The sequence below is a fragment of the Schistocerca gregaria genome, chromosome 7 (assembly GCF_023897955.1).
Source record: "Schistocerca gregaria isolate iqSchGreg1 chromosome 7, iqSchGreg1.2, whole genome shotgun sequence".
Taxonomy (NCBI): domain Eukaryota; kingdom Metazoa; phylum Arthropoda; class Insecta; order Orthoptera; family Acrididae; genus Schistocerca; species Schistocerca gregaria.
This window is the reverse complement of record NC_064926.1, coordinates 371,867,816-372,011,994: the sequence shown is the minus strand read 5'-3', so window position 1 is coordinate 372,011,994 and position 144,179 is coordinate 371,867,816. Positions and strand designations below refer to the sequence as shown.

General features: G+C 41.9%; 1 protein-coding gene across 1 annotated transcript; it reads left to right on the top strand.

Annotated features, from left to right (window-relative positions):
• Positions 1–41,712: 41,712 nt before the first annotated feature.
• On the top strand, positions 41,713–91,938 carry LOC126282399 (translation initiation factor IF-2-like). Its single transcript, XM_049982057.1, has 2 exons — positions 41,713–41,943; positions 91,735–91,938. The coding sequence occupies exons 1-2, from the start codon at positions 41,713–41,715 to the stop codon at positions 91,936–91,938; spliced, it is 435 nt and encodes a 144-aa protein (XP_049838014.1).
• The last annotated feature ends 52,241 nt before the right edge of the window (positions 91,939–144,179 follow it).

Here is a 144,179-nt window from a genome sequence, read left to right as displayed (position 1 = left end):
GTTGAATTTAAACCAAATAGGAATAACTTCATGAGAATTCTAGACATAAAATTCAAAATTGGGCTTGAGGAACAAATGAGAACAATGGTCTGACTTAGCAAACAGAATAGGAATTTCTATTGGAGAAACACATTACCATTATGTTAGTGCTTGAGTTGACAGAAATTAGATAAAAATCTGCAAATATTTCAAGCTTATTTCTTTAATAGTTCTCCAGTTAATAGATGAATCAAAAGTAATTGTGCTTCATAAATAAATTTGCTTTTGTTTTTTTCTTTGTACTTGAATAAAACATTCTCTTAATCATTTCACAGCGCTAATTTATTTCAAACATCTAGTGGTCATCTTCGGACTAGTGGCACATACTGCAAGACCCTTGTGAATGAGTCATCAAGACATAGGAAGGACAACAAAATAGTGAGTCATGTAATCTGCAGTACGTCTATGATATTTTTCGAAATAAAATAATGTATAGCCTGAAATAATGACAGCAAAAGTGTGCAAAACCTTTCAGGGTATCAAGAATGAGATACACTCACTTACTATGCCTGCAAAGAAATGACTAATACTGAATGCAAAGCTATAAAGAAAGAAACTCGTAAATTTATTTACAGTTTATTTGGCAAAGAATGTATTTCCTAAAATCAGGAAAAATGATTCAGCTTTTCTGTTCTACATGAAAGAAGACAAAGTAAACATTAAAAACAACAGACATAACAGTTTTCTATCTGCAATGAACAAGATTCGTTAAATGGCAGGCAGCATAGATTTCGATGGGTATGTTGCTGAGTATGCAGAATACTGAGATATGACTTCTTCATTTTGCCGCAGCAGCATAAGTAATATAAACAATAATAATCAGTTACGTTGCAGAAAATTGAATTAATTAAAGACACAAATAGCTATTGCACTTTTTTTACTAGGTGAAATACGGTACATATCGGTAATTATACATATATATGTACTACTCTACGTACCTACACTATTCCTCCAGACAGTTACTACACCGGTTCAGACACTTTTTCTATCGCAGCACCAAATATGCGACGCCCCTGTGGTATAATTCGTTAGACTGACTGTGGAAAAATCGTCGGCGTTATGTCTTGGTTTCTTCTTTGCATGTGAATTGCTGTCCCACCTGGAACTTCTTCAGCGGAGCTAAAACATAAATATCACTAGGGGCGAGGTCCGGACTGTTTACGGTCCTGACTCTCCCAGTAAAACGGCCGGAGCTTGCCGGATGTTCTGATTTCCACACATTACCTTGTTCGATCGTGGAGCATAACCACGATGTCCACTTCGAGAATACCTCGGCGCTTCTTCCTACTGGGAGCCCGTAGGCACGACAGTGGGGAACTATAACTGGCAGCCTGTATGATCGCATTTTAACCATGAGATCCTGTAAGAGCGGTCAGAGTGCTCCCAGAATACGGTTAACAACACTTTCCTAACAAAAGGGCACTGAACAGAATTATTTTGTCAGAGCTCAACCTGGATGTCTCCACAATATGCTCTGCTGTTTCCATTCAGGCGTGAAACCATACCCATTTTTCATCGACAGTAACAGTGCTGTCCCAGAAATTATTAACACATCTCGGTACATCCTTGCGAATGATTTAGTGAAGAAATGATTCGCTCGCCTTTCATTATGTCAGTTATGTCAGCCAACTGCTTCAGCACTCCGAGTACATAAACCTACCGACTCCGTAACTACTCGTGAACGACGTCATAAACTCTCCCGTACGAAATGCGGAGCTTCCAAGATATGTCCTTGGCATCCACACACCGGTCCGCTATCGCCGTTGCATCCACGTAATAAATGTTGTCGGCAGTCAGCGACGTACGTAGCCTCCTCGAACGCATATTATCATTTAGGTCTTCACGGCCTTTGAGAACTCATCTCACCACCTCATACATCTCAAACCGAGACACTTCCCACCATAAGGGCGCCACATTCCCTGCGAATTTCAGTTGGGCTCACACTCGCGGCCTCGCTCCGTGGACGTGTGACGCACAAGCGCCATCTTGAACAGCTGACAGCAGAGGCTTAACGTACGCCTACCGGCAGATGAGGCACGGCCAGCCAAGGAAATCCACTGCTGCAACTGCATACGTCAACGTCACCTGGACAGCAGTAATATGGCTAAAAATAAAACAGGGTCAAAGACTTCCTGACTCGACCTTGCAGTCACAAATATTTTTTCTTAAATCTCGTAATCATTTAAAATTTGGCCCCAGAGTTACTGAGAGAACAGATAACAATTATTTTGCGTAGTTGCAAAGACGCGTTATAATAATCTTACATAGTGACCCTCAAGGAAATTTTTTAAGATTCAGAAAACTTTTCACTCAAACATGCTTTCAAAAACAATAAGGAAGTTAATCTTATATTGGTTCACAAATTTCATAACCCATCACTAAAGGGCAAAACGCAACTAGTTGATCGAAAGCATAAAAAGGGAATTAAAAATGAATGCATCAGCCAACATAAAATTACCACCTGGAGGGCAGTTCACGCCTCACTCTGTTACTTGATTCCCCTTGGACTTAGGATACACATTAAAATCATAAATTGAAATAAATTACAGACTGTGCACTAGTCTGGGACCTTGTAAAAGTAATCTTACAACAAGGACACTGGGCCTGTTTAACCTCTGAGTGCATTAAAATTACGACACGACTGGAGGCGCGAACGTATCGTAACTTTTTCAACATCTTCGCATTCAGAGTAAAACACATACAAAAATTCTTGCAGACAACATCCACCAATTAAGGCAGCAGCAATTCGAACCGTGCTGACTTAGAACACGCAATGGTGACCACGAACGCAGAACGAGCAGTGAGTCGTCAAAATGGATACAGACATTTTCTTTGTGGTAAATGATCGCCGGCCGCAACACGATGAACACACTCCCGTCCTCGGAGAGTGACTTCTGTTAGCACGAGGAAAAGTTAACAAGACCTCACAGAGAGACGCACGTGCGATTAAATGCCTTCCAAGAGCCACGAGACTGTCCCCTCGCGGGACACCAAGGAAGCCCTAGCAAAGAAACAAGGAGCAGAAACGTTCAACGAGCTGCGAGAACCGATATGAGCGCAAAAACTGCTCAGTTGTCTCCAAAATAATATCCAATTACATTTAAAAATTTAGATTTTAAATGATGCAAACGAACAAGATTCCTTTAGAAGCACAACGAATATCCTGTTCGACATTGCATATGTTATTTTTTATCTTCTTTAAATGAGTGTAATTTAAGTACCAATAACGATAAATTTTATTTGAAGACACAACTACATATCTGAACAACGAAAAAATATAAATATGATTTCATCTGCAGGCAGAAATTTTATGAATTCCACACCCCACTGGAAGCTTGTACCTCGTTCGCTCACTACATACAGTTCATAAACATTTGTATATATTTCGAAGCTATTAATTTTCTTTAAGTCCCAAATTGATTACTGTACTACGAAACTTTTGAGCGCTGGCAGTGTTGATCATCGTTAACATGGGTTACTGAGTGCCATAAAAGCGTAAGTTTCTACATTACACGTCAACGTTAAGTTTCGCCAACTGAGTGTGCAGTGTTTACGTTGAAAATAATCGACAACCAAAATGCATAGCTGTCACCCTGGACGGAACACTAGTCTTGAAGAATCATCTGTAAAACGCTGTTGTCAAACTTAGAACTCGTAAAAGCACCATGTTTAAGCTAATCAGCACTTCATGATGGTCTTCAGGCGCCTGGCTACAGGCTGCAACTTTATGCACAGTCTGTCCAGTAATAGAACATTGTGCACTGGCTTACCTCAACAGTACTCGCAATTGTCGCATCGATGTTCTATTTATCCAAAGAATATGCCTATAACAAGCAAAATTAATGGGATCCCCATTTTATGGGCTACCCACACTAAGCCATATAGTTCCTTCCAATCTGCAACGAAATACACACATCAAATAAGTTTTGCGTGATCCCGGTTTCAAGAACTCCTGAAGACAAAAGTTGACTGAGGATACTGCAACACAGAAACAGTCCTTTTGAGTGTTCATAGATGTCACAAAACCCGAACAAACATGTAATCAACCGTGCATGAGCAGATCCCCATTACACGGAGGGGATCCGATAGCCGATCAGTTCCAGTCATTCAACCAGGAAAGAGGTACACGGCTCGTGTTGTCCGTAGTTCAACCATGCCCAGACGGTCAATACCACAGTTCGATCGATTCCGCATTGTTACTTTCTGCCAGGAAGGGCTCCCAACTAGTGGAGTGTCCAGGTGTCTCGTAGTAAACCATAGCGACGTAGGAGGAAATACAGAGACACAGGAACTGTCGATGACATGCCTCGCTCAGGCCGCCCAAGGGCTACTGCTGCAGTGGATGACCACTAACTACGAATTATAGTTCGAAGGAACGCTGACAGCAACGCAAATAATGCTTCTCGTGCAGCCACAGAACGTCGTGTTAAGACTCAAACTGTGCGCTGTAGACTGCTTGATGCGCAACTTCACTCCCGACGTGCATGGCGAGGTCCATCTTTGCCACCAAGACACCACGCCGCTTGTACAGATGGGCCCAACAACATGCCGACTGGACCGCTGAGGACTGGCACCACATTCTCTTCAACGATCAGTGTCTCACATGCCTTCAACCAGACAATCTTCACAGACGTGTTTGGAGACACCCGGTGAGGCTGAACGTCTTAGACACACTGCAGAGCGAGTGCACGTTCCCTTCTATTTTCGGGTGGCATTATGTGTAGCCGACCTACGCCGCTGGTGGTCATGGAAGGCACCGTAGCGTCCGACCGATAGTGCAACCATATCGGTAACATATTGGAGAGGTATTCGTCTTCATGGACGACAATTCGCACCCCCGTCTTGCACATCTCGTGAGTGATTTCCTTCAGTATAACTACATCGCTTGACTAGAGTGTCCAGCATGTACTCTATACATGAACTCTATCGAACATGATTGCGATGGACTGAAAAGGGCTGTTTATCGACGACATAACCCACCAAGCACTCTGAGGAATTTACGACGGTGACGAATAGAGGTATGCATCAATGCAAGACGACGTACTACTGGATAGTAGTGGTACCGGTGTATAGAGCAATCTGGACCACTAACTCACAAGTTCTCGCTGTATGGTGGTAGAACATGCAATGTGTGGTTTTCATGAGCAATAAAAATTGCGGAAATGATGTTTATGTCGGTCTGTACTCCAATTTCGTAACAGTTTTTATAACACTCGGAACCGAGGTAATGCAACACTTTTTTCTGTTGTGTAAACGAGAGAGACAGACAGCGCTCTAGACATGTACCTGTATCCCTTAAGAGTCAAAGAATTTATGATGAAAATGAATTCGGCCAAACTGATAGTTGGAAGGAGGAGGGGGGGGGGGGGGGGGGTTCCAAACAAGCTACTCACGATTTTTAATAATATACTTTGATCACCAATACACTGACCTCGTTCTAAGAGCCTCGCAAAATGCGGTCTGCCTTAGACAGAATTAGAACGAACTGTGAGGTGTGTTGACTCACTGTATTGATGGTGGAAAATATTTTCTCCCAAGTGCGATGGTGGAGTTGCTAGACATATAATGAAACATATGGATGTAAGTAGCCTTCAGTGGTGACCAATTCAGAATTGTTGCATTCTACCAAAAAGAAGGTAGAATATAGTAGGAATAATGACATTAGGCTATATTCGTAAACTGAGCAAATCAATAACGCATTGGTCCACCTCTTGCATAACGCAAGCAGCTTGGCATTGGTTGATAGAGTTGTTGGATGTGCGCATGAGAGATATTGTGGCACATTCTGTCCAACTGGCGTGTTAGATCACCATAATCCTGAGTTGGTTGGATGGTCCTGCCTATAACCCTCCAAACGTATCAAATTGGAACATATGCTGCGACCCACGTATAATTTGGCAAGCACGAACATTAACAATAGAAAGTCTTGCCCTGAGTGGGCGAGCATTACCGTTCTAAAATGTAAGACCAGGCTGCCTTCCCATGAAGGGCAACAAAACGGGGCGTAGCCTATCGTCGACGTATCGCTGAGCTGTAAGTGCGCCCTGGCCATCGCTCTTTGTTGTCGGACCATATGATGGGAGACCGTCAGATTTATATCCCAACACTCTCCAAGGCATTTCCAGACAGGTCCTCGATGGTCATCAGGGCTCAGTTTAGAAGGGGACAAGACAATTCCATTACAGGCGAAGAGATTCCAAGCTGAAGACGTGTCTGAAGACGCCCTGGACAGCAGTTGGATACATGCCTGACTGTTGGCCGCCATATGGCCCGATAATCAGGAGTGATCGTCTGGCATTTTTTTTCGTATTACTATCCCTCCGGTTGTCATCAGTGACACCACTGGATCACAGCGATACGTTTTTTATGGTATGTATGGCAAGTCATCCTGGGATTACATTTGAACAAGAAAATGCTTGCTCATAATGGATTTCCACTATGCTCGGGAATTGACAATGTTCACAGAAAAATCTGCCTCTAGTATACGTGTATGTACAACCTTAACATGGTTCAGATGCTAGTATGGAACATAACATCTTGTCTGTTTGGATGATTTGAATATGCGCTTAGGTAACCCAAAGTTATCCATCAGATAACTAATTCTTGAGTGCTCAGTGCTCTACACTTTTAAGATATTTATTATAGTACAGGTGCAGGCGAAATGTTTTTTTTTTCCAAAACCGTTTTCGGGTAAGTAGGCCATTAGTGTTATATTACTTACCTTTGTAGCAGTGACAAGAGTCTCGGTAAAAAAAAAAGTTTGGGCAAATAAAAATTTCTAGCGCATCACATGATTTATAGAAGTTATTTTAAAAATAAAATAAAAAGATTCAACCTTGCACTTGTGGCTCTTTTCTACATCAAACTAGTAATCTATGAGGTGCAAATATATTTCATTCATTTTATCTGATGCTCTACACCATCTGCTGAGTAAATGAACAAGAGCTGGTTAAGAACTCCATCATTAAATTAACAGCTGTATTTTTTCTTGTTCTGACAAAATGGTTTCAGTTACATTCTCACAATTAGCGGGTCATCCGTATCAAAGAAGAACAATAATATGTCAAGTGCAAAGCGTAACTGTACATAGTGGATCATTAAAAAAATTCATCAAGTGGATATTCATAATACTAAGAGTGTAGCTTAGTCTTACGAATAATATACTTAGTAAATGGATATTTAACTATGCATTAATCGGGATCACATTACAAGGAAATGCCTAGAAAACTGCAATTTAGAATTTCCTTAGACATCTTCAATTTCGTCACGAATGACTCCAACATCATTAGACTTCATCCACTCTCATTTCATGGCAGTTAGCCCTCGCTAGAAGGAAAATTCTGAAGAATAATTTAAAAATGTACATCATCTCACTCACCGTATATAGATTTCTTAGGTATAGCCATAGCAACTAGAACTCTAGTTGATTTATTTTCTTTTCAAGAACACCATGTTCACCGTTGACTGTGTTATTTATATTACTTTTACCATTTCGACAATTTCGGCCTTTGGAACGTTATCGAGTGGTATTGAACAGGATTTTTCTTCAGGACATGTCATAAAATAAAACCCTCCCCCATATATTCATGTCATTATCAGGTAACGGGATTTAAAATTCTGTCATACGCTGCAGTATCTTTCGTAGTAGCACTTGATAGTGGCCCAAAGGCCGAACCAACAATAATAAAATAAATAATTTCTAAAGTCAATGGCAAACTTGATTCTGCCATAAATTCAAAGTGACTTTACTGTGGACCCCGAACATGAGAAGTTACTCAAGTATTTGATGTAATGTCGAAAATAAACCGAATCCATCTTCAGAGTTTTTTACTAATAGCTTAAATGGTAATTTCGTCTGGGGACATAGAATCGACAATTGCATAAGAATTGTAGTTCAGAAAACTTTAACAATGGGAGCTTACCACCACATTGAATGCAAAAATATTTTATTCACGCCAACGTACGTAAGAAGAAATGACCATCACAATGGAATAAGAGAAGTCAGAGTTCATAGGAAAAGACTAATGTGTTTATATTTACCACGCTCTGTCCGAGAACGGAAAGATTGAAAAATAGTGTGAAGGTGGTGCGATGAACCCTCAGCGAGCCATATAAGTGTGAACTGCAGAGTAGTCGTTAAGAGGTCGTTGATGCAATGCTTATGATTTGCCTTATATGGTTTCCATATTCCACTAGGCAGTTGGCCGACGACGAGCGGAGATGACCGTGGCACCTCAATGTGGCTGCCAAAAAAATCTGAAAATGCAGCCAATACAACTGTCAATAATAGCATTAAGATAACGAATGCTGTCTCCATCGCTGACGTCCAGTAATAACGCGAATTTTAACGCCCTTTTTGCCTTTTGCAGTAGTCCCTCCCCAGGCACATTTTTTCCTTTTTTGGTCTCTAGCCTGTCGAGTAGTGGCAGGGGAGTCGGTGGCGTTGACACGGCCGCGTTAACACCATAATGCCGCCATCGGCGACTGTGAAGGGGTACCGCAATATCGGAGTGGCGGCCGGTTATCTGTGACAGTGAATATTGATCGCGGCGGCGCGACGCGCCCGCCTGTATAGGCAACCCGGTACGCCGGTCCCTCTCCCCCTAGCCAACTTGTAGCAGAACCAGTGGCTATGAAACACGGTGGGCGCTTTTCGAGCCACGCTACGGTGGCAATGTGTCCGACAACGACACACTTGATGCACCAAAATAGGTTGTCTGACGTTTTACTACAAAAACTTTGGCACGTTTTCAGCTGTCAATACAAAATGGAACACTTTTTTTTATTTCTTAGGTCTAACGTGGCTGCGAATGAAATAATTTTTAAATATATACCACTATTATCAACGAGCCTATACAACTTCCCATTACGTAAACCACCGACCATAGTAACAATCGTTTATCGGGTCATTCTTCCTTTTATCTCTCTGTTTTCGAAGACACAGGTAAAGAACGGATATAGTGAGTTTCGAAGAAGACAAATTCGCCTACTCGTCCGCCGTTTAGCGGCAAGTTAATTAGTGGAGACTATAATTAGCTATTACGTGTTAGCTTGGGGATACTGCATCATATGCAATATTAACATTTAGTCGGAAGTATCGGTGTGCAGTCAGGTAACTGCGAGGAAAGATATATAATAAAACAAAGGCAATAATTAAAATATATTCATTATCATCTGTATACAATTAATCCATATTCAGGTGTCTTTCCAGCACTCAAGTCCTCAACTACACAAATGTTTTTTTGTCATATTACTCGCCCTAAACCAAAGAAAGAAAGACTAGATGGTCATAAATAGTAAAAATATCAGTAAGTTACAAAATTAAAAGAACCACATAAAAACATCCAAAGAGACCAAGTATATTGTACAGACCTAAGAAACAACTAATTGCCTTGGTACGTAGACGGTGTTGATACCAACGAAATATTGTCTTAGGCATGATGACAGTACGAGTATAAACTTGGAAACTGATCTTCGGTCTCTATGTGCATTATTTTAAACTACTTCTTTACAATTTATTCTTTAAATGAATTAATTGGGTACGTTTATTACCTATTACAATTCGTCAAAAGCTGACAATTGTTCAAAAAAGTCCATTACGCAGCGTATCTTTCCATTCTGAGGTTTTCTTCGAGTTGGACGTTTCTCCCCTGCAAACCCGGCTGTAAAAAGGAAGGACATTCGTAATATACTGGAGAGACATTTATGACGTTGCTCTCGTTATTCGAAGCAAGTCATAACCAAATTTAACTGATAGAATTTGGCACTATATAAAACGTGTTCGACGTTGCCAAAGGGAGCAAGATATTCCAAATTCACAGAAAAATAGGTGTTAGGTACAATGAAAGGTGACTAGTACACAAAATAAACAAGAACCAAGGCAGCCCAATTACAAAGAAAGGCCTAAAACATAGTGACCGTGGTAGAAAAGGTATAAGGCAAGCAAGTGGCCTTTTGCCACATTTGTTCGACTTGTGGAACAACTAACACAGAAGGTTCAGGAGTGAGATTGAAATTCTTGGTGACAGGATATTTATTAGTGCCATTGTTACACTCAGTGTAAGTGAGGAAGGAATGCAGAACCTATTAAACAAAATGAAAGTTGCAAAGAGCGCACACTAATGGATTGTGAGTGAAGTGATAGAAGACAGAGCTAATGACAAATTTCGAGAATTGAGGTTTAAGATTCTCATACTTTGGAAGCACAGGGCGGACGAAGAAACACCGAAGGAAAAAGCAGATAAGCTTAGGCAGGGGTGGACTCATGATCAAATGAAGTCTACTAGTGAAAAAATTGGCCTTGATATGCGTACGAATTTTCTGATAATGCACGTGTGGAGCACAGCATATCATGGAGGTGAATCATGGACTTTGAGCAAACCAAAAATTAAGAGAAGCGAAGAGTTTGAGATGTTGTGCGAGAGAAAGATGTTGAAAAGAAGGTGGACTTACAAGATTACTAAACGAGTAGGTTCACCGCAGAATAGATGAAGGGAGGAACGTATAATATATATTAACAAGAAGAAGGAATAGGATAATTGGACATATTTTACGGTGCCGAAGACTCCGACTGTACCTGAGGGAGCTGTCGAGGATAAGTATGGGAAGACTGATTTTTTAATACATTCCATATTAATTGACGACGTAGAGTGCCAGTGTTACTACGAGATGAAGATGTTGTCACTAAAGAAGGAATCGAGACGAGCAGCGTCAGTACACAAAGAATTTTCATAACTAAAGAAATAAAAATGTTTTGACCATATTTTTCTGGCGAATACAGGACGAGGAAACGGAAGCGGTCCGAATTTTTTACGGCCTGTCACCAAGTAAGCTTGGAAAATTCTTGTGTTATCAGTCTAATTACTATTCAACATTCTTCTGCAGCAGTTTGATTTTCCGTTTTCCTGTAGCCTACGACACACTTTCGTATAATCCAGCAGGATGTACAGTTTGTCTTCTACATATTGAACTCTTCTCTGAGCCACTGACAACTTTAGCAGTGAGTGCTACAAACGTGAAATTTAACCAACAGGAAGAAGATGCTGTGATAAGCAAATGATTAGCTTTTCAGAACATTCACACAAGGTTGGTGATGGTGGTGACACCTACAACGTGCTAGACATGAGGAAAGTTTCTAACCGATTTCTCATACACAAACAGCAGGTGTCTGGCGTTTCCTGGTGAAACGTTGTTGTGATGCCTCGTGTAAGGAGGAGAAATGCGTACCATCACGTTTCCGACTTTGAATAAGGTCGGATTTTAGCATATCGCGATTGCGGTTTATCGTATCGTGACATTGCTGCTCGCGTTGGTCGAGATCCAATGACTGTCAGCAGAATATGGAATCGGTGGGTTCACGAGGGTAATACAGACGCCGTGCTGGATCCCAACGGCCTCGTATCACTAGCAGTCGAGATGACAGGCATCTCATCCGCATGGCTGTAACGGATCGTGCAGCCACGTCTCGACCCCTGAATCAACAGATGGGGACGTTTGAAAGACAAAAACCACCCGCGCGAACAGTTCGACGACGTTTGCACCAGCATGGACTGTCAGCTCGGAGACCATGGCTGCGGTTACCCTTGACGCTGCATCACAGACAGGAGCGCCTGCGATGGTGTACTCAACGACGAACCTGGAAGCACGAGAGACTAAACGTAATTTTTTCTGATGAATCCAGGTTCTATTTACAACATAATGAGAGACTAAACGTAATTTTTTCTGATGAATCCAGGTTCTATTTACAACATAATGATGGTCGCATCCGTGTTTGGCGACACCGCGGTGAACGCACATTGATAGCTTGATACTGCTATATCACTTGGCGTGATGGTATGGGGTGATATTGGTTAAACGTCTCGATCACCTCTTGAACAGTGGACGTTACATTTCAGATGTGTCGCTACCCATGGCTATACCCTTCATTCGATCCTTGCGAAAGCCTACATTTCAGCATGATAATGCACGACCCCATGTTCGAGGTCCTGTACGGGCATTTCTGGATACAGAAAACGTTCGACTCCTGCCCTGGCCAGCACATTCTCCAGATCTCTCACCAATTGAAAACGTCTGGTCAATGGTGGCCGAGCAACTGGCTCGTCACAATACTCCAGTCACTACTCTTTCTGAGCTGTGGTATCGTGTTGAAGCTGCATGGGCATCTGTACCTGTACACGCCATCCATGCTCTGTTTGACTCAATGCGTATCAAGGCCATTATTAAGGCCAGAGGTGGTTGTTCTGGCTACTGATTTCTCAGGATCTATGCACCTAATTTGTGTCAAAATGTAATCACATGTCAGTTCTAGTGTAATATATTTGTCCAATGAAACCCCGTTTATCATCTGCATTTCTTCTTGGTGTAGCAATTTTAATGGCCAGTCGTGTATTAACGCAACTGTGCTATATCCTCCCTACCCATATTTGCCAAGGTTATGCTTTGCGTTCCATACCTTTGTCCGATTATTAATAGTTCTTTTGAAGACCTTAGTCTGTTACTTTCATATTCAAAGTCAATAAATGTATTTTTTATAGTGTCTCTTTGTTTCCATTATAGCTAGAAGATCCCTTCTCCTATTATTACATCTATGTGAGTGTTGTGGTACCCATTTGCGTCATACTTATTTGGGTGCCGCCTATTAATATTCATTTCAATAAGAAATTTTCTATTGCAGAATAGGGTCCTTGCTTTCAGTTAATTTTCATGTTCATTTGGGATGGTTCCTCATTCTTTGGCAGCCAGATTTTGGTTCTGTGGATTCTAGGAGTATGCTCCGACCACAACAGACACACTATAGCATCCATCAGTTTAATAGCTGTCCACATCACCGGGCCTGAATCGTTTCGCAATGGTTTGAGGAGCATGATACTGAACTAAATTTGATGTCAAATTAGTAAGATCGTAACCTAATGTAGCACATAAAGATGGCTGTCCGGTGTCTGCACTGAACACACATAGCGCCGATCTGTGTGCATTGACATGTGGCGTCACATACATGACGAAGTCTACCAAGGACTTGTCGAATCGTTGCCAGGAAAAGTCGTAGCTATGTTGCGTCCCAGATGTGGGCCAGCATGCTATTGAGGAGGTGGAGGTAAGCCGTTAACTCATTACTCATAGTAACTGCACGGTCTTCGGATACAAAAAGGATTGCTTCTCTATCTCCATGGCAAGGAAGAAGTGATAAGGTACCTGCATCTACTCTCCGACTTTACTGCAACCCTTCACACGCGAGTGCCTCACGGTGGTTTGAGAGGTAGGCGTTGTCCACTGCCTGCTCAAGCGTCTGCGAGCCACCTGCGATCAAAACAGTCCCGAGAGGCAAGCCAGCAATAACAATAAATACAACGCGGCTTCTTATAGCCCAAAACCCGGCACAGCCCACCTCAGGTGCTCTTCTCATCGCCTGGTGGTATTCTAGTCGCCGACAGAAGGCGCAGCCTGTGCGCGACTGTTTCCCTCCGCTTTGAAGAAACTTTTACTAAGAAACATTCAACAGCGTAGATCGGATAAAATGCTTCTTTATCCGAGACATATGCTTTCTACACACTTTGCCATCATCTCTAAAAATATATTTTCAAAAAGTGTGCATTTTACATTGAAACCTCACTCCAGGTTGTCAAGTGGATAAAAACCACCAAGGGTTTCAACTTAAAATGAACACCTTTCACAGTAAAAAGATTTTTAAGACCTGAAGATGATGGCAAAGACTGTCGAAACCGGTCGTCTTAAAAAATTATTTAATGTGATTTTGGCTGTTGAGTGTTTTTTAGCAAGTAAGACGCATCACGTCTTCCGTTCACTCAAAACGAGAAAATTCAATCGAAGAAACTTAACAGCCCAGATCGCATTCGCAAAACTTGTTGTTATACGTCCTTTTTGCATTATGAATGTATCACAAATGCCGTGAAGACATGGATAATACGTTGCTCATTCAAATTCAAATGGTTCGAATGGCTCTGAGCACTATTCGACTTAACATCTCAGATCATCAGTTCCCTAAATTTAGAATTAGTTATATCTAACTAACCTCATCACATCACTCACATCCATGCCCGAGGCAGGATTCGGACCTGCGACCGTAGCAGCAGAGCGGTTCCGGGCTGAAGCGCCTAAAACCACTCGGCCACAACGGCCGGCGTAGCTCATTCCACACAGCTTTGTTAACAATAGATAAAGGCTTGTCACTAATATAAACAATACAGTTAAAAGCAGAGTTTTTTGAATAGTACAATAGGAAAGTCTTAATTGCTGGAAACGGTTACCGGGAAAAAATAGTACTGAATGCGATCTTGACTATTAAATGTTTCTTCAAAGAAAAAACAGATTCCCCATGGAGCCTTCGAGAAATACCTATTTCCAAGAAAACACTTCGTAAAGTCTTAGTTGCTGTGCAGCAACAAATTGTAAGGAGAGAGAGGCATATGTGGAGTATTAATAGGTTTTCCCTCTCTACTGAAGTCTGCCACATACAAAACGCTCTGCAAGAAGCGCAGTGGTCGCACTACCGGTACGTCAGATAGGTTTGTGTTTGGTATCAGAGCAGATTATATTATCTTTGTGGCGTGTAAGAGAGTTACAGTGCTAGTGTCTTACCTCAACACTGAGACAAGCAGTAAATGGAAAACTCCTGGTGTCATTGCAGAAGATATACCTGCAGGTACTCTCAGTGCTACTTACGAACAAATACAGCAACAGTTGACAGAGGGGGATGTTGTAACAGCAGAGGTTACTACACTCTCAATAGATGAAGAGGCATCAGATGAAGAAAATGATAGTGCCATAGCAGTGAGCGATGAATCAATGTCACCAGTTGAGGAGTTTTAGGGAAACCGTAGTTTATCTTATCAGCTATCACCTCGAAGAAAAGAAAGGAAGTTTCCAGAGGGATATCTGGCTGATGCGTACAAGATATGGACAAAGCAACCTAGGGTTGATGAGACACAGCATCTGAAAATTACAATAGCACTGGCGCAGAAAAAGAAATAAAGAGCAAGACTGTGCTACCAAACTTTGAGAACAGACTCAAACAGTTTATTATCAAATCAAAAATTACTGCAGGATATGAGAAATCTGGGATAATGTGATAATTTTATGTCAAAAAGCAAAATGCAATAATACGTAACTCCCATATTGAGACTTTAGGCATTGAAAATAAAAAGAGAATTGACCATCATTCACGGAAGTTAAAAGCTTCCAACCGGTGGGCAAGTAAATGTAAATGTAAGATTAGACTGTTCGTAACAAAATAACTCACAAAGTTAGCAAGTTATTGGTTCAAGTGGAGTGCGATATTCAGTAAACTGAGAAGAAACGTCTGACACAACATTAAATAATTAATGCCGACCAATCAAGATTTAATAAATACTTACGATCTAAACGGACTCTCGCAGGGGAGGGAAGGAGGCATGTCTTTGGTACGGTTCGATCCATAGGGGCAACCACACACTGCCTGGAGTCGTAATGGATCGTACGCTGCTACCCTATTTTATGCCCATGTATCGTAGCCCACCGGGCATTTTACTACAAATATGAATATAAATCTGCCGAATGTCAAAGCGTTTGCCAGAAAATCGACAAATATGACGATGAGGGATTTAAAAATCTTCCCAGAAAAAGTATTGTGGCCATATATATAAGATAAAAGTAAACCCTTCTCTTTTTTGACTTCTGGGCAGTCAATAGAGATGACGAACTGTAGAATTATATAGTTCCTGAAGGCTTTGCATTTATCAAGAATTTGATTCCAGCGAAGTTCACAGGCAGTGCTTAATCTGCCGACATTTCTTCTACAGTCCGTATAAAAATTTTGTTAAATTTCTCACAGATATAGTTATGGTATCTTCTGACAATGATATTAACATATTGCACAAGGAGTATTTCTTACGCTTTCAGTCGTTTTTGGTGTCCAGTTTACTGCGACAAGATTTTCCAACGCGACCAAATTTGCATTTTTCAGTGCGTCTACACAAAAGAGTTTCACAGTGTACCCCAAACAGCCTACAAGTACAGTTTAGAAGAATGTTTGATGGAAGAGTGTTCCCATGAGAACTGCTACCAACCTCCTTTCAGGAAATGTACATAGTGTGAGACCCTCCTAAGCTGTTATTGCTGTCACTCATATTTTTTGCCTCCGGTAGTGTTGTCAAGTAAGTAAACTCTGCTATACGAGAGTATACCATAGAGACTTTCATGTCATATTATTGACTATTTGTCTGAAATATTGACTTCATTTTGAGCATGTCCTGGGATAAACGTACGGTACGTAGTTGAGTTGAATTTTGGGCCCCTTCTTGTCGTTGCTTTCTGACCAGAATTAATTTTGTGATGTTTGTGTTGCACTTGTGTTCTCTATTCTACCGTGTAATTTTGAAATAAAGCAATTTTAGACAAAACTTTATTTGACGTTTTACTCTTTTCTCATGCATAATTTAGCACCCACGAAGTGTGTACAGTAGTTTTGAATCATCCTGTACATATGAACAGGTCTAGTACTGTGGGTATGAGATGTTCGATAGTTTCGCATTGCAAACGAAACATAAAGCAGATGCAGGAAGCCACTGGCCGTATCAGTGTGGAATTGAATGTGAGAGCGTTATTTTCCGGAATGCAATGTTATCTTCGTCTTCATTACCTTCCAAAGAATGAAAGAGAAGTCAGTGAATACCACACATGAGTTCTGGACCAATTGTATAACTAAAGATGGATTTATAAGAAATAATTATTTTCTGTTAAGACGGTTAAATATAATTTCAATCTGAAAAGTGCCAGAACTTACGGCAAGTTTCTTTATTATCCATGCTGTTCACCAAACACGGAACTATGTTAATTTCACCTGTTCCATCAATAAGAGAAATACTGCGTCTGAAAGTCATTTTCAATCGAATGAAAGTGCTGAGACAATCATTAATGATTATTTCACGACTTTATAGAGCTGCTTATCGTGGTTCGAATGCACTGACAGGTAGCAGAAGACACACTGATCTAAAAAGGGACTGCCAAGAGTAATTATTGTTCTTTTGATTTAAAGAAAAAATTAATCACCAGCAAATAGGAAGAGCAATGCTGCCCTCCTTTTTGTAATTTTTGTGGTAACGTAATTTTTACTTTCTATGATTTTAGAAGAGACTAAAAAATGATATCCTAAGGAATTATGTTTAGACCCAAATACAACCGTGTTTCAATGAGGTCACCATTTTTCTATATTTCATTCGTACTCTCTGTAATGTTTCTCTCAAATTATAACTCTGTTCCTGAAATGATAAAATGAATAATAAAAGAAAATCAGCTTTTGGTTTATTTAATTATTATTATTGTCAAATTTCCTTTTGACTTGCCATACACAGATTTTGTCGATTGTAACGTTTAGGGAAGCCGCATCGTAAATGTTCTTACTGACCTGCGGAGGCACTGAATACGATAAATAATTGTTTATTTCTATAGAACTGTGACTCTCGAAGCTGCTTCATCTGCATTTTCTTTGTACTTCTGTTCTCTTCCTCTACCACTGTTCGGTTTTTAATGGTAAAAGTATTGCATAGGACTGGTTTGGAATGACGCAACTCCTTGTCAGCTATAAAGAGGCTCACCACCTAACGCAGGTGACAGTACCCTAGCTTACGAATTCTACTTGCAACTGTGGCCTGATTTAGACAACACCCGTTGATACCGGTAATTAGGATATGTGGCAGACAGTTAGGTTCACGAAACAAAAATTTCATCATGCATATTTTTAAAGCGCCTATTTACCACTGATGCAGCGTAAAAGCGACGACCTGTGTGGGGTGAATACTGGAACGACTAAAATAGTTGTCTTCATCCAACAGAACCCCCTCCCCCCCTCTTCACCCACCACTGACTTAATGAAGCTCTCCTGACGGAACTCCATAAATTCTCACTTTAACCTGATCAATCTTCTGTTTCGCTTCTTCTTCTATGTCATACCATTCTGGGGTAACTTTACTTGTTTATATCATCTGTTCTTACTATTACACATTCGGTCGAGTTAAATTTCATTCTGTTTGTTTGATTCAATGTTTTGCTTAGTGCTATTTCATTCCTTTTTAACTATTAGCGGCGGCTGCACCCACATATCAGAAGTTTTTTTTTATGATAAGTGATTATAAGTACGTAAGCTACTTCCAATGACTTGTTTGCCTGTTAGGATAGGTATAACCCGATGCATAGATACGCCCACCATCAGGTATTACAGTACACGACGACATGACACGCTTAAAGCATTGCTGCCGAGCAATGCATGCGGAAGGGCGGGACCAAGCGTTTGCATCAGTGCACTGTGCTAATTAAGTAGCTATTCAGCATGCAGTGTGTACGTTGTACAATAAATGTAATAACCTTTTACCATAGTAGACGTTCACTGATGTAACAATGTGTGTTCCACCCGCTACAACACGATTTTAAGCGAAATTTTTTTTGTGATTTTCAAAGTAGCCAATGTTCTTCCTTGGGGTTCATCTCCATTCCAGATGTCATGAAAGGTGGTTCAACGATTTAACAGACTCAGTTCCTAACAATTCTTTTACAGTAAGGAAGTACGGTTTCAAAACGTTAAGGACTGTATAAGCACTCTATTCATTGCGTTGAATCATGTTATCTAGAACATATCAGTTAATAAAAGCATTTTCAGAAATGTGACAAAGATTAAATGTCAAATGAGTAATAGCTTTTCCAAGGAATAAAGTCATTTCCATACTTCGTGTAATATTCTGCAAGTCAAATAAATATCTGCCAAAAGCAGGTAATGTTCTAATTATCTATACCAAATATTATCAAAACTTGTCCCGCGGTTTGGTCGTGAAAAGATAACAAACAGGCTTTTGCATTTATTTAACTTTATTATATTTTGTTTTCGTGAAATAAAGACTGTACGTTGTCGAAACTGTGCTCAAGCATCCAATAAAGGCCTCCTGAATGTCCGCCAAGTGGTTCCAGAGGTCAGTGTGATCAAACAGGCAGACAGATACTGTGGGTATAGATAAAGCTTAAATGGCGAGATCTCTTTTTTCCGTGACCCAATTTTCGATAAAATTAAGACTCTAAGTTCCTCAAGATATACTTAACTTACATGGGACAATCCCACGAATATTAGTCAGAAACTTTTGAAGACACGTGTGAGCAAAGAGACAAACATATAGTCAACATGGTTTCAGCTGTAAAATACAGTATTTTGATAAAAGAAAGCTTATAAGTTGCCACAAGATACTCCTAAAGTACTTGTGGAAACTCCCTGAAAATTCGCCTACCAATTTTGGACATTAGCGTGTTCAAACAAAGAGACAGAAACTACAGTTTTACAGTTGCATTGTTATTGTAGATAACTTCACGTTCACTACAGTCACTGTATATTGTATTAGTATACCTTTAAATAAAGTGTGAAACATGATCGTTTTTCATCTGCTGTTTCAAAAAACTCTCGTTTTTGCAAAGTTTTATTAATTACTAAGAAAAACATCGGTTCGGATTAATATATTAATTAATTATTTTGAAGATCTGTGCAGTCAGAGAAAAAGGCGAGCAAAGATATGGATGATTTAGAGCCTATCCTCTGAACACTTTCCCTCAAACTTCCTCTGAAGTTACTCACCTGCCAAAATGATGTATGCTACTTTTCATCCAAGGGATGTAGTTAATGAAGGGTTACTAATAAAAGAGCCTTTTAACATTTTACAATATAATTACATTAGTCATTTCACGACGTCAAGTGCTTCTTGGATAGCTTTTATAGCAGCTACGTTATCTTGGTCCCTTCAGACTACTTGTGTGTTTTGTGTATTAAACCGGGAATCTAGAAACGATGGACAGGCTTCGCCTCCACCGTAGCCCTCAGTGGTTCACAACTCCACAACAGGCCACAGTAGAACACCCACATCACCACAACCCACACCGAACCCACGGTTATTGAGCGGTTTGGCGCCCAGTGGTCACCCCCCTTCCCCCTTTACGGGAACGTCTCATACCAGAGCAGTCTAACCTCAAATGTTTGCATAGTAGAGTAATTATGGTGTACTCTTATGTGGAGACAGTATTTGCGATTCAATCGCCAAAATAGTGTATTTTAGGCGGAATAAGGGGAACCGGCCCGTGTTCGCTGAGGTATATGGAAAACCGCCTTAAAGACCATCCACAGGCTGGCCCGCACACCGGACTTCGGAACTATTCCACCGGGCGGATTCGTGTCTGGGACTGGCACGCCTTCCCAACGCGGGAAGCAGGGTGTCACACCGCGCGGCTAGCCAGTCGGGCAACAGACTCCTTAGGCTGACAAAAATCTGTCAGCAGATGTTAGTTTTGTCCTGATAAGTTATTTCTGAAGGCAGTATCCGTGCAAGAAACATACCATTTAAGAAGTCACATTTCTCCTACCATTTAAGAAATTAATTTCACAAGTCATATGCATGGTTATTTGGAACTTAAATATGATTAAATGTCAATATTAAAGCTGAAACCAAAACGATTTGCTGAAATGTTGCTATAGTACCCTGTACTAGCACAACCCTTTTAATACACAACAGCGAAATGGGAATTATTAGAAAACGTGGGCATTTCACAGTCAGATATTTCACGCCTCGTATGACTCGATGGATCAATGTAAAGAGCTAAGGGATTTAGTAGTCCTATGATCGAGCAATGTGTGATGAACACAATGCACAATACAGCAGAAATTTGCTCGAAAATGTCCTAATGGAACTCATTTGCCATTGTGCTCCTGGGACCCAGTATGAAGTGTTAATTGCGTGCATTTGTTGTGTAGATAACTAAAGATAAGTTCTGATGCAGTATTGCTCAGTGTTGATGGTGTTTGTAGGTTTGTAGAACGAAGGGCGAAAGAAATGTTGAAAGAGGTGCGCGTCGTTTTATTTCCTGTGTGAGGACCATCGAGCTCAGCGCCTCACTTTGTTCGGGAAATCGCCATGAAGAATATCATTTTGCCTGACTCCACGAGGTGCTGTGAAGTGGTTTGCATTTAAATTAACACTTTCGTCCAATCGAATCAGCAAAAGTGAGGAAGAGCAAACACTTTACAAATAACGTGAAACTGAATAGGTAACTATCTGAATGGTTGACACTTCATTCAACGTTTTAGATATCTGTGCCTGTTAGTAACTGATTATAAATACAGTATATTTGGGCATGTTCCTATAAAACAGACCTGAAGAGGGTCATTGCTGAGGACCTACAAGTTTGGGATCATAAAACTGAAACAAAAGAAATTTAATGAATCTCTTTCTGCTACTTTGCTACATCTGTTGTCAGAGAGTGGGGGTCATATGCTATTTGGTCGGATTCGCTCGAAGGCTTCTGCAGACTATTTGTGTGTGTGTGTGTGTGTGTGTGTGTGTGTGTGTGTGTGTGTGTGTGTGTGTGTGTGTATGTGTGTGTCTGTCTGTCTGTGTCTGTGTCTGTGTCTGTGTGCGTGTGCGTGTGCGTGTGCGTGTGCGTGTGCGTGTGTGTGTGTGTGTGTGTGTGTGTGTGTTTGCTTACAGATCACTGGCTCGATTCAGCTGTAATTTCATCTGCAACTTATCTGGTGTATCCCTGTTTTGGGGATATTGTACACCATTATCACGCCTCTGACAATGATGATGGACAGAGACGAGTTAGGAGAAGATTACAGCGAAAGGTTGGAGAAGAAGATGGACAGAGAGATTGAAGAAGATTGTATGGTCACAGAGAGTGGGGAGGGGAGTAGGAGTAGAGGGACCAGAAATGGCATATTACATCGCTGATGCCGATAGACTGTAGAATAAATTGGAGATTTAATTCCAGCTGATGGTGATCTAAATATTCCGTAACACTTTCTGGAAAAATTATTGTGTGGATAAAAATCACTTGTTCTAATTATTATGAAGGTGATACAGGAGAGAGGCAGAGGAGGAATACAAGGTTATAGACAGAGAGTGGAAGAGGGGGATTGCTAAGAACGAGCATGCAATAGTAGACAGATAGCAAGAAGAAGGTCGAGCAGACAGATTCTGGAAGGAGAATGGGCGATGTATACAGCAACAACAGAGGAGAAGAAGAAGTTAGAGAGGAGAAGGGGATGGACAAGAGGGGATTAGAAGATGGCAATAAAGAGGGATGAGGAGACGACAGAGATGAGGAGACGAAGACAGAGGTACGGCTAGGAGATGGTCAGAGACAGGGTGGAGGAGGAGATGTTCAGAGAGAGGGGGCTATATGAAATAGACAGCGGGAGGAAAAATTAAACTTAGACAGGAGAAATGGACAAAAAGATTTGAGTAGGTTGGTGAAAGTAGAAGATGGATTGAGAGAGGGGGAAGATGGACAGAGAGTGGGCAGAAGGAGTAGGACAGAGAAAGTGGGAGTAAGAGAGAGTGGAGGCAGCAGAAGGCTGTCAAAAAGAGAGGATTGTAGGAGATGTACACACAGAGGGGTGAGGAAGAGATGAATGGAGAGACGGGGAGATGGTCAGATGTGGGTGGGAGAAGGACATAGTGAAAAAGAGAGAGGGAGTTTGTAAGTAGATGGACAGAGAGGGGCGAGGAGGTGATAGAGGTGGGTAAAGGTAGAGATGTCTGAGAAAGGGGACAAAGAAATAGACAGGAAGAGGGCGAAAAGGGATGGATGGAGAGAAGTGGAGGAGGAAATGGACAGGACGGCAGGAGGAGATGGACATAGAGAGGGTGAGGTGGACAGAGAGCCTCGGAAGTCATTGAGGAAGAGAGTGAGGCAGACGAGGCGAGGAGATGGGGGGGGGGGGGGGGGGGGAAGAGGCCTCGAAGCTGGAAATGGACAGAAAGAGGGAAAAGTGGAGATGTGTGTAATATGTGCTACTTTACATTCTTGTCTTAAGCAAAAGTAATGATCGTCCAAATCTGCTGATTCAGTTCCGTTAGTTTGTTCTTACCAACAGCTGGTTAGAACATAATCCATGGAGACTTTTCATCCGGGCTGCACCAGGCTCAACGTGTTGTGATCAGATTGATTACACTTTGAATCGCTTCAGATGGATATCGTCCATTGGAAACATTAAAAATGTTCACGATACCGACTGCGATTTTGACCATCAGCTTCTGTGTATTGAGGTGAGAACGAAACTTTCGAAATTCAGAGGGACACCTTAAAAAATACTACAGAAAAAGTTTTAAAGTGAAATTTTCGAGAATCGAGCCCAAAGAAAAATAACTTTAACCTGATCAGTCAGATAATATGACATTTGCAGAGAAAGGGAACTCCCTGAAGAAGATATTAAATTGTTGACAACAGTACCCATGATCGCAGAAAGTGAAGAATAAAAACGACTGGGTTACTAAACAGGTCATACAAATCCATTGAAGACATATAAGTACCAATGATAAAACTACTGTAGGCAATAAAAAGTACCGTTAATTATCCAGTTGATACAAAGAAGCAGCCGAAGAGGCAAGAATGATTACATCAGTGAAATAAGCGACAGAATTAGGATGTACCGAGTTTGCAGCGAAATCCGATGCCTTTTCTATTAAATAAACCAACAGACTCTTCAGACGTACTACAAAAAATTGTATGTGTATAACAATGGGAAAACTGACCTTGATGATATTCCAGCTGAGGAGGAGCCGAACGTCTTAAAAGAACAAGGAAAAGCTGTGGCTAAATTGTAAAAGAACGAAGCACCTTCACTTTACTTCACAACTGGTGAAATGATCGAATCATAGAGAGATCTATACCTGTTAATAACGCATGAAGTATATAACACAATACGAAATTACGAATATGGATGGAAGGCTGCACCATGTTGGTAATGATTCATTTTCGTAAGAAAGGACTTACATAGCTTTGTGAGAAATACAGAACTCTTTCGCTGACTTCACATGGCAGTAAAGTTTCGTAGGGACACTCCTCCTAAGACTGTTCAAAAAAGTATGGACGTAGAACGGAAGGTCTCGACAGAGGACTCAAAAACATCAAACGAAAGGTTGTACCAGACGGCCACAACCTTGTGGTGGAAGAGTGAGCTAACTGCCGTCGCTGGATAAACAGCAGCCAGCAACAAGTCGTACTCTGAGCTCACATATTTGTTTCATAGTTTCATTCTTAATTTCTTTGCTTTTTTAAGTGCTTGCATAGTTTAATTCATAAATTTCGGGTTTATTGTAGTATTTGAGAGTTGTAGCATCGCATTTAAGTACACGTATAGTGTAAATTCGCATAGTCATCAGTCATCTGTTTGTTTTGAGATACAAGAGAGGAAAAAAATTGTTAGCGATGGACAGTGACTGAGCCTGTTGTGTACGAATTCAGGGGGAATTGGGCACCGTCCGTAAACAGCTGGAAGCTGTGTTGTCCGGGGTCGACAGGCTCCAGCCTGTTGACCTGGCCCTCGGTGACATTGTGTCACCCGAGGCGAGCGCTTTGGCGCCTCTGGAACCTGTAGCATCGCCTGGGTTCTATGTAGCCAAGGCGCCCTAGGTGATTGGCGAACTGTGGCGGGGTCGCGAATCCCTGGGTGGAAGGTGAAAGTTGCTGCTGGCCGCAAGGTTGTGCCCTTACGCCTCAGTAACAGGTTTGAGGTGATGCCCACTGCTGAAAGTACTTCTGAACCAGCAAGGGTGGTCTCGCCTGTTGCGGCAGTGGCCGGTCTTCCTGAGAGGTCCGGACAAGCGCAGAGGGTGGGATTACTTTTCATTGGGAGCTCCAATGTTAGGCGAGTGATGGAGCCCCTTAGTGATGTGGCAGCTAAGGACGGAAAGAAAGCCAATGTGGACTCCGTGGGCATACCGGGGGGAGTCATCCAATATATGAAAAATGGGCTTCCGGATGCCATGAAGAGTACAGGGTGCAGTAACCTGCAGGTGATGGCTCATGTCGGCACTAATGATGTGTGTCGCTATGGATCGGAAGACAGTGTCTCTGGTATCCGGAGGCTATATGAGTTAGTGAAGACTGCCAGTCTTGCTACCGAGATGAAGGCAGAGCTCACCATCTGCAGCATCGTCGACCGGACCGATTGTGGACCTTGGGTACAGAGTCAAGTGGAGGGTCAGATGGTTCTGCGACAGTGTAGGCTGCAGATTTCTCGACTTGCGCCATAGAGTGGTGGGGTCTCGAGCAAGTGACCACTACACACAGAAGGCGGCTACACGGGTAGCAGGGGCTGTGTGGCCGTGGGCGGTTTTCTGGTTAATCTTGGGAAAGATCAAAAAGGACTCCAGTCTTAAAGGGTATAGGACTAAGAAATTAAAAGAATCGATCAAGTAACAGTCGGTATTGTAGTTGTAAATTGTCGTAGCTGTGTTGGAAAGGTACCATAGCTTCAAGCGCTAATAGAAAGCACTGAAGCTGAAATCGTTATAGGAACAAAAATCTGGCTAAAGCCGGGTATAAATTCTGCCGAAATTTTTACAGAGGCGCAAACCGTGTTCAGAAACGATATATTAAATAAAGTAGGTGGTGGTGTGTTTGTGTCTGTTGGAACTAGTTTATCTTGTAGTGAAGTTGAAATAGATAGTTCCTTCGAATTACTATGGGTAGAGGTTATGCTCAACAGACGTACGAAAATAATAATTGGTTCCTTCTACTGACCCCCCGACTCAAATGATATAATAGCTAAACGCTTAAAAAAACTTGAATCTCATTACCCCACTCATGCAGTTATTATTGTGGAGACTTAAATCTGCCCTCGATTTGTGGTGAAAATACATGTTAAAATCGGTGGTAGACAGGAAACACCTTCCGAAATCATACAAAATGCTATCTCTGAGAAATTCTACGAACAATTAGTACATGAGCCAACACCAATTGTAAATGGTTGCGGAAACACAATTGACCACTTAGCCACAAATAATCCTCATCTAACAGAGAGCGTCATGACGGATATAGGGGTTAGTGAACACAAGGTCATTGTAACGAGGCTCAAAACGATATCAACCAAAACCACTAAAAATAAACGATAAACGCTGAATATATCTATTTAAAACAGCAGATAAATTCGCTTGATGCCTTTCTAAGAGAGAGTATCCATTCCTTCCAAGCTAATTATGTAGGTGTAGACCAGATATGGTTCAAATTCAAAGATACAGTGTCGATAGCAAAAGATAGATCCATACCGCATAAGTTAATAAGAGACGGGACTGATACACCACGGTACACAAAACTCGTCAGAACACTGTCTCAGTATCAACGTAAAAAGCATGCCAAATTCAGAATAACGTAAAATCCCCAAGACTGGATAAGTTTCGCGGAAGCCAGAAATTTAGTGCGGACGTCAATGCGAGATGCTTTTAATAGTTTCCACAATGAAATATTGTCTCAAAATATCGTAGAAAACCCATAAAGATTCTGGTCGTATGTAAAGTACACCAGTGGCAAAAAAACAGTCAATACCGTTACTGTGCGATAGCGATGGAAATGTTACCGATGATGGTGCCACTAAAGCGGAGTTATTAATACAGTTTATAGAAATTCACGAAAGAAGACGAAGTATATATTGCGGAATTCAAAACCAGAACAGCTCTAAGCTTGAGGGACATAAAAGAAGATATCTTAGGTGTCGCGAAACAACTCAAATCACTTAATGAAGGCAAGTCTTACGGGCCAGATGGTATACTTATCAGGTTCCTCTCAGAGTATGCAGGCACAATAGTGTCTTTCTTAGCAATCATATACAACCGCTCACTTGACGAAATGTCTGCTCCTAATGACTGGAAAGTATCACAGGTCAAACCAATAATCAAGAAAGGAAATAAGAGTAACACACTGAATTACAGACCCATTTCACTGACCTTATTTTGTAGTAGGATTTTGGAGCATATACTGTACTCGAACATGACTTATTGATACATGACCAACACGGATTCAGAAAATATCGTTCTTGTGCAACACAGCTAGCTCTTTATTCCCATGAAGTAATGAATGCTGTAGACAAGGGGTCTCAGATCGGTTCCATATTCTCAGATCTCCAGAAGGCTTTTGATACCGTTCCTCACAAGCGACATTTAATCAAATTGCGTGCTTATGAAGTATCGTCTTAGTTGTGTGACTGGATTAGTGATTTCCTCTCAGCGAGTTACAGTTCGGTAAATCATTGAGTAGAACAGAAGCGATCTGGCGCTCCGCAAGGTGGTGTCATAGGCCCTCTATTGTTCCTGATTTATATAAATCATCTAGGTGATAAACTGAGCAGCCCTCTTAGATTATTTGCAGATGACGCTGTAATTTACCGTCTAGTAAAATCATCAGATGATCAATTACAATTACCAAATAATGTAGAGAGAATTTCTGTATGATACGAAAAGTGACAATTACCACTAAACAAAGAAAAGTGCGAGGTCACCACATGGGTACAAAAACAAATCCGATAAATTTTGGGTTCACAATAAATCGCAGAAATCTAACAGCTGTCAATTCGACTAAATGCCTAGGAACTGAAATTATGAGCAACTTAAATTGGAAAGACCATATGGATAATATTGTGGGGAAGGCGAAACGACGACTGCGCTTTGTTGACACAACACTTAAAAGATGCGACAAATCCACTAAAGAGTCAGCCTAGATTACACTTTTCCGTCCTCTGCTGGAATATTTCTGCGCGGTATGGGATCCTTACCGGGTAAAAATGACGGAGGACATCGAACAAGTGCAAAGTAGGGCAGTTCGTTTCGTGTTATCGCGCATGAAGGGTGAGAGTGTCAAATATTTGATACGCGAGTTGGGTTGGCAGTCACTGAGAAAAAGGCGGTTTTCATTGTGGCAAGATATACACTCCTAGAAATGGAAAAAAGAACACATTGACACCGGTGTGTCAGACCCACCATGCTTGCTCCGGATACTGCGAGAGGGCTGTACAAGCAATGATCACACGCACGGCACAGCGGACACACCAGGAACCGCGGTGTTGGCCGTCGAATGGCGCTAGCTGCGCAGCATTTGTGCACCGCCGCCGTCAGTGTCAGCCAGTTTGCCGTGGCATACGGAGCTCCATCTCAGTCTTTAACACTGGTAGCATGCCGCGACAGCGTGGACGTTAACCGTATGTGCAGCTGACGCACTTTGAGCAAGGGCGTATAGTGGGCATGCGGGAGGCCGGGTGGACGTACCGCCGAATTGCTCAACACGTGGGGCGTGAGGTCTCCACAGTACATCGATGTTGTCGCCAGTGGTCGGCGGAAGGTGCACGTGCCCGTCGACCTGGGACCGAACCGCAGCGACGCACGGATGCACGCCAAGACCGTACGATCCTACGCAGTGCCGTAGGGGACAGCACCGCCACTTCCCAGCAAATTAGGGACACTGTTACTCCTGGGGTACCGGCGAGGACCATTCGCAACCGTCTCCATGAAGCTGGGCTACGGTCCCGCACACCGTTAGGCCGTCTTCCGCTCACGCCCCAACATCGTGCAGCACGCCTCCAGTGGTGTCGCGACAGGCGTGAATGAAGGGGCGAATGGAGACGTGTCGTCTTCAGCGATGAGAGTCGCTTCTGCCTTGGTGACAATGATGGTCGTATGCGTGTTTGGCGCCGTGCAGGTGAGCGCCACAATCAGGACTGCATACTACCGAGGCACACAGGGCCAACACCCGGCATCATGGTGTGGGGAGCGATCTCCTACACTGGCCGTACACCTCTGGTGATCGTCGAGGGGACACTGAATAGTGCACGGTACATCCAAACCGTCATCGAACCCATCGTTCTACCATTCCTAGACCGGCAAGGGAACTTGCTGTTCCAACAGGACAATGCACGTCCGCATATATCCCGTGCCACCCAATGTGCTCTAGAAGGTGTAAGTCAACTACCCTGGCCAGCAAGATCTCCGGATCTGTCCCCCCTTGACCATGTTTGGGACTGGATGAAGCGTCGTCTCACGCGGTCTGCACGTCCAGCACGAACACTGGTCCAACTGAGGCGCCAGGTGGAAATGGCATGGCAAGCCGTTCCACAGGACTACATCCAGCATCTCTACGATCGTCTCCATGGGAGAATAGCATCCTGCATTGCTGCGAAAGGTGGATATACACTGTACTAGTGCCGACATTGTGCATGCTCTGTTGCCTGTGTCTATGTGCCTGTGGTTCTGTCAGTGTGATCATGTGATGTATCTGACCCCAGGAATGTGTCAATAAAGTTTCCACTTCCTGGGACAATGAATTCACGGTGTTCTTATTTCAATTTCCAGGAGTGTATTTACGAAATTTCTTTCAGCAACTTTCAATTCCTATTGCGAAAATATTTTGTTGACAACCACCTACGCAGGGAGGAATGATCATCATAATAATATAAGAGAAATCAGAGCCCGAACGGAAAGATTTAGGTGTTCCTTTTTCCCACACGCCATTCGAGATTTGTATGGTAGAGAAGTAGTATGGAAATGGTTCGATGAACCCTCTGCTAGGCACTTAAGTGTGAATAGCCGAGTGATCATATAGATTTGGACATGTAGATGTAAAAGACGGTGAAAAATCTCCGACGGTAAGACGAGGGCTGGACCTGAAACTGTACGTTCAGTGATATAGTTTATGCTCCATTTTTAATGTGCAGCTTTGTCAAACAATTAGATGTTAATTTGGATCCCTCTTTATATGACCACACGTATTTTAAGTTTGAGGTTGGAACCTACTGGAATACAAGGAAAACAGACTGGGACTCTTATAGGTAAGGCCGCAACACCATATAAGAAGTCAGAACTCAACAAAAAAAATCCAGTAGATTTTGAGGAAATGTCAGACGCATTGACGCCTGCCCTTATGCGATTGAGAAAATCGTCCAGTCACCAAAAAGTGGACAGACAGAAGTGTTCCTTAGTAGAACTATTATTAGGAATTTCAAGGGAAACAAGTGTGAAGACTCTTCAACCTTACAAAGGTCAATGGGTAAAATATTAGGAGGTCCTTACCAAACACAGACTACTGGTTCAGCAAGAGAAACTACCATCCTCAATGTATTGTATGAGCATGTGGAAAGTACACCTACTTGCACAAGGCTTTAAAAATCCTCACCAAAATAATAACTAATGAAGGAGGTATTATAAGGAAAGAGGATGGTGAGTATACAAGGACACAGATTGAGTTGTTGGATGTTCTCTTCAAGGCTTATTTCCCTCAAAGTACTCCGCACACAATGCAGACCAAGATTCAATCGCTGAGAGGCACTTTTTTATGAATAATCAAAGCGGAAACAGGGTATCTAACAGAAAATTAGTTTATTTCCTATTATGCTTCTTATTGACAGCCTAGAAGCATTAATCACTCCTAGTTCTCGGAAGACATTGACAGTTGTTTTCATTCAGAAGCGAAGGACAACTGGACACAGTACACAGGCCAAGGGTTTTGATACCGATCACTCTGTTCTTGTTTTTAAAGACGGCGAAATAACTGGCTGATGATGTGCACGTTAGGGAAAGAAGGATAACTTAGGTTATTCCACATATAAACCAACACGAATATCAAACTAGCAAATCACGCAAAACACCACTTCACCACCTGTACGGAATGTGGGAAAAGCACTACATTCTCAGGAAATTCCTCTCTGCACCGCCTTCAATATCTTGGTTTTTTTTTAGCAATATAACCTTCGAATTCAAAGTTAGAGCTGCAGAAGAGCATGGCACACAGACCAGCACATCCATGAAGATAAAACCATTAACAGCAGAAGAAAGATATAAGCCACCAGGATTCACAAAAGACACCACCAGCGAGTGTCCAAAAAGAGAGTTTTGTGGCCCCTGTTGTAGAACTTAGTGGTGAATGGATTCATGAACAGATTAATAATTGAGGCCACTTTTTCCCAGGATGTACATACGGCTCAGTCACAGCACTTCTACGTAAATTTGCTTGTAATCTTTGAGATGTGACACAATGGGCCTTGAACACTGTGCAAAACTGGTGCAGCAAACTGGATCTAAGGGTCATCCCCCAAAAAACTGTTGTAGTACCAGTTACAAGATGGCATGCTGGCAATTGAAGTTCCCCTATGAAACTCTACCTGCAAAGGGATTAGCGAAGTATCTAGGAGTAATCTTGTATTCGAACGTACCATGGAACCCTCACACAACGAATAAATGATCCAAGGTGAAATGTAAATATGTGGACACTAGAGGAGCCTGTGGAATAAACCGCAGTTCAAACCCCAAGTGTACTTACTGGATAGGCGCCACTGTGATGAGACCTATCATAATTTATGGGGTTGCGATTGCTGCAAGAATATAGAACGGAAGTTGGCTGCTGCAGACGCTGGACAGATTCAATGCAGAGACCGGCCTGCTTAGCCATAATGTTGGAATTAGCAGTACGCCTGCTGCTGTAATGGAGATCGTGTTTCAATTCCTCCATTATACGTGTAAGGTACTATGGAGGCTGGATACGCTTAGGGTATTGTGAATTGCACGTCAATGTAGGGAACATGGTAAATATAGTAACGGTCGGGGAAATTCCGGCTGACTATAGAGCAGCCTCGAGCTGCTTCAATAAACATTTCCACGTAACAGTTGGTAGTAGAGAGCGTGGGGGAACGAACCACGCCACCGCGCATGAGACATGGCCGAAAACAGTTTAAATGAGAAAATTAGCTTACTCTAGTGACAATATGAATAAAGAGTAGTGACTAAGACCTAATAAAGTAAATGCGCCAGTATTTTTACAACAGGTGCTGTGCATATAGGTTATGAGAAAATCAATAATAATAACAGTAAAAAAAATCAAATAATAATGATAAACATGACTAAGAGCGAACAAAGTAAATGCTGGCAGTATTTTTACAACAGGTGCTATACATACAGATTATGATAAAAGCAATAATAATAACAGTTGTAATTTTTCCTCCTATCTATGTAGTTCTCAGTTCGTTCGAGCAATCAATCATTCATGATAGGAAACAAAGTCATAGCTCAGTCATTCAAAATGATTCAGAAATCTTACTTGTTAGAATGAAATCAGGCAATGATTCTGCTACTCTGTACAAATAAATTGCCTCGTAATTTTGGGAGCGTTGTATAATCAGTCGGGAAACCTCAGATCAAGTGGATATTTGGCTTTGATGAAGGTTAAAGTAATGGAGCTCCTGGATTATTAAATGCAGGTTCGTATCCAGTCTTTCGGAAGTTCCCTTCTGATTAACAACTACGCAATATATCTATATCTATGAATACCATTAATTCTCAAATGTTAAATACACACCTTTTGTGTGAAGGAGTATATAAGCTGAGTATATAAGCTGAGGCTAATCGGCATGAAGACAATCTCGGGACCTTTTTTCTTTTTTCTTCTAACAACCACCAGAGAGAGTACTACAAAGAATAATTATGCGCTCATGGCATAGCTATTGTATGAAACTATTTTGCGCATGGATTCTGCGAGTATGAAGATAGAAATTTTGTAAACGTCATTCAAGGGTAGAATTGTATCAGAATAATTCATCGAATATAGAGAGATATTACACAGTAGAAAAAAAAATCAAATGATAATGACAAACATGAGAAAGATTAGCAATAGTAATGAAGGTTTGTGCAGATGTACATTACTATCTTGGTGTGTAAACTAGATGTTTACTAGTATAGCGAATTTTTGGGAAGAGAGATTTAAGGAGGGGGAAAGAGGGAAAGTAGTGAGGTGAAGTGCATTCATGTACAGAGGAAGGCATTACTGTTGCTTAAGTAGATACGTTATTAATTGTTTTTTGAAGCCGGACATGTTTTTAAATTCTCTAACATATCGAGTGAGGTTATTCCAGAGGCGGGTTCCTGCTACTGTAAAGGATTTGGAGAAGGTGACAGCGATGCAGTGGAACGGAGGGGATTTTATTATAATGGGAACGTGTGTTTCTGTCATGTTGTTCCGACATGAGCGTTAGGGACGAGGAGAGGTGTGATGGACAGGTACATTCATAAGGCAGTAGATGAGACAAAGTGTATGGAAATCTCTGCGTTTGTCTGCACGCAGCCAGGACAATTTTGCATATGCTGGTGAAATGTGATCAAAAAGTCGAACGTCATAGATTTATCGGACGCAGGCATTCATGACTAGTTCTAGACGTCGGGAATTTTCCTGAGAGAGGCTTTGTAGGATAATATCGCTGTAGTCAATGATTGGGAGTATAAGCGTTTGTACTAAATTCTTTTTCAGATCGAAAGGGAAGAGTTTTTTATATTTTTGTAGGACATGAAGGGATGCTGATGCTTTCTTGCACACTGCAGTTACATGATCCACCAGCACACCGTGAGAGCTTCTACCATTTGTCCTCATAATTTCCAAATCCTAAATTGGCCAGCAAGGTCGTCTAGTCCTCTCCAGTTGGGAACCTATTCCTGATCATTAACGACTGGGCCCTCCAATCACCTCGTAATTGTGAAGATTTAACGTGCCCATGGGCAGAATGTGGGACAATATCTTTCAGTATGACATTTAGCAAGTCTTTCAATCAATACCAAGCAGAATAACTGCTTGTACAAGTGTCAGAAGTGGACAAACTCGTTACTGATTTGCTCAATTTGTGAACCTCTTTCTCTTGAATAAATCATTCAGTATTTCAGAAATTGTAACCATTTGTCTGTCGGTAGATGCACGTCACATCTATCGATATTCGTCCAATCGGATAACTGCTTAGCGGTGTGTCGGTCCTCTTTTCCGTTTTCTTAGCGTGTGTCTCTGAAAGTATGTCTACTACACGAATGACACCTACAGACTTGTCCATCGAAACTAAAGGCTTATCTTTACGCCAAGATGGGCAGTTGATGTGGATGCTACTACATGAAGTTAGCCCCGTACATGAAGGATTCTCTCTCCCTCTCTCCCTCCCTCTCTCTCCCTCCTTAGCGCACGCACGCTGGATCAAGGTGAGATGCCGATAACATTGTGACAAAGTGAGTTTAGTGTTCTCTGTCTAAACAGATGATATTCACTCATCACTAAGGGCTGTGGTTTTGACAAAGAGCACAGTACTGCAGCTTGTTAGAACCAAAGGCTACTCATTCTTCTACAATAAATCGCTCGATACAAAGTTCTTACTAGATTGCCAATACCATTTTCGGTCGAATTCTTGGAAGTTCAGATCTTTGTTCAGAAACTCAGTTTTTGTCCACTTATTGGCTTCCCATTTCACTATACATTTCAAGATTGTTGAAAAATTTTTAGTATGATTTACATAAGCAGGTAGACAGATTCCAAAGAGATAATAAGTATTCCTATATTTATCAGGGCTAATTTAAATAAAAAATAAACAGAATAATACATCTTAATGTAACAGACTGTAACAAGAATTCACAATTGCGTCCCTATTGTCAATGGCACAGGGAATATTCATTTGACGAAAAATACTCAGACAGCAGTCTCTTACGTGTGAACATTTTGGCATTGTTTTTCTTGCCTTTACTGCATGATGTTGATTGGAAATTCGTTTAAAAAAAAAAAAAGGTGGGAGGTCGAACGTATTTTTCTGAGATGGGATACTTGATTCTTGCAGTAAGATTACGAGAATAAGTCATTATTTATAGAACTGTATTTGAAAGTCATGTCAGAAGTGACTAGTGTTAAAAAAAAAGCTGGCTGGCAACAGTTCGACGTTGCTGAAATGACAGTGTTATCACACAGTTCGAGATGGAGACCTGGATGAAATACTTTGAGGCCCTGAACAAACTTGGACGACTGCAGCCACTGCAAACGGTAAGCACTCACATAAATATAAAACAACCACACAATATTATTACAACTCATGTTGCAGAATAATAACTCTCTCCATTGTACATTGTTTGGCCATCTACTATGTTTACATGTAACAACCTGAAACAATGTAAGATAGAGACAGTACAGACCACGCACTGCGCGACTGATCCACAACGTCACTTGATCAAACAAAATATTTTGATTTAAATTTTTTTTATATTGTTGCCTTTTTGACAGGTTCCATCTATGCGCCTCTCAAACAGCCATTGGATTTATTGGAGAAACCATGCTGAGAAAATCATGGGGTGAAACAGTTGTCTCAGTGTTTGTAGTACGACAAGTGGAAGGGACATCGAGCACTTGTCCCAGGTAAGTGAAAACCAGCGAGGAACCAAGATGATTTTACATGGACTGTTATCCCCGGCTGCTACGGATACCTTCGCGCCCGTCATCTGTCTAGAGGTCCAGAGCGCCAGTGGAGCGCGCGCCGCCGCTGTCTGTACGCGTCGCCGTCGCCTGTGCGAGCGTCGGCTGCCGCAATGCGCCACGCCCCGGCGCCGAGGCTGAGCTGGCGGCAGTGCTAGTAGTGCTGGCGGCCGCAGGGTGGCACCACCATCGCTGCTGACACCTTGCACAGCATGTGGCGCGCTGTAGCCGTCTTCACCTTATTGCTACCCCGCTTTCCTCACCTGCGACCGAAACCGCGCTGCTGCGTACGCCACCATATTATTCCTGTTGCGAGCAAGTTCACTCCATAAAATTCGCTCACTCGGACGCCACATTGCGATTGCTTGCTGACTACAAGTACTTCGTCTGCAACAAAATTCCTCTAGAAAGTGGATTTTAAAGAAAGATAATTAGGCAGTGCTGTAACTACATGTACTACAGGAATTTTAATTGAAAACGTGTTCGGTTGTTGCTCAGTCTTGTTCGCCCCAACAATATTTATTATACACAGTCACTACACAATATTAATCTTACAAATGCAGATTTTTGACGTTGAACATAATAACTGTTCCTGTAGTATTTCAAGAACATAAATGAACAGCAATGGTAAGCTGTGAATAAACTAATAAACTATATGTCGTAGTGTTGTGCATACCTTGACTGCATGACTCTGTGATTAACGTGTTGCAGGAGAACTACCAAGGATAAAAGAGGAGGTACAGGTTAGAGGCAAAGTGGTGAATCTAGTTTCATAGCACTTAGGTGGAAGGAGTGTAACTGAAGAAAAGCGAAGTCCTGCTGACAATACACTGGAAAGCATTATGCGGCGGTATGCAGTGGAAAGAAACAGAGTAAAAGTTTAAAGGCGTGGCGGTCGCACGGTTCAAGACTGTAGTGCCTAGAACCGTTCGGCCACCTCGGCCGGCCATCTGACAAGAAATAATTTCCAAGTATCAATAAACTTTCTTCGTGGAACTTTATGGGTGTGTACAGGGGGAAAATAATGCAATACACATCTCTTCGATTCTGCCCAATTTCACTTTTATAGGGTAAATCGCATCCCAAAAATAATTTGCCGTATTACGTTTTGGGGGAACATCTTCTAAACGATGATATTTAAAAGATGTTTCTCATATAAAAGTTAATATTTATGGTTCAAATGGCTCTGAGCACTATGGGACTTAACATCTTAGGTCATCAGTCCCCTAGAACGTAGAACTACGTAAACCTAACTAACCTAAGGACATCACACACATCCATGCCCGAGGCAGGATTCGAACCTGCGACCGTAGCAGTCGCGCGGTTCCGGACTGAGCGCCTAGAACCGCTAGACCACCGCGGCCGGCGATATGTAATTAACGCTCTTGTAAACCGTATTCTGTAATTTTGTAGAAATTGGAAATTCTGCAAAACACGTCACCGTCGTTAATTAATTCAGAAACATGAAAACTTTTGTTACAACATAAATTAAACTTTCGAGCATCATCCGTGCATATGTAATAATAATGTTTTCTGAAACACAAGCTGTGCGCAGTGTGCTGTCAGAGTATTTACAACATACAAAATTAAAATATCTAAACATTCATTATTAATCCAGTTATTTACTTTACTTATACCCGCAAAATACTTTACATTGTTCTTTTACGTTTGGCTCAATTTTTTTGGTTGCTGCTTCACAAAGTGTATTTCGATGATTGAAAATAGTAAACGAACAAAATCTCTTCCCTTAATATACACCACAGAGAAAATATAATATAAAATTCAGCAAGATTTCAAATTGTCGCAGGTGACCCTGTAAACTCCCTTATTTGTATCAGGCATATCTCAGTACACTTGTCGGCCTTGGCAGCGCGGTTCCAGACTGAATCCCCTAGAACCGCTCGGCCATAGCGGTCGGTAATATTGATTCGTTCGGAATGACGCGGAGAGCGCGAAAATCGTGGACTGCTAACGAATAATGTTGCATTGTGTTTACTGACGAATCATGATTCTGCACTACCCCGGATAACCAATGTCTAAGAGGGAGAGCCATTACTCATGGCACCATTGTGTGCCCGCAGCTCGTAGTTGTGCGGTAGCGTGCTCTCTTCCCACGCCCAGGTTCCCGGGTTCGATTTCCGGGGGGGTCAGGGATTTTCTCTGCCTCGTGAAGACTGGGTGTTGTGTGATTTCCTTAGGTTAGTTAGGTTTAAGTAGTTCTACGTTCTAGGGGACTGATGACAACAGATGTTAAGTCCCATAGTGCTCAGAGCCATTTGACCCCTTTTTTGCACCACTGTGTAAGGAGCCATCTGGTATGACTTCGGAACACAGTTGGTAGTTACTGACCGCGCAAACGTTTCGTCATGGACATCCAGCGTCCTGATGTGTTACCTCTCATGCAGCAATATCCTACTAAACATCAACAAACGTGGAACGTATCTCAATGAATTGACTGATTGATGTTGAGCTACTCCCGTGACCATGAGCACTCCCAGATCCATGTGTGGAGTCGATTCGGACGTCATCAATTACAACAACAACAATCGAGGGCCAGGTTTCCTCAATAGAAGATCAACGGCTTTATACCGTCCTTAAAACGGCCAGTGAATCCATCCACAGCATGTGGGTTCATATTGCGAAGTTCTTTGCAAATGAGACTTGATTTTATAATAAATACAAATCACATATACCTACAAATCTCGAAAATTCGTTTCATTTTCTCCTCCCCTGCTAGGTGTATTACTGCTTTGTTGTGCAGTGTATTTATCAGCTAGTATAATTCTTCGTGAAAAATAATGAAGTAATGAAATAAGCCTTGCTACCTATTCCTACAACACTTCTTTGTACAAATCAACAGGGTTTTAGAAGTAACTCCGCTTTAAGAACATAGATGACTATCCCATCTTACCGAATGTTCTTGCGATATTCATCAAGAATTCTACATCTTTCACAACGCTCAATGTCTGATTGATGGTATTTTCGTGAATTTCCTTTCCGAAACCCATGAGAGCTTTCAGCAAGCGTCCTTTCTCTTAGCTCTATTGGTCTCTTAGGCGGCAACTTTCCTTGCACTTTTGCTGTGTGCACTACTGGTTCACGGAAAGCGTCCTTCACAAGTAGTCTGAACATTTTGAATCCCACGTCCGATCTCCGACACTGCTTAAAATATGAAGAGAAACATTCAGCCGTAGTGAACGTAGAACCATCAAAGAGGGCTGAGGAGCAGACAGAGGTTCAGGACACTTTCTTGCTCTTGTGATGGGAAATTGCCAGTAAGAGGAGCAAGACGCGACAATAATAAACGACGTGAGGATGAACAAGGCAATAAATACCAAAGTATTAAAGACATATAATGTATATCCACCGGACATTAGGCTTCCACCTGAGAATTTGTCATGATGATCTCTCTATTGAAAAATGATTCTTTATTTGTCTCTTATTTGGATGTCTAGGATAGGGTGGTATCTTGAGGAAAAGAGAAATTAATGACAAAGAGTTAGCATTCCACAAGTCGGAGCAAAGAATGTAATTAGTTTCAACGTAGCAGGTAATCCAGAAAATGCGAAGGCTCAGTCTAGATATAGTGAGAGTCAGTGGAGTGAAATGGTAAGAAGGTAAGGATTTCTGGTCAGACGAAGACAGGGTAACATCAATGACAGAGAAATCGTATAACGGAAGTAGCGTTCCTTATGGAAAGATAGGCCAGAGAGTCAGTTATTGTGAACAGCTCAGGGCTATTCTCGTAAGAGTCGACAGCAAAACTAATAGAAGATGAAGAGATACAGTAGGCCGTGAAATACGGAAGTGGGGAGGAATGATGAAGGGAATTCAAATCAAGGCCGTTGATATTGCACTAATGAGTACTACAATACACAGTTCAGCTGCAGAGGAGTGAACATCACCAAAAAGGCAAGTCACTGAAGTTGGTCAGAGAAACATAGTAACAAGTAATCAATCAAGCTGAAGACGAAGAATCCCTGGGTAACAAATACAATATTTCTGCTCATCGACGAAAAAAGGTACTAGAGCGATGTTCAGTGGATGATGGGAATACAGAAATATGAGTCACCTGAAAATGAAGTAAACAGAAACAGTGAGGAAGCCACAGTCAAATTCCTGTATGAATCATAAGGAAAATTCGAAAAGGATATGGTCATCGGAAGGACACGTGCAACACACAGAAAAGTCGAACTAACTTTTGCTGTGATTAATAGCAATGCTGGCAAAAAGGGTTTAATGGGAACTCCACTGATAAACGCTGGAGGGGGGATGGGGGGTAGGGATGGGGGGGAGATGAATCTTGCAATGAGTTCAATTGGGTCTGTACGACGGAAAGTATATCTCCTATGGCGTGACAGAAGAGGAATTGGAAGTCGATGTGAAAGATGTTGGGTGACCGGTTTAGTGTTTAACAGAGCTTTGGACGCCTTTCAGTCTAGTGTACCACAATACATACATGATATTTCTTCGCAGTATTTAAAATCATCTAAGAAAGAGTCAGCCAAACTACCAATCAAGTAAGTTTACAGAATATATTATTCTGGAGACACACCATCACATTTACGCAGATATATCTATATCATGCCGAAGAAAGGAGGGGCAGATAAATATGTGAATTATCGCATACTAGGACTGACGTCTCATGTAGAAGCTGTTCCAACACGATCAGTCTTCTTTTTGGAAATGCAATGACACTAGGCAGTCCTGACGTTGCGCTTGCTAATAGAAACTACAACCAAGACACATTCACAGAATCTGTGGATCAAGTAAGGCATTCGGGAATGCAAAATGGTGTAAGATGCTAGAAATTATTAGTAAAATAGCAGTAAGATGTAGGTAAGGACAGTAATACACCATATGTTCGAGAATCAAGGGGGAATAATAAGAAAGGGAGACTATGAACTAAGTGCTCGTGTTTATAAAGGCAGTAAGGCAGGGATACAGTCTTTCACCATTGCTGTTCAGTCTGTTCAGCGTAAAAGCAGTGACAGAATTGAGAGAAAATTTCAGGAGTGACATTAAAATTTGGGATGAAAGGATATCTATGTTGAGATTCGCTGATGGTATAGTTATCGTCAGTGATGGGGAAGAAAAATTAAAAGAGCTAATGAATAGAATGAGCACATAATATGAATTGAAAGAAAACTGAAGAAAGGAGGATGTAATAAGAAGTAACAAAAATGAGGTTATTGGTGACGTTAGTATCAAAATGGGGAACTACAAAGTACACGAAATTAAGAAATTCTGCTAATTTAAAAGTGAAGTAAAACATAACGGACGCGGACGAAACAAGAAGGACATAAAAAGCAGAGTATCGGGGGCTAAGAGGGTATTTCTGACCAATAGAAGACTACGTGTATCAAAACAATAGTCTGTGGTTGAGGATGACAGTTCTGTACATGTATGTTGCCAGGGTAGCATTGTGTGATTGTAAAATACAGACTGCGTGAACAAGAAAATAGAATCGACGCGTCTAAGATTTAGTACTGCAGAAGGGTGCAGAAAATTAGGTGGATTAACAAGATAAGAAAGTAGATGTCTCTACACAGAATTGGTGAAGAGACAGACGTATGGAAAACCCAGACAGGATTTCTGGACATGAATTACGACGTTACGTTACGGAATGACGTCCATCGTACTAGAGGTATCTGTGAAAGAGGATTAATCTGCATGTAAAAACGAACACTGGAATACAGCCAACAAATAAATGTCGTCTTCAGGCGGAAGTGCTCCTCTCAGACGAAGAAGTTGGCACAGACGAGGAATTCGAGAAAGGCGGCCTCGAACTAGTAGTAAGACGGATGAAAAAAATGGTTATGCAGACCTAATGGTATGACCAGGCGCCGGTGGTGCTCCCGTACGAGATGCGCTGCATCAAGTCATAGGAGTAGATAATTCAGATCCGTACTGCAGCGTACTGGGTCGTGTGCACGTCACCTCTGCAATAATCCAGCCCCGGAAACAGGATTACTTAGGCAACGAACTTGCCCGACTCTCGTTGGAAGAACTTCGTGGGAAGATTTTCTGATCTACTTCTGGTGAATGATTTAGATTTCAGTTTCAACTTGAAAAACGATGTATTAAAATTCAGTCACCAGTACATAATCAGTTCAGGACTTATGACTCATATGTTAAGCCCCAGAGTGCTCAGAGCCATTTGAACCATTTGAACTAATGCACTCCGGAGGCTGTTCCACCTGTTACACAGAAATGTGCTTGTACGAAGTTAAACTGGCTTCCGACCATGCCTTCTGGGTGTTTCCCAGAGTATTTTGACCAGAGTCAGCCAACTGCGAAGTCCACAAAAGCGCCCAGCTATTGGGATCTGCCTCCACGGTACTTGTTCCCGCACCACGCTGGACATATCTCTTGCACTTTACGTGAAACACACGGCATTGACGTATGACGCAACCCAGTGGTGTGAAGTTATACGTGTATATTTAGCCTTAACAAAACTGTCGCAGTTGCTCTTCAGGTGCACTGGGAATGCTTTTCGACCCCTACCTCAGAGACTCATTTAGTCAGGATCTTGTCCCCGAGAAAGGCAACGCGCCAATTAGAATGTTAACACATGATACGAATGCGAGGAGGTCTCTGTGGCCGCCTCGAGACGCAGCAGGGTACGACGCTATGGGGGCGGCGACGACGGCGGCAGCGACTGGAGACAGCGACGGTGGGCCCCGGGAGAAAGCGCCCACCAAACATCGAGGCAGCAAGCAGCCAGCCAACCCTATCTCCGGCGGTGCTCATCCGGTGCGCCGCGGCGCCATCAAGGCAAATGGTGCGCAGCCAGCGCCCAACCCCCGGCCCCCGGAGGCGGCGTGGCTGACACCTTCCGGAGCTGCGGGCTTAGGAGCTGTGGTGTGCACACACGCGTTTCACCCTACTCCATTGCTAAATCCCCTGACTCTCATGTGCGGAGAAGCTGCAGCAGGAGCAGAACATTGTAAAAGATGGTATCGCGCACACGAGAATAGTTTACATCGTGAAGAACGTGTACGCAATGAAATGAGTCCTACGTATGAAGGCGGTCTAAATGTCTTAGTTACCTTCTCGAAAAATGAAAGTGGAACTTTCTAATGGCGTTAGTTCTGCTTCAAATACTCACTGAAGAAAATCGCGAGACCAAATATATTTAACGCAGAGTAAGGCCAGTGACTTACATTGCAAAATTACACGTTAATGTTAGCGTGAGTCAAGCCACTGCAAATGTGAAATGCGGGACCATGAATTCCAGTGTAACCGTCAAAATGTTGAATATTAGCATGCAGTCTAGCATACATTGTGACGTACAGGTGTCGGATGTCAGTTTGTGGAATGCAGTTCCACGCCTGTTGCACTTGGTCAATATAAGCGGCGGTTAATGCCGATTGTGGATAGCGTTAGAGCAATAGTCGGATGATGTCATCAGAGTGCTCGACTGCAGTCAGACTTGGGAATCGAACAGTTCAAGCAACATGTCGACAGTCTACCGCGCGCGATTAGCCGAGCGGTCTGAGGCGCTGTAGTCACGGACTGTGCGGCTGGTCCTGGCTGAGGTTCGAGTCCTCCCTCGGGAAAGGGTGTTTGTTTGTCCTTAGGATAATTTAGATTGAGTAGCGTGTAAGTTTCGGGACTGATGACCTTAGCAGTTAAGTCCCATAAGATTTCGCACACATTTGAACATTTTTTTGTCGACAGTGTGCAGAGCATGTCGGTTATAACAGCGGTATGTGGGCGAACGTTATCTTGGTGCAAAACACCCAATGCAAGGCTGTTCATTATCGGTTGAATCAGCGGATTAACGTACTAAATAGCGGTCACAGCCCGTGGGAGAATCACGAGAGTGTTCCTGTTGCCATATGAAATCAGAGCCTAATCATAACTGTAGGTCTAGTGAGTCTAGCACGCAGGCAACTTAATTACAGGCTCGCAGTTAGCCTCTTCCTAACCAAAATACGGCCATCATTGGTACCGAGGCAGTGCCGATTTACATTATAAAACATAAAAGACCTACACTCTGCCCCCAAATGAGCTCTCGCTTGACATCACTGAAGTCGCAAATTGCCCTTGCAATACCCTATTTGCAATAGTTAGTTGTGTCATTGTTATACTGCTGCTGAAACTGCTGCTGCAGATTGACTACGATGCGCCAGAGCCATACCTCAAACACGATGGTCATTCATTTCGCTAGCTCCACTATGGTGGCCTTGCGAATGTAGCAGCACCCATGTGAGTCAGACATTTCGTACCGTTGAAGAGCATTATACTGAGTACAAGTGACATATTAAACAATGGGAGCTTGACAAGTCGGCCATAGCTGAACATTTCTTGGAATACGGACACTAAATACAGTTTGAAAACAAGAGACTTGGCTTATGAGTCATCATACCGGGATTCCGCCATAAAAGAGCCGGAGGAGATCAGATTGAACAGCAAAAATTTCAAGAGACCAGAGCTACACACTTAAAAGAGCTTGAGAGAGGGGGGGGAGGCGGAGGGCTTTTAATGTCGAAAGGAAGCAACGACAAATGCTTGACACTCGTAGGGAGGTGGGAGCGGCAGTTTCAACTATGGCGCCGGCCCCTCGCTGAATCTTACGACACTCGGCCCCGCGCGGTCTGGATCTGCCCAATCAGCTTCCGCGCAGGCAACGTTACGACCCTCAGTCCCGCAATCCGGGATATAAAAGCGGAAAATCGTGCCAATCCCTGAAGTCAACAGTGCTACTCCTGGCGACAACGGTGGAGATTGCCATCGATAGAATTTTATTCGAAATGACGCGTCTTGAAAACCGAAAAGATTTTATTCGTAGAAGACGCCAGGTACATCGAGCTGTGGAGATGAACTGAAGTTGTGTGTTACAGACATAACTGTTAGATGCAGACTGACGCATCCACGGTGAGGACAGCAATACGAAACAAAATTCTACAGATGGACGCATCACTGTGACCTTAATGACGGTACACAGAGTCAATTTACAAACGAATAACTATTCACTTCGGATTTTTAAAAATACATTACGTCATATGAGCAGAGAGGTTCAAACGATACTCTAAAATACTTGCATAACTTACTGATGGCTTTCAAGCGCAATATATTTTTTTTATGTTATTATTATTGCTTATTATTGCTTTTATCAAAATCTGTATGTATAGCACCTGCTGTAAAAATACTGCCAGCATTTAATTTATTAAGTCTTAGTCATGTCTACCATTACATTTTATTATTGCTTTTATCATAATCTGTATGCATAGCTCCTGTTGTAAAAATACTGCCGCATTTACTTAATTAGGTCTTAGTCACTACTCTTTATTCATATTGTCACTAGAGTAAGCTAACATTCTCATTTAAACTATTGTCATGATGTAACTCTGATGTGTGAAATGCTGCAAGTGTGGAACACTGGTCCGATGAAAGAGAGGGCCTGATGGCCCTAATCTGATCAGGTTAAATAAATAAATAAATAAATAAATAAATAAAATATACAGGGTGTCCCAGCTATCTCGTCCACCCAAAATATCTCTGGAACAATAACAGCTATTGGAAAACGACTTTCACCGGTATCAATGTAGGGCTGGGGCCCATGAATGTACATATTTGGAAACATTCTAAAACGAAAGCAAATGTGTTTTTTAACTCAAACTTATGTTTCCTTAATGGACCTCCTATATTTTTTCTTCAGCAATGCATAGCATGAAAAAGCACATACACAATGGCGTTGATTGCATCGCAATATTCCCATTACATCCCGCAATATGTAGACCAAAAGTTGACGCTTGAGACACCCGACATGGCTGCTAGCGCACGTCCTGAGAATCAGGCGTGAACCCCGTGCTGCCAGTAATCGAGATGTGATTGACATGCGTAATGACACTTCCATACTCTTCAAGAGGTCCGAAACGAATAATATGGTCTGCTGCCATCCTGCATTAACGTCGTACATTCCAGCAGGTATTTATCCCATAGGCTAGGGGTGATGCGGTTCTGTAACATATCTGTGTACCGCCACGTCAGCCACAAAGTTAACCTCGCTTATCGTTAATCCGTTACTAAAAAAGTAATGCCGTTCAAGGTTAAAACTTTACTGTAAATATAGCGCAAGGGACAGTTAATCATTCACTCGTAATAGTAAAATTCATGTTGATGGTTTTAGTAAAACGAGCAAGTGGACTAAAAGTTTTACCGTTGTTTAGGTAAAAATGTTTTGATTCGGGAAGTTCAGGTAGGTCATAGAAGATGAATGTAAACATGCTTAACCAATTAGTTTTATTATCACGTAATTGTGAATGACAAATTGTTGCAAACAAATGTTTCTTAACATCACTGGGGAAAATGGCCCTTTGTAGAAACTTCCACTGTGATACCAGCACTACATACTAAATATAGCGTTCACATCTCATGCTCAAAGTGATGCCTATTGGCTTGCATACATAGGGTCACTCTGCGGATGAAGAATCCCCTGCTTTGTGCTACAGTTTCCTCTTTGATGGTTGAACAAGCATCAGTAATGTGCTGCTTTAGGTCCTGTGGTGTTGTTGGTTCATGTTGGTAAACAGCATCCTTCACTACTCCCCAAAGAATATAATCCAGCGGTGTAAGGTCCGGAGATCGGGCAGGCCACCTAACTGGGCCACCTCGTCCAATCCATCTATCAGGGAACTTAAGTTCAGAAGTCGTCGTGCTTGTGAGGCGTTATGCGCAGGGCATCCGTCATGCTGATACCACATGACCATTCTCCGGTTCAGAGGTACGGTGTCCAAGAGAACAGGAAGATTGTGTCGTATAAATCTGGAGTATTGTCTGCCATTAGGATGCCATTTTTAAAGAAAGGTCCGATAATGATATCTCCAATAATCCCACACCAACCATTAACTTTCCACGGAAATTGATGCTCTACCTGACGGAGCCATTTTGGATTGTCTGCAGACCAGTAATGCATATTCCTCATATTGACAATTCCTTTGTAGGAGAATGATGCCTCGTCGGTAAAGAGAACACCTGCAAAAAAAAAATGGATTAGTCAGATGTTTTTGCCGAGACCACCGACAATATGTTAAGCTATTGCGGAAGTCATTTCCATGAAGATCCTGGTGTAAATGAACTTGGTAAGGATGAAATTTATGACGTTTAAGAATTCGCTGTGCACTTGATTTCGACACACCAACTACACGTTCAATTTGACGTGTGCTGATTTGTGGATTCACAGCTATGGTAGCGAGCACAGCAACTTCAGCACGTTCATCTGTGCGTGTTCTAGGACGATGTTGAGGTCTTGGATTTAAGCTTTCCGTTTCACGTAGACGAGATGTGAGACGACCAAACATCCGGCGCGAAGGCGATGGCTTGTCAGGGAATCGTCTTCTGTACAGACGTTCTGCCTGAACAGTATTTCGTCCACCTACAACAGGGTACAGTACAGGTATGTAGAGTAGGGTAGAAAAACAGACATATTAACTTAATAATCATAATGTTCGCTAACAGTACTATCAACAAACAAGCAATGTCATAACGTAGTTCCCGTCAACGTACATTCTCCACAGATCAGCATCATTTCTACCATATCTTCATGTGTCTACATTATACTGTGCAACATAAGTTCCACAACACAATGTTTATTCACAATGTGTACTACCTCCGTGCCGTCACTAGATTACTCTAATGCACGACTACACTGGCAAGCGGTGTACTGCACGCCAAAACAACAACAAATGGGGTGCTCGGAGGGTGGTGGAGTACAGAAGTTTGCATGGGTCGCAAATCATAAACAAGGCGAAGTGGTAACTGTGGCAGTAGTCTACGTTGGACACCTGACTAGGTAGAGTCAGGTCCTGCGCGACAGGCACAATGGGTCATATAACGCGTTAGATAAATCTAATTTTGGGTGTGCAGGATAAATAAGACAACCTGACGGGTGTACACCGTTCGTTATTGGTTCATACTGTGTACGTAGATACGTAAAACGTGCAAGAGGGAAACCTTTATGTGCTTATGAGAGTTAATGGCAGCAGACCGTATTATTCGTTTCGGACCTCTTGATAAGTATGGAAGTGTGATTACACATGTCAATCACATCGCGATTACGGGCAGCAAGGGGTTCACCTCTGAACCTCAGGACGTGCGCTTTGTCATGCTATGGATTGCTGAAGGAAAAATATAGGAGGTCCATCTAAAAAAAACAAAAGTGTGTTAAAAAAACATTTGCTTTCGTTTTAGAATGTTTCCAAATATGTACATTCATGGTCCCCAGCCCTACATTGATACCGGTGAAAGTCGTTTTCCTATAACTGTTATTGTTCCAGAGATATTTTGGGTGGACAAGATAGCTGGGACACCCTGTATAGCAGACGTGAAGACATTGAAATCATTTTAAATTAGTAAAATAAGAATTAAAGAGGAACTGTACAGACATTTGCATAGACTACGTACCACAGTGACCAAAGGTGTCATTAATGAACCAGTCAACAACATAACAAGATAAATACAGCATCACTGTTGCCTATGAGCGCCAGCTTAGAAGGCCTAGAAACGAAGCTAATTTTACCTAAGTAAAGTGCAAAAAATGTTTCTTAATCTATAGCCATATATAAATTAATCATTTATGATGACCTGGTGTAGCATGAAGAACTAACAGTTCACTCTAATGATTACATCTCTTTTGATGCTAGTACCTGTATTGTACAGAGATTGGCAGACGTAATGCACGAGCATAAAAATTTGCTAAAATGAAGTTGTTCACCAGACAGACGGATGAACATGGCATCTTGGAATACGAAGAACCCTAAAAATTTAAAACTCATTATAACGGAAGAAGAGGTAGGGGCTGGGTCATACTATAAATTACGTAGCTAATTTGTTGTTAAAGTTTAGAAAAGCCATAACCTACTGGAGTGAAACTGATTATTCAGTATCGTAAGCGGGTTATATGACTGACGCATATACTCGTAGATCTCCTGCTCTTAGAGAACGTCCAGTTAATCCACTGGGCTGGAAATGGAGGATATTCATTCTTGTATATATGGAAACCATGGAATGCCCTTCTATTAGCAGATGCCAGCCATCGGCCGTATCATTTTTGTATGTCTGTTCACTGAATTCGGTAGCAAAATCTCTACCGATGTGGCCGATATAAACGCATATCACAAGGTCCACATATGATCCTATACACCCCATACTTCCCGTGCTTGCATCTCTCGCCATTCCGGAACTATCCAGTATCACCATGAATTTTTTCGGGGTGTGTACCGATTCATTTTTGAAGGAAATTTAGCCTTCTGGTATATTTTTTTGCCCCCATTACGTATAAATTTTTCAGAGTAATGGTTAGCCAAACCAACTTGCACGATTTCATCTATTTCCCTGTTCGTATTCACACTGTTACGGTCTAACGTAGCTCGTCTGTTACAAATTGAGAAAAATAATTTAGGCACTTTTATGTGCAGCCAGGTGACTTGAGTCATCAATTATTACGATGTTAGAACTTGTACCGGCCGAGGTGGCCGCGCGGTTCTAGGCGCTACAGTCGGGAACCGAACGACCGCTACGGTCACAGGTTCGAATCCTGCCTCGGGCATGGATGTGTGTGTTGTCCTTAGGTTATTTAGGTTTAATGAGTTCTAAGTTATAGACCCGTGGTCTAAGGGGTAGCGTCTTTGATTCATAATGAAAAACGTCGTCGGTCCCGGACTCGATCCCTGCCTAAATTTTGATAAATAATCAACATTGGAGGCCGAAGACTTCCGGCATAAGAAGTCAGTCTCACTCTGCCAGCGGCCTTGTCAAAGAGGGCGGAGGAGCGGATAGAAGTTCAGGGCACTCTCTTGTCCTAGGGGTGGAAAATTGCCCCTAAAGGCGGAAGAATCAGCAATGTTCAACGACATGAGGATGCAGAAGGCAATGGAAACCACTGCATTAAAGACACGTAACGTGTATCCACAGGACATGTGACCTGTAGTTGAAGAAGTGTCATGATGATCTCTCCATTGGCAAAAGATTCCGGAATAGTCCCCCATTCGGATCTCCGGGAGGTGACTGCCAAGGGGGAGGTTACCATGAGAAAAAGATTGAATAATCATCGAAAGGATAATGTTCTACGAGTCGGGGCGTAGAATGTCAGAAGTTTGAACGTGGTAGGGAAACTAGAAAATCTGAAAAGGGTAATGCAAAGGCTCAATCTAGATATAGTAGGGGTCAGTGAAGTGAAGTGGAAGGAAGACATGGATTTCTGGTCAGATGAGTATCGGGTAATACCAACAGCAGCAGAAAGTGGTATAACAGGTGTAGGATTCGTTATGAATAGGAAGGTAGGGCAGAGGGTGTGTTACTGTGAACAGTTCAGTGACCGGGTTGTTCTAATCAGAATCGACAGCAGACCAACACCGGCAACGATAGTTCAGGTATACATGCCGACGTCGCAAGCTGAAGATGAACAGATAGAGAAAGTGTATGAGGATATTGAAAGGGTAATGCAGTATGTAAAGGGGGACGAAAATCTAATAGTATTGGGTATTGGGCCACTGGAATGCACTTGTAGGGGAAGAAGTAGAAGAAAAGGTTACAGGAGAATAAGGGCTTGGGACAAGGAATGAAAGAGGATAAAGGTTAATTGAGTTCTGTAACAAGTTTCAGCTAGTAATAGCGAATACCCTGCTCAAGAATCACAAGAGGAGGAGGTATACTTGGAAAAGGCCTGGAGATACTGGAAGATTTCAATTAGATTACATCATGATCAGACAGAGATTCCGAAATCAGATATTGGATTGTAAGGTGTACCCTGGAGCACATATAGACTCAGATCACAATATAGTAGTGATGAAGAGTAGGCTGAAGTTCAAGACATTAGTCAGGAAGAATCAATACGCAAAGAAGTGCGATACGGAAGTTCTAAGGAATGACGAGGTACGTTTGAAGTTCTCTAACGCTATAGATACAGCAATAAGGAATAGCGCAGTAAGCAGTACAGTTGACGAGGAATGGACATCTCTCAAAAGGTCCATCACAGAAGTTGGGAAGGAAAACATAGGTACAAAGAAGGTAGCTGCGAAGAAACCATGGGTAACAGTAGAAATACTTCAGTTGATTGATGAAAGGAGGAAGTACAAACATGTTCTGGGAAAATCAGCAATACAGAAATACAAGTCGCTGAGGAATGAAATAAATAGAAAGTGCAGGGAAGCTAAGACGAAATGGGTGCAGGAAAAATGTGAAGTCATCAAAAAAGATGTTATTGTCGGAAGGACAGACTCAGCATACAGGAAAGTCAAAACAACCTTTGATGACATTAAAAGCAACGGTGGTAACATTAAGAGTGCAACGGGAATTCCACTGTTAAATGCAGAGGAGAGAGCTGATAGGTGAAAAGAATACATTGAAAGCCTCTGTGAGGGTGAAGATTTGTCTGATGTGATAGAAGAAGAAACAGGAGTCTATTTAGAAGAGATAGGGGATCCAGTATTAGAATCGGAATGTAATAGAGCTTTGGAGGACTTACGGTCAAATAGGGCAGAAAGGATAGATAACATTCCATCAGAATTTCTAAAATCATTAGGGGAAGTGGCAACAAAGCGACTATTCACGTTGGTGTGTAGAATATATGAGTCTGGCGACATACCATCTGACTTTCGGAAAAGCATCATCCACACAATTCCGATGACGGCAAGAGCTGACAAGAGTGAGAATTATTGCACAATCAGCATAACAGCTCATGCATCGAAGCTGCTTACAAGAATAATATACAGAAGAATGGAAAAGAAAATTGAGAATGCGCTAGGTGACGATCAGTTTGGCTGTAGGAAAAGTAAAGGCACGAGAGAGGCAATTCTGACGTTACGGCTAATAATGGAAGCAAGGCTAAAGAAAAATTAAGACACGTTCATAGGATTTGTCGATCGGGAAAAAGCGTTCGACAATATAAAATGGTGCAAACTGTTCGAGATACTGAAAAAAGTAGGGGTAAGCTATAGGGAGAGACGGGTCATATACAATATCAACGACAACCAAGAGGGAATAATAAGAGTGGACGATCAAGAACGAAGTGCTCGTATTAAGAAGGATGTAAGACAATGCTGTAGCCTTTCGCCCCTACTCTTCAATCTGTACATCGAGGAAGCAATGATGGAAATAAAAGAAAGGTTCAGGAGTGGAATTAAGATACAAGGTGAAAGGATATCAATGATACGATTCGCTGATGACATTGCTATCCTGAGTGAAAGTGAAGAAGAATTAAATGATCTGCTGAAATGAACGAACAGTGTAATGAGTACACAGTATGGTTTGAGAGTAACTCGGAGAAAGAAGAGGGTAATGAGAAGTAGTAGAAATGAAAACAGCGAGAAACTTAACATCAGGATTGATGGTCACGAAGTCAATGAAGTTAAGGAATTCTGCTACCTAGGCAGTAAAATAACCAATGACGGACGGAGCAAGCAAGACATCAGAAGCAGACTCGCTATGGCAAAAAAGGCATTTCTGGCCAAGAGAAGTCTACTAATATCAAATACCGGCCTTAATTTGAGGAAGAAATTTCTGAGGATGTACGTCTGGAGTACAGCATTGTATGGTAGTGAAACATGGACTGTGGGAAAACCGGAACAGAAGAGAATCGGAGCATTTGAGATATGATGCTACAGAAGAATGTTGAAAATTATGTGGACTGAGAAGGTAAGGAATGAGGAGGTTCTACGCAGAATCGGAGAGGAAAGGAATATGTGGAAAACACTGATAAGGAGAAGGGACAGGATGATAGGACATCTGCTATGAGATGAGGGAATGACGTCCATGGTACTAGAGGGAGCTGTAGAGGGCAAAAACAGTAGAGGAAGACAGAGATTGGAATACGTTAAGCAAATAATTGAGGACATAGGTTGCAAGTGCTACTCTGAGATGAAGAGGATGGCACAGGAAAGGAATTCGTGGTGGGCCGCATCAAACCAGTCAGTAGATTGATGACAAAAAAAATAAAAAAGTTATAGCGGACTGATGACCACAGATGTTAAGTCCCATAGTGCTGAGAGCCACTTGAACCATAAGAACTTGTACGTTTGCGAAATACATCTAAGATAAGCCTAGACACTTCATTTGAAACTTTTTGACCAATAAAGTTAACTCTAACTCTGCTGTTAACTGGTTTTTGTTGCGTATTTGGGTCAGAGAATGCGCAATAATGTTTATGTCCTGATGACTTCCATGATACGCAGGCAGGTGAAAAAAGCCTTGGAATAGTAATAGTCTTGGTAATAGTCTTGGGATAGTAATATACAAATATGCAGGTAAGGTATCAAGGGAAGTGCATCGTCGAGGCTGTCATTGGTACTCTGGTGATTCATCCGAAAAGGTTTCTGACGTGCCTATAGCCCGACTACGGGAATTAATACTTTGAACGCGGAATGATATTAGTGAGCCTGACGCTTGGGACATTCCATTTCGGAAATTGTTGGAGAATTCAGTAGTTCGAGATGCACCGTATCAAGAGTGTGCCGAGAATACCAAATTTCGGGCATCACCTCTCACCAGGGACAACTACTTTCACATAACGACCGAGAGAAGCCGCTTTCGTGGAGAGTTGTCAGTGCTAACAGGCAAGCTACACTTCGGAAAATAACAGGATAAGTCTACGTGGGATGTACGATGAATATATCCGTTACGACAAGGCGGGGAATTTGGCGTCAGTGGGATATGAAAGCAGACGACTGTCGCAAGCGCCTTTGCTACCAGAGTGAAATCGCCTGCAGCGCCTCGTGACAATATCGTTTGGACCTTGGACGACTGGAAAAAGATGGCTTGGTAAGATGAATCACTTGTTAGGAACTGGTGCTGCGGTTCGAATAGGGCGCAGACAAAGGAACAGGTTGTCAACAACGTAATGTGCAATCTGGTGGGGGCGCTGTAATGTTGTGGGCTGTGTTCACATGGAATTGACTGTGCCCTCTTGTCCTACTGAAGCGATCATTGTCTCGAGTAGAACATTTGCAGCCATTCTTGAAATCCACGAACACAAACAACGATGGACCTTTTATGGATGAGAATGCGCCATGTCAAGGGACCACAATTGTTTGCGATTGATTTGACGAACATTCTGTACACTTCGAGCAAATGATTTGCTCAGCAAGATCGTCTGACATGAATCCCACTGAACATTTACGGAACATAATCCAGAGTTCAGTTCTGCACAAAATCCTGCAACGGCAGCACTTCAGATATTACGAACGGCTGTCGAGGGAATATGGCTGATTATTTCTGCAGAGTGTCTCTAAAGAGTTATTGAGTTAGACGTTACTTCGAGTTGTTGCAGTAGCCCAAGCAAAAGGTCCGACACGATGTTACGATATGACATTGTCACCTCTGTGTCAACCAATGTTGTAATAAGGCAAATTGCTTTGTGTTAACGTTACCCAATTTACTTTGCCATTTCCTCGTCACCGCCATTTAATCAAATCATGAATGGCAACAGTAGTGATATCCTGCTCTACAGGAAGTGAAAAGCTTAGAGAGACTGATACTTCACCTAGCTTCTAGTATTTTCATCGGCTCAAGACGATATCTTTCAGTAGAAACTGTATGCTTATCGTGTATCATGTTCTTGAAGGCCTTATCCTCGACTCACTGAGGTATTTGCTCAATAAAATTGATGGCTAAATATTGCGTGCTTATCTTATCGACCGCCATACAAGAGACAGAAGACGCGCATGTGAGTCAGGTCTCGCTATGACAGCAAAGCATGGACAGCATCTTCATCTAACAAGTGATAACTACATTAATTTCCCATCAAAGGAAAGAAGTTCACACACGAGGGAAAACTTTCAACATGTCTTCCATCTTAAGAACTCCTGGAGGTTTCTACTTCTAATACACACATAAAAAAAAGGTTTTCCATCGCTCCGGTTCCCAGAAGTCCTGAATATAGGCATTGACTCTGGATATTGTATCACAGACACAGACCCTTTGACTGTTCAGAGATGTCACTAAAACCGCCCAAAGATGTAAACAACAATGCATAAGCAGCACCTATTAGACGGAGCGGGTGCGACAGCCGAACAGTTCCAGTCATTCCACCAGGATGGAGGTACACGACTCTTCTGTAGTTCAACCATGCCTAGACGGTCAATACCGCGGTTCGATAGCGTCTGCATTGTTACTTTGTGCAGGTAGGGCTCTCAACAAGGAAAGTGAGCACGCGTCTCGGAATGAACCAAAGCGATGCTATTCTGACATGGAGGGGCGTCTCGGAGTGAACCCAATCGATGTATTCCGACATGGAAGGGATACAGAGATACAGAAACTGTCGATTACATGCCTCGCGGAAGCAGCTCAAGGGCTACTACTTCAATGGATGACAGAAACCTACAGATTATGGCTCGGAGGAGCCCTGACAGCAACGCTACTATGTAATACGACTCAAACTGCGCAGTAGCCTGCATGATGCGCAACTTCACTCCCGACGTCCATGTCGAGGTCCATCTTTGCAACCACGACACCATTCAGCGCTGTACAGTGGGGTCCTACGACGTGCAGAATGCACCGCTCAGAATTGGCGTCACACACTCTTCACCGACAAGTGTAGCATATGCCTTCCACCAGACGATCGTAGAAGACGCATTTAGAAGCCACCCTGTTTGGCTCAACACCTTAAACACACGGTCCAGCGAGTGCACCAAGGTCGAGGTTCCCTGTTGTTTCTGGGTGGCACTATGGGGGGCCGATGTACGACGCTGGTGGTCATGGAAAGCGCCTTAACGCCTTTACGATACTTTAATGCCATCCTCCGACCGATAGTGCAACCATATCGGTAGCATAATGGCGATGCATTCGTCTGCATGGACGACAATTTACGCCCTCATCGTGCACATCTTGTGAATGACTTCCTTCAGGATAACGATATCACTGTAGTAAAGTGGTCAGCATGTTCTGCATACATGAACCCTAGCGATCATGCCTGGGACTGATTGAAAAGGGCTTTTATGGACGACGTGACCAACCAACCACTGAGGGATCTAAACCGTATAGCCTTTGAGGTATGGGACAATAAGGATCATCACTACCTTGATGAACTTGTGGACAGTATACCACGTAAAATACAGTCACGCATGAATGCGAGAGGATGTGCAACTGGGTATTATAGGTACCAACCACCTCTGAAGGTCTCGCAGTATCCAATGTTTGGTTTTCATGAGCAATGAAAAGGGCAGAAATGATGTTTATGTTGATCTCTATTCCAATTTTCTTTAAAGTTTCCGAAACTCTAGGTACCGAGGTGATGCGAAACTATTTTTTATGTGTATATATATTTAACTGTTATTTCAACGTCGGCCGGTGTGGTCGTGCGGTTCTAGGCCCTTCAGTCTGGAACTGCGTCACCGCTACGGTCGCAGGTTCGAAACCTGCCTCGGGCATGGATGTGTGTGATGTCCTTAGGTTAGTTAGGTTTAAGTAGTTCTAACTTCTAGGGGACTGATGACCACAGATGTTAAGTACCATAGTGCTCAGAGCAATTTGAACCATTGTTATTTCATCGCAAGCTACAAATGACACTCACCTCTTTCTTGCAAAAACGTTCCCTCTGTGCTGGCGTCGTACCACTGTGGCTTCATCGTTAGAGGCGAAACCTGATCGTTACCCCTTCCGGTGCCTCAACCGCACCTCGGTTTTCGAACACCATACCCTCGTAAAACTCTATACCACAACTATACTGGCAATATATAGACAAATCTGGGACAATCTTCGAGTAACAGGAACTTCCTCATGGGGACCGCCAACAAAGAGTGTGGAGCGAAGTACCTACACTGTATTGGTTCAAATGGCTCTGAGCACCATGGACTCAACATCTGAGGTCATCAGTCCCCTAGAACTTAGAACAAATTAAACCTAACGAACATAAAGACATCACACAATCCATGCCCGAGGTAGGTTTCGAACCTGCGACCGTAGCAGTCATGCGGTCACAGACTGAAGCGCCTAGAACCACTCGGCCACGGCGGTCGGCATAGACTGTATTGTCGAGGGAGGGACTGGCTCGTTTATAGCAGCAGGTCTAAAGACTTTGTTTTGGTTGTAAAAGAATAGGTTCAAATTGCTCTGAGCACTATGCGACTTAAATTCTGAGGTCATCAGTTCCCTAGAACTTAGAACGACTTCAACCTAACTAACCTTAGGACATCACACACATCCATGCCCGAGGCAGGATTCGAACCTGCGACCGTAGCGGTCGCGCGGCTCCAGACTGTAGTGCCTAGAAACGCTCGGCCACTTCGGCCGGGTTTTGTTGTAAAGCCCAAGTGTGTAGTTGAGTGAGTAGTTTTCAACTGGTTTGGCGTAGCCACACACGATTTCATTCCTGTGTTACCCTCTTCATGTCACATTACGTCTTCAACCAAGGTCCTAAATTATTTGTTGGAGCTATAGGAATCTGTCTTCCTCTACAGCCTTTAGTCTCTAAAACTTCCTCTAAAATGGAAGTTATTTCCTGATGTCTTTCCACACGTCCCATTTCTTGTCAGTGTTTCCTTCTGATACTTTCTTCGCTGATTCTAGGATAACCTACTCTTTCCTTAGGTTATGGGCGCACCTAATTTTCAACGTTCTCCTGTAGCATTGAAACTTCAGTTCTGTTCTGTTCCAGGTTTCCCACAATCAGTGATGCACTACCGTACAATGCTGTGTTGCAACGTGCATTCTGAAAAATGTCTTCGTCATATTAAGGAATATTAGACTTCTAGTGATCATTATTGCCATCTTTGCCTGTGATGATCGACTTGTTATGCACCCCTTGCTTAGTTCATTGTGGGTTATTTTGCTTACAGTATAGCGGACTGCCGGTCGTAGTGGCCGTGCGGTTCTGGGCGCTACAGTCTGGAGGCGAGCGACCGCTACGGTCGCAGGTTCGAATCCTGCCTCGGGCATGGATGTATGTGATGTCGTTAGGTTAGTTATGTTTAATTATTTCTAAGTTCTAGGCGACTGATGACCTCAGAAGTTAAGTTGCATAGTGCTCAAATCCATTTGAACCATTTTTGATAGCAGACTTTCTTGACTTCCTCTACTTCGAGATCCCATTTCTGCTGTTAAGTTTCTCCATGTTCTTAGTTCTGCTGTTTCTAATTTCTCCCGTCTTTCTTCTGTGTATTATTCTGGTTTGAACCTTGGATGCACGAGCTGTTAAGCTGATTGTGTTATAGTGCTCATACTTATCTCCTGTTGCTGTTTTAGGAATTGCGTGGATGATGTTTTTGAAAGTCTTTTAGTGTGTCACCCATCACAGATTCTAAACATTAGGCTAATTAGTCCTTATATTGCCACTTCCCTCAGTGATTTAAGAAATTCCAACGGAATTCTACGTTATCTGATCTCAAGTCTTCCATCACTCTTTCAAACTCTGATAGATACTGAATCCAGTGCATTTTCCCTATCAGTTCAAATTTCTTCTTCTATCACCGGAGACAATTCCATCCCCTTCAATGTACGCATTCCACATACTTTTAACTTTGCCTCCCTTACTTTTCATCCGTCGACGGTTGTTTTGATTTTTCTATGTGCTGAATCAGCCCTTTCAGCAATCATTCCTTCAAATTTTTTTCTGCAGCTCTTTCGTCTTCGCTTCCCTGCGCTTTCTCTTAATTTCATAGGTAAGGGATTTCTCTTTCTGTATTCCCTCTTTCCTTCAACTTTTCTGTAAGTCCTTCTTTAGTTGATCAGTTAAAGTATTTCTCTTGATACCCAACGTCCCTTTGCAGTCACCTTCTTTGTACCTATGTTTGTCTGTCTAACACCTGTGACTGCTCCTTTTAGAAATATGTACTGCTTGTCGACTGAAGTGCCTTCTGTGGTTTTTCTTATCGCAGTATCGTTCCCGGACTTCTAACAATCTCAGCATTTCTTCCCTGCACACTGGCTGTTCCAGATGTTTCCCTCAGCTTCAATTTACTCCTCATAATTATTCTGAAATGTGTCTATATCTGCGCCTGGGGACGTCTTGCAGTGCAATATCTGTCAACGGAATCTCTTTCTGATCATGATGTAACCCAGCTGGAATATTCTGGAATTTCGGAGCCTTTCCCAAGTAAACCTTTTCCTTTTGTGATTCTTGAACTGTAAATGGTTTAGATATGTAGCAAATTCAATTAATTTTTCTTCTCTCTCATTCCTACTACCAAACCATTCTTCTCTCTCGTATGTTCTTTATCTATTCCACGCCTTAAATCTCATTCCAGTCACCCATGATTGTAGGGTTTTCTTTTCGCTTTACACACAGAGTTAATCTTTGATATATATTTTCTGTCAGTCTTCATCTTCTGCCTGCGATTTTGCCATGTGTACCTGAACGATTGCTGTCGGCACTGGTTTTCTGTAGAACCTCAAAAGAAGAAAGAGAGAGAAGTGGCGCAGTGGTTAGCTCACCGGGCCCGCATTCGGGAGGATGACGGTTCAAACTAAAGCCATTCCAACCAGATTTAGGTTTTCTGTGATTTTCCTACATGCTTGAGGCTAATGCCGGGATGGTTCCTTTGAAACGGTACGGCCTATTTCCTCCTCCATCCTCGACACAGTCTGTGCTAGTGATCCGTTTATAATGATTTTGATGTCGACAGGACATTAGAATCGGTATTACCTCCTTTTCCTTCAAGAAAATAAACGTCTCACTGAAATGTTCTCAGTGATTTAAGTATGTGAGTCCCGTTTTAAGAAACTTAGCAAATTCTAGAATTACTGAGAACAATGACTGAAACTTAGTAATCAACGTAATTTTGTAGTTCTCAGGGCCTCACCACAAATGAGTGTCTTCAGCCGAAAATGGGACACATCTGTTGCCAAATTCACGCTGTTATCAATGCTAGGGCCGGCGTTAGAGGACGATGAAGTGTTGTCTCCTGGTGTGAATTTTTTTTCCAATGTACTTACATTTTAGTGGAAAACATGGAAAAGAGTTCTTTTAAAGCAGTAATTTGAACTAGAGATATGCAACAACGCTCCAGCAGCAACAAAGGTCAGGAAAGCCATAAATTTGGTTTTGCATCCAAGTACCCATTGAAGTGGCTGTGACGTGTTTATGTACATCCGCAAACTTTGTTCTATAAAAGTATTCTACCCGAAGTTCAGCACAATGCGGTTTTTTTCACGCAAGAAAAGCCACAGCACGTGCGACATGGTTCACGGTCTACCGGCACTGCGCTTGCTGCGCCTCCTCCCCCCCCCCCCCCCCCCAGGCTTTCCCACCCCTTCTGCCATCTGAACCACCCACCGTCTGAGAGGGCGATCCTTTCGGCTGGTAATTTCCTTTGCCCAGATTGAACGGCCGTCGGTACTCCGCCGCCAAGCAACGTAGTGGAAACATGGAGGACGGTATGGGAAGAGGGAAAATAGGGGGTTAGGCTGGCAAGTTTTCTGCGCGAGTACGCAACGGCAGCGTATTTCGGTTGACAGCATAACGCTGGCTGTCATCTACAACAGATACCGTCAAGATCTCCCGACTAGTAAGAAATGTTTTAAGATACGTAATTCGGGCACAGAGTAGTGAACTAATCATGCATTTATCAATTATTTTAAAACACAATTTAGTTACCTACATAACTTGCTATGCTATCAGTGTTATCCAGCATTGACGTGAAGGGCCCGCAACATCATCTTATCATGACACGTAATTGTTGCACATGAGCGAATACTGCGTATCACATCTAAAAGATTGTACGTGTAAGAAACGGCACTTCAGTCAATGTAGTCTTAAGTGACGACGGGTACAGAGCACCATATTTATGCTCACAGTGTGAATGTTATTTGATACTGAAATCATCTGTGATTTATTTATTCACTACTAGGACAAAAATGTTTAGTTCTCAATAATTATGACACAGGTGTTGAATTCACAATAACTTAATATAATGCAATCCTGTGGCAGCATAGTGATAAAGCAGCCTATGCAAACGCAAATGTGTTAATCTGACATGGGAATCAGGGAAAGCAAATAAGAAATCGCATCAGTGCTGAGTGATAATCATGGAGTGAGTTAGTATATAATGGAACTGCTGCAGGCAATACGTAGAAATACGGAAGATACTACCTTACACCTTTTGTGCAATTGGAAAGCTAATGTATTACGATTTACAAGATACATGTAGCTCCAAGGTACTAAAGTGGTTAACTCACAAAGAGGCGAGTCGATCTCATCATATTGTTGCTGTTGGTGGCAGAAATTTTGCGACTTCAACCTGCAATAGCACCATTGTCCACCCCTCTAAATTGGTGTCATAATTTGAAGAGCTGCTGAGAAGTTCTACTAGACGATTAGAAGGCGCAAGGAGTCAGATGAATTCTCTTTTAACTACATGACGGCATCGGTAAAGGAACCCTTGCTACACTGCGGTTTACGTTACGAGATTGACTGCATTCTGTTTCTCGCGACCTATAACTACAAAAGGGGTGTCTCTGAAAGCGAAGGTACTCGTCCCTGTTTAACTTGGTTAACCAGTGAAATTCTTGCTAACAGTTTCCTCGGAAAATTTCGTCGCTCGTTCTTTCTCCCTTTAGTATTGCCGTGCTCATAATCTATCTGGAAAAATGTTTCATCGTAACCAAGGTCTGTCTTCCTTATATTCTCAAATAAAGTTTTTATGTACAAGGTTCACGTACTGCGGTGTCAGTTTTCGAAGGCGGGGGCTTCTATTCACCCACCCGGTATCGATCTCTCTGTGTTCGGCAGACCGCAGATCCTCCCTCTACCGTACTTCCTCAGTCCATTTCACAAAACGTATTCGCAAGCGGTCGCTGTAGGACATAGCGCATCTGGGACGGCTGTGACGCCGCTTGACCATTGAGTGACCGCCACACACCATCATCCCTTCTCCGAAGATAGCAATGGGGTATCTGGCCGTTCCGGTGTCTGGGTCGTTGTCCTTGCCACCCAGATTGCCTCCGAAGGATTACCTTACTTTCCTATGGCATGCAGATTTATTTTTATAGTAATTCAAGTGATCATCGTTCACAAATATAAAATTCATTAATTATACAAATCTGGAGCGTGTCTATAACCTGAATATGGCGCATTAACATATGTTGTGGCCCGTTCTGAGAAACGGTACGGTAAAAAGAGTTCCTTAAGTTTCCTTTTTGATCTTATCTGTTTCACAAAAAAACATTTCCTAATATACTGGAACCATATTTCTAAAAAATAGATATGAAAATGCTCATTATAGACCGAAACTCGTAGTCTGATGACAAAAAATTTGTGACCATAGACTTGAAGGCAAGGAAATTTATATTAAATTCGGGTCACTGCACAATTCGCGACCATGTCGCAATCTGAGAAACGATAGCTCCAAATTAGTTTTTCCACCTGCCCCATAACAGACAGACTGAATTTTTCTGATGATCAGACACTGAACACGCTGAACTAAATGAAGAACCCATAGTAACAACGGCATGTGCTTGCAGAAGGCGATGAAGGCCACAGAATTGTCTATTGTCACAATTAACTGAACGAAGGTAAGCATTTACGAACCTTTGAGTGCAAGGTCGAGAAGTTGTGAGAGCACATGATAATCTGGAGTGAAATATGGACCGTCGGATTACAGATACAATCGGTTTCATCAGCGTAACAAGCGCCATCTCATTTTACTCAGGAAAGATTGCTACCTCAGCAATCAAATTTTGCCTGCTTTCCAGTGCTCTTTCGGATGAGAAATACAAACAGATATGCTAGAAATAGCACTCCATTTATGTAACTACTATTTTCTCAAAGTACTAGTACCATCAGTTGAAAATTTCCAAGTTAAAAACATATTTAAATAAAATACAATATTTAGCTCTTACGTCAAAATGAGTTTCACATTTAAATTTCGAATAGTGACTGCTGTAAATAAAAGAAGACTTTCGATAGTTCTAAAGTTTGCGTTACCAAATTTGACTCAGATCTATCTGCAGTTCCAGAAACGTTCTTCCTCTTTCTTTCAGTCGTTTAATGAGGATATTTTTTTACTGTTATGGACGCAAAGGTTGAGGGGTTTTAGTTGTCCTGTCCTGTTCTGTGCTTTGTTGTATGACTGCTGGCTATGTTGTCGTTGTGGTCATCACTTTTATGTTTAAAATTACCTGTGGGAACTAGTTAAATTTCCTGACGCCTTCAAGTCATCTTAAACTTAAGGATGTAAACAATACTTTCAACAACAAATATGAAAGGACCAGCCAGTTATAACCATTGTAAGCGTAAAAAATAGGGGCATTTGTCACGATTTTACTGTATTGCATATTTTATTGTTTGTAATTAATACAACGTTTAGAGGTTGTAAGTAATACATAGTATAGAGGTTATAATTGTTTCAAACAGAAACTCGGTACATTTCACTAACATCCCTGTGTTGGAAATGACATGACCTATTGATACAGACTTGTTACTCATTTCATTTAGCAGCCACAGGGCGCATATAATGTACGAAATGGTAAAGTACAGAGTGATACATTGAAGATGACACATCCATGGTAAAACACTTTTTCGGATCGAACACTGTCGCGTTGTTCGTCTCGCTTACTACTAATATTTCATTCATTCCTTCCTTCCTACTGCTGCTATGTCTTCTCACTGTCATTATCTCACTATTCTTGGTTGTCATTGTGTTCTTTCGAGATGGCGGACCCTCTTTCACTCTTTATGATTTTCAAATACGCGTATAACTAAGGATATGTAGGAAGCTATTATTCTAAGCAAACAGGAAGTTTGATGAGTTTATTTATTATAGCTCGTAAACTACTGTCTCCTCTAGAGGATAGGAATGAAAACCCTCGGGAAACGTCGTGGAAACGTAATAATTAATAATATTACAGCTAACTTTTATAATTTGCTTTATATCGTAAACAGTTTTGTATTCCACGGAAAAGTTGTAAACAGACGAAATGAGATGCTTCCATTAGCTGTTCACTACCGGGTGATGTGAAATTAAACGTGGGAATTGTTCGTGCTGGACATAAACCGATACAGGGAATTTTAGTAACGTGATCTTAGTTAACAACAGGTCTGTTTTTTTTGTTTTCGTTCAAAACAGAAGCTGGTTTCATAGTAGTCTAATCCTGCTTAATACTTAGTGTGGGCTTTGTATGCTTTTATTGGATGCAAATGAGAAGAGGTTTTCGTCACTTGGTGTTCTGTGGTTTATGTGTACACCTCTTGATTTAAAGTAATTGTAATCATATTGCTTTAATTAGACTTTATTTTCGTTTGCATACGCTTTCTGTGCTTCCTCGTATTAATGATTTAATGGAGGACTACCTATCAGCATCATTTGACAGCATTGGTATTTAACTTTTTTGCACCTTGTCACGGAATGAGTATGTAATTCTGCTTTGAATGCTACCGGGTTCTGCACATGTCACACAGATTTGTGGAGTATGGATTTAGATGTAGATGAGTATACTTTGTACTCTTAGTGATTAGAGCACTCTTCCTTCCGAAAGCTAACAAACAGTGGTTACAAAAATGTGTGAACACTTTATTCAGAGTCACTATAAATAGTAAACTTCAGCAGAAATCAGTGTTAATAGAATCCTTCCAAAAATGGTTCAAATGGCTCTGAGCACTATGCGACTTAACTTCTGAGGTCATCAGTCGCCTAGAACTTAGAACTAATTAAACCTAATTAACATAAGGACATCACACACATCCATGCCCGAGGCAGGATTCGAACCTGCGACCGTAGCGGTCGCTCGGTTCCACACTGTAGCGCCTATAACCTCACGGCCACTCCGGTCGGCTAGAATCCTTCTTTCCAAGGAAAATTTCAGAGACTTCCATTTAATACGAGGAAGTGTGGAAAACAAACGTGGAAAAAAATTACGTAGAATATGAACAATATACTTAGAATGTATTTAGCTCAAGCGGTATATAGACAGATTCGTAATCGGTAACAAGTAGACATGAATCCACAAAATGCCATGCGCCGAAACCAGCTTCTGTTTTATACGAAACAAGTGTGGAAACATCTATCCCACCCGATATTTTGGAAGTGAGCGATAAGTAAGCAGAACACAAGCAATATGTTTACATGGCAATTCACTGAGTGCAATACAACGAGAAAGACATAATAGGGAACAAATTGCCATGAAACCAGCTTACGTGCCGTGCCATGCCATGTCAGGTAATTTGCAGGTTTCGTCATGTGCTAAAGCGCTGTTATATCCACTTGCTGATGGCTACAAATTCTAAACTGTAATATAGACTTTCACAAATAAATAATTTGAAAGGATAAAGGCAAACAGGATATCATTTACAAAATTTTGCATCAGTGGCACCCATAGATACGAGAAGTAAATCTTATTTTTTGATTGAGATTTCTCGAATGTATTAGTTTGCAAGGTAACAAAAACATTTGTAAATACACACCTTCACCAGACTACCAGGCCCTCCTGTAAAGCATAAAAGAAGAAAGGCAGCATCTAATACTCGTATTTCACAAAGCAAGAATTCGATCTTCAAGTTACATTTCCTGTGTTCGAATTTCAGTTCTATGCCGTTAGGAGCGTGACTGTCGTTCTCCGTTTCCTGATCGTAATACGCGCATTTCCATTTTTATAATTTGGTGTTGTGTGTTGAACGTGCAGTAACGGAGACTGCGCTATGAGCAGCGAGTCGTGCAGCCACGTAGCAAGTAGATACAGGCAGGTGTCACGCTCTGGCGGCTCGCGGCGGTACTAAAATGCAGGAGCTATGTCGCCCGCGGGACAGCGACGCTCAGCTGGGTTCTCCCCTGTGACCTATCCCCTCTCCCTCAACCATCAAGGCCTTCCTATGTCGGCGACGCCGCGCCGCCACTGTACGGTGGAAGCCAGAAAACACGGCGGCTAGCTTCTGACATGACCTCCAGAATGTGACATTCGCCGGTGATTTCATAAAAAATTCATGTTCATAATCAGAACTGCGCTACGCACTTACTTTTTTAACATACTAGTAAACCAGACCTACATGTGCCTGGACTGTAGTATTTCGAAGCCCTTCTGCACTCGAATAAGCGAACCCGGCAAAAATTATTAGCAACCCCAGGAGCACAACAGTGACGTGTCGAGGTATTGGCCTGGATTTAGGGAGGAAGGGAGTGCACATGTTTTTTCAGGTACAGCGTATTTAACTTAAATTACTTATTGATGACTGCATCACGTAGAGCTAATGGCCGATCCAGGATTTTAGCTTGGAACGGGCTTGACTTATCGTAGGGTAGGCTTTATCATGATAAACACTAAAACACTACAAAAACACCGAAAAACTTTTTTTTTATCATTTACAGCATAGCGAGTCTCCTTGGATACCTTTTTTCCTAATTCTTCAATAACTTCGAAAGGTTGTAGCCTGTTAGATATATCTGGGGAATAATGTCGCATCCACACCGTTTAACCTGTCTTAAGTCATTGTCTTTCGAAGATATGATGTTCTTAGTTAATGCGAAGAGAATCAGCGCTTCACACTACAAATGGATACTGGTAATCTAGCGAGAGTTTGAAAAGTAATTTTACATTTATGAAAAATTCATTTGTTACTTAATGCGTCTTTGCTACTGTCCGGGGCGAGATTTTCTCTGTCTCTCCAAAGCGTATTCACAATAGGTATGTCTCCCGATAATGGAAGAGGACGAGGGAAGTCGCTGTTGTAAACGCATGCAGCCAACACTACCGAGTTCATGTTTCCGGTTTTTACGAGAGCTGTAGGTACAAGGGAACATATTGAGAACTTAAAGGTGCTCTGCTTTCGAAAACCGACTCCTCGGCTGCCCCAGTACAAAATCAATGAAAGAAAGGAATACATTCAATCCATAACAAAAGATAGAATGTCATTACTCTGGAGCTCGAAAGAACACAGCAGAATACAAAGATCTGCATCGATTAAAAAGCTTATGCTTGTATTAAATGCGGGCCGGTGTGGCCGAGCGGTTCTAGACGCTTTGGAACCGTGTGACCGCTACGGTCGCACGTTCGAATCATGCCTCGGGCATGGATGTGTGTATGATGTCCTTAGGTTATTTAGGTTTAAGTAGTTTTAAGTTATAGGGAACTGATGACATTAGATGTGGCAACTCAGTGCTCAGAGCCCTTTTTTTGTATTAAATATTTATTTCACCAGTAGTATTCCTTAGCATCTGTATTTGGGCGAGGAGTTGAACATTCGACGCTCCTGGGTACCTACACTGGGGTGTCCAGTGGTTCTATGATACGGCATGCCTCTTGGAAAGTTTCTTCGTATTTAGTTTCTTTTTACCTTCCTATTATTCTTATTACACTGTCTACTGTCTCATAGCAAAAGCTAAGATCCATTGCAGCCGACTCAAGCTGACGTGAAAACAAACAGTAGTAGCAAATACAGCGATGGTTACAGTCAAATTTAAAACAATGTCGAATCGTTGAACAGTATCCAGAAGGCTTGTACTTTACTATGACGGAGCAGCTTTGTCTATTTCTTCAAGGAACTGTGTGGTAGAGTCAAAGAGCTCTTTGAACTGAAGGCGTGCATCAGGCCTTTAAAGCCTGCGTTTCTTACTGAGACGTCGTAACTTAGCTCTTTTCACCTCTGAGTATTTTTCAAGAATAGCTCGCTTGATAAGTTCTAACATATATGCGGACTCAAGCATTTAGAACTCCCATCATACTGTCAACACTAGGAACAGAGCACGTACTCTAGGTAGCTGGGTTTAGTTTATATGTGCTTGACAATGCATGTAAGTCGCTAGCTGTTGGAGCTGCTTTATTAGAGACTGCACGCCACTAAACTTTCCAGACTTGTCGGTAAATCCATCATAACCTTGACCACTCAAAATTCTCAACTTCTAGGCCGACTTGCTTTAACTCTTCAACGATATGACCGCTTAATGCGTGACCAGTTAAATCAGCTGCAGACAGAAAGCATATTAAGTCTTCGTTTATTGTGTTGTTTTGTATACCCAAATACATACAGTGAATTGTCCCACATCACTGCCATCGGTTGTTTCGTCAGTACGGTTGTCAAAATATTTCACTTCATTGATTTTGTCGAACACCTTTTTTCATTGTGACAGAATGGCAACAGTCAATCAGCTGATTCTGAGTAGTTTTGCTCACATATGCTGCATTTTTCGGCGTCTCCTGTAACTTTTTTGAAGAGCTAAGCCAACTCAGTCAACAAGAAATTTTAAAACTACTGGAAATCGCTCAATCTTGATGGCCTCATACGGTAACTTTCCTCGACCACCTAGTTGATCGTCTTTATTGTACTAATCAAACGTTTTCAGTTTGGTTTAATCATTTTCAGTTTCGATTATTGACAGCCTTTTCAGGATTTTCCTATAAACTTAGGAGAAATATACTTTTTAACACTGCCATTTTGTGGTAGACTGTAACGGTATGGCTTCTGAAGGTCTTTAGTGGCTTTTTTATATTTGAACACTGGACGAGTGATTAAACACTCTGGAGCCGCAGAATGCTTCCCCATTATCTGGACCAGAAAGTAATATGCAAGGAAAACAACATACACAATTCTGAAACTGGTTACAGACTACCCGAAGTACTTCCAGGAACTTCCAAGAAACCATGGGAAACACAAGAAATACCTCCATTGATCGATGGAAGCAGGAAATACAAAAATGTTCTGTAAGAATTTGGAATACAGGAAAAGAAGTAGCTGAAGAATGAAATAAATAGAAAGTGCAGGAATCTCAAACTAAATGGCCGCATCAAACATTCAAAGAAATTGAAAAATAAATGATTATCAGAAGGACTAAATCAACATAGAGGAATGTGAAAACAGCCGTTGGTGAAATTAAAAGCACGAGTGGTAATATCAAGAGTTTAATAAGAATTCCACTCTTAAACGCAGTGGAGAGAGCGGATGGATGGAAAGAATACATTGAAAGCCTCTGTGAGGGAGAGATTTGTCTGATGTGATAGTAGAAGAAACAGGAGTCGATTTAGAAGTGATAGCGGGTCGAGAATTAGAATGAGATTTTAAGAGCTTTTGAGGCATTAAGATCAAGTAATGCAAAAGGGATAGATAATGTTCCTTCAGAATTTCAAAATCATTAGGTAAAGTGGAAACAAAACGACTATTCACGTTGATGTGTAGAATGTATAAGCCGAGTGACATACCATCTGACTTCCGGAAAAATATCATCCACCCAATACCGAAGACTGCAAGAGCTGACACGTGTATTATCGCACAATCAGCTTTGCAGTTGCTGACAAAAATAACATACAGAAGAATGGAAAAGAAAATTGAGAATGTGTTAGATGATGATCAGTTTGACTTTACGAAAGAAAAAGGCACCAGAGAGGCAGTTTTGAGGTTGCGGTTGATAACGGAAGCAAGACTAAAGAGAAATCAAGTTAGGTTAATAGGGTTAGTCTACTTGGAAAAAGCGTTCGACAATGTAAAATGCTGCAAGATTTTGGATATTCTAAGAGAAATACGAGTAAGCTATAGGGAGAGTTCGGTAATATATGATATGTATAACAGCCAAGAGGGAACACTGAGAGTGTACGACCAAGAACGAAGTTCTCGGTTTAAAAGGTGTGTAGTAATGGGATGTAGTCTTTCGCCCCTACTGTTCAGTGAGAACATCGAAGAAGCTAGTGAAGGAAATAAAAGACAGGTTCATGAGCAGAATTAAAATTCAATGTGAAGGGATATCAGTTACGCGAGTCGCTGATTACGTTTCTACGCTTAGTGAAAGCGAGGAGCCGGCCGCTGTGGCCGAGCGTTTCTAGGTGCTTCAGTCCGGAACCGCGTTGCTGGTATGGTCGCAGGTTCGAATCCTGCCTCGGGCATGGATGTGTGTGATGTCCTTAGGTTAGTTAGATTTAAGTAGTTGTAAGTGTAGGGGACTGATGACCTCAGATGTTAAGTCCCATAGTGCTTAGAGCCATTTGGACCATTTTGAAAGTGAAGAAGAATTACATGAACTACTGAATGGATTGAGGAGTATAGAAGTCTACCAGTATCAAACACTGGCCATAATTTAAGGAAGAAATTTCTGGAGCACAGCATTGTATGGTAGTGAAACATGAACTGTGGGAAAACTTGAACAGAAGAGAATCTAATCATTTGAGATGTGGTGCTGCAGGTGAATGTTGAAAATCAGGTGGACTGATCAGGTAAGGTATGAACAGGTTCTGTGCAGAATCGGAGAGGAAAGGAATATGTGGAAAACACTGACAAGGAGAAGGGCATATGTTAATACACCAGGGAATATGTTAATACATCAGGGAATAAATAGAGGGAGCTGTAGAGGGAGCTATAGAGGAAGCTATAGAGGTAAGAAACTGAAGAGCAAGACAGAGATTGGAATACTGTACAATTAGTATAAATTGTATGAGCGTCTCGGCTGATTCGTCTCAACATCTCTTTCATTAGCCTTATTGTACTCACTCATACTAATTTGCATTTGCGTGTAATCAACGCAGATGTGGATAACGTATTGTCTTAAGGCCGTGTGCTGGAACGGGGTAAACCGTAGTGACGTTATGTAACTCTCAGCCGCTGGAAACTGAGGGGTCCACGTGAAGCGATCTGCCGCTGACCACTCGCTCGCTGTCGTCTTCTCCCGCTGGCCAAACGGGCCGCCGCGCGCGCGCCTATTACAGCGAGACCCGTGATCAAACTTCCCTGTCCGAATGATGTCGTGTCACAATAGCGATGTTGTAATAAAATTTTATTCGAAAATGATAAGTAATGGAAAATGGTTCCATGTAATTCTGGATCACTTTCAGTCGATTCACCTTCTTTCTTACTTTTCAGTGAAAATCACGAAGCTCTTGTTTAGGTTCCGATGTCATTTTCCTCAAAATTGTAAAAATGATAACATAAGCACGCTACGATACAATTAAGAAACATCTCAAAAGTGCATTCTATTGTGTTCGGTTGGAGAAACCATACACCAAACGGCTAAGTGTACGACCAAGTGGCGTGCACACTCGCAAACCGCAGACTAGTATCTGAAGTACCTCACGAGATCCCTGTGGGGCGGTAGGATGTTGTCGGCAGCGGGATGTGGGAGTGGCTGCCCTTTGAATGAGTCCATGCATAGATTAAAAACTCGTCATGGGAGTACCTTCTTGTCGAAATAAAAAGTTTGAAAACAAACTGTAGCTACATCATATGGATTAAGTTGGGGGTTAGTGATGAAAATTGTACTTAAGGTAGCATTGCACTAAGAACATACACAGTATCATGTTGGAGATTTGCCAGGGGTGGACCCAAGAAATTTTCCTTTTCGTCTTGAAGCCGTTAGTCCCCCCCCCCCCCCCCTCCACTCTTCCCCATTCTCTGAATCCACCGCTGCGTACAGCTACCTCACATTGATGATATTACGTTTCACCCATAATTCGAAGTACTTTCAGAAACCTTTTACGCTACTGAGATCTGGGAATACAATGGATGATTTGGGTTTTTCCAAACGAAGAACTTACGGTTGTGCTCTGTGATTATAGCTGTTGCCCTCTTGGCTGATAGGAACGCCGATACTATACTCATCACAAAACTGTAGACGAAAGCACGACACTTGGTCACCGAGAAAGTGGCACGAAATATTACACTACGCAGATTTGGTGTGTCAATGACTTGCTGCGAAAACCAGCCCCAGAATACCACACAACTACCTCCAGTCAGAATTGCACCCTACACACACTGCAGCATTAACACCTCATTACGCAACAAGTGCTCTCGACGCTTTGCAACACAAATTCCCGATTCGCTCGTCTACATTAGTCGCCACCAGTCAGCCAATATACAGATTCTACGTTTTGTGGCCCACTGAGGAAATGCAACTTTACTATTTTATGACCTTTTGCTAGGTACGCAACTTCGAATGCCCACTGCATGTTGTTCGTTTTATTACGTTTGCTAGTAAACTGACTGAGAAGTACTTTCATTTACTGACAGCTACGGTTCCTGCCGGACTGATACTAGTTGTCAGAAAAAGGGTATGAATCTCATGTTGGCTCCCTGTCGGCTGGGATTCTTTTACTTCCACCGTTGTTAACCCGAATTAGATGGCTGCATAAGGTACACCATTACTTGTACATCTGTTGAAAAATCTGCGTTTATATCCTAGTAAATCGGGCAACGTTATCCACAGTAGGGTAATAATAATAATGTCGTCTGACGAGGGCCTCCCGTCGGGTAGACCGTTCGCCTGGTGCAAGTCTTTCGATTTGAGGCCACTTCGGCGACTTGCGCGTCGATTGGGATGAAATGATGATGACTAGGACAACACAACCCCCAGTCCCTGAGCGCAGAAAATCTCCGACCCAGCCGGGAATCGAACCCGGGCCATTTGGATTGAAAGTCTGTCGCGCTGACCACTCAGCTGCCGGGGGCGGACAGTAGGGTAATACGCACGCCCAAATAATGTAACTCGTTTCTACCATTTCGTCTCGGCTACACATCGATCGACCGTACGGCACTGACTGTATACAACCGACTGGCTTACTCACGTCCTTTCAGGAATTATACGTACAACGATGGTGGAGGATCACGTACCCTCTACAACGCTCCAAAAGTGCCCATTCTGCTACTGTAAGGAAACGACAAAAGTTTCTTCCGGCAAGCTTACCTCTATTTAAAGGATACGAAATAGAACAGTATCATCCTAATAAAAAAAAGAAAAAAATTCATATCTTCCTTATCGAGCAGGTGTAGGCCTAATTCACTTCTCTGACTAAAGTCAGAGTAAATTAAAATCATACTGAATAATACACCGCTTACTTTCCTGTGGAAGAATCTGTGGATTCCGTTATGGCGCAGAGGCCCCAAATTCAGCATTAGAGAGACATGAGCACACACCCACGTGACAGCAGAGCGAGCGCTTGCTCACGTCGACCGTCCATTGTACTAACCTATGGTAAAAACGGATAAATGGCGCCTTCAGAAGAAGAGAAAAGGAGAAGTAATTCATTACCTAAAGCGGACGGTCAGTGGCGGACGGCAATTGACCAAACTGTGGCATAAGTATGAATCGCCATTGGAGTTCCGAAGTCAAGTCCCATCTTTGGGCCCATGGCTGCCACCGCAACAGTCCTGTCTTCAATGACGAGGACTTCCACCTGCTGGCCATTAGTATTGACAACGGGGTGTGACGTCACAGATCGTGCTTCATCGGCCATTGACATCCATTCTTTCTTAAATCGCGTGTGCCACGCCTTGACCATTGTGACAGACATGCAGTGAGTGCTCTTCGTACAGTTGTTCCATGATTTGGTGAGTTTGAGTTCCTCACACTCCGTCCGCTGCCAGGAAACACACTACGCTTCTTTGTTCTTCTTTTAAACTCCATTTCTCTGTTTTCAGCAGAGTTGAGAGCAGTGGGCAACCAACGTATGCACCGGTTCGCTCTGCCGTCAAGTCGACGTGCACCCATGCCCCTCTTTTGGCGAGATCAGTACCTCAGCACCCTCACAGAAAGCCTGTCCCGCTAGCCGCTCTTTCTAACGCGCTGCTTCAACAGCGGGAAGGCGTGCCGGGCCCCGGCACGAATCCGCCCGGCAGATCAAAGTAAAGGCCCGGTGTGCCGGCCGGTCTGTGGATGGTTCTTAAAGCGGTTTTTCTATCTGCCTCGGCGAATGCGGACTGGTTTCCCGTATTCCACCTCAGTTACACTATGTCGACGATTGGTGTGGAAACACTGTCTCCACATACGCGCACACCATACTTAATCTACCACGCAAACATCTGGAGTTCCACTTGCCTGGTATGAGACGTTTCCTGGGTGAGGGTGGGGTGGGGGGACCACTGGGGTGAACCGCACAATAACCCTGGGTTCGGTGTGGGGCGGCGGTGGAGTGGGTGGACTGCTATAGCCTGTTGTGGGGCTGTGAACTGTTGAGGGCTACGGCTGGACGAGGCCTCTGCGTCGTTTGGAAACGTTTAGAGTTTAATAAACACTCATACGCATACACTCCCTTATAGAATCCACAGCTTCCTCTGTAGGCAATGGCGGTTTTCATTTCACAGCCTCCAGCTTGTTTATTTTTAACCTTACACTTGCTTAGTAAAGGCGAAGTGGAATTACCTATTTATGTGTCTTAGACAGGGCATAAAGTCGTGGTCAGATGACGCCCGTACTCTTAAGCTCTTTTTCAGATTCAATGTTTATGGCGATACTTTATGGAGGGCAATGAAGACGAGATTCAAAGTATCGTGTTGGGGAGAAAGTATGCAATAATTTTTAAAATGTTTCAATTATAGCAATAGTACTTGATTCATTGAAAAGATGATTTGCTCTTTAGAGAACGTAGATCAATTTCTAACTCTAGAAGACGTGTCAGTATATCGTAATTCATCTGTGAAGATTGATAAATGTTACCAATATTTTCTTGTTATTATGTTACAGGCAAAACGGTGCGCTACGTGGTTCTGAACATCAGAACTGTACTCAATACTAACTACCTGCTCCTCTTCACAGACTTCTCGAACACGTCCACGTAGCCATTGGAAGCCTGTGATGCTCATTGCTTGGTTCCATGCCACCTCTCTCAATAGCCTCTAACGCTTCCTCTAATAAAACTATGTGTTGTTCCCAGGTAGGAGTTGCTATTAACAGATCATCAACGTAGACTGTGATTTTATTACTTAAAGCTGGTCCTAAAACATGGCACATCCCACGTACGAAGGCACAAACAGAGATATTAGGCCCGAAAGGTACCACACGGTATTGGTAACAAACTCCTTCGTACAAGAAAGCTGTGTACTTCCTTGAACTTTCCGCCAGTGGCAAATTCCAATATCCACACGTGATGTCCATAGAGGTTAAGAATTTTACTCCTCGGTACTTTTGCAATAACTCGTCCATGTTCTGCGGTCTATCACTTTTCCTAACCACTATTTCATTCAACAAACGAGCGTCCAAGACCAATCTGACACTCCCGTCTCTTTTTGGTACAACAACAAGAGGATTATTGTACTCACTGACCGCTTTTTCAATCACACCCACTCTAGCACTCTCTGTATCTCCTTTCGAACCGCCTCTTTCCTAGCTACATGTATTTCATTTGGCTTCCTGAAAAAAACTTGGCCATGTGTCACCTTTAATTGACATTCAAAACCTTTGACCACGCCAGGTCGATCTAAAAATACTTTATGATGCCTTTTTAAAACCTGTCTCAGTTCTTCCTTCTGATTAGCTGAAATTTTATCGATCTCCTGCAATTTAGCTTCTATTTTGTCCAAAATAATTGCTTCTTCTTCTTCTTCTTCTTCTTCTTCTTCTGTGTTTAGCTTACTTTTACTAAGATTAACATCGTCGTCCCAATATATCCTATTTTTCAGAACTCGTATAGGCACCTCCCAAGTCTCATAATTAGTTACTACATGTTTATCAATAAAAGGTACCGTAATTACTCCGCTTATCGGCAAGGCCATTTTTAACTGGCTCCTTTCAAAGTCAACAATACTCTGATATTACGACAAGAAATATATGCCAAATAAAACCTCAATACTGAGATTATTTATAATTAAGCATGGATGATCAATTAAATTACCATTAATGTTAAAGGGCAGCAAAGCTTCTTGTTTTACCGTTTTTGACACCATGCCAGTAGCACCAATTATTCTTAGTCCTGATACCCTCATTACTGTAAGCTTGTCTTTACCAGGTAATGCATCAAAGAAGGACTGAGATATCGCACTCACCTCACTTCCACTGTCTAAGAGACAACGTACATTGATACCCAACATATTCACTATTATTTTAGGGTGACTTATTCTAGTTTGTACAGGTGGTTCCTCAAACTCATCCAATAGTTCCTCTTGAATTTGTCTCAAACTAAAGTGATCGACATCCGTCTTCATTACATTTACGTCAAAGTGTGTAGGGGTTTCCTGAATCACATTTTCGGCTGCTTTTTCCAGTCGGTCTATTAATTTCAAATCGAAACATCGCACTACTTCATTACATTTAGTTTGCTGAACATGACCAAAATTACTGTAGTCTGAGTGATTCTGCGTCTCAAGACCGGGCATAACACTAGTTACAGCTAAACCACTTTCATTGGTCACAGCTACTGGGTTCATCGACCCCCAACAGGCTATCCTCTACATTCTCACTTACCTCCTGCCCTAAATCTATTAGTACAGTATCAACATCCTGCACAGGCACTTTAGATAAGAGCACATCATCCTCATCGTAAATATAAGCATGAATTTCTTCTGCTTCTTCACCTGACAATTCAGTATTTTGTAGCTTTTCCCTACCGTTACACTGCTGCTCCTTCTCTTTCTCTTCCCACTTAGAAAGCGTCTCTAACACGGTACCTATCAAATACTGTGAGTGATCTAATATTTCTGGTGTATCCTTAGATGCTACCGACCCCTCATCCACATGTTCCGTCTGAGTATTCTGATCTGTCTTACCAATTGCTGTAATTATTGGCTGAGGAAAAGTAACCGCCTGGTGAGCGCCAGTGTTCACATAGACGGGAACTAGTTTTCCTGCCTCGGCCTACTACTGTTTCCTTTATTTCCATTATAGTTAACTGGAACAGCATTGCTTTCCGCACTGTTGTTTACCTGCATAATTTTGTTTGGAACAAAATTACAATAATTTGGATGCCATTGTTGGTTCTGATAATTATTGCTCCAATTCCTACCTCTCTTAGGATGGCGAACATCTACTGTTCTGATGTTTACATTGCCATTCTGCTCGTTCTTAAAATTCTACTAGTTTTATTACCATTTCTGTTATTACGTGCTTGCTCCTCATTGGCAGCAACACGTTCTACACGTTCCTAATATTCAATGAAACGATCCAGATTGTCTTTAGGGGCAGATATAATTCTAGTTTGCCAATACCATGCCAGTTTGGCTTCAAGACCTAGTATTATCATTTCAGGTTTTAGCTTTTCGGTCAAATGTGACAAACGTGAGATCCATGACCTGGCAAACTTTTTAATGAATTCCTAGCCTACATTGAAGCGTTTTCCACTCCAAAATTCTCTCAACACTTCATTTTGCTTTTTATTAGACCAATACTCATTAATGAAAGCTGCCTTAAATTCCTCTAATGTTTTACACTTCAACATACCATCACCTGACCAACGCATGGCGTCACCTGCTAAATGGCTTCTAATAAATGAGATTTTCTCTCGTTCAGACAAGTTGGTGGAATTACATCTTCAAAATCGTTCCAGAAATCTAGCGGGTGGATATTTTTATCTGGATCGAACCGCAAGAACTGCCGACACCGATAAAAGCGGCGTTTGCAGCTACAACTTGTTGTATACTACCATTACCAGAAGTTACTGAAGCTACTTTACTTTCAATGTTAGCAATGTCAGTACTAATATTTTCTACTCTCATTTCAACATTATCTACTCTTTGCACAATATGAGTAGTATCTGTTTTGATTGCATCTACTTCTGCTTAACATATGTTTACTTTTACATTAACATCCTTAAACCTATTTGAGCACAGTTCAGATTCCGCCTCGATCTTTTCTGTTAACTTGTGCTCCAGCTTCGCATCTTCCATTTGGAAGTCTTTGCGAACCTCAGCTACTTCAGATTTTACTGTTTTATACATCTCAGATAACTGTCGAGCAACCTTTTTCTTAATATCCTCATGGTTGTAATCAATTTTATAATTTAAACTATCCAGATCCTCTTTCAACTTACTGCAACCAGCCAGGAAGGTATTGTCCATTACCTCAAATCGTTTATTAAAATTAGTTTGGCTGGCCGAAATCTCATATTTTAATTCAGCTTCATTGGATTCTAATTTATTGTCCATTGCCTCAAACCGTTTATTAAAATACGTTTGGCTGGCCACAGTTTCAGACTTTAATTCAGCTGTCAATCTAGCATTACTGGCTGACATTTTTGCATTACTGGCAGCTATTGCTTGTAATATTACATTTAAATCAATAGCCCCAGTATCTTTGGGTTGCTCACTAGCTGACTTATCACACTCAGGTGACGAAAAACTAGCTCCAACACCAGAATCATCCAAACTAAATGAAACTTCTGCTTGATTAGCCATATGTAACTTCTCCTGTTTACACTCTACCACCTCTGATGACTGTTTCATTTTTAATTCATCAGACAAACTATCATGCAATAAATTTACAATTTCTGATTTCTGCTTTACTACAGGGGTCTCTATTATAGAATCATTGTCCCTTTTCACACTACTGTCAGGAGACAATATTTCGTATTTCACCTTAACATTACTATTTTAATACATATTTACACCTGAACCGTTGTCTGGATTTACAGTTCCCTCAACAGACATAGGTTATGATTTAAGTTTAACCTCAGTTTCTTTTGGCGGTTCCATAGCCGACAGTCTTTTGGTGCAAGTTAGTAAAACTTTTTACAGCTTTTCACTTAACTTAGTTCCTTCTGCACGACGTATGGCGTTGCTGGCGCGGCGTACCAGGATTACTGATGCGACGCGGCGCGTTGAACTGCAGACGGCACCTCGACGGCTGCTGTGTGTTTGCGTGGCCCGCAACTGCAGGCGCGGCTCCGGTTGCTCCGGCGACGACTGCAGTGAGGCGAAAGTGGCTTCTCGCGATGCCGGCAGCACCGCTAGACTCAGTGCCAGCTCAGTCAATCCAGATGCGTTGTTAATCCAGTTGCGTCGTCCACATACACACGTAACACTATCACTGTTCTATTACTAAGTTGCGTGTCGCATTTCACTTCCGAATCCGAATATTTAAAAATCACTTTCACTTTTCCTCAGTTTGTTTCCCAGCCGATGCACCATATGTGGGGCGGAGGGTGGAAACTTTTTGTGATTATTGAAATGGATGTATCTTTCCCAACGATGCACCATATGTGGGGCGGCGTATCGAATTTATTGTTATTGAAATGTTCCTATAATTTAATTAATGCTGTTGTTTGCCGTTCTCAACACTGGCTCTCTAACTACAATATTGGCAACCAGAAAGTGATTAACAAGACGTGATGCCTGTAATTAGAATTGCTACTGCCCACTTCAACTGAGAAATACACTTATAGCTACAGTTTATAGCTCTGAGGAATTAGGAGATTGTCTGGGATTCATAATCAAAAACGATTCACTCTAAAAGGTTCACTATATTCTCAAAGTCACAGACCAAAAAGAATCCACAAAATCCAACTACCAGAGCTGTTCAGAGTCTACTTCGCCGATGCAACTATAACTGTTCAAATTAAATGCTTAAGTGAATGCTCGCCATAATTTGATGATAATGTTCATCGAACGCCACGCTAAATAATGGTAGAATGTCTGTCCCGCGGCGGCACGTGAAAATACGACATACGCGAACCGAAGATGGATCATTAAAGTCATCCCAGAATTAACACTTCAATCGAAAACTATTTCATGGTTATGCGTATCCCGAGTAACTTATTACGGCATCCGAGGCTGTTTATAACAATGATACAGACGCGACGCGACTCCCGGCACAGGTGGTGCGCTGATCAGCGTCTGGAGAGAACTGGGGCCTTTTTCCTCGCGCAGCGTTCTTATATATAAAGCCGCGGTGCGGACGGCTAAGGAACCGCTTGATTAAATTCGCTGTCCCGACTAGCCGCTGGGCTAGTAATGCACCACTTTAAGTTACTAAATAAATCATTGCTTCCTTTGCTGATGGCCAATGAAGCTCTCAATTTAAATGTGCAATCAGCACACAGGTAAGTAATCATAATAAAAGTCTGACGTGGCTAAGTCTAATATTTTGGCGAGAGAATTAATTTAATTACACTACACGCGGTAGACGAGCTCTGAACTATCCCTTTGGAGATACGCTATCGCTATAGTTTTATAGTTATTCAGTTGAAACATTTCACATCTTTATGATTGTAGCGTATCTCCCTTCTACTTAAATTTAAACATCCTAGCTTTATTTATTCTCTTACTTAATCTATCTTGCTTCCTTAATTTTTAAGACAAAAACCAGAAAATCATTAATTTCAACTAAAATTTTAATTTATGAAATCTAGAATACTGTTTCTACTAAATTGTTATGCAAAATGAATCTAAATATAAATTTGTAAGTTTCTAGCTCTTTTCTGTTGCGCCAATGATTTTTACAGAAAAAAGTCTAAATTTCGAAAGTGGTAAAAGTTATTGAACTGATATTCAACACATAATGATATAGTATTACTCCTGACATGCTAGCAACGTTTCAGGTTCTTTACTTGATTTTTAAAATATTGCGCAACATTTATGACGTCAGAGCTAGTTACAGCGGACTGGCTGGCACACAGTGGAAAGACTGATGTGAATTTATATGGCGTGAGTAGGCTGCTTCCCTACATACTGCTCTGTTAGTTTTAAATTGTGGTTTTCATGTTAGTCTGATGCACTGTGCGAGTCCATCAGCCATCTATTAATTCATTTTGTTTTTATTTCAAGTTAAGTTTTGAATGGTTGCTCTAACTTAAATTCTTGTTATCTAGGCCTAAGTCCTGAGTTGTTCAATGTCTTGTATGTGCCTGCGCAGGATTTGCCGAGCGGTCTAAGACGCTGCAGTCACGGACTGTGTGGCTGGTCCCGGCGGAGGTTCCAGTCCTCCCTCGGGCAAGGGTGTGTGTGTTTGACCTTAGGATAATGTAGGTTAAGTAGTGTGTAAGATTAGGGGCTGATGACCTTAGCAGTTAAGTCCCATGGATTTCACTCATATTTCAACACTCTTGTGTGTGGCCTTCAGCCGAATATTTACGTGAAATACTTTTTTTTTTTAAGTAAGACCTTCAGCTGCATGTATTCCCAAAGCATTTTTTTTTTATTTGTGTTCAGGCCTTCAGCCGTTCTTGTTTTGTGTGTGGTTTTGGGCCAACACCCCAGCAGGTGTCGCAATTTTTCTTAACTTTCAGCCATATTGTTTTAATTTGATTCTTTTAAGACAATGTGTAACTAAGTGGTTCTTAGGAAAATAAAAGTTTGTGTGTTTTGTGCAACTAACAGCAACTAATTACGGCTCCTGCCACAACCATAACCTGATCCGCTCTGTCTTGCAAAACCGGATTTCAATAAGAACAACGGAAGTGAAAATTATTAAATATGTATGGCGAAGGGAAAGAAGAGTGGAGAACGGGGCGGGGAGGGGGGGGGGGGGGGCGGAAGGTAGAGAAAGAGACACATGGAAGGATTTCGAGAACAACCTCTGAAAAGAAATAAATAAACAAAATAATAGAAGATGTGCTGTAAAAAGAATTCGTAATTTGGAGAACATCTTAAAACTATTGAACAATTTAAACTGAGGATGGAGCACTGCAGATTATACACACAACTCCTACGGGGAGATATATGACTTTACTAGAGGAGTTTGACATAACTAAGTGTCTCAGGACATCAGGTCATGTGAATCTTAGTGACCAACTCAACAATAAAAATAAAATCCATTACGATAGCATGATATCAGATTTACTAAAGTTTTCTTGATTTAGTTCTGGATTTATCCCTCGAATGTTCTTCGTGCATCTCGCGCATTTCATCCCAACGATTGTGTTTATGCCTTAAGATCGTCCTATAATAGCTTTATTTTTTAATCTTAGGGTTTTCCTATTGTCTTCCGTCCCTCTCTACTTAGCCGATCTAACCAGCTCTCTTTCCTTATCCCTCCCTGTATTTTCCCATTCCTCTCTAAGACTCCACCTTGCCCTCCCTTTTTACGCTCCCCATCCTTTTTTCATAACTTTCTCTTCTTTTGTTCCTGTATTCCTTTTTATTCATAAACTTGAACGTTTGTACATTTGATTTCTTATTTGCTCACTGCCATTTTAACAGTCGTTTTGTTGTTCTTTATATCTTACAAATCATTATTTACACTGTCACTCACTTTTATAAGTCACATTATATGAATTGCGTAATTATGGAATATCGTCTCAGTTATGTGATGAGAATGGTGATTTCCTGTCCGAGAGAAAAGCCATAGAGGAAAATAGAAGTGATTTCTGGCGTTCCTCAAGGTAGTGTTATAGGCCCTCTGCTGTCTGATATCTACATAAATGATTTACGAGACAATCTAAGCAGCTCATTTACAGACGATGGTGTCATTTATTGTGTAGTGAAGTCATTCGAAGATCCTAACAACCAATGCACTTTTTCATGTTTATTCTAGCCTTGGGCCTGTGACAATCACGATGGTACACAGTAATTGCATCCATATTTCATACAACATCGTGTAAGTCGACGTTTCTATTGATCTGATGAGCTTACGATAGGTGCATGAAACCTCTCCTGAGTATAAATAACTAGTCACCGATGCACTTTTCCATGTTTATTCTAGCCTTGTACCTGTGTCAATCACGATGGTACACGGAAATTTCTTCGCCATTTCATACAGTTTTACGTGGCCTGGCTAACACCCAGCTCAAAGCCTGATTGTCGGTTTCTAGCTGAAATACCCAATGCCCGAAGTAAAAGCGCTACTTCTCCAGCGCAATCAAAACGGCCAACGCGTCGCACTCGTAGACGGAATATTTAAGTTCGGCAGTGGTTAAGCAACCAAATGCGTACGTTAATGTGTTCTAACCTTAGAAATCTGGGAGGAGGACAGCCGAAATACACGCATTAGATGCATCAGTTTGGGCAATGAACCTTATATGAAATTCAGGTACTCTGAGGATGGGAGGGTTGGCTATAGCTGCTTTAATGTGCTCAAACGCTGCCTCTTGGGCAGGTCCCCATTCAAAACGCACACCATTCCTGCGCAGTTCATTTACGGGAGACGCTAACTGAGCAGAATTAGGGACAAAACGCCTAAAATTATTCGCCGCGGAGGCTGAGCTCTGAATGCTTTACTTCATTCCTGGTCGATGCGAATACAATGACCTGATGCTGGGTGACCTAAGAAGGTCACCTGCTGCCTGGTTAACTTCAATTTACTGTGTTCAAAAGTTAGCCCTGCTCCCTGCAACCTACAAAAATCTTGCTGGATATGATCCAAATGATCATGAAACGAACGGGTATAAATGACTAAGTCGTCCAAATAAGTATACAAAAAGACTAATTTCAAGTCCTCAAGGATATTATCAAGCAAACGAGTAAGAACGGCTGCACCAGTAGCCAAACCAAAGGCAATCCTATTAAACTGTAACAGATTCCAATCAGTACAAAACGCAGTAACATGTTTACTTTCTTCTGTTTAAGGAATCTGATAGTAGACTTGGTTCAAATCAAAAACAATAAACCAATAAGCACCGGCAAACAAAGTAAAGGAGTTATGAACATCAGATAGAGGAACAGACTTGGACAATCATAGCGCTGAGATGCTGATAGCTATCAACTGGCCTAAAATCTCTCCCCTGATACTTAGGGACAAGGAATAGGGGGGAAGCATAGGCAGATGTCGAAGGCTTAATAACCCCTTGCTTAAGCATTTTAGCTCTCAGTATCTTCACCTTAGGGGGTGAGAAGCGATATGGGGACTGCCTAATAGGAATGTCGTCAGATAGACTGATGTGGTAATTAAGAACATTAGTAACGCCCAACCAATCACAAAGAAGCTCAAGGAATCTCTGTAGCAAATCCTGTAACTGAGAGGCCTGATGTGGGGAGAAATGGATGAGATCGAACTTGTTAGGCACAGCCTCAACAGCCTGGATGCCAGGATTTGGATGCACAGTACGTTTAACACACTCACAAAAACCTGACGTCTCCACAGAAGCAAACTTAAGAAAGTGTGCCTGGAATAATCCAAGACTAACTAAGTTTAATTCATGAAATCACACCCCAAAATCAAATCAACCAGCAACTTCTAGACCTAGGCTAATGACAAGGACCAGGAGAAACCCCAACCGATATACTCCCTCAGACCCAACCATGCAGAGGCAACATCTCTGCACCAGAGAATGGACCGACCGAAGTTTCGTAAGATGACAAAATTAAAAGAAACCATTCGAAACTCAAAAGTGAAAAGGAGCTACATGATTCCAAATGAGCACAACTCGATTCCCCACCTACTCGAGAACAAATATAAGGAAAGGGTGATGATGAGGGAGCGACAACACGTGTACAGCAAGTCTCGATCCAGAGGTCGCTGCCAAGCGCGGCGACGTTTATTGGCTCTAGGCGCGCGAGCTTGAACGCAAGAGCGCACCGAATGAGCCATGCCACCACATCTGAAGCAACGCCGGGAATCCCTTTCTACAGCCTCAGGCAATTCGCAATTTTCTTTCACAGCGCCCGTGGCCTGGCCCTTAACTTCAAAACACACATCGTTCGCAAGCGGCAATGCAGATACCGCTACAACAGCGGCACAGAGCTCTTCCCAGGAAGAAGGACGCTCACGAAAAGCAAAGTGCGACTTATCTGCCACTCACATTCCCCTAAGAACGACAGACACCATCCCTCGCTCTGTAAAACCCATCAGCAAGGCCTTCTCTACATCTACATCAACATCCATACTCCGCAAGCCACCTGCCGGTGTGTGGCGGAGTGTACCCTGAGTACCTCTATCGGTTCTCCCTTCTATTCCAGTCTCGTATTGTACGTGGAAAGAAGGATTGTCGGTAGGCTTCCGTCTGGGCTCTAATCTATCTGATTTTATCCTCATGGTCTCTTCGCGAGATATACGTAGGAGGGAGCAATATACTGCTTGACTCTTCGGTGAAGGTATGTTCTCGAAGCTTTAACAAAAGCCCGTACCGAGCTACTGAGCGTCTCTCCAACAGAGTCTTCCACTGGAGTTTCTCTATCATCTCCGTAACGCTTTCGCGATTACTAAATGATCCTGTAACGAAGCGCGCTGCTCTTCGTTGGATTTTCTCTATCTCATCTATCAACCCTATCTGGTGCGGATCCCACACTGATGATCAGTATTCAAGCAGTGGGCGAACAAGTGTACTGTAACCTACTTCCTTTGTTGTCGGATTACATTTCCTTAGGATTCTTCCAATGAATCTCAGTCTGGCATCTGCTTTACCGACGACAACTTTATATGATCATTCCATTTTAAATCACTCCTAATGCGTACTCCCAGATAATTTATGGAATTAACTGCTTGCAGGCCGTCAGAACTCTGTCGACATACTGATATAACCCCTCTTTATCCATCTGCATCTCCTAAATGTAACGACACTCCGGTGGCCAGTCTCTGGTTAATGACAAGCTTCCTCAATTGCTGTAAGGAAAACTCTTCTGCCAAGGTTTGGGATAGAAGGTTCCGCAATTCACCTCTAGCTTACGGCTACAATATTGACAAAACTACTTGGTGCGGAACGCGAAAGGCAGCAGTATGTTGTTCAAGGCGAACCAACAACCATAATTCTTCGACCTGCTCAAGTCGATCTACAAGCAATTCTGTAACATCTCGAAAGAAATACGCCTGAGGATTAGGAAATTTGGCAAACGTTGCGTCTAACTTCGCAGAGGATATAACAACACCACCCCCGGGCCGGCTCCCGGTTCCCCCTTGACATAGCAAGTCCCGGGCGTCAATCCTCTTCCCATCCAATTCTAAACATGTAAGGTTAAACTGCAATGCATTAACCAAACACCCCAATTCGGCGGTTAATTTTTTATGATGATCGTCCAAACCGTACATGCCTAAATCCACTATCCGATTGGTTAAATGCACTAACTGTACCCACTACGTTCAGTGCTTTTTTAACACAAATGGTGTCCTCAAGGCCCCTAACAGCCTTAAACAAAAATTCTAAGACTGCTTCTGTCTCACCCACCATCTCCGGCGTGTCGTCAACCGGGAGTAGAACGGTAGCACACAAGCGGGCCACTAAGTGCGCAAGACTGCCCTCGATAGGCTGGCGCCTTTTCGCCAACTCATAAAGAAGGTGCTCCTTCCTCAACAGGTCGATCCCCGGGCACTGCCTGGCCACCATTAAAATAAGTCACCTGAAACAATCAACAACCGAAACAATATCGTGCAACAATAACAGAAATAAAATTCTAACTAATAGTAACTGGAATGGCGATATACAATCGTAACCACGCTTTGCTACCAGTTGAAATCTGTTTTCACAGGACATTGCGGATCGGGTTATGGTTGTGGAAGGAGCCGTAATCAGTTACTGTTAGTTGCACAAAATACACAAACCTTTATTTTCCTAAGAACCACTTTATTACACATTCCCTTAAAGTAATCAGATTAAAACAATACGGCTGAAAGTTAAGAAAACTTGCGATACTTCCATGGCTGATGACTCAAAACCACACCAAAAACAAGAACATCTGAAGGCCTGAACACAATCTTTAAAAATTGCTTTAAAGAATACACACCTCTGAAGGCCTTACTTAAAAATGATTCACGTAAATACTCGGCTGAACGCCACACACCAGACGTTGAAGAACTCAGGCTTGACCTCGTGCCGCAGAGACTTCCTCGCTGTTCTGTCCCAACCGACCGACTGCCACACACACCACCACACGGTAATATAGCGGTCACACCAAAGATGGTACAGCAGTACTAGTATCAATAAGAGCTGCTGCCGCCACTGACGGAGGCAAGTCAGCAACTCGTTATGGTGGTACTTCAGGGAGAAATAAGACGCCACTCGATTGCGACAAACTGCCAAAGAACAAACGGCTACGGCTCACTTATTTTACTCTTTTCCCTAGCGGTTCTAGGCGCGCAGTGCGGAACCGCGGGACTGCTGCGGTCGCAGGTTCGAATCCTGCCTTTTGTATGGATGTGTGTGATGTCCTTAGCTTAGTTAGTTTTAAGTAGTTCTAAGTTGTAGGGGACTGATGATCACAGTAGTTAAGTCCCATAGTGCTCAGAGCCATTTGAACCATTTGAACTCCTTTCCATTAATTTGAAAATCTGTCCAATCGATTACTACTTTGTTTCCTAATGACCATTTCAAAGGTCTTTCCTTGTTAATTATATGTTACCAATCATTCTCCTCACGGTGACTCACATTTTATAGTTCACATTATTTTTAATTTCTCGTTTACGTAATAGGAACAGTTTTATAGGCTCATTACTTGTTGAAATCATATCAATTCTTGTTCTCTATTTTATTTTTTCAATTTTATGCGTTTAGATAAGTCGTTTGAGTCATTTTAAACCTCACTACTAGCGCTCTCATTCTGCTATTTTCATCAGCTTCCGCTTTTACATTATTTGACGCCACGTTTTTCACGCCTCAGTACACATTTCATCTACTACACTCTTTCTTTATTAATGACACACAGGCCTTTGAGCGTCTGTCTATGTGCACCATTTACTGCTGGTGCTCAGTGAGTTCGTTTACTTGCCTTATCCTGAATTCTCGGATTTGAATTTATTTGGTGGTTTTCTGTTCCTGCTTGCTCATTTGTTTATCTTTTCAGGATTTTATCTTCAGTCTGACGATTGCGTTTTCGCTTCGATCATTTTTCCATGTGTTTAATATTGAACAGAGTGATTGCTACCTTGGCTTTTAATGGTGACCATTGTGGCATCCGTTCCCTTTTGAATGTATGTTCCCATCCTCGTATCATTACCTCATTACGCTACTAGATAGTTCAGATAAGTTCGCGAGTCAGAACTTTTATGTAATAATTCCTTTATCACGTTTTGCAGTTTATCTGATGATGCACTAAGAGCTCGAAACGTGCCATTAACCAATAAATATTGTGACTGAGAGTCTCTGCGCAATGTCGAAGCACAATGAAGGAGTTACTTACAGCTTTAATTTTGACTGTCAAGTTAGCTCCCGCTCGTAAATGATAGGAATCTTCATAGATTTTACATTCTGTATTTTTTAATAGCGAACAACCGGACTGTTTCATGATAATAAACCAATTATGACAGAACTACGACTACCTAAGACTGGAAAAATGTGTCTTTATCTTAGAAGAGCCCAAGAATACTCCTCTCTTTACAACCGACTCAATGTGAACCCGTAATACAACATATCTTCTCATCTGGCGAGAGGTAGAAAACATACTAATACTGTAAATGTAAACACACAGTGGCAGCATTTATGTAGGTGTTAAGATATATACCATACACATTTTACGTAAGTAATACAAAATTTAGAGAACGCATCGATTAAAATATATTTTTAAAATTATGGTTTGGCACGTAGGACAGCCGCAGCTGAGAGGTGTGATGATCAACCTAGAGAGATCCGCTTCACTCATACTGATATTTATTTAAACCACAATCGGTTTCGAGATTTTTAAATCCCACCTTCAAGTCTATGAAATTATAATATTATGTATTACAGACTACTATAATTTCGTACACCTGAAGATGGGACTTCAAAATTTCGAAACGGGTCGTCGTTTGTATAAATATCAGAACAAATGAAGCGGGTATCTGCAGTCAAATTAATGTAAAATTAATGTACTTATGTTCTTTCTTCATTAATTATAAAATTGTTCCGCTGATACCGAATTAAATCAGTATCTCACACAGTATTAAAAGCGGTTCCTGGTAATTGTCATTGATATGTGAATTAATAAAAAGTCTTGTAATAGATTAACAGAATAGGCAATAGCTTTCTCGGCTTAGTATCTTGGCTATAAACCTCCAACTATGGAAAATTACTTCTGTAAAAAGTTCCTAGTTCAGAAATCCTAAGATTCATTATCAGCTGTTCAGAATAAAGAATTCTGCTTTTACAACATCGAGTGGAATTCTATTCATGGTACGCAGTGAGCCATGACCTCTCCCTCACTATGAATGGAAAGATTTTGATTTGACGATTTGCTGTACCGCATCTGCAATGGCCGTAATGGATCTGCCTGAACGAGCTTGACCTTGGCGGAAAAGGAAACAAAATCCTCCTGAAATTACTACGGAGATCGGTCACATAATGCACTTATTAATTAATTACCTTGCTAAATGATTTAATATGTGACTTGTATGCTATTCTCATCTGAGGGGGTGAATTTATAGTGAATTAAAGAAGGTAAATTGAGATAAGTAATTAGTGTACAGTAACAACAGAAAAGAAACTGAACCTTTCACAAGTACAAAAAGTGAATCTCGTTATCCTTCCTCATGTTGCTGTCGTTAAAGATGACTATAAAGCTGATGGGCCGGTTAGGGAGTGGGTCCAGCAGCCTGTCCTTTCCCTAGTGACGAAGAAACAAAAGGATGGCGGGCAGGGAAACGAGGAATCTTATCGTCATGACTAAAAGTTACTTTACTTCTTCATAAGAGAATGAAGTTACCAGCATCCAACGGCCACTGCTGTGAACTAAACAGAGAGCTAGGATAAGAAGACACCAAAGTGGCTTCCTGCCCGGAAAGCAAGTAACACTCATCAATGTCCATGATAATAACTTCGTGTGAGCAAAGAGGATCAACTCGCCGCAGTTACGAACACTTACTATGGAGTCATGAAAATGTAAGGCCAGCTTTTGGGCACATTATCACGTGGCTAAGCACAGAAGACCAAGCCCATTTCAAAAAGGTTGCAATTTAAAGAATCTTAATTCCAAGCTCGTATCACGAAAAAAAATTGAGAAAGAATTGTGGAGGCACAACTGTAAACTTGTGAGTGATAATTCTTACCCTACAATGAACTACACCCGACAGTCGTGTCTAAAGTGCGGAGGTCTGACACCAAACCCAATATGACAAAGAAGTCCTTAGATCTACGATACAAACACCACAAGAAAACGACCACTTCGAACGCTGTATAAAAAGGATTTCTTAAACTCACTCACGATATTGTAAGCAGAAGCTCACAATGGACCCTCATGCATACGGGTACGGGACATCGACATCGCTCCTCCAACAAGGAGCAGCAACAGTCTATGTAACGTCCAGTCAGAAAATTATGAATGATAGTGCTGGTAAACCACTTACGTTATTTGATTTTCAAACATCTCAGCAAAACTTAACGTACTCAAACAGTTTTCTCTTTACTTACTCTGATCATCACTAAACTGACACACAATATTATTTAGGGCAACGCAGTCTGACTTTCAATAATCCCTACAAAAGAATGGCCCTGACTAACAATAGCCTGTACCTCCCATGAATGACTTACCTCAAAAAAAATCTTCGTTACTCGAATTACTGCAATACAGCGAGGGCCAGTACTGTCAGCTAAACTAACTACTGAAGGCAATAACTACTGATAGGTATAGTTAGCAAGCGACAGATTTTGATAGAGAACAAACGATGTATTTACCTTAATGGCGCTCAAAAGTCATAGTATATATATGTAATTTTTGACATCGAATTAAATAAAATTCCTTTTTCTGACGGACACACGTCCAGATTGTCCATTCAAAACTCTGGCACGGCTCACCTCCAACTCCACAACGCTACGCGCTGTTCATGTCCAACTGCCCAACACTACAATAGCGAATATTCCAACAATGCCAACCAGCCACAGACTGCACACAGCACAGTCAGTGGTTTTCACACAAAGCGCTACGTGGCGTTACCAACATAAAAACCTAAACAGCCTATTTACAACTAGAATTCACCGAAAATGCCTTGCCTCCATAGGAGAGCTGGGACGGATAGGTAGCTAACAAAGGCGCCCTCCTACGTCGCCCAACCAGAGGGTCCCGGGGTTCTCAGGGACGTTACAGCGTGACGTTAAACGAGAGTGAGAGGTTTCAGAGATGGCAAGATGGGTTGAAAGGCCAAGAAGATGGACAACTTTGGCCATGACGTAACATCGAATCTGGCCGCAAGTGCTCCCCCTAGAAGAACAACGATGAAGGCGGGAAAGGTAGAGCCACCGTGGCTGGAGGGAGACTAATGAATTGACTTAAAAAATAAAGAACAATCACCTGCAGCCATCGTTCTCACTGATCGGTGTAACTTACCTAGCCAATTGGCGTTCAACTGCAATTTTAAACTATTGATGGAAAATGGTTTCATTACAACAATAATACAGTACTGTCCATTAAAATTGTTACACCACAAAGATCACGTGCTACAGACGCGAAATTTAATCGACAGGATGAAGATGCCGTGATATGCAAGTGATGATATTTTTAGAGCATTCACACAAGGTTGGCGCCGGTGGCGACACCTACAACGTGCTGACATGAGGAAACTTTACAACCGATTTCTCATACACAGATCCCGGCAGAGGTTTGAGTCCTCCGTCGGGCATGGGTGTCTGTGTTTGTCCTTAGGATAATTTAGGTTAAGTGGTGTGTAAGCTTAGGGACGGATAAACTTAGCAGTTAAGTACCATAAGATTTAACACACATGTGAACAATTTTTTCTCATACACAAACAGCACTTGGTCGGCGTTGCCTGGTGAAAAGTTGTTGTGATACCTCGTGTAAGGAGGGGAAATGCGTACCATCACGTCTCCAACTTTGATAAAGGTCGGATTGTTGCCTATCGAGATTGTGGTTTATCGTATGGCGACAATGCTGCTCCTGTTGGTCGAGATCCCATGACTGTTAGCAGAATGTGGAATCGGTGGGTTCAGGAGGGCAATACGAAACGCCGTGCTGGATCCCAACGGCCTCCTATCACTAGCAGTCGAGATGACAGGCATCTTATCCGCATGGCAGTAACGTATCGTGGCGCCACGTCCCGATCCCTGAGTCAACTGATGTGGACGTTTGCAAGACAACAACCATCTGCACGAACAGTTCTATGACGTTTGCAGCAGCATGTGCTATTATCTCGGAGACCATGGCTGCGGTTACCCTTGACGCTGCATCACAGACAGGAGCGCGTGCGATGGTGTACTCAACAACGAACCTGAGTGCACGAATGGCAAAACGTAATTTTTTCGATTGAATCCAGGCTCTGTTTACAGTATGAGGATGGTCGCACCGTGTTTGGCGACATCGTAATGAACGCACATTGGAAGCGTGTATTCGTCATCGCCATACCCGCGAATCACCGGATGTGATGTTATGGGGTGCCATTGGTTACACGTCGCGGTCACCTCTTGTTCGCACTGACGGCACTTTGAACAGTGGACGTTACATTTCAGATGTGTTACGACGCGTGGCTCTACCCTTCATTCGATCCCTGCGGACCCCTACATTTCAGCAGGATAATGCACGACCGGATGTTGCAGATCCTTTACGGGCCTTTCTGGATACAGAAAATGTTCGACTGCTGTCGTGACCAGCACATTCTCCAGATCTCTCACCAATTGAAAGCATCTTGTCAATGGTGGCCGAGCAACTCACTCATAACAATACGCAAGTCACTACCTTTCATGCTCTGTGGTATCGTGTTGAAGCTTCATCGGAAGCTGTACCTGTACAAGCCATCCAAGCCCTGTTTGACTCAATGCCCAGGCGTATCAAGGCCGTTATAAAGGCCAGGGGTGATTGTTAGGTGCTGATTTCTCAGGATTTGTGCATACAAATTGCGTGAAAATGTAATCACATGTCAGTTATAGTATAATATACTTGTCCAATGAATACCCGTTTACCATCTGCATTTCTTCTTGGTGTAGCAATTTTAATGGCCAGTAGTTTAAAATACGGAAAGTGTGCATAGTGAATGAATATGAAGTGCAAGTCTTTCAGTGTGTCTCTTTCCTCAGTGGTATTATTTTTCAAAGTGAAGTGATCGATACCAAACTGTATGGATGGATTGATTACGTCAGAAACGGAAACCGGACGTTGCTAAGCGAATGCAATTGAAACACTGTAGTTGTTTCCGTAATGACCAAAATCCGTGTTGTCGCGGAGGGGTAGAGTAGAATAAGTCAGTAGCATGTGCTCTACCGGACACTGATGAGCATACAATTTCCTAGTGCAAGTCCGATGTGTCAACGACAGAATAATGGAGGAGGCTGAGGAGCGGTAGCAACAGCCGGAGTGGCACGACTGGCGGGGACCTGGGGTGTGCTGCGGCACAGGAGGCGCCGGTCGGGCGTGAAGGCCGCCGGCGGTGCCAGGCCACGGGTAATCATTTAATGGGGGGCTGCGGGGGAGGGCCTGGGGGAGGGGGCGGACGGCGCCTGCGGCTCAGCGGCGGCGGCGGCGGCGGCGGCGGACGCCAAGCCGCGACAATGGCCGGTAATGGCCGGCGGCTAATTGCTCGCCGTACTGCCGCCGCCTAGGCGTGGGCCTGTGGTGCTGGACACGGCCGCCCCGCTTCCCCCCACCCCCCACCCCCTTCCGCGGCGCTTCCATTCGCTTCCGCTGCCCTGGACCACACGGCGCCGCCCCGAGGATTAGGCGCTACCTGCTGGAGCGAGCTCTCTGAACCGCGGCGGTTCATTTACCTGATCGGGACAGCGGCTAGCTCAATTTTGCATTAGGGCGTAAGTGCTCCACAACAACAGCGTGCTCTGTCCAAGACTCCAGGACTCAGATTTATCGCTTAACCCCAACCTAACTCTATGCAACCTCGTTTTTCCATTCTATTTTATACACTCGTAATAAGCAATGGTGTATCTGGGGAGAGCAGACACAGATTGGACTGCGGAAACCGACCGATTCGAGCTGTTACCGATATTTGATTTCTGAATAACGGATATTTTTTGTATTTGTTTAGTCTCGGTTGCTTGAATACTGCTCACCGGTGCGTTATCCGTACCAGATGTGGTTAACAGAAGAGACATAGATGATCCAGCGGAGAGCGACGCGCTTCGATACAGGATCATTTAGTAATCTCGAATGCGTTACGGAGATGATAGATAAACTCCAGTCGAAGACTTTGCAAGAGAGACGCTCAGTACCTCGGTACGGGCTTTTGTTGAAGTTTCGAGAACATATCTTAACCGAGGAGTCAAGCAGTATCTTGCTCCCTCCTACGTATATCTCGCAAAGAGACCATGAGGACAAAATCAGAGAGATTAGAGCCCACAGAGAGGTATTCCGACAATCTTTCTTTCCACGAACAATACGAGACTGGAATAGAAGGGAGAACCGATAGAGGTACAGAAAGTTACCCTCCGCTACACACCGTCAGGTGGCATGCGGAGTATGGATGTAGATGTAGACGTAAATGAAAAGGTGTTTCATGTCTGTTATTTATAACAGGATGAAACTAGCAAACTATCACTCATAGTAGCAGTACTAAAATGTTTGGTTTTTAAATAGTTAGTTATTATAGAAAATGGGAAGATAGATCAGTGCTGTTGTAATAACAATACCTACAGATATGAACAACAAAGACGTCTCATAAGAATTATTACATATTGCAGAGATAATAAGGAATCATACGATATAGCAGTGCCTGTGTTATTCCGAATTTCAAATCAAAGTTCGTTTCGAAATGCATGCATGTCCAAAGGAACAGGCACTGCGGTGCCTGCAGCCGTTGTGAAATACCTAAAATGTATTCGCAGTGGCGAATAAGGATGACCATCACCTGTAGAATGGAATGAAAACAATGAAAACAGGTGCCGGGTAGGATCTGGAACCCGGATTTCCCGCTTCTCGCGAAGGGTCAACTTACCTCTTGGCTATCCGTGCACGACTCACGGCCAGATCCAAACATCCATACGCCGTCAACCATGTGCCGACAACCTGTACCCGCACATTCATTATGTGTGTTCCTCCAAACACGAGACATTTTATTTCAAACTTGCTTGTCGATGGATAAATACGGTAGAAACTTTGCCTCATAATTCGGAATAACACAACCACTGCAATATCGTAACGCGTGAGAGACTTGTCCTATCTGGTCTACTGGAAGTTTCTCGCTGTTAACTTCGAACGTTAGTTGAATCACAGAATGGCACCATCCCTGGTATGGGAATATTTTACGAAATACGGTATCAGTTAAGTACAACGTCCCATTTGCTTTAAAATATTAAGAGTGGGAGGATCCACAAATAACTAGTGACATCGTACAGCGAGAAAACTTCATTCGTAGTTTACAATAAAAGTACAAAGTAGGTGATCTGTTGCCTGTGTCTACATAATATGCCTTTATCTACTTATAGCTATCAAAAACGTACAAATTAACCTGGAAAAAGAAGTACTTCACCTTCAGTTTTCACTCTTTAGGATTGACTATTCGTAATCCTCAAATAGTGGTATACTCATCAATACCAACATGATTTTTCAGCATATTTATACAAAATTAAAATCAAAAGGAGAATGTTGATTACTTTTTGTGGTATTCAACCACTTACCACTTTTCGAGAAAAGCAGCGAACAGTGGACGGAGTAAGCTTTCTTTTATGTGTTTAATTTAGCATATTAGTACGCTGTGTCTTCGAACTAAGGGAGAAAATTTTTTTTTCTCTTTGTTCGATTTCTAAGACTATTATAGGAATAACAGGAATAAACAACCGAAAATCTGTTATTTCAGAAACCGGTTCTTGTGAGCGATTTTAACACTCACGTTAAATTGGTGTTGGTAAAAACCGTTGTAGTCCAAGTTCGGTTGTTTAAAGTGGTAGCCACCAACCCTAACACAGAACCCTCATCACGCTACAAAATGAATTATAGTCTCTCGATACACCTACGTATATCTGAAATGACACGCCTAAGATCCTCCGCTTTCGTAGTGAAACGTCCCCTTAGAAAAATTACACATGACTGTACTTAAACTGACACGCAATATTTTTAGCGCAGCGCAATATGACTTTTAAAAAACCCTACAAAAGAATGGCCCTGACTAACATCAACCTATGCCTTTCACAAATCACTTACCTCACCAGAAATCTTCGTTACTCGAACTACTGCAATACAGTGAGCGCCACTACTGCCAGCTAAATAAAAGATTCAAACTACGGAAGGCACTAACTACTGATAGGTATAGTTAGCGAATGAAAGATTTTAATAGAGAACAAACAATGTATTTACCTTAATAGTCATAATATATATAGCAGTTCATAACATCCATTCTTACAAATTTCAAAACTCCGCCATTTCTCTCCTCACATCCACCACTGCTGGCGGCTCGCCTCCAACTGCGCAACGCTACGCGCCGCTAACAGCCAACTGCCCAACGCTACAATGGCGAGTATTACAACGCCAACCAGCCACTGACTGCACACAGCACAACCAGTTATTTTCATACGGAGCGCTACGTGGCGTTTCCAATAAGAAAACCTAAACAGCCTATTTACAGTAGAATTCCAAATCCACGTCCCGAGGAAATATACGAAGGGCTTTCAATAAGTAATGCAACCCACTTTTTCCTCATCCATTTCATGCTGGAAAAAATTTGCAATTTTTTGTTGGACACCGGGGGATCTTTGCGGCTGTCACGGCGGAGGTTCGAGTACTCCCTGGGGCATGGGTGTGTGTGTGTGTGTGTGTGTGTGTGTGTGTGTGTGTGTGTGTGTGTGTGTGTGTGTGTTTGTACTTTGGATAATTTAGATTAAGTAGTGTGTAAACTTAGGGACTGATAACCTTGGCAGTTAAGTCCCATAAGATTTCACACACACACACACACACACACACACACACACACACACCATCGTGGGATATTCGCCTTTCATTCCGCCCAGTAGGTAGCAGTCTTCAAATCGGTGTCTGTAACAGATGTGCGTTCCAGACAGTAGGCTGACATAGTTGTTTGCAGCGGAAAACCAGTGCATCTCACATATTCATATGCGCCTGCAGAATGTCTACGGAGACCTGGAAGTGAACAAAAACACGGTGAATAGTTGCCCGAGGCGTAAGTCATTACGGCTATGTCGCGCAAGGCCGTCCAACGTCTCGCGTGCTGTCGTGTGCGACTCTTGGAAACATTTGGAAATTTGTGGTAAGTTCCTACGGGATCTAACCGCTGAGGTCATTGGTCCCTAACCTTATACACTGCTTAATCTAACTGAAGCTAAGGACAACACACACACACACACACACACACACACACACACACACACACACGCATACACACACAGCCATGCCCGAGGGAGGTCTCGAACCTCCTACCGGGTGAGCCACGCGGACCATGGCAAGGAGCCCCAGACCGCGCGGCTACCCCGCACCGCTCGACTCTTGCTATCAAGCATCGTGCAGACACTCACTCGACGTGATCAACAGATGACGATCCAACATATCACATGTGGTGCTGCTGTCACACTAGTCCATCAGATTGGGTACTCAAAGGTGCGTGCCCTCTGCTTTCCACGCCGTCTAACAGAAACTCTTAAAGAGCAACGGAGGACCATCTCGCTTGCACGTTACAGGACTGTTCGTGATAGATTTTGTGGAACATCGTTACAAGTGATGAAACATGGGTTTATCATTTCCATCCTGAAACAAAACTTCAATCCATAGAGTGGCGTCACACCACCTCCGAAGAAACAATTCAAAGTCGCAACCCCAGCGGTAAAATCATAGCTATGTCCTTCTGGGATTCTGAAGTGATTATCCGTTTGATGTCCTGTCTCATAGTACAACGAGCAACTCTAAAGTGTACTGGGCCAACCTCAGGAAATTACAAATATTATTTCTGCATATTTGTCGCGACAGAAATTGAGACGATTTTTTCACTCTTAGGACAACGCAAGGCCTTACAATTGTCTGTGATGCACGCTCCGACTTCTATCTGTACGGCCCAGTGAAGGGTGCACTCCTTGGGCGGCAGTACTTGGAAGATGGGGAATTCATTGATACAGCAAGACGTTGGCTCCGACTTCGACCAGTAGAGTGGTACCACGCGGACATACAGGCTGTATCAGTAAGATGGTGTCAGTCCGTCACATTGAACGAAGAATGAAAAATTAATGAAAAATGGGATCTTCTAGCAAAAAGAATGGGGAAAAATGTCGTATATTGAAATCTAAAATGATGCCAACCTACTTTTAGAACGTCCATCGTACATATGGCTTGAAGTCGATGGTGGTCCATGGAAGCCCACGTAAACGTTTTGTGTTCGATATCATTTAAACTTTCGGAACAACAACAAAAACTTTGAGTTGCGGATACCAATTATTTTTAGCATGAAACAACAACACAGATGAGATTCAGTGAAATAGCGTGCAGTATCAGTAATCCAAATCCACAATTGGCAAAACCTACAAAAAAAAAAAAAAAAGGTTCAAACGGCTCTGAGCACTATGGGACTTAACTTCTGAGGTCATTAGTCCCCTAGAACTTAGAACTACTTAAACCTAACTAACCTAAGGACATAACACACATCCATGCCCGAGGTAGGACTCGAACCTGCCACCGTAATGGTCACGCGGTTCCAGACTGCAGCGCCTAGAACCGCCCGCCCACGCCGGCTTGCGCAAAACCTACAAAGCGCTGTCTTGAAAAACCTGCTCGTCCGTATCCTGAAAGAGTCGGTATCCTGCAAAATATCGTCGCAACTATTATCCGACTTCAGCTAAGGCTGCTTCTTCCCAATGGATTGTTACGTCACTCCCAAGCCCTATGCCGTAATTAAAATTGTCTTATGAATCAAACTGAATTTCATTTATCTTTTAGTTCTGCAAGTCATCAGTTCTATGGACTGTTTTGAGCTTCCAAATAGCATTCGGAGCCCCTCATGAACTGGTGATTTTATTCGCACACAAAACTGATTCTATAATGTAGTGATTGATCCGGGCTGAAATAGAGCTGGAAGAGCTACAAGAAAAAAATCTATAAAAATTGAGGACAGAAATCAAATAGAATGTTATTGTGACGTATATCAAACGATTCCTTTCGAGCAGGTGGTTACGAAACTGAAAATAGATTTCATATGGTTAAAGTATTATGAGAGTTATCGATGTACCTTCATCGATCTTCTAACTAAATAACAGTAGTTACAACATCTTTTATTTAGTACTTCTGATCACCAGAATGGAGGTATTTGGATTTAATACTCCAACGGATATACCTTAATTTCTTCAAATTCCTTTTCCAAAAGCGGTCTTCATATTACGAAGAGCTGTGTTCGTATATAGTATAGAAGTATTTTTACATATTTTAAAGGAAGTCTCTTCAAAAGTAGCTACTACATCACTGCTTATTACATCATGTGAGTAAAGCCGGGAATGATTGTAAAAAAATTAAAAAAATAAATAAATAGCCACATACTGAATCTCGAGCTACTGTCGTGTCCTAGCATAAGGGAGAAGGGAAAGACTGGGTTACAGGTTTGTCTGCATTTCCCGAGTTGTTTAGAGCAAATGACGAAAGACAAATGTCCAGTGAAGGTGGACGATTGCTTACATCAGAGCTAAACGCTGTTACAGAGCACCTACGAGAGGCGTGGATATTGGGAGTCGAAGATGGTACTCGTAGCAGTAGACCCAGGGAATTCTAGGCTCTGAATAATATGCTTTTATTGCATTCAGATCAAACTATTACACTGAACGTTAGTTAAAAACATCAGAGTTAGGACTGCTGGAATCAGTTTGTGCTATCACAGACGTTTCACAGTTGGCAACAGAACTGCAAGACTCATTCTGACGCCGACAGCGGTCGCGTCGGGATCTGGCGGCCCCAATGATGCAAGCCTGCCGAGCCACTCATGCTTCGGCTGTGGACTACGAATGCACTCTGCCGCCACGATACCGGACGGCCGGTGGCAGCCACTCAACCCACTTACACATGGAGAATCATTCCTACGACCCCATCGTTCGTGTACAGTATACAGTAGAACACTGTGTAGTAGTTGTTGTATGAGCTGAACACTTGCTGCAGAATTTCTAATGAGTCTTCGTATGATTCGAGATATAGAGCTGTCTTCTGTTTCTCGTGTTAACTTGATCGCTAATCATTTCTGATCCTGTCACCTTCCCTAAAGTGACAGTTTCCGCTCCACTCTGTGTCTCACTTCTCCTTACCACTGCGTACGATGTCCTGCACAGAAGATTTAGGGGGGGGGGGGGGGGCAGAGCTCAGTGAAGTAGCAAAAACCTGGTGCATTGTAAATTACAGCGTTGTTATAATTAAGCTTCCACTACTTGAGAGGGACCTCATAAAAAATGAGTCTTGAACAATAAGTTTTGTGGAAACATTAGCAGTGAGATGCGGAAGAGAACTAACGGTTAAAAAATTGAAAAAAAAACAAATTTTAATTTCCATATGAGGGGGCTGTCTTTGTTACCTCCCTACCATTTTTACTTTCCGTGTTACAAACGGTGCTCCCTGGGAAGACCAACTGCCTTCCCAACAGCTCAAATGGTTCAAATGGCTCTAAGCACTATGGGACTTAACATCTGAGGTCATCAGTCCCCTAGACTTAGAACTACTTAAACCTGACTAACCTAAGTGCATCATACAGATTCATGCCCAAGGCGGGATTCGAAACTGCGTCCGTAGCCTAGAACCATTCGGCCACAGCCGTCGGCTTTCGAGACAGGCAGGAAACGCACTAGAGATATCGCTTAACAAGTTTTCCGAGCATTTTTGGGTTGGTGAACCATGGAATGTTCAATTGCCGAGAGATAAAAATCGTGCACTGCTTGAAGGTCGCACATTGCGTATTGCAGTCTTATCCACGGCCACAGTAACTTCTTCAACAATTTGTGTGCCTCTCCCACGAACAATTCCGAAACCGGCATTTATTTCGAACTTATGCATGATGTTCAACCCCAGTGCACGAAGATGACGTCTCCGTAGTGCTTTGTTGCATCGACACTCCTGAAGAGGAGTCGCACTTTTGCTGTTGTACTGATAACATTGTATTGATCACCTTGTCCAGGCTCATGTTTACTGCCTGCAACTGTTATGCGCTCTGATGCTTGTGTTTCAACCCTATGTCGCAGTTCCAGTATGGGCACCTAGTGGCAGGTCGTGAGGCTAACAAGTCTAACAACGCAAATCCAGCAGCACACAGTTTGAACATCATTCCTATAAAGTTGAGTACCGACAGGATAAAAAGTTTTCCACCTACACTGGCCCAAGTACTGAAAGTTTAATTACAACCATACTGACCAAATATTGAGAGCAGCAGACCATGTGAGTAAATAGTTGTAGCTGGAGCTTACCCTAGACTGGCGACGAACAATACGAAGTTGGCGTCCCAGCGGTCTACCAGAAAACTGTTGACGACACGAGAATCGTGGGTTTTTAAACAATTGTGTAGGCGTACTAATTCTCCCTGTCTATAGTCGACCGCCAATCCACTGGAACTCTTCAGACAGCCAATCTGAGGCGCAGCTCTGCACTTCCCGAAGGCCTGTCACCTTCAGGTCCTTCCCTTTCTGCTTCTCTGTATGCATGTCTCTAGCCTTTTACGCCCACAAAGTCCCTGTTTAGTAGCGATAGCTTTCAGATAAAAGTTAAACGTCTCGGCACTTCCTATTGTGTCTAGCAACAACAGCCTTTGACATCAGTTTCCTACGCCGTTCGAGTGTATACTTCTCTCTCTGGTGTGGGGACCGTAGTTTCATCAGTTTCACACGCTTCCTAGCTTACTCGAACCTGTAGGAATCCTATGACGTTGTGATTCTCACGACCTAGTATCATAGTTGCTGCAGATACTATGACGTGCCCGTTTGCTACCACCGTTTACTGCGACACATTACAACAGCGCCTAGACGGTGTAAGTAGTTACCGTTAATTTTCTAAAGTGAAACATCTACCCTGCGACAGATGTCCAAAGAGTCTGGAATTCACCTCAACCATTAATGTTTACCTGTTGTAACCTAAACACTACCACTTGTAGCTCCTTTCTGATTTCCAACATTTGGGTGCCCTTACTGACGTCTAACGGACTTAAAAATGTATAAGTTAATAAGTCGTCGATACGTGAGCTTACGGGAAGCAAGCTGAAAAGGTAAATTCAAGTAAAAAATCGTGGGCTCTGGAAGGGAAGTATAATTTTGGAGTAGTTTTACGTAGTTTGCTTTTTTATTTCGGAGCCAATGTTCGTTACGTTAAATAATAAGTTGCGCCCAACGAATGATTTCAGTTGCAACAGTTGATTAGCTGTTGGTCGTATGGTGCAGTTGATCTCTGATTTATGAAAAGAGCGGTGTCTTAAATAGAATTACATCACGATCTTCGGAAACCTAACTCTCAGTATGCCTTGCTTCGCAAATAGAAGTATTAATTCTTTGTCTGTTAGAGGAGAGCCTACTGGTGTGTTGAACCATATATAGAGAGGCATGAAAATTGCAAGAAGTTTGGGTGATGGGTTTTGCAGAGAGGGAAGCCGAGAATACTTTACGGGGTTGTCAATTGGTCTCTGCCTATCTGCCCTAAACTACGTGGTCCAGTTATTGCCTACCTTTCTGTGTAACTCAACGCAAAGGTAAGCGCCACAATGAGTCACTGTTTCCACTTGTGACTCTCCCTAGAAAAAAGTGTATTCAGCAAAACCTATGACCGACTCTTCTCAACATAATACTTGTAGTTTTTCCTCATGGCACCCGTAATGAACATTACTGCCCTTATACAAACTAACATTTAAGTGCGAAAAAAATTGTAAAGCCCGTCTCCATGGAGACGATACGAGGTTTCTATGAAAGTGGTGGTAAAAGGTGAGATAGAATTAGAAATGTTGGTATAAGTAATGATCTAAACATATTCAACATAATGCAAAGTTAAAAGTAATTAATATAATATGAAAAGAGTATAGCCCAAAATCGATTATGAAAAACTAACAGTAAAACAAAAGAGTACGAACCAACAAGAAAACAATACATGGGAAGATCGACGAAAATATCTAATCTATTAACTAGCACTAAATAACCTAAAGATCGGATTCATTAATAGGCACTAAGTAACCTAACACTGGAAGCGAAAACAAACAATGAGAGGAAGCAAAGATTAAAATTTCACTGAAGCAACCGTTGAGTTGTCCTGTAAATCGTGTGTTCTTGGCTAAGTGCAGTCGAACAGTTCACGCTAAAACACAATAAATAAAATCCAAAAGGCAATAAAATAACTAAGTACACACAATAAATATGCACAACTATCCTTACATGAAAAGGCAACACTGTCTGGAACAAGCCGGCCGCGGTGGTCTCGCGGTTAAGGCGCTCAGGCCGGAACCTCGTGACTGCTACGGTCGCAGGTTCGAATACTGCATTGGGCATGGATGTGTGTGATGTCCTTAGGTTAGTTAGGTTTAAGTAGTTCTAGGTTCTAGGGGACTGATGACCACAAAAGTTCCATAGTGCTCAGAGCCTTTTTTTTTTTTTTTTTGTCTGGAACAAACATCAGGGTACCGCACTCACTGTCTCCCGGCCCTGCCTTCATTATCCTATTCACCGAAATCCACGAATACATCAATCTAGTTTCAGAATAATTTCGGCCATATACACGATTACAGTCCAACAGAAATTTACGTGAAATTTACTCATAAGTTTAGTTACTTAGAAAGCAGTCCAACAGCCCTTATCCACTTTGAACTAAGGTTTAATGGTACCTACGTGTTAGTAAACTAATTAGCATCGCGCATTTAAGTAAATAAGTTATTCACTCTCATTAATCTGAATCTCCTTTACGAAGTAGGTCTACTATCTGTGTGAGCAGAGTATCTACCAGCAAAGCTAATAATATATGATTACTGATTCACCTAAGATTTCAGCTGTCTACTACATAGCACTACCACTATTGTTGTATACGCTAAGGAAATACTCATTTAATTACTTTACAGGTGTAGTTCCACTAAACGTGTTACTATGACGAAAATGCTTCATTTACTTTCACCTTGCTACTTTAATCATTTAGTTATAAGTTCGTTGTGTCCAAGTTAAGACAATGTACTCGTGTTTAGAAACTATCATATTCTTTGTCATTTAATAACGAGTGCATTCATTATTGCTTTTATAAGCTTCGGTAGCCACTCTTGCTGAACTAAATATAGCCCAAAATCATTAACTGCTATACCTACTCCCTCAATAAGTGGTCACACGAAAATTGTTACGTCTCACTTCAGTAGTTCATTGTCCTACTGCTTGGCTGAAGGCCTTTGGCATTTGTATCAGTTTCGGAAAAGGTGGATAAGAAAAAATGCTTGGAACATGCACACTGTTGCATTAACTGTGAAGCAGTATTAATAGCCACTTCTTTCAAAGTTAAGTATGCAATCTTTCAATCTGCATAACTAAGGAAAACGAAATTACGTTTTGGGTGATTGAAGTCGTTAACGAAGAGAATATCAGTACAATTTATACGGTTCGAATCTGAAATAGTCATTTCTCTCCCTCTGTGACAAACTGTTATACTTGTTCGTGCCTTTTTGTAGTTGTGGTCAACTAAATCAACGATCATATGTGGAGGGCACTCTTAACGATGGCTCCATGTGGTACACATCACGTATTGTAAGAACGTTACCTTCTTAAAGTGCTATGACGAGCATTCGTATTCCTCTCGCTGTACGTGATACAGATAATGTATCACAGGTTGGTAATGGGTATTTAGAGCAGAAAAACTCGACAGGACTACCAATGTAATATTTGCCTCAGGTAGTAGATAATCCACACTTCTGCTATAGCGCAAATCACTGTACTTTTCACCAGCAAAAGTTAACTTCAGACACGAAGTAAAACAAATGTTCAATGCTCAGTCTTTTAAAGAGATAGCAAAATACCGCATTTTGTTTGGTCGGACTATTAACTGCTCACCCTTATGACTTTGTAGTACGACCGCTGTCACTAGATATTGCTCGTTCTTCGTTGACGACGTGCTACAGACCGTTTCTTCATCTTTTAAGTTCTCTGGCGTGCGAGAACTTTTCCAGCTTGCCACATCACCAGTACTTCCCCGTGTGATAAATGTATTACAATCGGAATTATTGAAGGTGAGGCTATACATGTTTTCACATTATCATTTTATTTAATTTATCGCTACTAAGTTTCTGTCGCTGGAGTTTATTTAGTAGGAGGAAGGGTCCTAAAACGATACTGTCTGGTAAAATGACGTACCTAATATATTTGTTACCCCCACAAGAGGCAGCACTTTATGACACAATGTTGTATTTTTGTATTGGCGACAGTGTTATACCAGAAATATCGAGGCCGTTTCTTTGGTGCTTACGACTTGTGTGAAGGTTCTGTGCACATGGAGTTTTAGAAGTTACGACAATTATTTTTCTGTGCCGTACTATGCCTGGTTCATTTGATTTGCAACTGTTTTTATACGCCGAAAGTGAGTAAACACTTTCATTGCAAACATTTTAAACATGTTCATGTGAATGTAGGTACGTCATTTGACCCACAACCACCGTTTGAGCTTCCTGCCCTTCCACACTTTTCTGTTTACGTTAATAACAGGTATTCATTATTATTATTATTATTATTATTATTATTATTATTATTATTGTTATTATTATTTTTATTTTTATTTGAGGAAAAGTCGTACAAAAATATAATAGAAATAGTAATCGCAGATCATGGGATTCAGAGAGCATGTAGAACACTATTCACGCCCGTAACACCAAGCAAAAGGTTTGCAGTATGCCTTAAAAACTTCCGCTGTTCTGGAGGTGATAAGGTTTTAGATTGGTTCCAGCAAATGTTTGCTACAGAGCTAGGATCTGATCTAGTACAAGACATTAAAGGTGATTAGGGCCTCGAAACTCACTCCCAAACCGGACTACCGATCTTGTGTTCTGCTTGGCTGTTACTATATGTATAATGGATCTTAAACTCCTAGGTCAGTACCATATGGTATTGATAATACTCATAACGCCCGTAAGATTCAAAGATGTAGAGAAGAATGACTGAGCGCGGAAATGGGACGGGTAAAGGTAGGGCTTCAGCAGGACTTGAATAAACGAGACCTGTATCAGAGTCGAGTTGAGCAGAAACTCAGATTGGATAAGGACTGAACTATAACATCACTGTATGAGGATTTAAACTTATGTTTACTGGTAGCAGTTGAAGAGGCTCTTGCCACAAAGGGAGGAAGAGGAACGGGTAGTAAGTGGATTATTAAAGCCTTAAGAGAAAGGGCTGAAGAAAGGAAGACTGCTTACCATACATTCGTAAGCTCAAACAGGCAGGGAGACTACAATACAGTTAAGAGACAAGTGAAAAGTATGATTACCTGAGGTAAAGAGGAGTCATGTGAGAAGAACTGGACCGATGTAGAACATTTATTTGGATACAGCAGGTGTTCAAGAGCCTGGCGATTAATACGTCAGGTGAGGGGACCTGCTAAAATTAGAGGGGAGCTAGTATGTCATTTTAAATATCTTCTTACGTAAGATAGCGAAGTGTTCCAAGAGGAGCAGAATGAAATTGAGGTTTATACTGTGGAAGTGGTGGCTGACAATGGAGCTCATCAGGCCCTTAAAAAAAATTGAAAGGCAGCTGGTTCTGGAGGTATAATGATTAAAGTACGGAGGGCCAAACTAATAGAATCATTAGTAAATATTTTTAAGAAATTCGGTCGAGGAGATGAAATACCTCATATACAGGATGAACATTAATATAACCAACAAACTGCGAGGAGTGGTTTGTGACGGGAAATGTAGAACTGTGTCCGAAAATGTGTGTGTCTGAATTCTTATGGACCAAACTGATGAGGTTATCGGTCCCTAGACTTACACAATAATTAAACTAACTTACGCTAAAGACAACACACACACATACCCGAGGTAGGACTCGAACCTCTGGCGGAAGTGGCCTCCCGATTTGTTACATGGTGCCTGTAACCGCGCGGCCACTCCGCGCTGCGTCCGAAAATGCGTCGTTTCCACGGTAGGTGGCGCTGACGAATGAGACTTCCTCTGACCACCTGCCACGTGTTCGTTGTGTGTTGTAGGGTGTGGGACTGAGCAGCGTACTGTAAGCAGCAGTATGGTCCGGGATTCATGTTCAGTTCAAGTCGAGATGGTGTTTTTTACCAAGCAGATGTGAAACGGTCGAGAGGCAGTACGGCTATACCAAAACAAGTACTCTCACAGACACCAACCACATCATAATACATTTCAGGCCCTCTTTGGGCGAATGTGCGTCTATTTGAAGGGACCCATGATCACACAAACGTCCAAAAAGGACTTGAAATGTTGCTTCATGCGGTTGTTGTCGGTACTTGTCTTGGTAAGACGTGCTGCCTGCCGCCCATTTCATTTTCTTCTTGGTCATACACATACACCATCTCAGCTTATTTCTGACATTACAGTACTCTGGGTCTATCACACAGCCTCAAGCACGCAAGGACAACACAGCACGTGTCCCGAACAACTAATATGCGTCAGCGCCATCTACAACGGCAGCGATGCATTCCGGATGCATGTTCATACATTATTTTCTCGTTCATTTCCCGTCAGGAATCAGTCCCTGCAGTCTGTCGGTTTTATTTACGCTCACTTTGTATAAGAAATGGAGCAGGAGGTATCTGTACAATTCCAGGGGATTAAGTGTAATGCCCTCTGTGAATAGGTAGTTCACCAGTATAATAAAGAACAGACTGGAAAGGTGGTGCAAGTTCTATCGCAGGAACAGTCGGGTTTATTGCTAGGTGAAGCTGTTTTGGTAACACCTTTTGTATGTGACACACATGTAGAATATGAACGCAAGAAATTAAGATCTCCATTAGGTGTTTGTGGATTTAGAAACGGCCTATGATTCTGTGCCGCGGATTCTGTGCAGCATCGGAAAAGGCTGGAGCTTATGCTGCAAATATAATGGAGGATACGTACTTACTACCAACGTTAGGCAGTTATGAAGGTTGGTTGTAAGATATCGGAAAGATTTGGAACACTTAAAGCAATAAGACCAGGATTTTATACGCCACTAACCTCATTTAAGTTGTACTTGGAAGTGGTTTTTGGTTACTGGAATAGGGAGTGCAGAAATTTGGGTGTGACAATACAGCATCAAAGTTTACATTCATTACTGTCTGCGGATAAGGATGACACCACATATCAAATGAGAAAGTTAATGGACATTTATATACAAAGGGGACTACCAGACAAAATGGATAAAACGAAGTATCTTGTCGCTGGAAGTAAGCAAGATGGGGAATTGGATTTTGCGCTTCGCCGGGTAAGAAATGTGGAAATAAGTCCGGACAGTGTGACCTGGGTATATCTCACAGGATGTCAGGCGAGGGTAGCTTTTAGATAGCTAAATGATATCTTTTAGAGACCACATATATATAGGGGAAGTAAGATTGTAGTGCTACTTTAAGTAATTGAGAGCATTCTGGCATGTGGCTCAGCGTGTTGGACACTGAACGAAAGGCAAAGGAGGAAAATTGAGGATGTCGAAGCGGACGGGTTACGACAAAGCATGAGAGCGACCCGTTTGGATCTACTGAAGAAGGAATATTTAAGAATGGAGATGGGTTCAGTGGAAACAGTGACAACAGGACTGATGCTCGAGAACTGAGGTGATACGGACAAGTCCGACAGATGGAAGAACAACGACGGCCGCAGTGATGGCTCATGTGGTCTGTGCCAGGGAGAAGCAACGTGGAAGGGATCTATGGTCACAGCCTTGGAAAAGAGAGGTCTATCGGAAGAAGACTGGCAGGACAGGAAATTGAGGCATCTGACAACAAGCAACTGTTGACAAGTGGCAACACCTCCTAAATTGAAATAGTTGATAACACATTAACGACCTTGACTCCAGGCTGTCTGACGTTTGAATTGTCTAGAGGAAAGAAATCGGCAATGTTGTTGCTGATGGTGGTTTTACTTGTCTGTACTGTCGTGACTTCCTTAGTCACTCTGAACCGAAAGACAAATGTGTCACATGGTCACATTTCATGTTTACCAGTGAAACTGAATGTCTGTAGAACAAAAAAATGTATCCACAGTAAAATTATTTCCTTGTATGTCAGTTTAGGACACATCCGCTTTACAAATGCACGCAACTTGAATTAGCCAAAAAAAAAATCAATGTTACACAAGAAATAATGGGCTATAGTTTGTAATTATGTTGATGATAAATTTATGTAATTACAACTGGAATTACGAATCTTCATCATCAACGCTGATGAAGTTCACTCAAGTAGAAAAATGTAAGTGGGAAATGAGCAGACAGAAGTTATTACAATCGCTGGCGGCAGTGTCATGGAAAAGCACATATCCTTCAAGCCGTCATGCACACTAGCACAGACTCGCACTTACAAAAGCGCACTAAGTAACAAGAGCTCCGAAGTGCAATTTCACCTACAACACCTTAAATGGAATTGTTTTTTTTTAGTTCAGGATGTGCAAGTACACAGATAGCTCGTTAGGTTTCCTTACACGTCCACCATGAATATGGGTCTCAACTACTTGTAGGCAGTCTTCTCAGAAAGTATATGGTGTAGTTTCTGACGATGATTACCACGCCTACCACTTACAAAAGCCTAATCACCTCAATCGATTGAGGTAAGACAAAAGCGTGTCTAATGACGAAATTTAACATGCCTAAATAAAGTAATATCATTGTACTATAGTATTTGCCTACAACTATGCGGAATTACAGATTTACGTACAGTCTGACTTGAGCATAAGACCACTAATTGATCTCAAATCCGGAAGAGGTCACGCAGTATCTAACTGACAGATAACGAATTGTGCTCTTGTACGCACTAAAATAAGGTGATAATTATAAAAATATTAATGTGATAAGGTAATCTGAGATTGTGATTGGTAGACCGAAAAATCGATCACGACACGAAAAATGAAATTCAGTATCATTTTTGCAGTCAGAGGAAATTACTTTCCTAATCAACGCAAAATGAAGAAGTGAAATAGCAAGAAAAGCTATTCCGAAAGGGAATGTTAACTTCACATCTAATATAAATTGGAGGGTCCTATGCCAGAGTGAACCAACTACAAATTACATGTTTCGAGATATTCAGCTCTAAAGTTCAACTACAGAAAAAATATCTAATGAGATATTGGGGGCAGTAAATGATCTTCAGTATATTGCTAACGTATACGGAGTCTTGTTTATTGGCTTTTCATTCAGAATGCACCTATTACACGTCTGAAAAAGTGATGGTGATTATAAGGAAGTCAAATAAAAGTTTGAATTGGTACATTGTCTCAGCAAAGATGTAACTATTAAAGCACTTTTGTTTCGTCACACATGTTATGTTTATGTCAGTCTTGTTTCATTCTTCAACAGAAAACGTCATATACTATAAGGAAACTAAGTCTGGTACATTTTATACAGAATTTTCGGGAATCTCAATCATCTTCTGATAACACATCTTCACTGGAATTTCCAGCTATCTCTCCCGCACTTCGCAAGTTCCTGTAAAAATCATGGCAGATACGGGAATGAAGCACAGCATTGACTCAAGATCTTTCTTCTTTGCACTCGTAAGTGGTCTTTCTCTATGATACTTGAAATTCAGTGCTACTTGGTGAAGATTGGGTGTCCGACCTCTAGCTCGTTTAGGGAAACTAACTTCACAGTACTTCACATCATCATTGTGTGTGTACATTAACTGCATTACGTTGGGCTTCTCTTTGCTTAATCTGATGCATCTTACTTTCATCCAAGCTACAGTAAGTCCATCAACTTTTTTCCTGTTTCTTAAAAATGATATTAAGCTGTTAGAACTGAAGAAATCATCACGTTTCATTTTCACCACACCGAACTTTTGTTTCTTGACTCTGCAAGTTTTCATTATGTTCTGGATTTCATGCATATGGTAGATGTTTTGGTTGCGTCTCATCTTGGTCTCAATATGGGTGAAATTAGTGTCATTGGGCAGATAACTGTGGCCTGGGATTAACATTTTTTTAATGATTTCTTTGATATGCTGAGCAGGACCTTGAGCGATACGCGTTAGTATTGTTACCAATTTGAAATTTCTGTTTTGGCCACCACTTGACTCTGACCAAAACACAACAGTTTCTTTCGTAGGATTAGCATTTAGGTGTTTCATTAGACACGATCCTATCTCATCTGCTCCTCGACCTGCTATTCCCTCATGCCAAAGATGCTTAGTTCCTTTGGATGTATCCATATCACGGATACCCAAATTGAAGCAAGGAAGTTGACGTTTGTAATACACAACACCAGTGGGAACTTTTGGGAGCGAAATTGTCTTTTGCACATCAAACGCAAAGACTGTGCATTCACCATTTATTGCTTTCTCTTTTCGTAGTGTTGCCCTTGCAAGGTCAATCTGCGATGATGTAGCTCTCTTTCCATGTTTACATCTTCAAGAGCTTTCACATTGTCAGAAGTGTTCTCTAGTGCTTTTAGAGAGTTGGTTTTAATTTGTAAGATATCACATTTCTTGCATGTGTCTTTGTGTAGCAATTTAATTGAGAATCTGAAATTAGTTTTGAAAACTTTTTCATACAACGATTGTGACACAATGTCAGACTCTGCATTTTCTGCTATCAGTTGCTCTTTATACAGACTGTACATCAAGCTCAGAATGAGGTGACAGGAGAGATACTTCCTATCGGGTCTATCCTTCCGACAATAGTGGCTCCTATACCATGGAAATGGATTAATATGAACTCTGATGCGACGAATTCTTTCTTCAGGAAATTCATTATGAGGCTCATGTTTTCCTCGACTGTCTTGTAGTTGACCAGATTTCACTTTTAGAAGAGCTCTGTGAATCATTGCACCGTTAACACGGAGTGTGTTTAGGAACACATTTTAGCAAACCTTCACATCAACTAATTTGGTAGGAATAAAGTAATGTTGAGTAAATGTTCTTAGGGGATCTTCAGCATTTGATCTTCTGTCCTTCACAATGAAGGGCTTTACAGACCGTCCAATCAAAGCTATTTGTGTTTCATACCGTCCATCACTGTAATACGTATCAAAACATAACTGTCGATCCTGCAGTGAGACTTTTTCATAGCATTTGCGACGACATGTACAGCGGCAGTCCTTTAACGTTTTTCCCATTACTGTTTGTCCCGTCGATGATGTAAATGCGTTTCCGCTGTTTTTGCGAGTCTTCCGAGCGTTCTTTTTCCAGTTACCTGGAATGCTTTTCTTGCGCTTCACCCTAATTGGTTCTCTGGATTCTACAAAAAATAAAAATGTTTCTTAATGTAAAACTATGGCGTACATGTTCTCCACTTACATAACTACTAATACAGTTTAGCAAGTAAAATAGTTAAATAAAATTTGATAACAGATGCGTTTTCGTATATTTCATTTGCCAAAGTGTACCAACTACGTTCCTAACGCTGACGGCATTCTCGATGTTCAGCGACTGTAATAAGCGATCAGGAACATGTCCCTATCGGTAGTTGTGAGTATTCCACTACGTAGTTCAGAGTTTACTCCCTAGATGGTAGCACAGCACATCATCATGTAGTTAGTTCACTTTTGCATGTGACAGTAGCCTTCAATAATCACATGTAACGAAGTAATGTTGTACACCATTCTTAGGCAAATTTATCCAGTTTTAAGTATAAAACACACCTTCACTACTTGATTGACTTGAGGATGGCACATATTCATTGGTGGAACCACACTCAGTGTCAAAATTACTGTAAGTTGACTCTTCTGGACTCCTGTGTTCAACTTCGTCTGCCATCCTGTTACTGGATCTAGTTCACTCGGGCACCAGAGATAAATGTAGATCTGAGACACTCCAGAAGTGCCTCTCAAGAGTCCTGGTTCGTTTTGCCATATGAATCTTTATACTTTTCTGCATCATTATCAATAGGTAACCTAAAATATCAAAATTTGTAGTTGGTTCACTCTGGCATAGGACCCTCCAATTATAGTACTACAAAGTCTTTTATGAAAATATTTCCCTTTTATGTAACCTTATATTGAACCGAAACGCTAATATTAAATAGCATAAACCGAGAAGGGAATAGCAGTTTCTGAAGTGTTATGCTACAGAATAATACTAAATGTTTGGTAATTAGACTGGATAAGTAACAAAGAGGAGGAAACTGAATTAGGGGAAAAAAGGGAAATTTACTTGGTGGAAAGAAAGAACTGGTGGACAGGATACATCGTGATGCATCATGCGCTAGTCCTTTTCTTGAAGGAGGGAAATATGGGATAAAATAGTATATAAGACCTAGACCCATTTGCAGAAAACAGACTGATGAAGATATAAGTTGCAGCAGTTACGCAGAGAGGAAGAGGCTTGCGGGGGACAGACTAGAGTAGAGGGCAGTATGACAACAGTCCTGGAACTGAAGGCCACAACAACAACAATGGCAATGAGTGCAATATAAACAATAAACTAATGACAAATACTCTTCACTATGTGATTACGTAGGCTTTCCCGGCGTAAAAAGTCTTGAAAATCTCGTCGGGTTTGCTGCCGGATCCTAAAATCAACTTGACTCGATATTTCGGCGATCCATCTCGTCACCATCTTCAGGAAAATGCTGCTTCTGCTGATGAGCCTCGCTGAGAGCTGTGGGAAAGCTTGCATTGGCCGTTCGATTCACACAGTGCATGACAGGTGTGTAGAACATCGCCGTCATACGAGGCGACAACAGCCACAAAAATCGGCAGCAGCAGAACACTGTTTAAATGAGGGACACAGTATGAAATTTGATGAAACTGTGGTAGTTGCCAATATTTCCGGTTTTTGGAACAGTGTCCGTAAAGAGGCAATTGAAATTAGGTTGACTGATAATTTCATCAACAGAGACAATGCGTTTCCTCTTAGCAAGACGTGGAATCCTGTATTATCTCGCATCTAAATTGAACGTTCTTTGGTGCGGCCCTCAGTGCGATATATCGTTGCCAGCAGTGTTTCACTAATGGCGGCGCCATCTCCCTGTGTTGGAAGGCAGCAGCAGTGATGGATGGCGCATGCGCCATGTACTGAATGGTGGCCTATATAGGACATTGATTTGCAACTTGGCGTCTCTCCTCTCCCATCCCCGCCCCCTACCACGTCTTCACTGTTGTATCCCCCCTACCCTCCATCTCTGCATCCTACATCTCCTTTCCCAAGGTGGCTTTCATCAACTCCCCCCCCCCCCCCAGATGATGCCCTCTCTTCCTCCATTTATCCCTCCTATCAACTATGATCCTCACTCCCCCTCCTTTCCTCTGTCCTTTTCCTCGGCTCCCTCTCCCCCCTTTCCTTTCTCTTTTTTCCTCATCTCCCCTCTCTCTGCCCACTTCTCTCCCCTGAGTGCTTTACATTTCCCTCCTCTGCCCCTTCTTATTCCATCTCGCGTCTGTGCTGCCCTTCTGCCCCCCTTTGAGTCCTCTCCCTCCTTGGTTCCTCCCTTTCGCTTTCTCCTCTCCTCCCTCCTTGTCTTTTCCCCCTCCTCCTGGCCCCCCCTCCCATCTGCCTTTGGCTCAGGAGTGTCATATTTGTGACACCATTTTCGTGCAGTGTTTTATAGTGTGTGTCTTCCAGGGAGTGTTCCGTGGTGTGTCTTTAGGGAAGTGTATCGAACAGCCAGCATACTGTCGCTGGGTGTGACTTTTTATCTCTTGCGAATAGAAACCAGACTGTCGCCATGTTTTTTAATTGTGTGTCTACTATGTTACTTGAATGATTCCTGTGTATTTTATCGACATTGCCAACCCACATTCCTTTCCGTTTTACCTTTCTGCTTTTTTACGCCGTTTTATACTTTAAGTCATCATTTTATCGCCTGTTTTTCCTTGTTTGTTTCTTTCTCCTTTTCTTCAAAAAAAGTCTGTAGGCTGTAGAGCAGCGTACTAAGCTGCTGCCAGCCCGGGGGGGGGGGGGGGGGGAGGGGGGGAATAGAAAATCAATAAAGAAAAAAAAACTTGGCGTCACTTCTCAGCAGGTCTCATCAGCAGAAGCAGAATTTTTCTGAAGATAGCCACCAGTTGGATCGACGAAGTAGCGAGTCAAGTTGATTTTAGGATCCGGCAGCAAAGGCGAAGAGACTTTCAAGTACTCTTTACTACAACTGACAGTGGCTCAGCGTAGGCGAATTACACTTCCTTTCATCACTTACAAATTACATTAGACTTCGAATTACACTTCCTTTCATCACTTACAAATTACATTAGACTTAGAGAAAGTTTGAAATCTTTTCAGCATCAACTAAGATTTTTATTATGAAACTCATACGATATACAGAGAGACATAACGTTATACGCTTGTTTTACTGGAGTAATATCGCATACATATAAATATTTTCGTAAATGACTATTTTTCATGAACTACCCGGAAAAATTAACTACGTGAGCTACATCATCCCACGCCTTTACTCTGTTGAGGTCGCGAATAAACTAAGTGAGCGAGATTATTTTAATTGCATTTCGATATTTGCTTGAGTTATTTCTAAATTTTTATCTAAAATAATTCGAAGGAAATCTGAACATGATTCACCAACCTGCTTCAACAATGACAGCAGTTTCTAGATGCAAAAGCTACGATATTATTATTTCATCTAGCTGCTCCTGATTTCTAAATTACCTATTTTGTTCGCACACGACATTTGAACGTTACCTGCAGACGGAACTGCCGCGGAAGGGCGACACGAATTTACACTAGAACAGACCTCATGCTTTTTCTCCCCTGGAATAACTGTTAGAAACTACGCACCACAATTTGTTGATATAGTTCGAGGACGCAGAGCTCTAACGCTGTCTGCCGGAACTAGCTTTCTCAATTTTAGTGGAGTGCTGGCGGGAGTGCAGGATGACAGCAAAGTTGCCCGCGTAACTGTAGCGAGACGATAAGGGCGATGGCTGGGGACCGTTTAGCTCTCGGGCTCCACACCAGCTTAACTTTCCTGCGGTTAATGGGCGTCAGACGGTCTCCCAGCACTCCGCCGCAAGGAGGGTAGCGGGAGGACAGCGTGAAACTCGACAAAAATTAATTAACACCGTTTGGCTGGAGTTAAACTAGCACGAACAAGGAAGCTTTAGCTGCTATCTTATCTGTACTGTGTTGCAGCGTCGCCAAAGCGCTGCACAATTCATAGCTCTACTAAGGACACACTTCCAGCTCTCGTCGTTTCCGCTTCACCAACATACCCCGAGTTTTGTTATTTCAATAACAGGACCCAAGTTTATATATATAACAGGGTGACATAGGATCCATTTTGAAATCTGGAAACTCTGCTAACAAATAGCTATTGTCCTTCTCGAAAAATACTCAAAAAGTCTGACAAAGCAAGCAAGTGGTAGATGCTAACTTTTTCGTTAGTTAGTTGTGTTATTGACCATATTCACTAATAACGTTATGATGACGCTGAAAAAACATGGACTGTGCAAAGAAAGCATGTGAAGAAATGTAGTTATTTGGCTATATGGTGACCATTTACAAGTGTTTCCTGTATAAATGGCTAAATATTTCTTTTTGAAAGCTGCACAGTATATGGGGGGGGGGGGGGGGGGGGTAGCTAGGCAGAAACGTCTAAAATAAACATTTGACATTAGTTTTCGTACATGACTTTTATTCCCAGGCGTAAGTTGTCTAAGACTTTTATGGCTGCATATTTCATCCATTGCTCTGCCCAAGCTAGATTCACCAACAGGTAAAGCACATCTTTTTCCTTCTAGTATGGTAATTCTGAACATCTGCGTTATTCTCAGATTCAGGGGGACTATTGATACCAAATTCCATTAATGAATAAATGTGCTGCGAGGGTGAGTAGGTTAGCACTGGGCATACACACCAACGTTGACCTTGAATACTATGTTACAACCGATGCAGTCATACTTTTTATCTTCAAGGTTACCACCACCCTTCCCTCTTCATCCCTTCACTTCTACCCTTGTTTAGTTACTGTCAAGCTTTGTTACCACAAAGTCATCATACAAGGTTACTCTCAGCCAATCACAGGAGTTCCCCACTGCCCTCCAAGCAGCTTGCACTTGGTAAACAGGAATTATTCGAGCTTTGTGCTCTTTTCTGAGAAGCCCATAATTAATTTGATCACTTATGTGGCGCAAAAACCGGAAATTGATAACGTAGGTCGTAAAATTGGCAAATTAGCAGATGCGGGAGTAAAATTGCAAGGAAACTGGCAGGTTACGCCTTAAAATTGGCGAACTGGTAGGGTACACCAATTTACTTAATTTTATAGAAAAATCATAATTGCCTTTGCATTACTGATTTTCAAAAAATTGCATTCAGTGCTGTATTACAGTCACCATGGAATTCTGAAACGAGTACATAACATCCTCTGCATAATTGACTAAAAATTGTTTACCTGTAAAATTAACTAACGAATTAGTAATACATATACATCAAACATTAGTTTTACTTGAAATATTGTTCCACAAACCTCGAAACTGAGAAATAAAATCCGCTGTGAGTTACGTCGCAGTCGCTCACTATCACCAACAAATGTCTGCAATGGTTCTTTGTACCCCAAGGCGGTTAGTGTCACCAACAGAGGGGTTCCGCTGGTAAGAAGGTCAATTGTTTATCTTTGTAGCCAGCTGGAGTGGCTACAGTCACAAGTTCGAATCCTGCCTCGGGCATGGAGGTGTGTGATGTCCTTAGGTTAGTTAGGTTTAAGCAGTTCTAAGTTCTAGGGGACTGATGACCTAACAAGTTAAGTCCCATCGGGCATGGAGGTGTGTGATGTCATTAGGTTAGTTAGGTTTAAGCAGTTCTAAGTTCTAGGGGACTGATGACCTAACAAGTTAAGTCCCATAGTGCTCAGAGCCATTTGACCTATTTTTTTTATCTTTGTACCACAAGTTGCTTAGTGTCACTGATTTTGAAACAACTAATAATGTTCTAATTCTGGTCTATGGACCACAGTTGCTTGAAGACACAACAGAGCCTTATGTTAATTACTTTCTACATCTACGATTCTCGTGAAATGTCACTGAGCCATATACCGCACGAGGGGCCACAGTGGTTAGCACACTGGACTCGCATTCGTGATGACGACGTCTCAATCCCACGTCAAGCCATCCTGATTTAGGTTTTCTGTGGTTTCCCTAAAAAGCTCCAGGAAAATGCTGGGATGGTTCCTTTCACAGGGGGCGGGAGACTTCTTTCCTCATCCTTCCTACTCCGATGACACCGATGAGTTTTCTGTTGGTCTCCTCTCCCAAAACAACCCACTCCTCCTCACTGAGCCGGTTAGGAGGCATGCATAGTGGAAAAGTGAGAATTTAACACCACACAGTAGAGACAGGACAGAGAACGAGAGAGAGAGAGAGAGAGAGAGAGAGAGAGAGAGCATCTTGCTCGCTCGAGTTCTTGTTCTAGTATACTACGTGGTATGAAAGAGGACACAGACGCCAGACGTTGTTGCGGATTGGTTTTCCTGGCTGATTATCAAGGCGTGGTGCACCACGAGAAATGGTTATTGCCAATCCATCGTGAGCCAGTAAGATTAGCCTGGAGGAATCATCCTTCAGATGTGGTCAGTAATGGCTCAATAAAACTGTCACGACATTTTTTCCACGGACTGATGTGAGATTAGCTGTGGTGCACACTTTACCTTTAACTCACGCACGCTTTATATGTCTGTGACCACCCAAGAGCTGTGGGGCGTATAAGAAGCGCTTTCGGCTCGACGATTAATATGTCGATGTCACCACGTCGTCGTATGTTAATAACAATGATATAATTAGTAAACATCACGTCGCTTTTAGCGTTTCTAGAGTAATACCTGTACTTACACTCTTCGATGGAATAAGCACTTAACATCCCATCACTGTTTCCATTTTATGCCGGATTTTCACTTAAATACTGGGGCATCCTCTACAGTGTTGTGTCACATACCACAAGTGGCGAAGTGTCTGTCATAGCGTAATATCCTACAGTCACGTAGTTCCATTTAATCAGTAGTGTCAGTAAGTATTCAGCTCTCATGATCGGAAGTGACGCCATGATCAACTCATAACACATACAACGCTGTTTCTAAGGCTTGATGATTAGTTTTTGTCATCTGCCTATAACCTGTGTTACCCTGCAATACCTCCTTTTATCCCTTATTGTTCTCGGTGTGTATGATTGTGAAATGATTGAAAATGCCATAAAATTTTACCATAACGTACGAGGTAAGACACATTGACATTATAGTGTATATTTAAAAACTACAAATTAATTATGTGATGGCATGTTCTGCAAAAATGGTGATACCAAATACATGGTTATCCCTCATCGAAGTAGTAAAAGACTGCAACTCATATGCAACACGTATCCATTATCCCTACATCATCAGTGTGTGTCTTACTATAAGATTGCCCCTAACACAATCGTAAATAAACGTTGGTGAAAATTCCGTGTCACATCATTAAAACAATTACCCCTAAAAGCATAGGATGGGAATCGAATAACCGACCACTATATTTATTGAAAGAACTGGAAAATATGTTGTATCTCTTTCTGCAGATCTATCAAACTGCTATTGTTTTTAAAGACATATGCAGCGTCGATACACTGCACTACTGTAGTCTGTGTTTCCTGTTCTGCTGGGTTGGTAGTTCCACGTTTAATTTAATATGTTCTCATTTTGTGAAACCGGTTTGTATGTCAGACGTAAACATTATAGGCAGCCAGATAAGTTAAATTTTAGGAGACAAAGCACTTTTACTAATAAAGTTTCCTTTTCCAAAGTCGACCGCAGTCTTCTATGGAAATTAATCTACATCTGAAATGACACCCAGTTTGTTTAAACTACCAGAATTTTCAATTTGTTGGTAAATGTCAGCACGCGAAGTGATTGTCCGGATAATTGCACACATTTTAGAAAATGTACTTGTTTCAGGATATTTCTCCAGAGCTGCGCGGATAGTTTAGTAACATATATGGCCAATATCACCACATGAAAAAATTCCAATTTCTTTTCGTAAAAAGCTGTAAGGTAACGTGGGGAAATGATATTCAAAAGACATTTGCAACACAGTTCGTGAAATTATGTTGGGTTATAGAATCATACGTAAGTCATTTTCGTTTCTTTCTACGCAACATGAAAACTAAAGGGTAATGCTGGTGTTGACACGGATTACGTTTAGTTACACTGCATGGATTAGCTAGATGGGTTGCATTATATGCAAGATTTTAATCTAAAGCTGAAGTCAGTAAGTGAAATAGAATCTAAAAGCGCTATTAAATGGGGTCTATGCGGATTTAGTGATCATGGAGCCAGTTAAAAAACGAGTTTGCTGATTAAGAACTATTTGTACTGGTCTTAAAGGATGAACATTTTAAATCAACTACAGAAAGTTGTGTCATCTACGGATGACGAATATATAAGCACCTAAAATACTCATAAAAATGTACTTTATGTAGCAATTATTTTTTTCGGGGACAGTAAAACTACGTACACAGAACTGCACAGGTTTTTGACAGATACAAACTGCCTGACAGAAAAGTGAAACACCCAGCGCTACAGGGAGACACGAAATGAGAATTCATAATTTGCTAAGATACCGTAAAATGAGGTGAATCCAATAAACAACGGCAGCTCTTTCCTTAAATCTCGTTAATTTACTGTTGTGACATCGGAATAAAAATTCAGTATGTTAATTTCACAACTTTTATTATGAGATACTCAATTATTATGTTATTTCTAGTTTATAATTGCAGTTATTATTTTAAGTTAATTGTTCATCGGTTTCACCTCCTCAGTTGGGGCGAATCCGATCACCATTGTATGTTCTACGCAGGAACACAATCTGACTTCTATTTAAAAATTAGATTGCTGTATTTACAACAAAATTTTACAATTTCTAGACTAAACTGATTTTTACAAGCACATTACATTTGAGATTTTTGGTATAAAAACACTTCCATTCATCAACTTTAACAAACAAGTATTAATTTTTAGTGTTTGTATATCCAAATCAATGTGAAAAGTATTTAGTCAATGTCGTAATAACCACCCATTCAAAAATAAAGTTACCTCACTTTCCACGTAGTGGAACAACTTTTGAAATTATTTGTGCTCTTTTTACTTCCGCTGCATCGTCCATTTCTGTGAAGACAAAATAAATATTACCATCAAGAACTTTCTTTCTCTGAAATGACATTTCATAGGTGTCATTAGGGATGGTTTAAATTTTAGCAATAAAAGACCCGAACCTTTTTTCCCTGGGAAATTTTACTATGGAGAAATCACTTCCTTTAAATTCGTCTTCATCCTTCACCTAGTCTATTTCTTTGTTTCCATTTGACTTGTTCTGTTTTAGATCACTCGTAGATGTTTCAGATAGGGACTCTCTGATTGCATCCCAATTCCTATCATTTTTATTGAAGTCGCTGATAAGTTTTTCTTTCCTTTCGTTTCATTAGACCGAAAGTGTTTTAGCTGCATTTCGAAGGCCGCTGCCCAAGAAACTATTGATGACCTGGTGCCAAGTGCATTGTTATCGGTTGCTTCTGGAATCTGTGAAATGTCTTTATCGGGATGCAAAGCAAAAGTTCCTGCTTTTCTGAAGCCAGATATTACATTTGATTTGGACGTGATAGCTATGTCATCAAAGGGTTTTTCAACAACCTCATTGGATTAACCTCATTTTCCGAAATATATTATTACGGTGAATACAAGAACGAGCCAGATTTAGAAAGAACTTCGCATTAAGAGTCCATATATTAGTATGATGTAGCATGCCCTTTGACGCAAATCTATATCCCACCCCTATCCCCCAACAATTTTGCGTCTACCGATAACAATATTTTGAAACCGTCGCTCTCTTTTTATTGCAATTTCACATCAGCATACCTCTCTGACAAAACTTTTCTGTACGTAACGAAATTTAAATAAACAACCCAACGAGAAACTTACCCATCTAACTACTGCTTTCCTAAATTAATTGCATATATTGAAATGACTCAAATTTTATTGCTAGAACGAGACAAATATGAGGAGCTTATTTCCAAAGACTTCTTTTTATTATGAATAGCTAACTGACAATTAATTAAAAAACTTTGACATTTATAATCAAAAATTCGGATATTCATACTTTCTCTGTTATTTTCATTCAATTCAGAGCTCACTTGGCAAAGCAATCTCTGTTCTGTGCCGCTTTGTTGCTACAGTTTCTCGAAACAGTAATGTCGTAAAATACTCTTTTGTTTGCTTTCAAGTAACTATTTGTAAGATCCGAAATTAAAATTAACTACCAGCTAACGTCGTTTTAAAATTATAGGCAACTATGGTCGCTAACTACTTGTTTAAAAGTGATTTCTTTTAATATTAAACAGAAGCAAAATTTATTTTAAGGTTTTCATACACTCGTGGTATAGCGTTCTGAGCAATTTGAATATCTCATTTCCATATGAACATACATCGTTTCCCTAATGGTTACCCTAAAAAACAGTAACACAGAGAAAAGGTCTTTTACTCGAGATCGCCACATTAGAGCAACAAATTATTATCATTCCTGTAAGCAACAACAATTATAGCAGCTCCAAAGCTGGCACATTTATCTATTTCGGTTCATTTTGTTCTCTGACAATGAGAGGCAGCGATGGAGGTGGCCAGAGACAATTTCGTTAGGCCACACTGCGCTGGAACTCTGCAACTACGGTGAGTCTTCAAGAGAGTGAAATTTTTCAGGAAGCAATACGCAGGGACTTCAAAACGCCTCCTGTAAGCCTAGAGGTCTCACTTGCCTTAGCAAAGTTTCTTGTCTCCTTGCTCGTGGAGGCTTTATTATTGATGGCAGACTAAAGGATGCTCTTTGAGCACGTCTTATTTCATTCTCTATTTATAGCTTAATACCTTCAGTAGTCAAACTAAGGTGGCTGCCCTAAGCCACGGCTTCCTCGTTGCTCAGCGCACCAAGTTATATTCACGACAGAAGAGCGCAGAATATCATTTAGGGAAATTTCTTGTGTCATTTTACGAAACCGTTGGTATTTACATTTTGTTTTTAGTTATTTTAAATATATACAGTTATTATTAGAAAGACCGTGCTTTCGTAAATTCTTGCACAGTTATGTTATCGGATATTGAGAGAGTATGGTGAACCATTCTCTCGGTAGGAAAAAAAAATTATAAAACCTACATGGTATTGAGGCTATTTGAGCCGAACCCTTTTAGAAAACAATACAAATTTTGCCGAAATTGCTTTTCCAAAAATTAATAACAGATAATAGTTATTTGCTGTTATCTGGGATACAATATTATCTGGGATGCTATTTAACATATGAGAAGTAGTTGTCAACGTTGGGACACACAAGAGATGCCTGCTGTCTTGGAAACCTGTCGCTTATCGAATGACTGACCTTTCCTCCGTCTTATGGGGGGCAAAAATATCCGTGTTACCGATGGCATTAATGTTCCAGGAATGCCAAATTTCTTGAGCTGTGATTCATGAACTTTAATTACCAGTGCTAACGGATGTGAGGGACAAGATATATTTAGATATTTATAGGAATAACGACGTCTTTCAGAGGCAGATGCTTACTGCGTTAATATACCTTCTGGAGCGTATTATCAGTAAAGCTGAAAGATATTGTAGAATGAGATTTTCATTCTGCGTGCGGAGTGTGCGCTGATATGAAACTTCTTGGTAGCTAAGAACTGTGTGCTGTACAGAGAGTCGAACTCGGGACCTTTCCCGTTCCCAGACAGGTGCTCTAGCGACTGAGCTACTAGAGCAAGATTCACGACTCCTCCTCATAGCTTCAGTTCTACCAGTACCTCGTCTCCTACCTTGCAAACTCCACAGAAGCTCTTCTGCGATCGTAGTAGAACCAGCACTCCTGAATGAAAGGATATTGCGGAGACATGCCTCAACCATTGCCTGGGGGATGTTTCCAGAATGAGAGTTTCACTCTGCCGCTGAGTGAGCGCTGATATGGAACTTCCTGGCAGTATAAAACTGTGTGCCGGTCCGAGAGTCGAACTCGGGACCTTTGGTAGCGAAAGGCAGAAGTCCCCAATTCGACTCTCGGTCCGGCACACAGTTTTAATCTGCCAGGAAGTTTCGTGAAGGCATTGTGTCAACACTGCAACCAAAAAGCAGGTGTATTCTCGCTGTTCGCCGTCTCTTCCAACACTTCTATTTTTCTTCCCCAAGGTGGGATGCGATACATATCACGAAACAATAGTTAACAGTCTTATTATAACCACTTGCTGATAGTGACAAAAGTCACATTTATAATTGGACTTCACACAATACAGTTTTTAACAGAATTATTTGATCAGAAATTTAATGAAACTGTAAAGTGTCAGGCAAATCCAACACCTTCCATGAAAACCCTGACATGATAAGCAAATCCCGCAGTATGTCACATAGCTCCGAATAAATCCTGACATTAAATTAACCAAAGTAATACGATCAACGAGTGCGCAAATAGAATACCACAGACTAACACAAGAACGCCTAAATGCGTGTCATACCTTCCCACCGTGAACCAGATGCCGTTCCGAGGGGGGAAACGAGAAAACGAGAGCAGAATCGTGTAGGCTAGGAGGCCTTGCGATAAGGGACGGACACCCACGTCGTCCGCCGACTGCCAAAACCACCCCCCCAGCCCATGTTAAAAGATAGAGCCCTCCAGAAGAACAGTATAGATCTTACGATAACACTAAAAGGGCCACACCAGCTGCAAGTTTTAACGTGAGACTTTTTCGCATCCCTGTTACGTCGCAAACGTTAAAAACGTTGCCCCACCACGAAGAGTGTAACGTTTCTCATTGGATAGACAGAATTTTTGTAGGCAGAGCTTAAGGTTAACATTGAGACCCTGATTGGTCAGTTGGAAACACAGCCAGATGGCTTTTTTTAAATCAACTTCTTTAAATTGTAGTAAGGAGAAGTTAGGAGAGAGTTGCTTTCGAGACGGTAAGGTGTGGAGCTGCGGCGCCTGCCGCCCCCTGACGCTGCCTAAACACCGACAAGGTAATGAACTCACGCAATGCTGCATTTTTGAATGCATAACGCTTCATTCAGAACTGCAAAAGTCTCATCTGTGACACCCCTGTTTTGCCTAATACTATGGAGAATGTTAGACATCAATGGTCTATTTTGCAAAACCAACTACTATTTCTGAAAATTTTCTAAATATCCACAGAATAAACATTCCCTAGTTAGTGTCACTACCGGGCCGTACCGCCAATGAATTGGAGGTCAGTGATAGAGCAAGGTTTTCAGAGCTCGCCAACATTATTGCGCGACGGGCACTTATTCACACATCGATTTTCAGACGAGGTATGAGAATAACTTCACAATTCGGCTTAGTATATTGCAGCACTTATACTGAGTCATTCCAAATAAGCAATTGGTTACGTTACTATCGTTACTACTCCTCTCACATGGTTTCTCTGTATTGAATCACTACGTCGGTTTCTTCATTCCTCCGTAATCATCACTTGTTTTGTCCCTGTTGTTCCTCCCACCACAAAAAAACTGCAAATTCTAAACTTCATAATAAGTAAGAAGCGAAAAAATGAATCAAAGAACAAATACTGGTTGTTTCCTTTCATCTACCAACTAACATTTATGTTGACAATGTTGTTAAGATTTAAATAATAACATATACAGGAAAAATGTGTAGGAAACAAAGATATAAGTTGCAGAAAAAAGATGTCAAAGAGCTGTAAATATATGGAATGATTTTATCACGCTACCGGTTTCGGAGCTTCATTGACATCATCTTCAGGCCTCTACAGGGTGATTCAAAAATGCATGTAAATATTTTAAGGGTGTATTTGTGAGGTAAATATAAGACAAAAATGTTCTATACAATTTTTGCTACACTTGGCTTATTACAGAGTTATGAACAAAACATGATAATACATTCACTACAACGTAAAGTATTTACTTCCCAGAGTTCACAGTTTAATTACAGTGCATTTGGACTAAAAACGCAAACTGGTAAATAAACGTGACGTAACAAACTGAAACAATTCCTCGCGAATACTGTATTACTTTAGTTCCTGTTGATTGAACTAAATCAATGCAAAATAACTAAGGAAAATACGTGAAGAATTTACAGACTGTACTGTACTGTATTTGCACAAATCTTAGTGCAATGCATGTTCAAAATGCTGTCCCTGAACATGCAGACAGACCCGTGCTCGTCGCCGCAATGATCTTTGCACATTACACAGTCCGTTCAACTCTCCACGAATAATTTCACAACCACCTTCAGTTCTTTGTTGTAGCACTTCTCTGATCTTTACTGCAGAAGAATACACCAATGTCTTTAGTCGGCCCCATAAATAAAAGTCTAAAGGGTTCAGGTCAGGTGATCTGGCTGGCCAAGCAATTGGTCCTCCGCGATCTATCCATCGATGTGGATACGCATCATTGAGGTACGCCCTTACGTTGCGGCTGTAATGGGCAGGAGCACAATCGTGCATAAACCACAAGGTGGCTCGTGTTGCAAGAGGGACATCCTGTAACAATCCAGGCAATTCCCCCTCCAAAAATTCGCTGTAAGCGTGCCCAGTCAGCCTTGGAGGTAGAACATGAGGTCCGAGTAAGTCATTCCCCACAATACCACACCAAATGTTTATGGAGAATTGATATTGATATCCACGCACAATTCTCGCGCCAGGATTCTCGACAGCCCACTGGTGCATATTATGCGAACTTATTACACCCGCACGAGTAAACATGGCCTCATCTGTGAATAATATCCGCCGAATGAACATTGGATCATTCAAATGACGCTCTTGTAACCACTGGCAGAATTGCTGACGGCGAGGATAGTCTGCAGGTGTCAATTCGTGCACTTTGTGCAGGTGAAATGGATGCAACTGTTGTCTCCGAAGCAGCCGCCATACAGTAGATTGTGGAAGTCGTACAGCTGCACTAATTTGTCTCGTACTGATGGCTGGATCTTGGTCTACCAGGTCCAAAACATGTTCCTCGACGTTCACTGCATGCTCAAGTGGTCGACCTGAATGTGGCCCAGGACGAATGCCATACTCCCGCATACATCTGTCCACAGATACAAACGTCTGGTGACTTGGTAACCGTCGTCTTGGAAACAGCTCACTGTACCTTCGTCTTGCTGCAAGTGCGTTTCCATCTGCTGCACCATACACAAGGTGCATATCAGCATACTCACTGTTTGAGTACATCATGTGCACGAAACCTGTAGCCTTCCGACGATGAATGAACGACAGGAACTACGTTTCCGTTACCAACAACATCAGCGCCATCTTCTGTACAGTAGGAGTAAACAGCAATTGCAAACACAAACAAACACTATTCATGCAGTTTCGAATCAACTGTTGGGAGATACGTATGTGCATTACGTACCAGAATATGGCATCCTGCTGCTTGCACTGACGTCGTTTTGATACGGACATGACTTTCGTATTTTAACGATAACTCTGGAATTAAACGTTTATGGAAAAAACATTTATAGAACATTTTTGTCTTATATTTACCTCACAAATACACCCTTAAAATATTTAAATGCATTTCTGAATCACCCTATATACACGAAGCGAGAAGAGCCATTCCGTCGTCTGTGCTTACTAAAGGAACAATGACATCAAACACGTTTCTGTACATATCTTTGAAACCGAAGTATGCACTTCACATATAGTTTTCTCCATATGTGTGGGTCTACTTCCGGCCGGGGTGGCCGAGCGGTTCTAGGCGCTACAGTCTATATCCGCGCCACCGATATGGTCGCAGGTTCGAATCCTGCCTCGGGCATTGATGTGTGTGATGTCCTTAGGTTAGCTACTAGTTCTAAGTTCTAGGGGACTGTTGACCTCAGAAGTTAAGTCCCACAGTGCTCAGAGCCATTCGAACCATTTTGTGGGTCTATTGGTGAGACCTATAAGGAAACCAGTTTTATACAGTGTTTCCTTCTTGTAAGTAGATACGACTGGAGGGCTCATTCCGTTTAGTGTATACGGACCTGAAGATGATGCCGATCAGACAACGAGTCTTGTGGACTATTAAAATTATTCTATGAGTTTACAGTCTTTGGATATCTGTTTTCTGCAACACATCGACTTGCCAGAGTTCCATCCTTCCATTCATACAAGACAGAACCACAGAAAGAGGTATGTGGTCTAATTTGAAATGCCACAAGACAGGAATGCATTCTTTCTCCTCTAATGGTCTAATTGTTTATCGAAGTTGTTTCCTGTATTACGGAATGCACTGGCTGGAGCTGGAACTGTTGTGACAGCTGCTGCTACCAATGATAGGAATGCCGAAATCGAATGGGCTGTACCTGGTTGCCAATTGGCCACCGACATATGTCAGATTGATTATCAGCTGTTCTCCATTTATTTGAACTTGTCTCACCTCCGTACTTCATAGTACTTTTCAGTTTCCACTATAACTTCGAGGTCAATGTCAGCTGCTATCCCGACTGTTACTCCCTCAGACCCGATGGGGGTCAAATGACCTGTATTGGTGAACCGTAATTAACATCCACTGATGATTATGTGGACAGCTGGCCATTGTATACAACATTTATTGCCGCATTTATGTGCAGTAGTTGGTACATGGCACAAATTGTTTTCTGTCAGTAGCAATACCCAACAACTATTGAGGCATTGTATCTAACAGACTTAGATAGGTTCCTGTTATTTTAATATTAACAAATTTGCCCATCATCTTAAATGATATTGCCGTAGACGTGGCGTTGTCTGAGTTCTCATTGCTCTAAAGACTCTTGAGAAACAGGAAATAAGCATTCAGTGTATAACTTAAAGTGCAGCTCTTGAAACTTAATGGACACCACTGAAGAAGGACTGAGTCACACAGCTTTTTGCTTCTCACATCCCTATATTGTAGCTGGCTCTAAGCACTGTGCGACTTAACATCTGAGGGTATCAGTCCCCAAGACTTAGAGCTACGTAAACCTAACTAAACTAAGGACATCACACACATCCATACCCGAGGCAGGATTCGAATCTGCGACCGTAGCAGCAGCACAGTATATTGTAGCTCTCCATCAAGCTACCTCCTGCATTTACGCTCGTGACGTCCAGCAATGCTGAGCGAGCACAGTGTGGGCGAGTGGTGGTGCAGTGCCACTGCTTCTGTCAGTGACGCTCCCGGACTCGGCGGCTGAGGAGGTAGCGACCGAGGCGTGGCTCATGCCTCCACCGCTGCCCGGCTGGCGGCAAAGGAAGCCGCTGCGACCGCCACCCACTGCAGAAGCGCTGTGTCCAGCATTCTATGTCCCAGGGCTCGGCTGGCTCCATGGTGGCAGCAGTACTATGTCTCGTGTCTCAGTACGGCTTCCCTGAGGCGGCGTCGTACTGCGGAACCTGTACAGCATTCCAGATGGTGCCACAAGTGTCACAACCCATTAGTAGCACTGTTGGGATACTAACACAAGATGATGTCTGTAGAAAAGTGGCTAGGTATTTATATGCTCACAGGATGCAGTCGCTTATGCCTTGATATGCCTTGCATCACGTATACTGATTACCTCTGCATTCAATTCATATTCCGAAAATGAGGCTAACATAATTTGACTGTTTCTGAAGAAGTAAATGATTAGACAACCGTGTACTTCCTGTATTCGATTACAGTTCAGTGCCCTTGCCATTGTGATCTCATAACAGCAATCACATATATGTTTAATCTGGGAGTATACGATATGTGTGTACTATGGCATTAATAAACTAAACTAGGACCATGGGTTTGTGGACAGTTTGTACGCACTTACTTCTTTATTTTCGGAGTGACTAATTGTCTGCTTTTCTAGCATTTGAAATTGTGACTTTTAGGCGCATTACATAACTTACCATAGTTTCACAGGATGATCACATGGGAGCCGTACACAGTGGGAGTCGTTCGGGAATTGTTCGTAAAATGTGTCATCTCAAGATTCAGTGGTATCTCTACACATCTGAAATTCTGGTTCTTTGAACGTATTATCACAAGTAACTATTATCACATTAGCAAAGATATGTGGTTGTTCATGCTGTAATTAACAATATGAGGATTTTTTTGACGCAGTTCTTTGGGTTAAATTCTCTTCTGAGACTATTTCGTGTCTGCATGATTGGTAAACCGTAAGACACTTAAAACTATATCCAGTATTCATATTGCTCTAATTCAAACACGCTTCTCTTAGAAGTTTTTGCAGCTGTTGGTACCCTATATTATATATCCTCTTTACGTCTTCAATTATCAGTTATATCTTCACCCAAATAGATATACCCAAGTATGACTCTGTGTGGGCTATAAGAAAATCTTATTCCTTATATATTATATCCCCCCCCCCCCCCCATGAACCATGGACCTTGCCGTTGGTGGGGAGGCTTGCGTGCCTCAGCGATACAGATAGCCGTACCGTAGGTGCAACCACAACGGAGGGGTATCTGTTGAGAGGCCAGACAAACGTGTAGTTCCTGAAGAGGGGCAGCAGCCTTTTCAGTAGTTGCAGGGGCAACAGTCTGGATGATTGACTGATCTGGCCTTGTAACACTAACCAAAACGGCCTTGCTGTGCTGGTACTGAGAACGGCTGAAAGCAAAGGGAAACTACGGACGTAATTTTTCCCGGGGGCACGCAGCCTTACTGTATGATTAAAGGATGATGGCGTCCTCTTGGGTAAAATATTCCGGAGGTAAAATAGTCCCCCATTTGGATCTCCGGGCGGGGACTACTCAAGAGGATGCCGTTATCAGGAGAAAGAAAACTGGCGTTCTACGGATCGGAGCGTGGAATGTCAGATCCGTTAATCGGGCAGGTAGGTTAGAAAATTTAAAAAGGGAAATAGATAGGTTAAAGTTAGATATAGTGGGAATTAGTGACGTTCGGTGGCAGGAGGAACAAGACTTCTGGTCAGGTGACTACAGGGTTATAAACACAAAATCAAATAGGGGTAATGCAGGAGTAGCTTTAATAATGAATAGGAAAATAGGAATGCGGGTAAGCTACTACAAACAGCATAGTGAACGCATTATTGTGGCCAAGATAGATACGAAGCCCTTACCTACTGCTGTAGTACAAGTTTATATGCCAACTAGCTCTGCAGATGAGGAAGAAATTGAAGAAATGTATGATCAAATAAAAGAAATTATTCCGATACTGAAGGGATATGAAAATTTAATAGTCATGGGTGACTGGGATTCGGTAGTAGGAAAAGGGAAAGAAGGAAACGTAGTAGGTGAATATTGACTGGGTCAAAGAAATGAAAGAGGAAGCCGCATGGTAGAATTTTTGCACAGAGCACAACTTAATCATAGGTAACACTTGATTCAAGAATCATAAAAGAAGGCTGTATACATGGAAGAAGCCTGGAGATACTAAAAGGTATCTGATAGATAATATAATGGTAAGACAGAGATTTAGGAACCTGGTTTTAAATTGTAAGACATTTCCAGGGGCAGATGTGGACTCTGACCACAATCTATTGGTTATGAACTGTAGATTAAAACTGAAGAAACTGCAAAAAGGTGGGAATTTAAGGAGATGGGACATGGATAAACTAAAACAACCAGAGGTTGTATAAAGTTTGAGGGAGAGCATAAGGGAGCAATTGACAGGAATGGGGGAATGAAATACAGTAGAAGAAGAATGGGTAGCTTTGAGGGATGAAGTAGTGAAGGCAGCAGAGGATCAAGTAGGTAAAAAAGACGAGGGCTAGTATAAATCCTTGGGTAACAGAAGAAATATTGAATTTAATTGATGAAAGGAGAAAATAAAAAATGCAGTAAATGAAGGACGCAAAAATTAATACAGACATCTCAAAAATTAGATCGACAGGAAGTGCAAAATGGCTAAGCAGGGATGACTAGAGGACAAATATAAGGATGTAGAGGCTTATCTCACTAGGGGTAAGATAGATACTGCCTACAGGAAAATTAAAGAGACCTTTGGAGACAAGAGAACCACGTGTATGAACATCAAGAGCTCAGATGGAAACCCAGTTCTAAGCTAAGAAGGGAAAGCAGAAAGGTGGAAGGAGTATATAGAGGGTCTATACAAGCGTGATGTACTTTAGGACAATATTATGGAAAAGGATGTAGATGAAGACAAAATGGGAGATAAGTTTGACAGAGCACTGAAAGACCTGAGTCAAAACAAGGCCCCCGGAGTAGACAACGTTCCATTGGAACTACTGACGTCCTTTGGAGAGCCAGTCCTGACAAAACTCTACCATCTGGTGAGCAAGATGTATGAGACAGGCGAAATACCCTCAGACTTCAAGAAGAATATAATAATTCCAATCCCAAAGAAAGCAGGTGTTGACAGATGTGAAAATTACCGAACTATCAGTTTAATAAGTCACAGCTGCAAAATACTAACACGAATTCTTTACAGACGAATGGAAAAACTAGTAGATTCCGTAGATTCCATAGAAATGTTGGAAAACGTGAGGAAAAACTGACCCTACGACATATCTTAGAAGCTAGATTAAGGAAGGGCAAACCTACGTTTCTAGCATTTGTAGACTTAGAGAAAGCTTTTGACAATGTTGACTGGAATACTCTCTTTCAAATTCTGAAGGTGGCAGGGGTAAAATATAGGGAGCGAAAGGCTATTTACAATTTGTACGGAAACCAGATGGCAGTTATTAGAGTCGAGGGACATGAAAGGGAAGCAGTGGTTGGGAAGGGAGTGAGACAGGGTTGTAGTCTCTCCCCGATGTTATTCAATCTGTATATTGAGCAAGCAGTATAGGATACAAAAGAAAAATTTGGAGTAGGTATTAAAATCCATGGAGAAGAAATAAAAACTTTGAGGTTCGCCGATGACATCGTAATTCTGTCAGAGATAGCAAAGGACATGGAAGAGAAGTTGAACGGAATGGATAGTGTCTTGAAAGGGGGATATAAGATGAACATCAACAAAAGCAAAGCGACGATAATGGATTGTAGTCGAATTACGTCAGGTGATGCTGAGGGAATTAGATTAGGAAATGAGACACTTAAAGTAGTAAAGGAGTTTTGCTATTTGGGGAGCAAAATAACTGATAATGGTCGAAATAGAGAGGATGTAAAATGTAGACTGGCAATGGCAAGGAAAGCGTTTCTGAAGAAGAGATATTTGTTAACATCGAGTATAGATTTAAGTGTCAGGAAGTCATTTCTGAAAGTATTTGTATGGAGTGTAGCCATGTATGGAAGTGAAACATGGACGATAAATAGTTTAGGCAAGAAGAGTATAGAAGCTTTTGAAATGTGGTGCTACAGAAGAATGCTGAAGATTAGATGGGTAGATCACATAACTAATGAGGAAGTATTGAATAGGATTGGGGAAAAGAGAAGTTTGTGGCACAAATTGACCAGAAGAAGGGATCGGTTGGTAGGACATGTTCTGAGGCATCAAGGGATCACCAATTTAGTATTGGAGGGCAGCGTAGAGGGTAAAAATCGTAGAGGGAGACCAAGAGATGACTACACTAAGCAGATTCAGAAGGATGTGGGTTGCAGTGGGTTCTGGAAGATGAAGAAGCTTTCACAGGATAGAATAGCATGGAGAGCTGCATCAAACCAGTCTCAGGACTGAAGACCACAACAACAACAACATATATTATATTCAGATTTTTGTCTGTCTTTGCAACGTTTGCTGAATGCTTGCCTCCATTAGCAAATTAGCTATTCCTTGAACCCTCAGTTTGTGTCCTGTTAATCTCCTTCAAGTATTGTGAAATAAACCACATTTATCCCTCAATAAAATGCAGTACTTCTTCGTTAGTTACATGATGTAGCCACTGAATCTCCGACATCCTGCTGTAACGCCACATTGAAAAAGTTTCTGTTCTCTTCTTGCCTTCATCATCGTGCATGTTTCACTTACACTCAAGATTACAATCCAGGTAAATACTTTTGAAAGAGACTCAATACCACCTAAATTTACATCCTATGCTAATCGATTTCTCTTTTCGAGGAAGGTTTCTCTTGATATAGCTATTCAAAGATCATTTCTTCTCCTTCAAGCGTAGATCCCTTTTCTAATTGTTCTTTGATTTCCTCTAATATTTTCTCTAAGTACACAATAAGGAACACGGGGATACGATGGCACCTGTCTCAATTTTGTGCCTCCTTCCTGCGTAGGTGATTGACACGTGAGGTAGAAATTTCTCCTAAGTTTCCTTTGTCAGATGCACTATGAACATACAGAATAACATGAGAACAGTTGAAAACTCTGAATTACTGACGCGCAAAGAACTTATCGTCTGATGCGGCCAATTTTATTAGAAGAATGAAATGTAGACGATTGGAAAATAAACTTCACGATCTGTTAGGCACCAGAGAGACAATTCTGACGTTGCACTTAATAATTGAAGCATCACTTAGGAGAACTCAAGACACATTCAAAAGATTTATCGACATGTATAAAGTGATCGATATTATACAATCGTGCAAGATCTTCGAAATTCTCAGGAAAATAAGGAAAACCTGTAGGCAAACGTGGGTAATATGCAGTGCACACGACAGCAATGAGGGAAAAAGTGACAATCGAGAAACAAGAACTGCTTGGACTAGGATCTGTTCAATCTATTAGGAACTTTGTAGCCTATGTATCTAATAAGTAATGACGTAAAGAAATGAAACATGCGCCATGTGATCAAAAGTATCCTGACACCCCCAAAAACATATGTTTTTCATATTAGGAGCATTTTCCTGACACTCCATATCAGCGACCTCAATAGTCTTTAGACATAGTGAGAGAGCAGAATGTTGCGCCCCATGGAATTCACGCATTCGAACGTGGTCAGGTGATTGGGTGTCCCTTGTGCCATACGTCTGTACGCGAGATTTCCCCACTCCTAAACATCCCTAGATCCACTGTTTCCGATGTGACGTGGGTACGTGAAGGGACAGGTAGAGCACGAAAGGACTACCTCATCTGACAGAGACCGCCGACAGTTGAAGAGTGTCGTAATGTGTAATAGGCAGACATCTGTCCAGACTATCACACAGGAATTCCAAACTCCATCAGGATCAACGGCAAGTACTATCACAGTTAGGCGCTAGGTGAGAAAACTTGGATTTCATGGTTGAGCGACTGTTCATAGGCATATCACGCCGGTAAATGGCAAATGACGTCTCGCTTGGTGTAAGGACCGTAAACATTTGACGACTGAACAATGGAGAAACGTTGCTGAGCCGTGTGGGGCTCGCGATGATGTCGTTCATAGCTTGGCATCTTGTAACAGCGATAGTGGCCTGTCGTTTTCTTAGTGTGTTTACTGGCGCCACTACGTTCGTTCGCTTTGTCTGTCCGTGATTGACAGCAGCAGCGTTTATCGATAGCACGTACTGTAGTACCATATTTGGAACGGCCTCTAGCATTTCCGTGTCGTCGTGTGTCCAGGGAGTTGAGTTGGGACGGAGCAGCAGTGAGGTCCGGACAGCCAGTACTCGTCCGACCGCTGGCGACACACATGCACTGTCCGACGGTAGGATGTGGTCGCGAGAATGCACGACCACGTCAAGGACCGGATTCAGCGAGTTTTAGTTAAATGGACCGTGATAATCGAGTAGTGCAACTTTCACTTTGTGTATGTGTGTCCGCCCGTGGAAGTGACCTCATGGCAATAAGTTGTCAGTCGACAATTTATACTGAGATCTTTCCCGTGCCTGACTTGAGGCCAGCCGGAGTGGCCGTGTGGTTCTAGGTGCTACAGTCTGGAACCAGGCGACCGCTACTTTCGCACGTTCGAATCCTGCCTCGGGCATGGTTGTGTGTGATGTCCTTAGGTTACTTAGGTTTAAGTAGTTCTGAGTTCTAGGCTTTTCATGAACTCGGAAGTTAAGTCGCATTCTGATCAGATCCATTTGAACCATTTTGAACCTGACTTGAGTGGGGAATACCGTTCGTTGGTCGTTCGGTCGGTCGTCGCAGCAGACGTCGTGCATTTGGTTTCCCGACCGCTTCTGCTTTCTCTGTGCTTGTGTCCACTTATAATTGGTCAATGTTGTTCGTTTGTGTGAGTTGTTGGTGGATTTGTTTTCCAGATCCGTGTGTATCTTGTGCTTTTGAATGAGCAGGTTATTTTAATGCTGTCTGCGACTGGACCTGGAGAGAGGAGAGTTCTGAACGAACATGAGGTCGGTTGGGGTCGCAGCAGCGAGGAGGTCCGCAGCGTGAGGGCAGGTCGGGACTGCTGGTGGGGGCGTGCAGGCACTGGGGATCGAGGGTCTGTAGCCGACGACCGAACCCAGGACGTTTGAAGTTGAGTGAACAGAGTCCAGTACTGAAACCTCCACTGTTTGAGATCTCGCTGTTGTCTGCATGTTGCTGCTCCCAGGGTCGGTGAGGCCAACCGCAACAAGTGGAGTCTGTCAGGTTGGCGGAAACTATTAGCTGCCGTCTACTCCTTTATGTTAGTTTGGATTTAGTATTATCCTTGTTAGTGAAGTGCGACCAGCGGTATTTTCTTCCTTGTAGTCGCTAATGCCCCAGTTACCTACCCTGGAGGTTAGCGTACTTTTCCGGCAGTGTACCTTTCCCGTCGTGTTCATGCTGTCTGAAAAGTTCGACGGCCCTTCAATTGTGTTGTGCATATGTTATTGGAGGTCTACCTTGGGTCTTGTGTTTCCTTCGGCCTTGGGTGTTTTCCTGAAGACGTAGTGCTGTCCGTCTGTGCGCCCTTCCCTAAAGATATTCCATTGTTGTATCAGTGATCGGACGTTAGCCGGATTGCTCAGTCGGTCGGTCGGCGTTTAAGCTACCCCTAGTGTGAGTGTCCATCCTGTTACATGAGTACAACTCTTGGCTGCCTGTCGCAATTCTTACACAGCTGTAGTCACCTTCCTCATGTCGATCCAGGGTGCACTGCCTGTGGATCACTCCATCTTATGTGGACAAGTTGGCATAATTGTTTAAAATTTACTCTATTGTTTTAACATATAATTGCCTTCCCCACTTCTAATTCCTGCCTTCAGCAGTTAATTGTTTGTAACACTGCTTGTGGCCTTCAGCCAACAAATTATTTCCAATTTTCTGTTACTAAGGCATGCAGCCGTCACTGTACCTTGTTACAGTTCGTTAAGATTGTTTTAAAAAGGGTTTTGGTATTTTAACATGCAACTGCCGACCTTACTTGCAATTCAGGCCTTCAATCACTGTTATAAAAATTGCTTGAGGCCTTCAGCCCCCAATAATTTTAATTCTTTTCTTAATCGGTCCTTCAGCCGTTAGTTGTTTATAGCATTGCTTGTGAGCTTCAGCCGACAAATAATTTTCAATTCTGTTTTACTGCGGCCTTCAGCCGTCACAATAGCTTGTTACAGGTTATTAACATTATTAGAGAGGGTTTTAGTATTTTTAAAGTGAAAGTGTCCACTTTATTTGTAATTCAGGCCTCCAGCCTTTTGCGTATTCTGAAATTGCTTGTGGCCATCAGCCCACAAATAATAACAAACTTCTTAATTAAGCCTTCAGCCATTGATTTTGTATAACATTGCTTGTGGCCATTAGCGACAATAACTTGCACTTCTTCTAATAAGGTTTTTTAGCCGCCATTTTAGTATAATCTTTTAAAATGGTTTTTGGAAGTTTCGGTTGTTTAAAATTAAGTGTATGTGTTTCCTGTGCAGTCAACGGTATCTGATTAGGCCCGTCCACACCTTTCCTGCTTTCCCTAAATTACACGTTTCCGTGGTCGCAGAGCGTGGTTTCGATCCACGGGCTTCTGGGTTACGGGCTCTGCACTCTTCCATCCAGAGGGAACACATGCCCATAGGCAACCCGACATCTCTGCAGTGAAGTAGGTACCAAGCTAAGTCTCACAAGATCACTAACTTTAAGAATTCGAAGCTGACCAACCTAAAGCAGCTACCAGAATTTAAAGGCACAAAAGGTTGCCCACCTACTCAAAAACTAGCATTAACCGTGCCCGCACTCTGTGTAACTGATTGCTACTAGGATAAGTTCCTTCCAAAAAACCTAGAATGTCCTCAAGGCCCCTAATGGCGTTAAACAAAACTCAATAGCTGCTTCCGTCTCACTCACAACATCCAGCGTGAGGCCAACAAGCTAAAGAATCATAGCACGCAAACGGGATGCTGAGTCCGGAATACTACCTTCAATAGACTGATGCCTTATTACCAGCTCATAAATGAGGTGATCCTTGCGCAACAGGCCGATCCATTGGCACTGACTGATTGTCATTAGAATTATTCACCTAAGACAACAAATAGCAACGGTAACTGTAATGGGAATATTAGAATTCCAACCACACTCTGCTACCACTGACACGTTGACAAGCAGGAAAGCAGGAAAAGTGTGAACGGGGCCTAATTGGTTACCGTTGGTTGCACAGAAAACACATGCACCTTTTTTTTATAAAAAAAACCTCACAATATTCATTCTTACAAAGATTTTACTACACTGGCGGCTGAAAGCCTTATTAGAATAAATGCAAGCTACTGTCGACTGAAGGCCACAAACAGTGTTATACACTATCAACGGCTGCAGGCCTGGCTAAGAAGGTTCACAATTATTCATCGGATGAAGGCAAGAAGCAATTTCAAAAATAGATAACAGCTGAAGGTGTGAATTACCGATAAGGACGACAGTTAAACGTTAAAAATACCAAAAACCCTTTTAACTATCTTAATAACTGTAACAAGTTGTAGTGACGACTGAAGGCCTTATCAAGATGGAACTGAAACAATTTGTCAGCTGAAAGCAACAAGCAATGTTAAAAACAATTAACGGCTGAAAGCCAGCAACAACTTCAGACAACGGCTGAGGGCCTGAATTACAAGTGAGGAAGGCCGTTGCATATTAACAAATACTAAGATATTTAGCTGAAGACCTGATTAAGAAGGATTAAAATTATTCATGGGCTGAAGGCCGCAATCAATTTCAGAATACACACGGGCTGAAGGCCTCGACTACGAATAAGGTGGACAATTACACTTTAAAATACTAAAACCCTTTCTAATAATCTTAATAAATTGTAGCAAGCTATAGTGACGGCTGAAGGCCTCACTACAACAGGATTGAAATTTATTTGTAGGCTGAAGGCCATAAGCAGTGTTACAAACAATTAACGGCTGAAGGCCGGAATTACAAGTGGGGAAGGCAATAACATGTTAAAACATAAGGGTAAATTTTAAAGAATTATGAGAATTTGTCCAAATAAGACGGAGTGATCCACAGACAGTGCTACCTAAATCGACCTGTGCCCATAACCCAGAGGTCCATGGATCGAAACCACAGTCTGCTACCAATAAGATATGGGACTTAGGGAAAATAGGATTGGGTGTGGGCATTGCCTAATCAGTTACCGTTGGTTTCACAGAAAACACATACACTTAATTTTTTTAAAAACCTCTCAACCGCAATTTTTAAAGATTTTACTACACTGGTGGCTGAAAGCATTATTAGAAGAATTACAAGTTGTTGTCGACTGAAGGCCACAAGCAATGTTACACACAGTCAACGGCTGAAGGCCTGATTAAGAAGGACATCATTTGTCACTGTAACGTGTTACGGTTATTATGATTGTTAAAAGGGTTTTTGGTATTTTTAACGTGTAACTGTCCACCTTATTTATAATTCAAGCCTTCAACCGTTGTATATTTATTGAAATTGCTTCTGGCCTTCAGCCGACGAATAATTTTGAACCCTCTTAGTCAGACCTTAAAACAGCCATAGACAATATTTTTATTCATTCTTCATTACTACATGGGCATTCTATGAGTAAACGGGTGAATGGCCTTTCAGATCATGATGCACAAATTTTAACACTAAAAGGCTTTTGTACTCAAGTAAATGTCACATATAATTACAAATTATGTAGGGAAGTTAATCCAACAGCCTGTAACGTAGATGATAAATATAATGCTCTCCCAAACACATTTCTCATGCTCTTTGAGGGTTGCTTTCTTTTATAACGTTCTAAGCGGGGTACTAGCAGTAACAGGCAACCCGGGTGGCTGACCAGTGGGATCACGATATCATGTAGAAGAACGCGGAAATTGTATCAAAATGCTAGAAGTAATCACAATGAAGCTACAGCAGCCCATTACGAACAGTATTGTAAGGTGTTTAAAAATGTTATTAGGAAGGCAAAGATAATGTGGTATGCAAATACAATAGCTAATTCACAGCACAAAATTAAAACCATATGGCTAGTTGTGAAGAAAGTGTCTGGTCAGCAACACAAGATCGACGATACAATGTCCGTTTGTAGTAAAAATATTTATGTTACTGATAAATCAGATATATTTACAATATTTAACAATGATTTTCTCAGCATTACTGGCGAATTAAATAAGAATTTAGTTTCTACATGGAATCATATAACTTTATTGGCAAATGCCTTTCCGAACCTGATGTCTGAAATACTCCTCTGTGATACAGACAAGGAGGACATTGAGGTAATAATTAAATTACTGAAGACTAAGGATTCTCATGGTTATGATGGAGCGCCTAACAGAATATTAAAGTACTGTGGTGCACACGTTAGCCCTGTATTTAGCCATATTTGTAATTTTTCCATTACGAATGGTCACTTTCCTGAACGATTAAAGTACTCAGTAGTAAAGCCACTTTACAAAAAGGGAGAAAGGGATTCTGGAGATAATTTTAGACCTGTTTCTAAGCCATCAGTGTTTCCTGAAGTTATTGAAAAGACTGTGTCTGTAAGGATAATTGATCATTTTATATCACACATTTTGCTATCAAATGTACAGTTCGGCTTTAGAAGTCGATTAACAACTGAGAACTGAGAACAACTTTATTCTCTTTTCTCTGTGCGGTACTGGATGCTTAATAACGGTTTCGAACGACAGACATTTTTTAAGAGTTAACTAAGGCGTTTGATGGTGGTGATCATAAAATATTGCTCCAGAAGTTGGACTATTACGTATTGCGTTGAGTAGTTCACAATTGGTTCACCTCTTACTTTAGCATCAGGCAGCAAAAGGTCATTATCCAAAATTTTGAAAATTACTGTGGGTACAGTTAAGTGGGGGGTACCCCAGGGATCAGTTTTTGGACCACTCCTGACCCTCATTTACATAAATGAAATGCCCTCTAGGATTAAGAGAGACTCTAAAATATTTATGTTTACTGATGACACTATCTTGGTAGTAAAAGATGTTGTGTGCAACATTGGCTCGGTTTCGAATAGTGTAGTTAATGACCTAAGATCATGCCTCGTAAAAAAATAAACTAACGCTAAATCAAAGAAATACTCAGTTTTTACAGTTTCTAACACGCAATTCAACAAAACCGGACATTTCAATTTCACAGAATGGGCATGTGATTAATGAAAGTGAACAGTTGAAACTTCTAGGTGTTCAGACAGATAGTAAACTGTCGTGGAAAGCCCACCTTCCGGAACTTGTTGAAAGATTTAATGCTGCTATTTTTACTATTAGAACGGTATCTGAAGTGAGTGACCATCTGACACGAAAATTAGTGTACTTTGCATATTTTCATTCGCTTATGGTATGAGATTTTGAGGTAACTATTTCTATTCTAAAAGAATATTTTTTGCTCAGAAACGGGCGGCTCGGACAGTAAGTGGTGTAAGTTCACGAACTTCTTGTCGACCCCTAGACACGAGTCTGGGTGTTTTGACGTTGACCTCTCAATATATATATATATTTATTTGCCATTTATAGTTAACAATATTGGCTTATTCCCAAGAATAAGCAGCTTTTACTCAGTTAATACTCAGCAGAAATCAAACCTTAATTTGGATTGGACTTCCGTAACTCTTGTGCAGAAAGGTGTGCAGCATACTGCTGCATCCATTTTCAGTAAGCTACCACAAGAATTAAGAAATCTTAGCAGTAATTCACGTGCTTTCCAATAGAAACTGAAGAGTTTTCTCATGGATCATCCCTTCTCTTCTGCGGAGCAATTTCTTGAAAAATTAAATTGATTCTTATATTATTGACTGCATTCACTGAAATATTCGGACTGCCTTTTTTGGGTTCATTAACATTTTATTTACTATTATTATTACTTTTATGTTGTAATTTCATGTACAAACACGTTATATGACCTTCAAGACTTGCTCCTTGACTTAGTTTTACAGAACTTAACGTGTAAGTAAATCAAAATTAACTATATGGATCTGGTACTGATACAGCTTGGGAATGTCAATTATAGTTATCCGGGTTATTTTGCCGTGGTCGGTTGATGAATTCTGTGTCAATTCCCAACGATTCTTCCCCGTCCGCGGAGGACATCTTCAAGGGGATCTGTATATCGATGGAAGGTCCAACACGCCCACTGGCTCGCTACTGACTGCGCTAAATTCCGTGTCCGCGCGCGCCCCGCGCAGAGGCGTGACCTCACATGTTTTTAAAACATCAGTGCAGTTGGCCGCTGTCTGCTGCTGTGGATTGCCGTTGCCATCACCCAGTAGTGGACGGGTGGTACACATCTTCCTCAACACCGGAATCCATATACCGTTTAATTTCACGTCCTCCTCCTTTCGATTGAAATTGTTAGGGTGTTTGGCGATTTCGATTGCCTCCCTGTAAAACTTTTCGTAATATCCGCTTGTGGCAGCTAGAACTTGCGTCTCCTCGAAACGAATATGGTGGTTACCTAGTTGGAAAGCATGCTCCTCAACAGCTGACCGTTCCGTTTCTCCTCTTCTACTATTTCCCTTGTTCTCCTCCAAAGGTTTTGAAAGTTCTTTTGTAGGTACCAACATAAACATCTCCACACCTGCATGGGATTCTATACACTCTAGCTTTTTCCAGTGGTTTACGAGCGTCCTTGGTAGGGTTAAGGTATTCCTGTATCTTTCTGGTGCGCTTGTAAATTACGGCAATATTCCGCTTCGTCAAGATCCTCCCTGTTCTTTCCGTTATAATTAAAACATACGACAGGAAAACCTTAGATTTTGCAGTAGCGTCATAGTGATGATTTCTGCGTGGCTGTCTCAAAGCACGTTTTATTTCGACGGACGAATATCCGTTCTTCATTAGTGCATTGTGGAGATGTTCCATCTCAGCATCGAGCAACTCAGGTTCACGAATATTTCTAGCTCTGTCCACTAACGTCCGTGTGCGTGGGTTTTCGGTATACTGAGTGGCCAAACTACCATTTTAGTTTTTAAAAACAAGCACATCTTGGAAATGTAATTTTCTGTCTATCTCCTCCTCCACTGTAAACTGAATTCTCGAGATTATACTATTCAGATGTTAGTAGAACCGGCTTAGTTCCTGCCTGCCATGCGTCCACAGCACAAATGTGTCACACATGATCGGAACCATACATTTGGTTCTTTTGCTGGCAGTACCTAAGGCTTGTTCTTCGAATTTCTCCATGAAGATGTTTGAAGTTACGGGACTTCCCATAGCCATGCCATCGCTTTGTTCATAAAGCTGTTCATTCCACTTGAAGTGTGTGGTCGTCAAACAACACTTAAACAGTTCCAAAATATCGGCAGGAAAAATTCGATCCAGCTGTTCCAATACATTATTAAGCGGAACCATGGTCAACAGCGATACCACATCGGAGCTGACCAATATATCGTGGAGCTGGACCACTTGCCATTCAATCTGCTGATAAAATGTGTCGAATTCTTTATATAAGAGCCCGAACGGCTCACATGTGGTTTTAACATCGTAGTCAGAAACTTGGCTAACGAGTAGGTGGGCGAACCAATGGAACTTAGTATCGGTCTAAACGGCATATTTTCTGTATGAATTTTGGGCAATCCATAAAGCCTCGGTGGTAGCGGAACCGAATTGCAGAGACCTTTCTGTACACACGCTTCAATGGATGACTTTTTTATTAACCGCGACATAGTTCTAAGAACGTTGTTAGTGGGGTCCTTATTCAGCTTCCTATATGCTTGCGGATCCAGTAGATCAGTAATTTTACTCTGATAGTCGGCCACACTCATAACCACCGTTACGCGTCCTTTGTCAGCAGGGAGAATAAAATACTATCGTCGTCATTCAGGAGTTTTAAAGGTCTTCTCTCACCCACAGTTATATTAATTTTTTCGGTGGTTTTGCATTGGTTAATATTCTCACGGTTCGTATACGGATTTCTTCAGCAGTTCTAACATTCATGGTGCTATCTGTTTGTTCTATATCGTGTCTCCCTACAACTTTCGCTCAAAGACACTCTGAGCGTGTTTTTTAGGGAATTGACTAGTTCGAACCTGGGACCTGTTGCTGGTAAGGAGACGCCAGACCACAAACGGCATGTAGAATTCAGAAGAGTTCAGTGAGACTAGCGATGATATAATCAAATGCTTAATGATCTCAGCGTCAGCTCCACTGCACTCCATGTAAAACAATCTTAATACTAACTAGATTTAGTGCAAGGGGTTCAAGGCTTTCCTATTTTTAGTTAGCTGGTAAAATAACGTCGAAAAAGCAGTTAAGTTTACCAATGGAAATTTTATTCTACTCACAAAACATTGTTTATAAATTGCACTATTGATAAAAGGAAGTGTGAATACAGGATGGTAAAAACCAACTGCGTTCAACAAAAATGTGAACGAATATTCCGTGAATGCGTTTCCAAGTTCTACAATGGATCGAAGGATGACCTATGCCATATCGCATCTATAATCTAGGTTTAAATTAAGTTTCACAAAAGAGCAAACTATCAAAATGGTCTACAGTGACACTCAATTATCTTTAATTACTTATCTAACTTGTCGTAAATTACAGTGGCGGATGTGGATTCTCAATAACCATATAACAGAAAAATCTTCGCGTTTGAGATTTTTACTTCAAGTGGCAAATGTGAACACCATGAGCTTTAATTGACGATCGACACTAGTATTACTCAAAAAGGGGGTGTAACAGATGAGACTTCTGCAGTTCTGAGTGAAGCCTTATGCGCTCATAAATGCGGCATCGCGTGCGTTCATTACCTGGTCGGTTTTTAGGCAGCGTCAGGAAGGCGGCGGGCAGCACAGTTCCGCTCACCTCGCCATCTCGGAAGCAACCCATCTCCTAACTTCTCCTTATCACCATTTACCGAAGTTGGTTTAAAAAAAACCATCTGGTTGTGTTTTCATCTGACCAATCAGGGTCTCAATGTTAACCTTAAACTCCGCCTACAAAAATTCTCTCTATTCAATGAGAAACGTTATACTTTTCGTGGTGGGCCAATATTTTTAGTTTGCCACGTATCAGAGAAGCGAAAAAGTCTCACGCTAAAACTTGCAGCTGGTGTGGTCCTTTTAGCGTTATCGTAAGATCTATACTCTTCTTCTGGAGGGCTCTATCTTTTAAGATGGGCTGGGGGGTGCTCCTGATGTAACAGAGACGCGAGAAAGTCTCACGCCAAAACTCGCGGGTGGTGTGGCCCTTTTTGTGTTATCGTAAGATCTATACTGTTTTTCTGGAGGGCTGTAGCTTTTAACATGGGCTGGAGGGTGGTCCTTGACGTAACAGAGACGCGAAATGTCTCACGCTAAAACTTGCGGGTGGTTTGGTCTTAGCGGTTAGCTGGCGACGTGGGTGTCCGTCCATCCCTTATCGTAGGGCCTTCCAGCTTAACACGGTTCTGCTCTCGGCTTCTGTTCTCGTTTCTTCCCTCGGAACTGCGTCATGTCTCCCGGTGGGAAGGTATGACATGCATTGAGGCATTCTTGTGTTACTCTGTGGTATTCCATTTGCTCACTCGTTACTTGTATTACTTTGGTTAATGGTTCAAATGGCTCTGAGCACTATGGGACTTAACATCTTAGGTCATCAGTCCCCTAGAACTTAGAACTACTTAAACCTAACTAACCTAAGGACATCACACACATCCATGCCCGAGGCAGGATTCGAACCTGCGACCGTAGCAGTCGCACGTTTCCGGATTACTTTGGTTAATGTAATGTCACGATGTATTCG

What these genes read in the sequence shown, in the direction of transcription:
- LOC126282399 (XM_049982057.1), top strand. Translation starts at nt 41,713, where the DNA reads ATGGGGGCGGCGACGACGGCGGCAGCGACTGGAGACAGCGACGGTGGG. An exon ending in CTGCGGGCTTAGGAGCTGTG is followed by an intron (nt 41,944 to 91,734) that starts GTGTGCACACAC and finishes GCTGCGGCACAG; the next exon opens with GAGGCGCCGGTCGGGCGTGA.